Source organism: Hyperolius riggenbachi, chromosome 8, assembly GCF_040937935.1.
Source record: "Hyperolius riggenbachi isolate aHypRig1 chromosome 8, aHypRig1.pri, whole genome shotgun sequence".
Taxonomy (NCBI): domain Eukaryota; kingdom Metazoa; phylum Chordata; class Amphibia; order Anura; family Hyperoliidae; genus Hyperolius; species Hyperolius riggenbachi.
Genome location: NC_090653.1, coordinates 239,841,988 through 239,986,166, shown reverse-complemented (window position 1 = coordinate 239,986,166; position 144,179 = coordinate 239,841,988). Strand labels below are relative to the sequence as shown.

The 144,179-nt window shown below is 45.2% G+C and overlaps 2 protein-coding genes across 3 annotated transcripts; one reads left to right on the top strand and one right to left on the bottom strand.

Annotated features, from left to right (window-relative positions):
• Window positions 1–76,722: 76,722 nt before the first annotated feature.
• On the bottom strand, window positions 76,723–124,502 carry SLC25A25 (solute carrier family 25 member 25). 2 transcript variants are annotated; one of them, XM_068248431.1, is made up of 10 exons: window positions 124,093–124,502; window positions 88,468–88,594; window positions 87,700–87,787; window positions 87,020–87,131; window positions 85,543–85,701; window positions 83,775–83,927; window positions 83,557–83,664; window positions 83,308–83,475; window positions 82,197–82,347; window positions 76,723–81,062 (listed from the first exon to the last, which is right to left on the bottom strand). In XM_068248431.1, exons 1-10 carry the CDS (start codon window positions 124,426–124,428, stop codon window positions 80,878–80,880), a joined length of 1,587 nt encoding a protein of 528 aa, XP_068104532.1. In that variant the 5' UTR covers window positions 124,429–124,502; the 3' UTR covers window positions 76,723–80,877. The 2 variants fall into 2 exon arrangements, with proteins under 2 accessions (XP_068104532.1, XP_068104533.1); XM_068248432.1 differs by lacking the exon at window positions 124,093–124,502 and adding an exon at window positions 90,048–90,266.
• Window positions 124,503–125,041: 539 nt separating this feature from the next.
• On the top strand, window positions 125,042–143,467 carry NAIF1 (nuclear apoptosis inducing factor 1). Its single transcript, XM_068248430.1, has 2 exons — window positions 125,042–125,660; window positions 139,384–143,467. The coding sequence occupies exons 1-2, from the start codon at window positions 125,219–125,221 to the stop codon at window positions 139,857–139,859; spliced, it is 918 nt and encodes a 305-aa protein (XP_068104531.1). The 5' UTR covers window positions 125,042–125,218; the 3' UTR covers window positions 139,860–143,467.
• The last annotated feature ends 712 nt before the right edge of the window (window positions 143,468–144,179 follow it).

Below are 144,179 nucleotides of genomic sequence, written 5' to 3'. Positions count from 1 at the left end.
CGAAATCTGACGGCTCTGCCGTGCAGATTTCTGCCGCACCGAAAAACGCTCCCGCCGCCGCACAAGTGGAAACAGCCCCATCCACTTACATTGACTATGCGAATCCGCATGCAGTGCCCGCATGCGGATTCGCTATAGTGGAAACGAGCCCTAAGACGCATGATCATGCAATTTAACCACTTCACCCCCAAGGAATTTTTACCCTAATGGACCAGAGCAATTTTCACCTGTCAGCACTTTTCCCTTTTATTCGCCACTAACTTTATTACTTATTACAACAAGATGATCTATACCTGGTTTTTTTTCCACCACCGATCAGGCTTTCTTTGGGTAGTAAATTTTGCTAAGAATTATGTTATTCTAAATGCATTTTAATGGGAATAATACGGAAAAAAAAAATGAAAAAAAAAATTTATTTCTCAGTTTTCAGCCATTATAGTTTAAAATAAAACATGCTACCATAATTAAAACCCACATAATTTTCGGATTTGTCACGGTTATTACATGATTTGTTTAAATGATGCTCCTATCACAATGTATGGTGACAATATATTATTCGGAAATATACAACTTTTTTTATTTTTATTTTGTGTCCGGTCCATAATTACAAGCCCCTATGTAGTAAAATGACAGTAATATACCCCCTATGCCCATATGCCCTAAGGCAACTTTTTTTTTGTAACTTTTTTTCCTACAAGTTTTTTGTTGTTGTTTTGGAGCGAAAGGGCTCGTTCCCACTATCGCGAATCTGCATGCGTCCAACGCATGCAGATCCGCACATGTAATGCAAGTGGATGGGCCTGTTTCCACTGTAGCGTTGTTGAGGTGCGTTTTTTTCAGCGTGAAAAAAACGCACAAAAGAGCCAACGATTTCGCCTGCGTCGGGAATCCGTGCGAATCGCCGCTAATGTATTTAATAGTAAAAACGCATGCGTTTGTTACATGCGTTTTTACCCGCGATTTCGCGTGCGATTTCGCACCTTTTTCAATTTTATTTAGCCCTGGCAGTGTCATGGTTAATTTCGCATGGCACCCTGCCTCGCAGGCGAAATCGCGGGTAAAAACGCATGTGGAAACACATCCGCATGCGTTTTTACAAGCGTCGGAATGCGGCCGAAATCGCGTCGCAACAGTGGAAACAAGCCCAAAGGGATTAATTTTATACATTTTTCAATTATAATGTATGTGTGTGTAATTTTACTGTCACCAATAGATGGTGTTCAATTCTCTCTCTCTCTTTTACATTTTACTAGTTTTTTACTACTTCCTGTATTATGAAGGGACATGGCCCCTGAGGCGGCGCACGTGCGTGCATGGCGGCAGGGCAAACAACATATTAAAATGTCTGGAGCTGTCAAGAGGCTCCAGCAGGACGTTTGCGGTGGCTCCTCAGGACGTTTGCGAGTTAGTCCATGGGAAGGGTGCCATTGGTGGGGTTGAAAGATCAAGGAGGACACACTGGGGGGAGACTGAATTAGTTATTTGAGGTGAATTGTTTCCAGAGAGCCAGTATAAATAAAGCTGGATGTGGAGGATACCTGATAAGCCAGGGGGTAGCCAGATGACCCCGTGAGTGCTGCAGACCCATCCAGCTGATGGGCAATCATAAGGGGTGAGTGCCCACTTCCTGTGGTGAAGTGGTGGGTTGTCTCACTGAAGTTTTCATGAGTGAACACCTGCCGGGAGACCAGTGGTGAAAATATATTATTTACTCATGTGAATGCGACTGTGGCATTGGACTCTTTGGAATCATAGTGTGAAGTTCTCTCTCTGTACTTTTTATGGCCCTTAATACCCTGATGGTAAACACAGCCGTGCACTTTCAGACCCGGGGGCTCTGTGTTGTGCTTCTAGTGCAGTGTGATTGCTGTACCGGGCCTGGGATCACTGTGTCTGCTTTCTATGTGATCACTCTGTATGGAGATAAACAGCTTATCATATCTGGGTAAAATGTGAACTTGTTTATTGTTTGTGTAAAGTGACTTTTTATGACGGAAATGGCACATTATTGCCGACCCCAGGGACAATGGTCACTCCACCACAATATCTTGCAGGTGTGACAGAAGTGCACCTAGAAAAACGAATCTGTACAGATATGCCTTATGTAAGGGCAATGTTTGCATTAGCATGTTACAAAACTCCAATGTGGGTCAGTGGCAGCTTGAAGTTCACATCAGCATTTCACCTACAGGTACATACAGATATGACACCTTAGTCAGCTAAACCGGCTCTTATCAGCTGTTCTGTCCAGCCCGCTACTGAATGAACAATTGTTCCTATGTGTCTTCGGCCCGGTTCACACAGCCACTTGCCGGGCAGTAAACGACTGCGCCACTCGTCGTTTAAAGAGGAACTGCAGTGAAAAGGACGTAATGCATAAAATTGCTTATTGTTTACAATATTCATTTATAGATTATTTAGTCAGTATCTGCCCAATGTAAAAATCTTCTCTCTCCCCGATTTGCATTCTGAAATGTATCACTGGTGGTGACATCTTTAGTTCTGCCAGGAGATCTGTACGGAATGTTCATTCCTGAGAATTCGAGGCACAGAGGGAGATATTGCTTGCTTGGCAATGTGAAAAAGCCATTATTTCCCACAATGCAATGAAGTTCACAGACAGCAAACTGTCAGGACATCACACTGTGGGAGGGGTTTCACCACAATGTGAGACCTACAGACCCCACTGGCCGCTACCCAGGACCCTCAGGCACATCGGGGCTGCACTCCTCTTCTGGTACGATCGCGGTTGTGCTGCACCTGTGGGAGCACGGGTGCACTTGTGCAGTAGCAGGGAGCCACTGTTGCATGGTCCGCTCTGGCTTACTGCGCAGGTACCGCCATACTCGCACAGGGGCAATACGGCTGAGCTCGTGCCTAAAGTGGAGCGTGGCCCTGAGGAGAGTCCATTGTTAGTAGTCTTCAGGGGGTCCACGCTCGGCAGCTGGGGACTGGAGGGCGGCACAGTAAGCCTCTACATGATCCAGAGCCTTCGCTCTTCTTAGGTAAGTATTTACTTTATGTGCTTTTTGATGCCTCTGGAACACCTTAATATGTTCTGGAGTCACACACCATTAACAAGATGCACTTGCAATATGCCGGCAACAAAGTGAGGCACAAGTGTGTGAGGAAGAGTGCAGAGAGAGCCAGTGGCAGACACTTTTACACTACTGGGGGGGGGGGGGAGGGACAGCACCGGGAGTTCTGTTATTGCACAGTTACTACCATGCACGTGACTGAGCGCGTCTGCCTGAGATTTTGCAGCATGTCCAATAGATATACGGATTCCAAACACAAGGAAGAAGAAAGAAATCCCCGCACTCCAACAATCACTGGGGGATACACATATACTGTGCAGGCTGCTATCTCACTGTGCCTCCACAAAGTAAACAACAACTTATTCAAACTTGAGAGGAAAGACGTGGGCACCAGGGCGTTTCAGCCAGCATTTATTGCACTTTCATGTGTAAAATCAATGTAGCAGCATAAACATGGGAACACCATCAGTTACTTCACCCGTCCAGATGACACCTAACACACAGAGCCCGTCCTCCCGACAATTGTTTCGCACCTGCCGGTGCTTGTTCACAGGGTTTTAGCTCGGCGGCGTTCTGTTCCAACAACGCCACGGAGAAAAGGGCGTAGTAAAGTAGCTACTAAAGCCCACGCCCATCGGCCTGTCTAATCCAATCAGCCGCCAACTCCCGTAGCCGAAGAGGGAGCGCGCGTCATATTCGCGCACTTCCGCCCTCAGCAATACACTTCTGTCAGTCCCGGCTGCGTCTGACGTCCAAACCACGTGGGCGTCCGCATTGCCATGGAAACGGGTAAACATACCCGAAGACCAAACAAGGCCACTCCCTCCAAGCAATCCGGGAGGGATAGTGGCCTTTCATTGGCCCTGGCAGACTTGTTATGGGGATGCGGAAGAGCGGATAGGCAGGCAGGCGCCAGTAAACACATACATTGTCATTGCCTCACAGATTAACCAGCTGAGCGGTCTGGACGAGCTCAGCTCGTCCAACACCGCCAGCGGCTGCCGCTCAGGCCCTGCTGGGCCGATTTTAATGAAATAAAAAGCAGCACACGCAGCCGGCACTTTGCCAGCCGCGTGTGCTGCCTGATCGCCGCCGCTCTGCGGCGATTCGCCGCGAGCAGCGGCGAAAGAGGGTCCCCCCAGCCGCCTGAGCCCAGCGTAGCCGGAACAAAAAGTTCCGGCCAGCGCTAAGGGCTGGATCGGAGGCGGCTGACGTCACGACGTCGGCTGACGTCGATGACGTCACTCCGCTCGTCGCTATGGCGACGATATAAGCAAAACAAGGAAGGCCGCTCATTGCGGCCTTCCTTGTTTATTCTGGGCGCCGGAGGCGATCGGAAGATCGCCTCCGGAGCGCCCTCTAGTGGGCTTTCATGCAGCCAACTTTCAGTTGGCTGCATGAAATAGTTTTTTTTTTATTTAAAAAAAACCCTCCCGCAGCCACCCTGGCGATTTAATCAGAACGCCAGGGTGGTTAACAGAGTATAATACACATTACAGATAACCATCAAGACTATTGAAATTACAATCAGACATGACTCCCATCTCACGAAAGTGTGAGAAGCATAATTGAGACCAGAACCCACCCAATTATCCCACTAACCTACTACGAAGAATTATGCCAGCAAACACATATCAAAGGCAATTAAGGTGACATCTAGAAAAAGAAGAAGACATATTTGAACAATCACGTTTATCTCTCCAGAAAGACACCCAATTCGTTTTTATCATTAAAGCCAAGGGGCCCCATAGCGCTTGTTTTGGAGATCCAAAAGGACTCCCTCTGTGATAGGAGTCTCTCCCGGTCCCCCCCTCTTCTTGGAGTCACGACAGCGATCAGACCCACCATTTTGAGGAGGGAAGGATCGCTGCCGTGCACCTCCTCAAAGTGTTTCACAAGTCTGGGTACACCCCCCTCTGCCTTCCGGACAAAGCGTACATGTTCAACTAACCTTTCTCGCATTGGGCGAGTCGTTTTCCCAATGTAAAAAAAGGAACAGGGACACAGGAGGGCGTACACCACAAACTCGGTTCTGCAGGTGATAAAATCTTTTATCTGGAAGCGAACCGGGCCTAATTTTACTTCTTTGGTTTTAAGAACGTGAGAACAGGTAGGACAATGACCACATGGAAAGGTACCTTTAGGTTTATTTCCACCCAACCAACTATCATGCGTGGGGGCTACAAATTCACTATTCATTAACATAGATCCCAATGTGGGACCCTTTCTAAATGCCATAGTAGGTAATTGTGTTACTCTTGGATCTAAACTCGTATCCTGCTCTAAGATTTGCCAATTGCGTTTGATAATTTCCTGAATTTTCTCAGACATAGGGGAATAGTCGAAGACTAGTACAAAGCCACTTTTCTCTGATTTTTCTTTCTTATTTGTCAAAAGATCTGTCCGGTCAATATTACGAACCCTTTCCAAAGCCTGATCTAGTTGGGTCTTTTCATATCCTCTTGCCTGGAAGCGATTAAGCATTTCCAGAGCTTGTTTTTCGAAATCCTCGATTCTACCATTATTTCTACGCAACCTAAGGAATTGACTATAGGGTATAGATGACTTGACGTGGGGTGGATGGTAACTTGTGTTATGCAGTACCGAGTTTGTGGCGGTGCTCTTCCTGTGCCCCGTTGTCACCAAGGCTCCCTCCATCACCTCAATGGTAAGGTCAAGGAATGGAATCTGGGTTCCTCCCCATTCACCTGTGAATGACATATTCATGTCGTTCACGTTAATATATTGCAAAAAAAGAGTCAAAAAGTTCCCTGGTGGATCCCCAAATGACCAACACATCGTCCACGTACCTGTACCATGCCCTCAAATAACATCTATATGGATTGCGCTCACTATAGATGTATTCGGCCTCCCACTTCGCCAGAAACACATTCGCGAAGGTTGGGGCTACCGATGTCCCCATCGCTGTCCCTGCAATTTGTTTGTACCAGACACCGCTGAAACGGAACGCGTTGTGACTTAATACGAAATCGAGACAATGTACCAAAAAATCGCTACCTGGCTCATCGACTAATTTAGTCGCAAAGAGCATGTCGAGCACAGTCTTGACCCCCATTTTCTGCGGTATTCTGTTATACAGATTTACCACATCAATGGAGGCCAAGCTGTCACCATCGCGCCATTCCAATTGCTCCACTATCTGGAGGACATGCATCGTGTCCTTTAAAAAGGAGGGAATGTAGTTTAGTAGGGGTCCAATAGATATAGGTGATCAATTTCGGCCCGATATTCATCCGATTCAGCTGGCTGCCAAGTCAAGTAATATTTGGCAAAGTATAGCTTTACTTTACAATAATAAGCACATAAGACTGACTATGAGATCAGATTGTGATCTCCTCTGAAGGACAATCAGTGACATGACTTTGTACTCGGCTCTTCCTGTTCAGTAAGCCAGTACCTATACCATAGGAGATCTTGGGCAAGAATCCCTAACACTACTACTGCCTACTGAGCGCGTACCTAGTGGCTGCAGCTCTGGTGCTTTGGGTCCGCCAGGAGAAAAGCACGATATTAGTGTAATATGTCTTGTGTACCCTGTAAGTGCTGCAAAACCAAAAAACGATTTTAGCTAGAATTGAGCAGTATAAATGGAGATTCACATTATTTCGAATGCCTGTTCGTGACTAGTCCTCTTTACAGCCATGAAAGGAGGTCATTTCTGCCCTCTACGAATTGGAATTACACAACACACTGATCATTTTTCTTAGAAAGCAACCATTTACACATTCATAGTACCATAAACATAATCTGAAACAATACACTGTAATAATACTGCACCCTCGTGCCTCAACCAAGATCAAACCCAGTTATATATAGCGAAATGGGGACATTGTGCCGTGTATAACAAACAAGGGCTCATCTATAGAGGTTTTCAGTAAACTTATGTGAACTGCAATTACACACAACTCACTAGATTATGCATATACATTTCTATTAACCTCTTTCATTAGGAACAATGCACAGCTAGGTTGTCTCCAGTTCAGATCTGGAATGCCACGCTTCTATTTCTAACATATCTGATGCCAGTGCAGCTTTCAGTGAGAACTGTGCTGGTCTGTGTATGGCCACATTAGTGAGTAGTGACTGTATATTCGTGCGAGCTGTGAAACTGCATTCGCCACAGTAACATGATGAGTTTTGTCGGGCGGGGCTTGTGTGTAACTCTTTCATACTGTCGTGAGATATACTATGGCGGAAATGGGAATCTGTAAAAAGGAGATTGTGGCATATCCCTTGTTTATGCAATATCAAAAAGTGATAAGGGAGACTGGATAACAGCAGGTTCCATAAAATGCTCCCTCTGCCCTCTCTCACCTCACTATTATCACACTACCACTAAAGGTGCCCGTATATCTAGCGGTTTTGCAGCCCAGGTCGAACACTGAATGAAAACTGGTGCTGATTGATGGATTTCAGGACAAATGCATCGGTCAGACATGCTGGAAAATCTTGTTCCAAAGTGGTCAATTGCGTGCATGTGATGGTAACTGCAAGCTGAATCAAGATGATAGACATATGTGATGGACCCCCAACCACCGTCCCTCTCCCAAGTGTAAAATGCCCCCCCCCCTCCCCCAGGTCCCTGTGTGCAGTGTAAGTTATCGCCTGACTCACTGGTGTGACTCCCGGACAACTCCACCGTCACACTCATGTGGCACCAGGCATGTGGTGGCAATCGCAGTAACAGCAGACATGGGGGTGATGGCGGATGAGGCCGGGAGTTGCACCAGTGGGACAGGTGAGAATTTATACTGCATGGGCACTGGAGGAACATTTTACATTTGGGAACCGGAAGCGGCATCGCTAGGCTGATTCCAGATAGATTTCATGCTGAAATCGAACTAAAATGTGTAGAAAGCAGGAAACAGATCTCACATAGGCTAGCAGTGATTCTGTCGCCATCTGCTTTGTCTGGCCAATCTGGAAAAGTCGTAAAAGTTGTGTTCCATTCACTGGAATGTATAGAACAGATCAGTTCCAAATGGACTAAAGTGAATGGATCCTGGTGCTTTACATAGGGTCTGTTCAGTTACGATAAATTGAATGTTTATCTGGACAATGTTCACCCAGCCTAATACAGCATCTGTCTCTATGGAAAATAGAGGAGGGATGATCTGACCTCCTCCAGGCGGACCGCGACCCTACGCTCTCTGGGAAAAAGGAGGGGGCATCTGCTTTTATATAAACACTACCTGGTGCACCAACACCACCATCCTCAGCAGGGTCTGCACCCCAGAATTCGAGTTTCTAGCCATCAACTGCAGACCACAGTACTCCCCCAGGGAGTTCTCATCCCTCGTTCTTGTCAGAGTCTACATCCCACCTGATGCCAGCACCAAGGATGCTCTGCGAACACTCAGTGACCGCATCTCACGGTGGGAGACCGCCCATCCAGAGTCCCCCTTCATCATCCTGGGTGTCTTCAACAACGCAAATCTGCGTCAGGAGATGCCCCGCTATAAGCAGCACATCACCTGCCCCACCAGGCACAGCAACACCCTGGACCACTGTTACACAGTCCACAAGGACGCATACAAGGCCAGTCAGGGTGCCCCCTTGGGGAACTCTGATCACAATGTAATCCATATGATCCCCACCTACAGGATGCTCCTTGAGACTGCCAAGCCCACTGTCAAGTCTGTCAAAAAGTGGACAGAAGAAGCCAAGCTGGAGCTGCAGGCATGTTTTGACTGCACCGACTGGTCACCCCTTGAGGCACCCACCCTTGATGAATGGTCAGAGAATGTCACCTCTTACATCAGCTTCTGCAGAGAAATGTACATCCCTTCAAAGATCTTCAAGGCCTTCCCCAATAACAAGCCTTGGTTCAATAAGCTGCGACAGCTTCGAAAGCACAAGGAGCAGGCACACAAGTCCGGCTCCCCAGAAGAGTTCAAGGAGGCCAAGTACGACGGGAACTGCGAGCTGCAAAGAGAGCCTACTCCGACAAGCTGGGACTTCGCCTCCGGTCCAACAACTCGAGGGAGGTGTGGCAAGGCCCCAGGGTGGTCACTAACTTCAAACCCCCTCCTCAACAGGTGACACCGAGCACTCAACGAGTTCTACTGCAGGTTTGAGCAACAGCCCCAGCAGCTCGGGGCCCTAGGGTCGAAGATGAGGACGGCACCCTCCACACAGAGACCAAGACATCGCTGCACCGGTTGCAGTCCAGGAAGCAGAAGTTCTTAGGCTGCTTCGCAAGCTCAACCCCAGGAAGGCTTCAGGCCCGGATGGCATTTCATCAAACTGCCTAAGGACCTGTGCGGATCAGTTGGCCCCGGTGCTCACTACTCTGTTCAGAAAGTCGCTTGCGGAAGGTACAGTCCCCTCCTGTCTCAAGAGGTCCACAATCGCACCAGTCCCCAAAGAGCCAGGCAGCACAGACCTCAACAACTTCAGACCCATGGCTCGAACACCTACCATCATGAAGGTTCTAGAACAGCTAATCCTTGCTCACCTCAAACGCACCACCGATGCACTGCTTGACCCACTCCAATTCACATACAGGGCCAACAGGTCCATAGAGGATGCCATAAACGTCATGGAGCATAAAAATACATCATGGAGCACCTCGACAGGCCTGGCTCCTATGCCAGAATCCTATTCCTGGACTTCAGCTCGGCCTTCAACACAATCTGCCCAGACACCCTGGTTGATTACCTGGCGCAGCTCGGTGTCGACCCCACACTTCACGCATGGCTCAGGAGCTTCCTCACAGACAGGACACAACAGGTCAAGCTCGGTAACTGCTCCTCCAGCGAGAGAACTACCAACATAGGGGCACCTCAAGGGTGTGTACTGTCCCCGCTTCTGTTCTCCATGTACACCAACAACTGCACCTCCGCCTCGGACTCCGTCAAGGTTATCAAATTTGCCGACGACACAACAATCATTGGCAGCTACAGAGAGCAAGACTACCGCAGCGAGATAGAAATAATCTGCAATTGGTGCAAGAATAACAACCTTGTCCTCAATGCAACAAAAACTGTTGAGCAGATTGTTGATTTCAGGAGGAACCCTCCCACTCTCCCACCAGACCACATAGGCGAGACCGAAGTCTCCAGAGTATCATCAGTCCGGTTCCTTGGCACAACCTTATCCACTGACCTAAGATGGGGGCAGAACACCATCAAAATTCAGAATAAGGCAAAACAGAGGCTATTTTTCCTGCGCCAACTTAAAAAATTTGGCATGCCTCGGGAGCTGCTGACCAGCTTCTACACCGCTACCACGGAGTCTATACTTTGCTCCTCAGTCATCGTCTGGTATGCCAGCGCAATGGCTAGCAACAGACGTAAACTGCAAAGAATCATTAGTGAGGCAGAAAAGATCATCGGATCACTCCTACCACCTCTCGATCTCCTCCACACGGCTAGGATGAGGAAGAGGGCCACCAGGATCTCCTGTGATCCCTCCCACCCTGGCAGCCGCTTCTTTGAGCGAGTGTCTCCCATCCGGCCGGCGCTTCCGAACCATCCCAACCAAGACCACCAGGTGCAGAAACTCTTTCTCCCCCCAGGCAGTTCTACTGCTCAACAACAGACTCCTGACTACTCCCTCCTAGTCTACAATCAGCACGCTTGCCTTAGGTGCTGCTCTTCTGCCTTATCGTCTGCATCTAACTCACACTATCACAGTGATGTCATCATACTGTTAGAAACTGTTCTAAATCACCTTGCTTCGACACCATCAACTTCTTATAGTTGCGTCTCACAGACTGTGAGATAACTTGACTCTCAACACAGCAAGCAGGAGATAGACTTTTCTCAGGCTTCTTCAATGTTTACGGAGTTTATTCAGGAAACAGAAATACAGATAGATACAGTTCATCATATCCTAGCCACGCCAATCTTCATGTTGCGTTACAAGCTTCTTGATCAGACTTCCTGCTGAAGTCAATCAGGTACCTTCTTTTCTAACCTACGTTACACTAGACTACCTATGTACAGCATACATTATATCAGATTACAGAAAGGAATGAGCATACTTCGAGGTCCCAGTCAGCCAGTGAGCTAGTGTGAAAGTAAGAAGCAGAGTGGGCTCCCATAGCTCACTCAGGCTTTAATACCGACTAGGAAAGAGTTTAATATGACATCATCTTCGCCATCCCCTAGATCAGACTATTGGTGGACCCACTTGTGGTGTCATCATACACACCTACTCGATTAATATTCAATGACGCCTTTCGCATACATACTGGAATGTGGTTATTTAGAAAACATGGCTTCTGTTTATATTTCTTGTGGCGTACATGCCCAGGTCAGGGAGACCTGTGGCCTTGTCCATAGAACAGCTTCTTGGTATGTTCTAGTTCTGACAGAACTGAAGATTTTCTCTCTAAGAGAAAATCCCCTTAAAGGGCAGATCTGCTCCTCAAGCCTTTTTGACTAACTCAGTCCAAATAACTGAGGCCTACTTAAATTATAACAATCCCCCCTAAAAAGGCTTGATCCGCAGATCCCAACTTCTGAACCTAACCGTACCTGGTTTCTTTCATTTATGTTTCACTTTTCGATGTTCGTGCTCACACAACTTCTCTGCTCTCGGCGGTTATTCCTGGAAGAGAGAGAGCAAGACCTCTTGGTCTTTCTGTAACCAGGCTCTCTGGGGAGGCCCTACTTCTAAGTCCCTCTATACCACATGCTCAGCATTTGCGTCACTTGCGTATCACTCACAAACTTGCATGACCACAGAAAAGTGAAACTCGTTTGTTTGTTACTCAATGGAGCAGTGCCAGGTGCCTTCTAAAAGAGTGCCTTTATACAATCAACTCCATCACCGGTACTACTAAACCTATACCCGTAACCCTGTATATCCCTTAATTTAAAAATATTGGTTCATGAGATTGTTTATGAGGCACCAATCTCTTGACCAGGTTAATTTGTTTTACGTAATTTTAACACACAACCTCACCTGGATAATGATGCCTAAAGTTGTCATCCCCATCCAGACGACCAGTGGGTGTAGGAAGAACTTTTGAACTGCAGAGGCCCAGTCCGAGTGTCCCTGGAACATCACCGGAAACCTTTTCCACCAGGTCAGACTGGAACTCACCTGCTTATTTTCGTGTTCTACCTCGTTAAGATCACCGGGATCATGGTGAAATCTTACCTCTAACTTAGTGTACCGTTGTATCGAAGTGTGGTCGTCTTGGATCAACCCCTGTTCCCCTTTGTCCCATGTCGTGTTCTCTTTTAGGACGGGAACTACCCGTGAAACTTAAGAGTTCTCTTAACAATTTGAGAAATAACGTCATCAAACCTGGATGACTGAATCCATATGGGATCTCCGCTCACCCAATATGTTCCCCTTGACAGATCCCCCTTATTGGAACAATTATGAAAATGTACCTTGAATGTGTCCTTAGACATGATGCTAAAACAAACCTTTCCTTCAGCCACCGGAACTATCGGTTTGGCTTCAGGGTGGATCTTTTGAATGGTAGCCTCGCATTCTGTGTTATTGAGCCAGCAGGCTTCTTCACTAAATTTGACTTGCCCCGGCAAACACAGTTACCTCTGGGAGAATTGCCCGCATGAGGACAACTCTACTCGTTTCACCTCCCCGTCTAGCACCAAAAAAGTTTGACCTCTCAGGTCATGGTGTAAGACATGTGTTGAGGTGGGAACTAAGGAAGTGGCGGTGCCTAAAGGAATGTTGCACCGTTTCCATTTGTTCACCCAAACATCTTGAAGTTTCCATGCAAAAGATCCTTCTCCAGAAAAATCGATATACCTCCCCTTGTCCAATCTCAGTTGGACAGGATCTTTAAGCATCTCCCTGACAAAATATGTCCCCAACTGTCCTGATTGGACCTCTTCCCCCCTTATGTCCTGAGGCACAATATGTACCAGAGGTTGGGAAGACTGTACTCTCTGTAATCTTTCAATTAAAAGTATCTCTTCACTTACCCAACTAGCATGAGGATAAGCGGCTGCATATGGACTGTGTAATATCGTCCCCTGTTGTGACCCGTGTAATGTGAATGGGGTTCCCTGTGTTGGCTTTCCCTCCCCCGGGATCGCTCTCCCCACCCTCTTTGTCACCTGGAAATGTGGCTCGTTCTCGATTTTTACTTCTTGTTTCGAGAACCACCACCCCTCGGCTTTCCAGCCTTTACGTGTGTATCGTTGTTTCAAAGGCACTCTCTGTTGGTAGTTCCAGAGTGTGATGTTGTCCCCTGCGTCTCTCTGGTAGGAGAATTGACGCCTCCTGCTCGTTCCTCTCCAATCTGGAACCATCTCACTCTGGATAACCAAGACAAGGTACCCCTGAATCACACACTCCACCTTTTGCATGTACCCATTGTACTGCAATGTACCTTTTAACAAAACTTTGGATCGGTGCATCGATTCTGGGAGTGTGGCATTCAATAGCAGATTTACCCTGCCATTCAATTCATACTGCCCGCACACCTGACCCTTCAGACCTGTCACCCACCTTGTGCCCTGAAATTTGTTTTCACCTGGCACAAGTGCTCTTTTCCTCCGTCCCTGCATGGTCCATCTGTGCCAAGCGGAGGGAGGTGTGAAAGGGTTAGTACCTTTGTCACCAAACATTAACATGCTTGGGCCTTGCATTCTCATTAACCCCTTATTATACATGAGAATATCCTCTCTTCGTTCTCCTAGGACGAAATGGCAACCTAGGATCACCATCAGCACGGTACTCTTCATTATAAAAGCACCACCTTGGGAAAGAAAAACATTAGCAATTTGCACTATGCTTTGCTCAGTCAGTTTTTTTAGTCGTTTTCCGATCTCAGGAATCTCGTGTTTTAGTCTCTTTCCAATTTCAGGAATCTCGTGTTTTAGTCTCTTTCCAATTTCAGGAATCTCGCTGTTCTCCAACCTCAGATTGGCATCTGGAACCTTTCGCTTATCCGACTGACATCTCCATCTTTGCTGCCAGCACTGCAGCTGTCTCGAGTCCATATTGCCAAACTCTTGAAATCGAAATACAAACAAATCAATTCTTATTAATGATTTGGGATTCGCCCTGCGGCTTGTACTCTGTACACTTTAACTTGATCAATATATGCCGTAATTGATCTCGTTGCTTTATGGTTCTCATGAACTCTGTTTACTCTTTTTGGTAGATTGGAGTTAAACCTCTCTCCCCTACCTAAGTACTATCCGAAGTACTTACCTGTGTAAAATATGCTCCCGCGGACTTCACCTTTGGAAGCTCTCACCTCATTGCAAGCTCCCTCCACATCCCCCCCTCTCTGTACATGCGCGGCCGTCGCATGCACAGATTACGGATGCCACACCTGTTGTTGCTTTGCAGGTGAGCCTGCAATGCTCTTACTCATCATCGCATTTACTTATCTAGAACCTCATTGCGATACCAGCTCTGCTAGAAGTTGTGTGTGTTGTACCTTCTGACCCATGTTTGCCGTGCCACTACCCTCAGACTACAAAAAAACATGGCTGCCTCCCTGTAGGAAGGAGCACTTTGCACTTAAACTACACAGGGAGCAGGGCTAAGCATACCAGCGTCACATGCCTGTATGCAGATCCCTGAATGCCCACGTGGTAGGTAGTCACATGGCAAACACCGTCCTGATACACTGTCACTCTGTAAATGGCAATTCTTTCATTTGTATCATTGAACTGCTGTCAGTTCTTGTTCTTTGTGCTACACTTGATAGGAGCTGGAAAAAACATATTTGACCAATCAGTGGACAGAAAAAAAATGCACAAAAAAACAGCCCCAGCCCAGCATAGACCTCTTAGTCAAACTCTGGACATGTCCACGACAAACCTGGAAAAAAAACGTTACCGCTCTGCAGCAGCGGCGACAGATACCTGGATTGGTCAACTCCCTTTTTTCCCCAACTCCGGCACCCCCTTGCTGCACTGTCCCCCCTTTTCTCTATTGGGAACTCATGCTGCAACACCCATTAAGGTGCCCCACTTACAGGAATAATCCCATAAGCAACTCAGTACAGACACTTTCCTGATCTGCGCTGCTATGAGTCTCCCTGCACCTAGCTGGGAAACAATTCCTATCCGTGACCATGCTAGTCTTACAGTAATAGCTTGGTGCACGTATTCTGGCATTCCTTTCCATGGACCCAGGGAAAAGCTCTGGGGAAATACTCTGAAATCCGAGATACTCAGTAGAATGTCTCTGTATTTCTACCCCCCTTCCTTTCAGCTGCTCTGCCCAGAGCCGCGAGCACAGCCTGATGTGACGTGGATCCCCCAGCCCCTCCTCCCCCCTGCCATGACGTGTGGGAGCCATGACTCTTGGGGGCGGGCCCTCTCTACTGCCGCCATTTTGAGTCCTGGACTGCCAGCTAAGATGGCTGCTCCCATAGCAACCTCTTAATCCTATAACATTAGGAGAAAAAACAAACTCAAACAGAACAAACATTTGATGCATCATTACACCTAGCATCGATGCACAGTGCAAAAAAATCAGCATTCCGCCACACATACTGCCTTCAAAACCGGAGAACAAAAACATTGTCCCAGCTGCGATTCTAAATACTATACATCGTAGTATCACCCAGGGACGTGGGAAGCTCTCTCTCTTCATAACTATCTGATTAACACAGACATAGCTAGAGCGTGCTGTGAACTCTAAACCACTTTAACTGTTACCATCCCAGCTAGAAACTTCTTCTGAGACGAACATTTAGCAGCCGAAGCTGACCAAACAACATTACACATATGCAGACATTTAGAACCATTTTAGCAGCTCTGACTGGAACGAGAGAAGCTTGCAGAACATCTCACAAACAGAAAGAACACGCCAGAGTGCAGTCGCACTTCACCCATTATCTCAGCTGTAGCTATAACTTACTTTTACAGCCACCCAGAGACAAGGGCTGTGCCTTCCTGTCTACCCAGCTCACCGAAAAAAAGGGAGAAAAGAAAAAAAAACCCAGCTTACCACCGTCTCTCACTCTCTTTCCTTCCTTCTCTCACCCCTCCCTCTCCCTCCCATCCACTACTAACAGACTGGAACACTGCTGGATTCTCTCTGCCGCGGGGGACCCCCCCTATCTGTCTGGCACCCTTCCCAGTCTCTGGACAGGGAGAAAGAAAAACAAAAACATAGAAAGAGGAACGAAAGAAAGAAAAAAAAATGAAGCACGCAGCCTCCAAGCTGCAATTAACACAGAATGTACATATTAACAACTCCATTGTTATAACACCACATACAACACAGATAACGCCATATAACAACGTAAATCATACATGCCTGATCTGCGGACCCTTCGCAATTCACCAGCTCTCGCGACTTTCCCTCCGCGAAATTCAGAATGGACTCCGGAACGTCTGGGGGGGGCCTCCCACCTCCCCCCTAGCGAATCGATCTCTCGCAGCAAGTTGCCAGCTGGCCACAGAGGGTTCCGTCCGATCCTGTGTAGGCTTTTTAATAACTGCAGTGCACATGCAGTGTAACGTCCAAGAGTTTCGCCGCTGGTTTCCTCGAATTGCAGCCCGTGTGCTCGGCTCACGCACACTCCCCACACCAGCTTATCCGCTTGATAAGCTTTACAGTCCACGTCTATTCCGCTTGTTTTGCTGTGGAATATCTTGAAAACTTCTTCGGCCCCGTCTGCCTGTTTTGCTAGGCAGCGCAGGGTTCATCGGCACCATTGTTAGAAACTGTTCTAAATCACCTTGCTTCGACACCATCAACTTCTTATAGTTGCGTCTCACAGACTGTGAGATAACTTGACTCTCAACACAGCAAGCAGGAGATAGACTTTTCTCAGGCTTCTTCAATGTCTATGGAGTTTATTCAGGAAACAGAAATACAGATAGATACAGTTCATCATATCCTAGCCACGCCAATCTTCATGTTGCGTTACAGGCTTCTTGATCAGACTTCCTGCTGAAGTCAATCAGGTACCTTCTTTTCTAACCTACGTTACACTAGACTACCTATGTACAGCATACATTATATCAGATTACAGAAAGGAATGAACATACTTCGAGGTCCCAGTCAGCCAGTGAGCTAGTGTGAAAGTAAGAAGCAGAGTGGGCTCCCATAGCTCACTCAGGCTTTAATACCGACTAGGAAAGAGTTAAATATGACATCATCTTCGCCATCCCCTAGATCAGACTATTGGTGGACCCACTTGTGGTGTCATCATACACACCTACTCGATTAATATTCAATGATGCCTTTCGCATACATACTGGAATGTGGTTATTTAGAAAACATGGCTTCTGTTTATATTTCTTGTGGCGTACATGCCCAGGTCAGGGAGACCTGTGGCCTTGTCCATAGAACAGCTTCTTGGTATGTTCTAGTTCTGACAGAACTGAAGATTTTCTCTCTAAGAGAAAATCCCCTTAAAGGGCAGGTCTGCTCCTCAAGCCTTTTTGACTAACTCAGTCCAAATAACTGAGGCCTTCTTAAATTATAACACATACTGTTAATGCTGCTCGGACTCCGTCAAGGTTATCTTGTAAATGCTGCTAGCATGTAAAATGGTAGCAATTGCAGTCATAAAATGTATTGATAATGTTGTTAGTTTGTGTAATCGTAGCCATATATGTAATATGGACAACTGTTGTCGTGTACTTTGCCTAAGCCATGTGTACCACAAGCAATTCCGTGTACGGTACCCCCGCACTTGGCGAATAAATCCTTCTTGTATCTTGTATGATGGAGCAGCTTCCAAACTGCGGGGTGAGGAGGACAGCAATGCGGTTAGGAATTGATTGGGCATCGCTGTTGCTAAAGATCCAACATGCCGGACCTTCATGCGACATCAAGAGGCAGCAGTACGCAGCTACGTTCTGATTTGAGATGGTCCTCAACACCTGCCTCGGCCGAGCAAATAGCACTTGCCTAGGTTTCATTTTGAGCGGTCATGATAGTGAGAGGTTCCATTTAACAAAAATTATAGATCACCATTGGTAATCTCCAGCAACAATGCTAGTTTCATGACTGTAATGCTGGTTCTCTTGCTAAATACTTCCTGAGTCTGAACAAGTATGACTTTGACTTTCCTTGATCTACATACTTTTGGATAAGTGCCTCCAACTATAACAAAGAACACTGAGGTTTTCCTCATATTATGCCCAGAATACCAATGATAATGAACAAAATGTCAACTCTGTTTTGCCTTTATAAGAAAAATGATAATTCTAGATGTACGTTCCTGTCTGCTACATACCAAAACAAAAAAAGGACATTTTTGTGATTAATCTCTCTGTGACCTGTAGCAGTGATGGCCAGGTGAAGCCAGTTACTGTCCAGACAAAAGTGCCTTCTTATTCTAATTGATGTATCCAACAGAAAACAACCCAGCTCAGGCTGGTCTGACTCCAACATGCAGAAGACAGGCCAGTTCTATATGTCAGGTCATAACCAGAAATTCTCAGTTTTGTTCCCATTTTATCACTATGAGAGGTTTCTGCTGAAGTATTGAAAGTATTTAAAGTGGACAGGCCTTCAGTTACAATCCTTTCAGATTTCAATATTTATCCATAAATATAACCTAAAACATGACATGTTTATCATCACGCAAGGCCTAAAACTAGATGAAACTAAAACACATACTTGCTCATTGGTTTAATGAGGATAACGATCCAACATTACATAATTGTGTGTCGCAAATACATGTGTACTTACGGTAACTGGTGCATCCCTCTATGCAGCAATTATTGGCGTTTGCATTAACATATGAGTGGTCAAGCATATTAGCTTACAGAAAAATAAAAATGAGACTCACCAGGCTGGAAAAGTTTGCAAAATTTTTTTTTAAAGGGCTGGGACTCACTCCATTGTCAGGCATATCAATTGCAAAAGGAGGCAATTCAACAACAACCTGCTCCTCCTGGACCTCTCCTCGGCATTTGACACTGTCGACCACTCCCTCCTCCTCCACTCCCTGCAGCTAATGGGCATTCAGGACCTAGCCTTAGCCTGGATCTCCTCATACCTCTCCAACCGCTCCTTCACAACATTTTTCAATGGCTCCTCATCCACTCCTACACCCCTCTCAGTTGGTGTTCCTCAAGGTTCCGTCCTAGGACCACTACTGTTCTCACTCTATACTGCCTCAATTGGCAAAATCATCTCCTCCATGGGTTTCAATTATCACCTGTATGCCGACGACACCCAGATATATCTCCACACCCCAGATCTCTCCTCCTCTACCATGGACAAAGTCTCTGCCTGCCTCACATCCATTTCCTCCTGGATGGCTGCCAGGTACCTGAAGCTTAATTTGGACAAGACTGAGCTTCTAATATTCCCACCCTGCACAGCTGCACCCCTCCCAGATCTGCACGTCACTATTAAAAATACTACTATCCACCCTACCTCCCAAGCCCGCTGTCTAGGCGTTACTCTGGACTCTGAACTTTCCTTTACAGCCCACATCCAAGGTATTGCCAGATCCTGCAACTTCCACCTCTGCAACATCTCCAAGATCCGCTCCTACCTTTTCCCTTTAAACCACTAAACTCCTTATCCACGCCCTTGTCATCTCCCACCTAGACTACTGCAATTCTCTTTTATCTGGCCTCCCCTCTATCCGTACTGACCCACTTAAATTGATAATGAATGCAGCAGCCAGACTGATACATTCTTCTCACCGCAGCGCCTCTACAACTCCGCTCTGTAAAGCACTACACTGGCTCCCCATCAGCTTTAGGATCAATTTCAAAATCCTGTGCTTGGCCTACAAATCAGTGCACAAGACCTGCCCGACCTACATCTCTGATCTGGTCCACAGGCACATACCAGCCCGCCCCCTCCGATCCTCCAATGACCTGCGCCTAGTCGCACCACGCATAACTCAGTCACACGCACGATTGCAGGACTTCACCAGGGCTGCCCCTACTCTCTGGAACTCTCTCCCACCAGCCGTCAGACTCGCCCCCACCTTTAATACCTTCAAACAAGCTCTCAAGACTCACCTCTTCACGCTCGCATACCCCCCTACACCAGCACCATAATATGTTCTGTTAGACCCCCTCTCAAAAGACGCACCTATTGTCTCCACCCCACCCTTTAGATTGTAAGCCTCCGGCAGGGCCCTCCTCCCTAACGTATCCAGCTTGATTATGCAATCTTACTCGCAACTAGTGTTGGGCGAACAGTGTTCGCCACTGTTCGGGTTCTGCAGAACATCACCCTGTTCGGGTGATGTTCGGGTTCGGCCGAACACCTGATGGTGTTCGGCCAAACTGTTCGGCCATATGGCCGAACTAAGAGCGCATGGCCGAACGTTACCCGAACGTACGGCTAGCGCTGTGATTGGCCGAACGGGTCACGTGTAGTGTTGGGCGAACATCTAGATGTTCGGGTTCGGGCCGAACATGGCCGAACTCCGAACATAATGGAAGTCAATGGGGACCCGAACTTTCGTGCTTTGTAAAGCCTCCTTACATGCTACATACCCCAAATTTACAGGGTATGTGCACCTTGGGAGTGGGTACAAGCAGTGGCGTAGCTAATGAGCTGTGGGCCCCGATGCAAGTTTTACATTGGGGCCCCCCCAAGCACTCTATACATAACAATTGATACGGCGCACCAAAACCTGCCAATGGCAACTACAGTGTCAGAGGTGTAAGAAGGGAATGGGGAACAGTTTGTTACTGATTACCACTATTCAAAGTATCTATAGAAATGATTATTATGAGCACAGGATCAATAGAGAGCTAATACTGTAGTTGAGGGAGAGTCCTTCGGGGCCCCTCTGGCCCAAGGGCCCCGATGCGGTCGCTACCTCTGCAACCCCTATTGCTACGCCCCTGGGTACAAGAGGAAAAAAAAATTTAGCAAAAAGAGCTTATAGTTTTTGAGAAAATCGATTTTAAAGTTTCAAAGGGAAAACTGTCTTTTAAATGCGGGAAATGTCTGTTTTCTTTGCACAGGTAACATGCTTTTTGTCGGCATGCAGTCATAAATGTAATACATATAAGAGGTTCCAGGAAAAGGGACCGGTAACGCTAACCCAGCAGCAGCACACGTGATGGAACAAGAGGAGGGTGGCGCAGGAGGAGAAGGCCACGCTTTGAGACACAACAACCCAGGCCTTGCATGAGGACAAGAAGCGTGCGGATAGCAATTTGCATTTTGTCGCCATGCAGTCATAAATGTAATACAGATGAGGTTCAATAAACAGGGACCGGAAACGCTAACCCATCACAGATGTTCATTGTTCATGTTACTTGGTTGGGGTCCGGGAGTGTTGCGTAGTCGTTTCCAATCCAGGATTGATTCATTTTAATTTGAGTCAGACGGTCTGCATTTTCTGTGGAGAGGCGGATACGCCGCCGATCTGTGACGATGCCTCCGGCAGCACTGAAACAGCTTTCCGACATAACGCTGGCTGCCGGGCAAGCCAGCACCTCTATTGCGTACATTGCCAGTTTGTGCCAGGTGTCTAGCTTCGATACCCAATAGTTGAAGGGTGCAGATGGATTGTTCAACACAGCTACGCCATCTGACATGTAGTCCTTGACCATCTTCTCCAGGCGATCGGTGTTGGAGGTGGATCTGCACGCTTGCTGTTCTGTGTGCTGCTGCATGGGTGTCAGAAAATTTTCCCACTCCAAGGACACTGCCGATACCATTCCCTTTTGGGCACTAGCTGCGGCTTGTGTTGTTTGCTGCCCTCCTGGTCGTCCTGGGTTTGCGGAAGTCAGTCTGTCGGCGTACAACTGGCTAGAGGAGGGGGAGGATGTCAATCTCCTCTCTAAAGTCTCCACAAGGGCCTGCTGGTATTCTTCCATTTTGACCTGTCTGGCTCTTTCTTCAAGCAGTTTTGGAACATTGTGTTTGTACCGTGGATCCAGAAGGGTATAAACCCAGTAATTGGTGTTGTCCAGAATGCGCACAATGCGTGGGTCGCGTTCAATGCAGTCCTAGGCCGAAGAGGTCATAGCCTAGGGTCACAAAACCTGTTTATTGGGCAATTTCAATGGTGGCGAGTCTGACGTACATAAATCGCAGCAATGGCCGTTAGCAACGTCTGAATCTCACGAAATGTCTCATGCAGGTAGAAGACGAAGACATATTGTTAGACTTGGGCTCCAAAGATGGGTTCCCTACATCTCTGCAAACCAGAGTTACAGGGCTCCAAATTTGGTAAAATCCCCCATAGGCTTTCATTGGGCCTCCTATTTACAGTTCCAAAATCTCACATCTTTTCAAAGGGCAATTACTCAGCAGTGGCAAATTTTCTAGCATTGTAGGGACCCTTAGGGGGAACATGACTGGTGAGTTTCGGGCCCCTAGGCCGAAGAGGTCATAGCCTAGGGTCACAAAAACCTGTTTATTGGGGCTATTTCAATGGTAGTGATGGTGACGTACATAAATCGCAGCAATGGCCGTTAGCAAAGTCTGAATCTCACGAAATGTCTCATGCAGGTAGAAGACATATTGTTAGACTTGGATTCCAAAGATGGGGTCCCTACATCTCTGCAAACCAGAGTTACAGGGGTCCAAAATTGGTAAAATCCCCCATAGGATTTCATTGGCTCCCTATTTCACTTTCCAAAATCTCACATCTTTTCAAAGGGCAATGGCTCAGCAGTACCAAATTTTCTAGCATTGTAGGGACCCTTAGGGGGAACATGACTGGTGAGTTTCGGGCCCCTAGGCCGAAGAGGTCATAGCCTAGGGTCACAAAAACCTGTTTATTGGGGCTATTTCAATGGTAGTGATGGTGACGTACATAAATCGCAGCAATGGCCGTTAGCAAAGTCTGAATCTCACGAAATGTCTCATGCAGGTAGAAGACATATTGTTAGACTTGGATTCCAAAGATGGGGTCCCTACATCTCTGCAAACCAGAGTTACAGGGGTCCAAAATTGGTAAAATCCCCCATAGGATTTCATTGGCTCCCTATTTCACTTTCCAAAATCTCACATCTTTTCAAAGGGCAATGGCTCAGCAGTACCAAATTTTCTAGCATTGTAGGGACCCTTAGGGGGATCATGACTGGTGAGTTTTGCCACTGCTGAGCCATTGCCCTTTGAAATGGTGTGAGATTTTGGAACGGTAAATAGGAGGCCCAATGAAAGCCCATGGGGGATTTTACCAATTTTGGACCCCTGTAACTCTGGTTTGCAGAGATGTAGGGACCCCATCTTTGGAATCTAAGTCTAACAATATGTCTTCTACCTGCATGAGACATTTCGTGAGATTCAGACTTTGCTAACGGCCATTGCTGCGATTTATGTACGTCACCATCACTACCATTGAAATAGCCCCAATAAACAGGTTTTTGTGACCCTAGGCTATGACCTCTTCGGCCTAGGGGCCCGAAACTCACCAGTCATGTTCCCCCTAAGGGTCCCTACAATGCTAGAAAATTTGGTACTGCTGAGCCATTGCCCTTTGAAAAGATGTGAGATTTTGGAAAGTGAAATAGGGAGCCAATGAAATCCTATGGGGGATTTTACCAATTTTGGACCCCTGTAACTCTGGTTTGCAGAGATGTAGGGACCCCATCTTTGGAATCCAAGTCTAACAATATGTCTTCTACCTGCATGAGACATTTCGTGAGATTCAGACTTTGCTAACGGCCATTGCTGCGATTTATGTACGTCACCATCACTACCATTGAAATAGCCCCAATAAACAGGTTTTTGTGACCCTAGGCTATGACCTCTTCGGCCTAGGGGCCCGAAACTCACCAGTCATGTTCCCCCTAAGGGTCCCTACAATGCTAGAAAATTTGGTACTGCTGAGCCATTGCCCTTTGAAAAGATGTGAGATTTTGGAAAGTGAAATAGGGAGCCAATGAAATCCTATGGGGGATTTTACCAATTTTGGACCCCTGTAACTCTGGTTTGCAGAGATGTAGGGACCCCATCTTTGGAATCCAAGTCTAACAATATGTCTTCTACCTGCATGAGACATTTCGTGAGATTCAGACGTTGCTAACGGCCATTGCTGCGATTTATGTACGTCACCATCACTACCATTGAAATAGCCCCAATAAACAGGTTTTTGTGACCCTAGGCTATGACCTCTTCGGCCTAGGGGCCCGAAACTCACCAGTCATGTTCCCCCTAAGGGTCCCTACAATGCTAGAAAATTTGCCACTGCTGAGTAATTGCCCTTTGAAAAGATGTGAGATTTTGGAACTGTAAATAGGAGGCCCAATGAAAGCCTATGGGGGATTTTACCAAATTTGGAGCCCTGTAACTCTGGTTTGCAGAGATGTAGGGAACCCATCTTTGGAGCCGAAGTCTAACAATATGTCTTCGTCTTCTACCTGCATGAGACATTTCGTGAGATTCAGACGTTGCTAACGGCCATTGCTGCGATTTATGTACGTCAGACTCGCCACCATTGAAATTGCCCAATAAACAGGTTTTGTGACCCTAGGCTATGACCTCTTCGGCCTAGGACTGCATTGAACGCGACCCACGCATTGTGCGCATTCTGGACAACACCAATTACTGGGTTTATACCCTTCTGGATCCACGGTACAAACACAATGTTCCAAAACTGCTTGAAGAAAGAGCCAGACAGGTCAAAATGGAAGAATACCAGCAGGCCCTTGTGGAGACTTTAGAGAGGAGATTGACATCCTCCCCCTCCTCTAGCCAGTTGTACGCCGACAGACTGACTTCCGCAAACCCAGGACGACCAGGAGGGCAGCAAACAACACAAGCCGCAGCTAGTGCCCAAAAGGGAATGGTATCGGCAGTGTCCTTGGAGTGGGAAAATTTTCTGACACCCATGCAGCAGCACACAGAACAGCAAGCGTGCAGATCCACCTCCAACACCGATCGCCTGGAGAAGATGGTCAAGGACTACATGTCAGATGGCGTAGCTGTGTTGAACAATCCATCTGCACCCTTCAACTATTGGGTATCGAAGCTAGACACCTGGCACAAACTGGCAATGTACGCAATAGAGGTGCTGGCTTGCCCGGCAGCCAGCGTTATGTCGGAACGCTGTTTCAGTGCTGCCGGAGGCATCGTCACAGATCGGCGGCGTATCCGCCTCTCCACAGAAAATGCAGACCGTCTGACTCAAATTAAAATGAATCAATCCTGGATTGGAAACGACTACGCAACACTCCCGGACCCCAACCAAGTAACAATGAACATCTGTGATGGGTTAGCGTTTCCGGTCCCTGTTTATTGAACCTCTCATCTGTATTACATTTATGACTGCATGGCGACAAAATGCAAATTGCTATCCGCACGCTTCTTGTCCTCATGCAAGGCCTGGGTTGTTGTGTCTCAAAGCGTGGCCTTCTCCTCCTGCGCCACCCTCCTCTTGTTCCATCACGTGTGCTGCTGCTGGGTTAGCGTTACCGGTCCCTTTTCCTGGAACCTTTTATATGTATTACATTTATGACTGCATGCCGACAAAAAGCATGTTACCTGTGCAAAGAAAACAGACATTTCCCGCATTTAAAAGACAGTTTTCCCTTTGAAACTTTAAAATCGATTTTCTCAAAAACTATAAGCTCTTTTTGCTAAAAAAATTTTTCCTCTTGTACCCACTCCCAAGGTGCACATACCCTGTAAATTTGGGGTATGTAGCATGTAAGGAGGCTTTACAAAGCACAAAAGTTCGGGTCCCCATTGACTTCCATTATGTTCGGAGTTCGGGTCGAACACCCGAACATCGCGGCCATGTTCGGCCTGTTCGGCCCGAACCCGAACATCTAGATGTTCGCCCAACACTACTCGCAACCACCCCTCTTGTAGACTCGAACAGTCTCTATTTTGACCTATGACACTGTATTGTTATCAAATCATTTGCATGATCTTGTTTTGTTGTGAGTTTCCGTATGTTCTACTTATATGTTAACCCATTTATCTATTGTGCAGTGCTGCGTAATATGTTGGCGCTTTATAAATACAATAAATAATAATAATAATAATAATAATAATAATAATCCTCCACAGCAGTAGCCGACCAGGTAAGATCGCAAGAGCCAGATCTAGGAGATCCTAGGGAACCTGAATTAAGAGTAATAAGGAGGCTGCCACCTTCATTCTCTAATGAACAATGCCAGTTGCTTGACTTCTGTAGCATTTTAAGTCTCCGCCCCACAATGAGCATGCAGATCAGCTGATTTGACTCTGGTTTGACTTCACTGGCTGCATGCTTGTTGCAGGTATGGGACACATAACAACTAAAATAAAAAAGCTCAGCCTGACAGCAAAGCAACTGACATGGTTTATAAAGAAATGAAGATGGCAGGCTCCGTATCCATCTCACGTCAGGTTCCCTTTAAAGAACTCCAGGGTTATGTGTAAAGAAAAATGCTTTTCTTATACTGCAAAAGGTCATTGCTCATATGTCCACCAGGAGAACATGCACACACGGAAGGGGAGCTATGATCACCCTGTTAAGGGACCAAGATTTCAAAGGGAAAAGTAGGTGCTGAGGTTGCTTGTGGAAAAGCAGGTGTTTGTGGAAAGGGTCCATACATCACCTATACCAATGAGCAAGCAAAAATGTAATGCTTTTGAACTTGAGATTCAGGCTGAGGCCTGTCAGGCTCTACTATTCTAGGGAACATATGCAACAATAATCAATTGTTATTAACAGCTTGTGGGGGCCCATTGTAAAAACCACACTGGAGCCCATAGCTCCTTAGCTACTCCACTGACTATAAGGTCACTTTCAAGAGTGCTAATCCTATTAGAATGTTGTGGAAGGACATGAAGACCTTGCAGGAAGCCCACCAAAATTCCTGCAGTAAAATTGTTCTGGAAGGAGACATGGGTTAAAACTCCACAAATGTGTTGTGCCGGTTTGATAAACACCTACTGGAAATGTTACTGCTGCCCAAGGTACACCAGCCACTGCAAACAAAGGTCCCCACATACAAATGCGTCACGTTGGGCCATTTTTCCTCTTAACCTAATGAACAATCAGGGTGCTTTGAACTCATTCATTTTACTTGGTTTCACAATAACTTCTTGCAGGACTCTCGTGTAAAGAAGATCATGTTCTAGGTCCTATTTAAAGTCCACATTGTAGTGTTCAGTTATGCCTTTGCAGGTGTTGCAATGTGCAGCACATGGAATTTGGGACCAGCTTAGATATTTAGATATCAGCACATGTAGCTGCTCACCTGGGTACATAAAAATCACAGATCTGCAAGATAATTGCCTGCCCAGTGTAGCATTTGTGCTTGAGCCAAATTATGCTTACAGGAAAAAACTGTACAGACCTGTGAACAAAGCAAGAGATCAGTGATAGCACAGAAAGCTGTCTCTGTTCAGGGTCACTGCACCAAAATGCTGGGAACACTTAGCCTGCTACAGCCAGACTTACATATTTCTGTTAGTCGCTGCCAGGAAGAGCACATTGTCAAATAAGCTTGTTCCTTCCTAGAAGGAGAGTAAAGGAGAAAGAGGTGGGGGTGTACATAAGATCTTCTTATTGTATGGAAGTATACTATTGATGAATGAACAGCACCATTTTCCAATGAAGTGTCATACTGATCCATACATGTGCATTAGGTAATATCGTAAACGAGTGCATGAAAAGGACACCCCGCTGGAGCACCAAGGACTACCTTAACTGCAGTAATCAGGGTAGTCTTGGTGCTTCAGTTGGGGTTCTTTTAATTCAAACAATGGCAAAAGGAATTTGGAGTACACTTAAAGAGACACTGAAGCGGAAAAAAAAATATGATATAATGAATTGGTTGTGTACCATGAATAATTACTAGAAGATTAGCAGCAAAGAAAATATTCTCATATTTTTATTTTCAGGTATATAGTGTGTTTTCTAACATTGCATCATTCTCTAATATGTGCAGATTACACAACACTCTGCATTCAAAATGATTCTTTCAGAGCAGTCTGTGAACTAATGACCTCTCCTCTGGCAGAGAAAAAGAAAACTGTTCACTTACAGTTGAGATAATAAAAGTCAGAAGACAGCCCTCTCCATGACTTTGAAAGTCGTAGAGATTAATGGCTTTTTTGCATAGAGATAACAACTGGAGTTTCTTAACTCTTCCTGTACTGGAAACAATTACACTGATGTATCTGATCTTAATGTTTTATTTCTTAGCTGTGCTACACATACAAATCATAATATCATAATTTTTTTTCGCTTCAGTGTCTCTTTAAAGGACCACTATCGCAAAAAATTGTAAAATTTAAAATGACATGTAAACATATAGAAATAAGAAGTAGGTTTCTTCCATAGTAAAATGAGTTATAAATGACCTTTCTCCTATGTTTGTTACTTACAGTAGTTAGTAAAATCTGATGGAACTAACTGACAGGTTTTTGACTAGTCCATCTCTTCATGGCAGATTTTTAGTATTTAATTTATTCTTTCTGAAAGCACTCTCTGGAAAGGATCTATACAAAGATGCCAACTGACCCCCCTACCCTACCACCTGTTTGCACACTATTCTTGCAGTTGGACTGAGCAACTGCCGTTCACTAAGTGCTTTTGAAAGTAAAGAAATCCCTGAGAATCCCCTGTGAGAAGATGGACTAGTCCAAAACCTGTCATATTTCTACTACCTTCTGTAAGTGACAGCAACACAGGAGAAAAGTAAAGTAATTTATAACACATTTTACTCTGGGCGAAATGTACTTTTTATGTGTTTTCATGTATTTTAAATGTTACTATTTTTCGCATAGTGGTCCATTAAACTGAGAGGTAGATGGAGGCTGCCATATTTATTTCCTTATAAACAATACATGTTGCCTGGCTGTTCTTCAGATCACCTGCCTCTAATACTTTGAGCCACAGAACAATGAAAAGCAGATTTTCTTGACTGAAGTCTGACTGGAATAGCTGCATGCTTGTTTCAGGTGTGTGGTCCAGATACTATAGCAGCCAAATATCAGCAGGACACCAGGCAACTGGTATTGTTTAAAAAGAAACAAATATATATCTGCCTCCATATCCCTCTCAGTTCAGGTGTCCTTTAAAGCAATTCTCTCAAATATTAGAATGCTGCTTCTAGGTATACTGGCAAGTAATTTCTACTGCTATTGCTTTTGGTGAGACCCACAGATCACTTATTGCCTACTGCTTATTGACAAATATATCTATCATTATTTTAAATACTTAAAACAATTTCAAGTATAAAACAAAAAAACAGCACCCCACCGCCATGCCTTTAACCTTCTTATTCAACACCACATCTCTAGTATTGTATAGTGTTTTCCAGTGTGGCTAAGCCTATTATATAGTTGGGGGGAGGAACACATTGGTGGCCACCACACCGTTTAGCTTATGAGTGTTTGGGGGATACACCATGAGGATATTGAAACAAAGCCTAGTCTAAGCAGTGTGGACAACCCTGCAAATAGGACAAAAGGTAGGAAAATAAATTACCAGACTGCCTAGTTGACTCCATATCATAATAATCAATAAGCCGCGACGGCACAGTCCATTCGGAACTCCTGCAAGCCACAACATAAACATTTAAACCGGGAGCAAATGGATACTACTGTAGGCGTATTTGTACACATGACCAAGGTACGTCCACTTTTAACCAACCATCTGTGATTACCCCCCACATAAGGCCTTGATCTGGACATGTTTAGGGGTTTCTCAGGAAGGGGGTGGATTTCTATGGCCTTCTTGCAGACTCCTTCCCATGTCATGGACCATACGGCTGGTACTGTACAGGTGGCAGAGCCCCACACTGCCTGGCTCAGCCATTCTGGCAATATTACCAACATGGGGGAAAAGGATTTAAAACAGCCTTGGAAAGGGGGGGAAGCTACATCAGTTATTTCTAATTGCATACAAATAGCTAAAAGCGTAAAATAAACTAAAAATGGTGCAAAGATCACTAAAAAGAAACTAGTGATATATTTTTTTAAACATGGTGAATTTTGTGAGTTGAATCAGACCCAATGCATTTGCTCATTGTTATGCGATCAACCATTATGGATCACTGAAGGCAGTTATGGAGCAGCTGTACTCATCATGCTAGATTCTCCAGACAAAACCACCATAAGGACTGACAGGTGCAGAGTTTAGGTGAGATGAAATGATGATAAAACATAATTTTCTATATTTTTTTAATCTCAATTATTCTTTGTTTACCTTAACGCACGGGGAGAAGGAAAACAAATACAGAAAATAGGAAACCGTTCCTATTGTTAAAACTGGATGAGGACAAAATGCATTCCAAAAAGTTCCAGTTTAGCAGCCCTGAAGGACACAATGACTCACAGCAACCAGATCTTATGTCACAATGACTCAGTAAAGTGAATCTTAATTGGGTACACTTTGGTAATTACCTTTGCTCTTTGCACAGGTGTTGTGATCAAAGCACCTACAGTAACTAGTTTGGGAAGACTGGGAAACTTCAATGTCTCATAGCCCACCCAACATTCTCTTGAATCTTGTTGTGGATGAAGAGGAGAGGAATGCAAACTGGCTGGGCTGGATATTTCTAGTTGATCATTTCTCCAAAGAGAAGTCTGATGGTGGATATCTCGTGTGTGTGTATGTGTGTGTGTGCATGTATGACTTGTGTGCGTGTATGACGTGTGTGCGTGTGTGTGTGTGCGCGTGTATGACGTGTGTGCGTGTGTGACGTGTGTGACGTGTGTGCCGTGTGTGACGTGTGTGACGTGTGTGACGTGTATGACGTGTATGACGTGTGCGCGTGTGTTACCCATTACTTGGCTATGCTGCCAATAAATGTAAATGCGTTAAGAAGTTCTTGAAGTATAACAATTCATATTAGGCTGTGGCGGAACTATAATTCATGGGGCCCCCCTGCGAAACTTTGAATGTTCACGCCCCTTCCCTTGCCTCCCCTTGGTGCCCTCCATGGCCTTGGAGCCCATCCAGAGACAGATTAAGGCCAAATGGGGCCCTAAGCAAAGTTACAGATTTGGTCCCCCCGACCCCCCTCCTTTGCTCCCCTGGCAGCAGCCATATGCAGCCTGATGGATGAAAAAAAAAAGAAAAAAGGTCTGGACACCGGCACCCTGGAGGCTGCTCCCTGGAGCCCCATCACATCCGTGAGACAGGTGGCATCTCACCTTCTCTCCACCGCAGCTGTCAGCCCCTCCACACCACAACTCAGGCCCAGTGCACACCGAGCGGTTTTAGCAGCGATCCGCCAACCGCATCAGCTTGTGAAAACACTTGGCTAATGCATTTCAATGGGATGGTGCCCACCAGCGGTTTGAGGTTTTTAGCAAAACCGCAAATGTGCCTCCTGTTGCACGTTTGCGGTTTGCAAAAGCGTTTCTGCCTCAATGTAAAGTATAGGAAAAATGCAAACCGCTTTGGAAAGCGCTAGATCAGAGCGGTTTTCCAGGCGTTTTTGTTACAGAAGCTGTTCAGTAACAGCTTTTACTGTAATAATATATGAAATCTGCTACACAAAAACGCTCCAAAAACGCTAGGCATGTTTACAAAACGTCTCTAAACATGCCTAGAATTGCTCTGAAATCTGCTTCAAAAACTGCTAGTGTTTTGAGGATCTGCTAGCGGTTTTGGTTTGCACTGGGCGTCACAGAGACTTCACTCTGCTGGCTCTGCAGCTTAGGTCACCCACATCAGCACGTAATCAAGCCCTGACAAGCGAGCAAGCAGCACACATTGCCATGGTGAAGGCACTATGTGCCAGCACCGCTCTCTTCAGCCCAGCCTGTGCAGTCAGCGTGTGTCACGTCAGCGTGCTCAATGTGGCTGATGCTGCTGACCTCAGTCTCCACCTGACTGCACAGGCTGGGCTGGAGAGAGCTGTGCTAGCACGCAGCACCATCACCATGGCAACAGGCGCCGCTTCCTCGCAAATTCATACCGCAGTAGGTTAAATTGGGGCACCAAGCTACTGCTTCTGTTGCCTGGTTGGTAATCCGGCCCTGAGCCCATCTCACAAGGGTCAAAAAAACAAGTGTGCCCATCACGATCTTTTCACCCATACACCAAGTGTAGCCACAAAAACAACTGATCTGGAGTATAGCCCCCTGTATCGGAGGAAGGGAAGGTTGGGCCCTCCCGCCCCAATCACAGGTGCTGCTCCCCTCTGGTTACGCCCCTGATGTTAGGGTTAGTTAGAAAATACTGGCTTTTATAATGGGTTGCTTACTGTAAACATATTGAGAAACAGTCTATACCCCTCCTCCTCCCCCCTGAAGCAAATAAGGTCTATAGAGATGCTGGGACATTTTTTTTTGGCAGAGTTGTTTTCACAGCAGCATCGGAAAGGCAGTTTCCGGCCAATTGCTGTGCATGACATACATCACGAAGCGCCATAAACAGCTCCCACAACAAGACATAAATATAGCATAATAGTGTTACTCTAGAGAGGGAGCTGGCCATGTCATCCAGTGTGCCTGTTGTCAGTTGTCTGTTCCTGCTGTCACGTCAGCCCTGCAGCCAGAGGAGGAGGAAAGAGCTAAATGTAGGTAGAGCAACAATAGAGCCACCGCAGGAAGTCTGCATCTGGAATTCAAAGCTTAACGCACTGAGTGCGCTGTCCAGACTGTTATAAAAATAAATAAGCTAATAAACAGGATGAAGAGCCGCGGGATAATAAGCGAGTTGTCACCCAGCTGCACGTCCCCATTTCCAGCGCTGCTTCCACCATGTCCATAATCAGCATGGAGCGAATGGAATATTTCCTCATCACCACTGCCAGTCCTATCAATGAAGCACTTAAAGTGAAACTCCACCTTCGCTAATCAAAACATGACTATGATGTACAAACGGGGTGAAGAGGCACCCAGGGGCTAGATACTCCACTTCTCTACGGAGCAGTACCTTTTCTCTGTCATCCCCTCTACCTAGAGGGGGGACAGAATCTAATACCATCCATCTTAACTGAGAATCCGAATGTCCAAATGGTGCAATTGTGTTTTTAGATCGCAGTGCTTATGTGGCAGAAGCTGAGAAACAGTTGGCCGTCCCAGGGCATTACAGGCAATGTGATCATAATCCCACTTGGGAAATGAAAAGGAAGGTTGATATGATGGTCAGTGATGCCCTCTTATTAGGGACCATTGACAAATCTACAGCTAACTTCCTGACTACAGAATTTCCACAGGTACCCGAGTTGTACCTTTTACCCAAAATTCACAAGAGCCTGATTGATCCCCCGGGGCGTCCAATTGTCTCCAGTGTAAACTCAGTGTTGTATTCCTTATCTAAGTATGTCGATTCAGTGTTGCAACCGTTAGCGCTGCAGATTCCAACATGTCTAAAAGGCACAACGGACCTGCTGGTCAGATTGAACGCAATAGAAGAGGTACCTGAGGATTTGCTGTTATGCACACTGGATGTGCAGAGCTTGTTCACATCCATCCCTCATGGTAAAGGGATGGTTTGTATCGAAAGCAAGCTGCTAGAAACCAATTTGCATCACAACAAAATCTATTTTTTGTTAGATTGCTTGGATTTGGTATTGAGACAAAATTATTTCCAGTTTGGGGACAAATATTATGTTCAGACTCAAGGGATCACCGGTAGCTCCCTCCTTTGCGAATCTTTTTTTGACAGACGTCGAGAATTGTATGTTCATTCAGAATTCTAAGTATAAGCAGCAGCTTTTTAGGTACTACAGATTTGTGGATGATGTGCTGATTTTGTGGCGAGGAACGGAATCATCTTTCAGAACTATGGTTGAGGAGGCTAATTCAATGCATCCAACCATAAAGTTCACTGCGGAATGCTCAAAGTTGAGCCTTGATTATTTGGATGTGACAATATCAAAGGAAGAGGGACGTTTCTCCACAAAGTTGTTGAGGAAACCGACGGAGAGGAATAATTTATTACGGATGGACAGTTTTCACGATGAAAAAAAAAAAAAAAAAGGAGTATACCTAAAGGCCAATTTTTAAGAGCCTATCGAATTTCATCCACTGATACTGAGTACCATGAAGCTGCAGGCCGTTTAATCGACAGTTTTGTGGCAAAGGGGTTTGAACATTCCATCCTGGTCAGGGTGAGTGAGGAAGTTTCTAAAATTGATCGTGAGTCTTTGCTGAGGCCAATAGGGAAAAGAAAACGAGGCAAGGGCAGGATCCCTTTTGTACTCCACTACGGACATTTGTCCAGGAGAATAAGAGAGATAGTATGTAAATTTTGGCCCATCTTACAGAGGGATGCTGAATGTGGAAAATTGTTTAAATAATATCCCCTGTTTGCATACAGAAGAGGCAGGACCATTGCCAATCATGTGTGGAAACGGTTGGTTGATAAATCACCGGTGTTGGAGGGTCGCAAGGGTACCCATCCATGCTATTCCTGTAATTGTTGTTCTGGCATCATACGGGGTGAATATCTGTCTCATCCCCACTCTGGACAGAAAGTACCTGTAAAAGGGAGTTACAATTGTGACACAATGTTTGCGGTATATGCATTAAAATGTCCTTGCGGATTGGTATGCGTGGGGGAGACAACCCGAAACGTGAAAGTGCGCATTCAAGAGCACAAGCGAAGCATCGCTGATGTCCGCAAAAATTTGGAGAAGGGGATTGAGAGGCAGAATGTCCCTGTAGGCCGACATTTTGTTCAGGCTGGACATTCGGCTTCTCAGTTAAGATGGATAGTATTAGATTCTGCCCCCCCCTCTATGTAGAGGGGGTGACAGAGAAAAGGTACTGCTCCGTAGAGAAGTGGAGTGGATAAGGAAATTGGATTGTGTGAGCCCAAGGGGTCTTAATGAGCATGTAAGTTACAAATGCTTTTTGTGATTTTTTCCAGGAAAGAATAATTTGATGTGTTTACAATTGCTGCGGGAAATTTGATGACCCCTCCACTAATCAGTACAGGGTAGACGGTATAGTAGTGCCCTGTATAGGAATTATGAAATTGTATATAGATTATTATCCTTTGATGATGTAATGGTTCACTTGGGTGTGACTTCCTGTGGGTGGTCCTTTAAAAGGGGAAGTTGGTGGTGTGGGTGGTACACTTGAGGAAGGGTCAGGTGACCCGTAACATGTATGTGTCTAAGCTCTGAATAAACAAACGCAAGTTTGAAGCCCGTGGAGTGCCTGGTCTTCATTGTTGCTGGATTTACTGTGGCAGGAGTGGTGAACCTGCTGGACGAGTGCACCGGCAAGCTACCCCATTTAGGTTAGCAATACTGAGGAAGCACCCAGGTGACTATTGGAGTTCTGTCCGTTAACCTACTTATTGTAGTATGAACAGCATGATGATGCACAGTGGCATAGCAATACGGGATACAGAGGATGAGACCACACTAGGGGCCCTCGTTCAACCGCAATATTAGCTCTTCATTGGTGCTATGCTGGTAAAGAGCACTTCATTTTTTTATATTTATTTAAGTATTGTATATAGCTCCGACATATTACGCAGCGCTGTACAGAGTATATTGTCTTGTCACTAACTGTCCCTAAGAGGGATATATAGATAGATAGATAGATAGATAGATAGATATAGAGATAGAGATAGAGATATATATAATCAACTAGGGCCAATTTCGAGGGAAGCCAATTAACTTATCTGTATGTTTTGGGGGTGTGGGAGGAAACCGGAGTGCCCGGAGGAAACCCACGAAGAAACGGGGAGAACATACAAACTCCTTGCAGATGTTGACCTTGCAAGGTGAGAGCGCTAACCACTATGCCACCATGCTGCCCATTTTTGCTCTAGCCCAAATTTGTACTCCAGTCCCAGCAGGAGTACATATTCTTTATGTGCTTCGAATAATGATAATCATTAACTAACTGTTACCCTTTTCTGCTTATACCTCTCATCCTGTGGCTGTTCTTGACAGGCATTGTTGCGAGATATGAATGGTTATATACAGAATGCTTAGGGGGCCCAATATAAAACTTGCACTAGGGTCCAAAGCTCCTTAGCCACGCCACTGATGATGCAAGCCAAACGGCAGGAAAAACTTCATCTTAGCCTGCCAATAAAAAGCTCAAGTTCATTTTCCTTACATTGGCATTTCACAGAAACACAGTTTAAAAACAAACATTCAACTTTTGCAATATAAAATGCAAAGTTCAGGGTGCAAATGGTCAGTGGTGGAAATGGATTAAGATGAAATGGGGCCCTAGGTGATAAAGCTGTTTTTTTTTTGCCCCCCGCTGATGATCACCTGGCTTTTTTAGTTAGATTTGGTGGGGGCTAGCATCCACCAGGCCCCTGGCAACTGCCTAGGCTTGCCTTGTGGATGGTTCAGCTCTGGTCAGTGGTGGCCAGGTCTACAGACAGTCAGCTTGTCACCTCCTTTCTGTCCCTTCCAGAGCAAACATGCTTACCCGCGGAGTCACATGGTAACCACAGCACTGTACAGAGATATATAATATATATAATTTATTTATTTTTTATTTATTTTTTTGTCTTGTCACCAGTTGTCCCTCAGAGGAGCTCACAATCTAATTCCCTACCACAGTCCTATGTCTATGTATGTATTGTGTAGTGTATGTGTTGCAGTCTAGGGCCAATTTTAAGGGTGAGCCAATTAACCTATCTGTATGTTTTTGGGATGTGGGAGGAAACCGGAGTGCCGGGAGGAAACCCACACAGACAAGGGGAGAACATACAAACTCCTTGCAGATGTTGACCTGGCTGGGATTCGAACCGGGGACCCAACGCTGCAAGGCGAGAGCGCTAACAACTACACCACCGTGCTGCCCACAATAAAAACATAAAAGGGGCTTCTAGTGATGCATTTCCAAAACAACTTAGAACATGGCAAAAAGTACAATAAAAAGGAGGTTTGCTCTAGTCCACATTTTTTGCTCTAGTCCACATTTTTTGCTCTAGCCCAAATTTGTACTCCAGTCCGAGCAGGAGTACATATTTTGTGGATATCCACACAGGCTTTTAATTCACAAGGCCAACACACTAGTTACCCCCTATGAGAGGTTACTTGTACAAACTGCACTGGTGGTGAGACTTGACAGGTATGGGAAATGCTGCACTAGTCCGTATGTAGGCAGGTAGGGCTTTAAAAAGATGTGCAGATGTTTTACTATAGAGGAAAGGATATGACAACCAATGAACCAATGCCAACATAAAAGGCACAATTTATTAAGTAGGTCAGTGTTATCACTATCAACAAGTTTTCTGACGCCAATACTATTTCATAAGGTGCATTGGGATAAATCATTGTAGGGAACCAGGACACTTGAAAAGTGCTCTACTCTCTCTTTCTTCACTATAAACAGACATCAAACTTTTGACTACTGAACAATCATTCATGTTCGAGAGGTCTGTACATACATCCCCATCTTCTGCACTTAAAGGACAACTGAAGTGAGAGGGATATGGTGGCTGCCATATATAATTCCTATTAAAAAATACCAGTTACCTGGCAGTCCTGCTGGTCTATTTGGCTGCAGTAGCATCTGAGTCATAAACCAGAAACAAGCATGCAGCTAATCTTGTCAGATCTGACAATAATGTCAGAAATCCCTGATCTGCTGCATGCTTGTTCAGGGTCTGTGGCTAAAAGTATTAGAGGCAAAGGATCAGCAGGATAGCCAGGCAACTGGTATTGCTTAAAGGGACACTGTATAGGGGGGGGGGGGGGGGTCGGGGGAAAATGAGTTGAAGTTACCCGGGGCTTCTAATGGTCCCCCGCAGACATCCTGTGCAGCCACTCACCGATGCTCCGGCCCCGCCTCCAGTTCACTTCTGGAATTTCAGACTTTAAAGTCTGAAAACCACTGTCCCTGCATTCCCGTGTCCTTGCTTCCCCTGATGTCGCCAGGAGCGCACGGCGCAGGCACAGACCATACTGGACCTGCGCCGTGCGCTCCTGGTGCCATCAGCGGGAGTGAGGGCGTGGCCACGCAGGCGCAGTGGTTTTAAGGCTTTAAAGTCAGAAATTCCAGAAGTGACCCGGAGGCGGGGCCGGAGCATCGGTGAGTGGCTGCACGGGCACAGGATGTCTGTGAGGGACCATTAGAAGCCCTGATAAGAAAAAGACACCAAGAGCCCAATATGGTGTAGTATGCTCAGGACAATAGTGAATAATGTAATGTAAGAAGGTTATACTCACAAACAAGGGTTACCGCTGAGGCAACCACTGTGTATGCAGGTGAGGAGATTAGACCTGTCCTCACTCAGGGTTAAGAAGTCGCTCTCCGTAGATAGAAGAAAGGTAGGGGTGGGTCCCCCTTCCACCAAGGGTGGACACTAAAATGACTTTGATGAACAGAGGCGCCAGCAGAATAAAAACAATAATTAAAAGTTTTAAAATATGCTGGGGAGGCAGTGGTGGACTTACCTCCGAAAGCAGACTAGACTACTTGTCTGACATAAACAAACACTTTATTAGTACCCCAATAGATGCAACACGTTTCGCAGGACCAAGCCCGCTTCATCAGGCAGTAAAACAGGGGACAAAACAGTAGCTCTCAGGTAGCACATATAGCGCCTCTGTTTGCTACCTGAGAGCTACGGTTTTGTCCCCTGTTTTACTGCCTGATGAAGCGGGCTTGGTCCTGCGAAACGCGTTGCATCTATTGGGGTACTAATAAAGTGTTTATTTATGTCAGACAAGTAGTCTAGTCTGCTTTCGGAGGTAAGTCCACCACTGCCTCCCCAGCATATTTTAAAACTTTTAATTATTGTTTTTATTCTGCTGGCGCCTCTGTTCATCAAAGTCATTAGAAGCCCTGGGTAACTTCAACTCATTTTCCCCTGACCCCCCTACAGTGTCCCTTTAACAGGAAATAATTATGGCAGCCTGCAATACCTCTCGCTTCAGTTGTCCTTTAATTCATTGCAGGCCACAAGCCACTACATTTTTAGAAACTCCATTCAGAAACAAAAGCCACACAACAGAACATGTTCACAAGGTCAGATACCACACAAGCCCCTAATGCCATGTAGCAGCTGCTAAAGCATGGACAATTCTGAGCAGTATAATGGGGGAATGAAAAACAAGAAAAAAGGGAACATGTTGAAAGTATAGTTCTTCTTCCTCTGTGATTTTATGTCTCTGGGCAATTTCAATAGTTCAGTCTGTGTGCCCAATGCAAGAAAGTCAATCACCAGTTAAGAAGACCAAATGATTGCCATAGAATAGTAGGGATCAATTAAAAAAAACACACAAATCATGGTCCATTATGTACATGCCCCAAAATAACTCGGTTCTGGGAACAAGTCTCTCACTTCGTGAAACATTTAAATTGTGGTGCTCAGAGAGACTCATTACTGTATTTGTCTCATGCCTTAGGCATAGCTAGAAAAGCTATCCTACTGTTCCTTCCATCCAAGAGGTCAAAGACAAGATGTTAGATCTATGTGTTATGGATAAAACCGATGCCCTCTTACACAAAGAGAAGATCACAAAAAGATTCTTCAAAAATAAAAATAAAAATTTGAAACCCTTTATCAAGGAGGTCTTCACTAGGGAAGAAATCCATAATCTAATACAACCTTTAAAATATACCTCCTTATACTGCACCGTACAACTCCTGGCGACCCTTGGTCCATTGAAATTACCAACCTAGTCTCTTCCAACTATAGCCATATTTATCAGCTACATTTTTACTATTAGTCCCACACAGAGAGAGCAATCGGGGAGGGAGGGATTATTCTTTCATGTTTTTGTTGTTGTTATTTGGTGGAAGGATGGGATGGGATGAAGGGCTGCTTTCATCATGGTCAACCATTATAAATCTGTTCCAAGAGCTGTAGAGACTCTCAGCTCCACGTCAAGCAGATGATGAGGTTCCAGTGTCTTCCGAGGACTTGGTCATTCACTAAATACTTAGCACTGTACTACCTGCTTAAGACAGTATTCTTTAAACCTTGACTGAGAACTCCGTTTATGTATACACTGTTTTTGTATTATAAAAAACAAATAAAACATTCTTTAAAAAAACACAAATAATTTTTCACAGTTTGGCTTTTGAGTCTATTCCTAACTGATCAGGTGTAATGAGTCGGCCCTGCCGCTGACTCACAGTTGTTGCCGTCCCTGCCGCTGACTTACATGCGTGCAGGGCGGCAGGCAGAGGACGCGTCTCAGTGCGCGCTCCACCTACATAAACAGTAGCCAAATGTCTCCCTGCGTGTCAGCTAATCAGCTGACAAGCCAAACTCCGATTGGTCAGGCCTTGTATTTGAACCTGGTGAGCGCTCCAGTCTGTGCCCGTGATAGCCTAGGCTTGTTGCTGAGATTGCGCTCACACCAAGTGCTTGTCTTGCTGCCGACTTGTGTCTGTCTCTTGACTAAGCTTCTTCTAGATTGGATTACCTGTTACCGACATGGCTTGAACCTGACCACGCTTCTATATTGGATACCTGTTACCGACCCGGAGTGTTAAAGGATTCGCATGAACGCTGCATGAACGCTGCCTGGACTGACTCTGGCTTGATTGACCATGCATCTGTCTAGTGATTATACTTCAGCCATTGCCTGCCACCTTGTCTTCATCTGGATTGCCTCAGCCTATAGGCAGTGGCATAGCAATAGGGGGTGCAGAGGTAGCGACCACATCGGGGCCAGAGGGGCCCAAAGGGTCCACCTCTATCATAGTATTATCTCTATATTGGTCCTGTGCTGGTAATAGTCACTTCTCTAGATGCTTTGAATAGTAGTAATCCTTAAAGTGAACCTTAAGCCGACCAAAAAAAAAAAAAAAAAAAGGGTTTTACTCACCTGGGGCTTCCCTCAGCCCCCTGCAGCTGATCTGTGCCCTCGCCGTGTCCCTCCGATCCTCCTGTCCCCGCCGGCGGCTACTTCCGGTTTCACCGTCACCGGCCATCAGGCTGGGAACACGAGTGATTCTTCGCGTTCCCAGCCACAATATCTCCCCCTATGCTGCTATTGCCTGACGGCCGGTGACGGCGAAACCGGAAGTAGCCGCCGGCGGGGACAGGAGGATCGGAGGGACACGGCGAGGGCACCGATCAGCTGCAGGGGGCTGAGGGAAGCCCCAGGTGAGTAAAACTCTTTTTGTCGGCTTAAGTGTCACTTTAACACACTGCTCCCCATCACCTTCTTGCACCTCTGACTCTGTGGATGTCCTTGGCAGGTTTTGGTGCGCCATATCAATTGTTATCTATAAAGTGCTTGGGGGGGGGCCATAACGCCTTAGTTACGCCACTGCCTATAGGCCTCAGGTGACTATTCAGTATCCTGTGTTACATTGTATTTGCTGTGTTTTGTGATGCCGTTTGCCAGTTTGTATGCTACATCTGCCTGCAGGTATTGTAGTTTGTATTAGGCAGGAGCTTTCGCAGGCGTTAGGGCTGGTTTATATGAGAGTCATATGGGCATACAGTCTGACTCACAGCAGGTGACCAGACAAGCCTGACATCAGTAAAGTGATAAAGCTGCATACTATGTAATTAGTAACAAACACTGTGAACAGGTCTCCCATAAGACCCAGAAAGGTCCATGATAACACCTGGGCTCTCCTGCTGTAGAGGTTCAGCCACTTCAACTCCTGCAACATAGAGCAGTCGTGGCATTAGGCTACTTTCACACCAAGACGTTGCGTTTTAGGGGACGTTATGGTCGCATAACGTGCCCCTAACGCAACGTATGGTAGTGTTGAAGTTGGACGTCAGATTGAGCTGCGTTATGCAGCTCTCAAAGCAGCAGCTCCAGGTTAGTGATAGGAAGTCCGGATCTTTTTAAGGATTCGGATCATTTGAATCGGATCATTGAAAAGATCTGGATCTTTGAACCGAATCATTTTACTAGGGAAGCAGACTGGGTGAAAAGACTAGCAGGACAGGACTTTCCCTGCACTGTACATTCTGTATGTTCTTGTTTCTTCCAGACATCCACTGTAAACCAAATCTTTCATTGTGATGATCCGAATGATTCGACTCACAAAAAAGATCCGGATCAAATGAACGATTTGTTCACGATCCGGACAACACTACAGGCCCACCACCAGTCATCACAGTGCAGTGAATATTAATTAGCCATGTGGCTGGCGGCGGAGGAGGAGGGGAGACCTCCTCCTCCAACATTACTGAGCATGTGCAAGCAGTCTAACGCTGCTTAGCCAAGTATAACGTACAGCACGCAGCACTTTGTTTAAACGTGCTGCGTTACTATATAACTCAATGTGGGCACTGTGAACAGCACAATTGATTTTACAGTGCTGCGAGTTAGGCTGCGTTACTGGCTGCTGTAACGTGGGACTTTAACATCCCACTGTGAAACCAGCCTTAATGTAAGGTACTGTTCAGGAAGGGTAAAAGAGAGGAGCAACAAATTGTTAAATCTGTTACTTTATTGAGAATCTCAACACAATCACTTTAATACAGTTGTGTTCACTTCAAACACCCAATAAGGAATTGGATTAGCTAAGAACCAATGTCTTTATTAAATTACTCCTTTTCTTCTAAGTTAGCCAATAAATGGTATCATTCTGATTCAAAACTTCTTTTATTAAATTAAATCAGACTTCTAAACATTTCCTAAGAGATTAAAGCTAGTTCTCTGCAGCTGTACAGAAATAAATAAGGGCATGCTGAGGTATTTTGTTTTTTTGGCCTGTTGTCTTTCTTTACACGTGGAAGGGTAGTGAACAGGATTCTTAGAAGTTCAACAGCAGGAGTCTTGCCCCGGGAGACAACAACAAGCAGGTAATCCCAAACATTTAGAGTCCAGCACTGCCGTAATGAACAGTGTTATTTATTTACATGCAATAGTATCACGCTGTGCGCTGATGATCAGGGAAGCGAACATAAGACAATGATTTACTGATGTCCATCAGGACAAACAACGTTCCAGTACTGACGCAATGGGGCGCGTTCAAACTGCAGACAGATCCATTCTTTCAGTTATTCATGAACAGTAAATAATCTCTTCAGCAAAAAAAGAAATCTATGTAGGCCAATATTGTGTAGTTCATTCACACATTACTGCACAACCTTTATAGAACAAGCGACTCCCATGCTAACCTAGAAATAAAAAACACATATACTGTATGTATATAAATACTACTTTTACTTACATAACAGATGTATTGTGCTATCCACGTAATGATTCCTGTGAATTTTATAAAGACAAAGCAGAAAATCCTATTCTAGGCAGTGGCCATCTTGCCAAGCTAATGCTGACATCATATCCTCCCTGACTCTTGTTTTCCCCCCTCCCTTCTCTTGCTCATTGTGTATTCATTAGCTGCCCTCCCCCCAGAGTGTCTTCAGACACTCCCACTGAGGTGTATGCTAACAACTGCACTGTCTTTTTTTATTATTATTATTTACACATCCAATGTAAACACAAGTAATCAGAGGGTGTTTCTGATAAGCAGCTAGGCAAGGAAATAAATGGAAGATGAGGAATATATTATAGATAAAAAGAACTCCCAGCATTCAACTCTTTGGCACTGTTTGGCACTAGGGCCAGTGCTCCAAAAGTATGTGATAACTACAAACCATAACAGCAGAAAAAAGTTTTGCAAGTTTTGAATGCAGGATTAGCATCTTTATCACTTAATACACTCAGACCAGTTGCTGTTGAAATTTGATTTTTATGGTGACAATACCGCTTTAAAGTTTTCCCATATGCTAGGCCACAAATTCCCAGACCATTTGACTATGATGGTTCTGCCTCTGGATCTCTGACCAGTGCTGCTGCCCTTCACTTACCAACATCTGCCCAGGGATCAGCTTACAGGTGCCACATCCTAAGCTAGCCAGAAAACAGAAAGTAGCCTCTGGTATGTATAGTGTACCAGGACATTGTACTATGGGTCTGTTGAGTAATATGTGTGATTTCGGCAACAGTGATGTTGGCAAAGGTGCGATTCCAAAATCATTTAGGGCTTCACCTACACCACTATCCTGTCCCCTATCATAACCTTATCCCTGGACTTTCCCTTGAAGCAGGTTACTTCAGCCCTGGGTACCATCATGGCAGCAATGCTATGATGCACGCCCCGCGCAAGAGTATTTCGGGGATCCAGCGACTGGCAGACATTACATCTCCCTCTGAGTTTCTAGAACTCGGAGCGGAATAGTATTTAAAGCCACCGGGGAGTTTAGCGGCAGCAGGGAGAGCTGTCATTTGGTTCGCCCTGCGCCCAACTCATCGGCGGCTGTAACATATGTACACTCCCTCCCTAACCTTCATCTTCCCTCTCTTCTGTATCTTACACTATTACTATTATTTAGTACTGTATCTACGAATGTCCATAGAGCAGATCAAACCAGGCAGGTGAGGTCCCTGTATGTTCCCGATCCTGAATAGACTACTGTGAAATTTACTATGCTATACAGAACTATATGCAGGGGCGTAGCAATAGGGGTTGCAGAGGTAGCGACCGCATCGGGGCCCTTGGGCCAGAGGGGCCCCGAAGGGCCCTCTTTCAACTACAGTATTAGCTCTCTATTCGGCCTGTGCTCATAATAATCACTTCTATAGATACTTTGATTAGTGGTAATCATTAACAAACTGTTCCCCAACCCCTTCTTGCACCTCTGACACTGTGGTTGCCATTGGCAAGTTTTGGTGCGCCATATCAATTGTTATGTATAGAGTGCTTGGGGGGCCCCATTGTAAAACTTGCATCGGGGCCCACAGTTCCTTAGCTACGCCACTGACTATATGTAAGGTCTGCAGTGTTTGTATGGCTGTGTAATGCCGAGACCCGGGCTGCAGATCGGATTTCCTGGTCTCGGCAAGCCGCTGACGTCAGTGGAATGCAGGGTGGTTCTCAGAGGCCATTGGATAAGTGGAGGACGCGTTCCCAATACGCGCTCTGCAGATGTAAACAGTAGCTCACGTGTGCCCTGCGTGTCAGCTGATCAGCTGACACGCAGAATGATTATTGGTTGGTTTTCAATTCTGTTTGTGTTGATTGGTTAGCTCTTGTATTTAACCCCCTTGGTGGTATGCAGTCTCTGAGGCTGCGTCCGCCAGGAGGTTTTTTTGCCCCCCAATTTTTTTTTAAATGCTTTAGCTAGCATTTCGCTAGCTAAGCATATGTTAAAAGTTGCTTCAGTCCCCCCCATGCCCGCCGATCACCGCCTATACATACCTCGCCACGATCCCACAAAAAGCGCAGTTTCCCGATCGGCTTCCGGCGTTGCTATGGCGACGATTGGAGATGACGTCATGACATCAGCCGCAATCCCGATCGCCGTCATCGTGAAGCCTGGAGCCGATTGGGCGGCTGGGGGGTACGTATACCGGACGCTATTGTGGGCGATCGCCAGGGACCGGAGAAACTTTGTGCATACGCTTAGCTAGCAAACCGCTAGCTAAAGAGTATGCCACCATTTAAAAAAAAAAAAAAAAGTCCTGGGGCCATGTGATCCTCCGTGGTGGCTACCCCGTGTAGTACGGGGTTACCGCCAAGGAGGTTAAACCCAGTGAGCGCCCCCAGTCATCACCTGTGATAGCATTAGCTTTAACTTGATGCTGGGTATCTCACTACCTTGGATTCCTGTTGCTGATTATTGCTTGTACCTTGACCACGTTTAACCTCTGCTTGATTTCCTGTTGCCGACTATTGCCTTGTATCCTGACCACGTTTATCTCTGCTGGATTTCCGGTTGCCAACCTTGCTCTTGTACCTGGAATACGCTTGCTTGCTGCCTGGTTTGACCTTGTGCCTGGACACGGATTTGCATGAACACTGCCTGGGACGACCTCGGATTGCTTGACTACGCCATCTCTGGAAAGTAATACCTGGACTGCCTTGCTACTCTTGTTACTTTAGAAAAGGACTTTATATCAAAAATGCAATCTCATAATGCAAAAGAAATCTTTTATAAAAAAACTTTATTGACACATATAGAAAAAGAGTACATCAAACATTGTGTATAAAAAAAGAGGACTCTTTAATTTCACACAATTGGTCTTCATATAATTAGTAATACATCAATTGACCAAAAAGATGTCTAAAACATAATCTGGCTTGGCTTGATAAGTGGTTGTAGCCTTATGGGTATTTGTCTCAAAAGGCAACGACACATGTTCGTTTCGGGCTTTATGTGAATTTTTAGAATATAGAAACATATAATGAAGGGCATCTGAACCCAACAGATGCACACAATGGCCTTCCCAGTGGCGATATACAGAGGACGCTGCTAGATGGGAATCCAACCGTTGGATGCCCTTCATTATATGTTTCTATATTCCGTTTGGTTTTCTCTTCTGGTTGAGCCATACAGAGCTGGGTATCACGGCCTGATGAAGGGCGCATAAAAATTCAATGTGTCAATAAAGTTTTTTCATAAAAGATTTCTTTTGCATTATGAGATTGCATTTTTGATATAAAGTCCTTTTCTAAAGTAACAACAGTTTTGGTGGGCAAGGTCGACTGCCACTAAAAAGGACTGTGTTTTGATCCTTCACGTTGTAAAGGACTGCACCCAAATATATTTCTATTAATGTTATACTGCCTTGCTACTCACCTGTAACTCCTGACACTGCTGTCATCTGACTCCCTTGTCTGGATAGCCTCATCCTCCAGGCCTCAGGTGACTGTTATATATCTATTGTGCCATTGCTTACTAAGTATTACCAGGTTCTGTTTGGTGGATTACTACCTAGTAGTAGTAGTAGTATTGTGTTAGGTAGGAGTTTGCGTAGGTGTTACGGGCTGGGCTCTCGGTCAGTCGTATGGACATACGCTCTGAATTGTAGTCATTGACCAGACAGGCCTGACACTACAATTGAGCACTACAGTTCAGGGTCACATTGCTTGCAGATAGAGCCTGGAAAAGCAGTTGAACCTGCAGTAACAATATGAGAATAGTATGGGGTGCAGAAGGTTTTTAAATGGTGGCTGGTATAAAAGTAATGGGAGAATGCCACTGTTTACTGATACTGGTTAGGATTAGGTGATAGGATTGTTCATGATGAATAAGGTTAATCAATTACAGTATAAACTCGTTATAATAAATTCAGATATAGTAAACTCCCTCTCCAGGTCCTGGCCAATCTCTATTATAAGTCTATGAGAGGAACACCTGATATGGTAAACCTGGATCTAATAAAACTTTGGTATAGTAAACATGTTTTTTGGTTCCTACGAGCTGCTGTTTCTGGCTGTAGTAAAAAAAATGGGTAGTGCATGCATCATGTATCAGTGGGAAACCAATGGTTGCCTTGCCTGCTCTCTACACGGTGGTTAAAGCGGATCTGAGATGAAAAACTAACTATAAAAAGTAACTTGTGGATATATCTTATCTAAAGTTTAGATAGTTTACACAGCAAATCTAGCTGCAAAAGTTTATGATTATTTATTCCTGTGATACAATGAGGGCAGCCATGTTCTGTTTGTCACATTTTCACAGGCTAAGGGCTGGAGATGCTATTAGCTTACCTGTGTGTAAATTCAGTCCCTCTCCTCCTCCCCTCTGCCTCTGAAATCAATGGCTAGTAACACCTCCTTCTCCTCCTGCCCAGACTGAGCACCTGTAAGCCCTTGCTATTGTCTGAAAATGCCAAGGCACTCTGAAAAGCTGTGGGCGAGGCTTGTTTAGTTTATAGGGAATTGGAGTATTAAAACAAAAACAAAAAAGGATTTGGCTTGAAGAATGCCCTATAAACTATATGAAAGGAGCACAATTATGCAATGAGTAAAAGTTTATCTCGGATCCACTTTAAGGTAAGGTGATGCCTGAAAAGAGGTGTATGGCTAGCAGAGATTTGGGGTTGCATTACGGTTCAAGGATTATTTTTGCAGTTCAAACTGTGCTAAGTCCTGCCCTGGAGAGAGGCTGCGAGATTGGCCAAAAGTAAGAGGAAAGTTAAGTCCTGCCCGCGGAGGTATCATAGCCACTCACATCACAGACGGGAGAGGCTCATCACAATTAGCTGCATCCTGGAGAGAGGCTGCATGATTGGCCAAGTGAGAGAGGAAAGTTAAGTTCCACCCACGTATCGGAGCAAGTGGCTACCTCTATTCAGTGATGCGATTTGTCCAATCTGGGATTACTGGTAACTGGTGCCTGGCTAAGCAGCCCTAAGGTATGCTGAACCTTGTAGTCCACCAAATGTGCAAGTGCTTGTACCTCCAATGGGAGGATGGATGTACTGTATTCTATGCTACCTGTCTGTGATATGCCTGGGCATGCTGAGCTCTGTAGTACCCCAGATATGAAGTGTGCAGCCCTACAATACCAGAACAGGTTTTCCTGGCAGCTAGATCTATGATTGGATGAACACATTAGGAATAGACAATAGGCTGCTGCAGAGGGCCCTGGACATGCTGTGACTTAGGACTCCCAATTATCAACTGAATTCAAATACAGTACTTTAGTATACTATATGTGCTTGAGAATGACAGTTTCTGGAGTTTTTTCCAGTTCCTTGGAGTTTACTATAACAGGAACTGTACTGTAATACATAAAATGGCATATACAGAAAATATAAATATGCATGCAGCTAACAGGAGTGTAAGAACGAGCTTGTACTTGTCTTGGTTCAGTAAGGTGGATTCTGTTTGGCTGATGTAGGTATAAAGAAGGGTCATTAAAAAGGCCTGTCAACAGGAAGCACAGGGCCCATAACCAATCAGGAATGTGTACAGCAGCAAATAGATCAAGAAAAAGGTGCAAAGAGATTGTATGCAAAATAGAGCAGTTGGCCACTCGGGAAGCCCGAGTGCTTCCAAAGACTGCCGAAGTTTCCCCAACCTGGGTGTGCAGTCCACGACCAATTGGTTGTAGACTGCTGACGGGGGAGCCTGTGGGGGAACCAGTGGTGTTGCTAGGATCCTAAGAGATCTGGGGCACGTTTGGGCACTCCATCCAGAAAATGGGTGTGGCCACACACCAGAATGTGGGTGTGGTCATGGGTGAAGCCAAATTTACATCTCTTGCATCTCTGACACTGTGGTTGTCCTTGATTGGTTTTGGTATGGCGTATCAATTGTTATGTATAGAGAGCTTGGGGGGCCCATTGCAAAACTTGCACTGGGGCCCACAGCTTCTTAGCTACGCCACTGGGGTTATCTATTCTTTATTTTAGTGCCTATGCTTCCAAAAGAGGGACAGCCGATCAGTAGCGTTCCTACCTAAGGGCGCAGGGGGGCGTGGCGCACCGGGTGCCAGACAGCCAGGGTGGTGTCGCCACGACCCCCCTACACCTGACTAAGGAGGGGAAGAGCAGCGCTAGGAGGAGGGGTGACAGCAGGGATAGCGGCGGGGAGGGGGGAAATATCCCCCCCTCCCTCACCTGGGTCCCCCTCCTTCTGCCTCTCTTCTCCCCCCAAAAATGCAGGCAGCGGCCGGGGGCAGTGGGCAGCGAGCAGGCTGGCGCGGAGAATACTCACGTTACTTCCGCGTATCAGCCTGGAACGCTGCGTCGCCATCACGTGCCTCTTCTGCGCCTCCAACCATTGGAGGCGCAGTAGAGGCACATGACGGCGACGCAGCGTTCCAGGCTCAGATGCGGAAGTAACACGAGTATTCTCCGCGCCAGCCTGCTCACTGCCCACTGCCCCCGGCCCGCATTTTTGGGGGGAGAAGAGAGGCAGAAGGAGGGGACCCAGGTGAGGGAGGGGGGATATTTCCCCCCTCCCCGCCGCTATCCCTGCTGTCACCCCTCCTTCTAGCTACACGGGGGGGGGGGGGGAAGGGAGTACTATACTACCTAAACTGGGAGCCACTATACTACCTAAACTGGGGGCCACTATACTAGCTAAACTGGGGGCCACTATACTAGCTATACTGGGGGCCACTATACTGGGGGCAGCTAAACGGGGGGCCACTATACTAGCTACACTGGGGGCATCTATGCGGGCCACTATATTACCTATACTGGGGGGGGCACCATACCAGCTACAATGGAGGCAACTATACTATCTAAACTGTGGGCCACTATACTAGCTATACTGGGGCAACTATGGGGGCCACTATACTAGCTACACTGGGGGCAGCAACACTACCTACATTGGGGACAGCAGCTATGCTGCCTATCCTGGGGGCAACTATACTAGCTATATTGGGGCAACTATACTACCTTCACTGGGGGCAACTAGCTACCTATACTGGGGGCAACTGCTAGCTACCTATACTGGGGGCAGTGGCGGCACCGGGGGGTGCTTTGGGTGCTGAAGCACCCCTTAAAATTCTCCAAGCACCCCCCCAGCGTGAACTGACTTTCGGCATCTAATAGATGCCGTATCAGTTCACCGTAGCGGCAGAGCAGGGCTATAGTAAAATGTCCGAAGCCCTGCTCTGGAGACTTTGGGAGTTGCTGGCTGCAGAGGATCGTGGGAGCTGCGCACTGGACGGAGGCCGGAACAGGAGCTCTGCTGCAGGTGAGTAAATGTTTTTGTTTTTTTTAATTTATATTAGCAGCCAGGGGTAGCGTTTATGTTCTGGCCAGGTCTGCTACACGATTGAAGTATTTTCTAGACAGGTCTGCCACACGATTGCATGTATTTTCTGGGCAAATCTGCCGACATGATTGCATGTATTTTCTGGGCAAATCTGCCGACATGATTGCATGTATTTTCTAGGCAAATCTGCCGACATGATTGCATGTATTTTCTGGGCAAATCTGCCGACATGATTGAACGTATTCTCTGGGCAAATCTGCAGACATGATTGCATGGATTTTCTGGGCAAATCTGCCGACATGATTGCATGTATTTTCTGGGCAAATCTGCCGACATGATTGAAGGTATTCTCTGGGCAAATCTGCCGACATGATTGCATGTATTTTCTGGGCAAATCTGCCGACATGATTGAACGTATTCTCTGGGCAAATCTGCAGACATGATTGAACGTATTCTCTGGGCAAATCTGCACACATTACGTGTATTTTCTTGAGAAAACCTGCACAATTATGTGAATTTTCTGGGGAAAGGGTCACCAAAACTTGGGTCCACTGTCTTTGCGTTGCACTTTTAAAGGGAACCCGAGGTGAGAATAATATTGAGGCTGCCATATTTATCTCCTTTTAAGCAATACCAGTTGCCTGGCTGCCGTGCTGGTCCTCTGCCTCTAATTCTTTCAACCACAGACCCTGAACAAGCATGCTTGTTTCTGGTGATTCAGTTCACTACTGCAGCCAAATAGATCAGCAGGGCAACTAGTATTGTTTAAAAGGAAATAAATATGGCAGCCTCCATATCACTCTCACCCGGGTGCACGTCAAATTACAGTTAGCTCCGCCCTCATCCGGTCATGGCTACGCCCATTTTTTGCCGTGGCACGCTTAGCCGCATGTTATAGCGCCACCCATTTTTTGCCCCTTTACTTTTTTTTTTGGGGGGGGGGGGGGGGTGTCTTATAATACCCAGCACCGGGTTTCAAATGCCCTAGGTACGCCACTGCAGCTGATTGATATGAGCGCTTGTAATACATCCTGCACTTTCTCCATGTACAGCTTATGTGCTTGTCTCCTGCCCTTCTTATTAGATAAGCCCAATAATTAAAGAGAACCCGAGGTGTGTTTAAAGAATGTGATCTGCATAGTGAGGCTGGATCTGCCTATACAGCCCAGCCTCTGTTGCTATCCCAAACCCCACTAAGGTCCCCCTGCACTCTGCAATCCCTCATAAATCACAGCCGTGCTGTGAGGCTGTGTTTACATCTGTAGTGTCAGTCTCAGCTGCTCCCCCGCCTCCTGCATAGCTCCAGTCCCTGCCCCCGTCCCTTCCCTCCAATCAGCAGGAAGGGAAGGGATGCAGGCGGTGACTGGAGTTCTGCAGGAGGCGGGGAGAGCAGCAGACTGACACTATAGAGATAAACACAGCCAGCTCTGACAAGCTGTTTGTCAGCAGCGTGGCTGTGATTTATGAGGGATTGCAGAGTGCAGGGGGATCTTAGGGGGGTTTGGGATAGCAACAGAGGCTGGGCTGTATAGGCAGATCCATCCTCTGTATGCAGATAATATTCTTCAAACCCACCTCGGGTTCTCTTTAATGTCCTGGTTGTCCTGTACTTTGTGTAGCCACAACACTCAGACACGAATAACCTACATAGACTCCCTTGTGTCTCTGCAGCAGGTACCTCAGGCGGGCGGGGAAAAGTTTCTGTGTCAGTCAGGCAGGTTTACACACTGACGTGTGAATTATTCTGGTAACCGGCTGACTGACGTCACGGCTCCTGCAGGTCAGTGTATAGATGCGGAGATAGCTGACTGACAGGCCTCTGTAGCTGCATGACCTCCCTGATCTCACCTTCACTTATCATTGTGGAGGCAGCTTTCCGTGACTGCCTACGACTATGGTTCAGTGCCTGAAAGAAATCCTATAGCTGAGGTGTTAGGTTTCAGCAGAGGTAAAAGTTTGCATAGTTAACTACCCACAGTTTACAGGCACGCTTTTCCGCAGAGCTGCTTCACATTGCAAAGAAGCTGAAGTCAAATAATTAAAACAAACAGTCCCATATATAGGCCTAGTGCACACCAAAAACCGCTAGCAGATCCGCAAAACGCTAGCGGATTTTGAAGCATATTCTTTTTATTATGAAGCGTATTGCTAGCGTTTTGCGGTTTTGACTGGACTGATTTCAAAAGTATTAGTGAGGAAGAGATCTCAGACACCCTCTGTCGTCTCCACCAGACAACCTGCGACCTGGACCCTGGACCAACTAAACATATGCTGAAATGCCCTGACCTGCTTGGTCCAGCATTTCACAAAATAGTAAATTGCTCTCTGCAAGCAGGGAGGTTTCCTACCTCTCTAAAAGAAGGAATCATCAAGCCCCTTCTCAAAAAACCTTCCATGGATCCAGATGCTATGAGCAGCTACAGACCTGTCTCCAACCTCCCCTTCTTAGGTAAAGTTATTGAAAAGGCTGTCTATCTGCAACTTGAAACCAGGCTGTCAGTAAACAACATCCTGGACCCTCTACAATCTGGCTTTAAGAAACACCACAGCTGTGAAACAGCCCTCATCCAAGTCTGCAACGATCTGCTCATGGCAAGGGACAGAGGGGAATGCTCCATCCTAATCCTGTTGGATCTCTCAGCTGCTTTTGATACAGTTGACCATGAAATCCTGCTTAACAGACTGCAGGAGTACTGTGGCATCAGTGGATCAGTCCTCCAGTGGTTCAGATCATTCCTGACTGACAGAACACAGAGAGTATCCCTAGGACCTATAATGTCCAAACCTGCACCTCTACAATTCGGAGTGCCACAAGGATCAATCCTATCCCCTCTGCTGTTTGCAATCTACATGTTGCCACTCGGTACACTTATCCAACGACATGGCCTGACGTACCACTGCTACGCCGATGACACACAGCTATACCTGTCCTTCAAACCTGGTGGAACAGACCCTACCCCAAAAATAAACTCTTGCTTAGCTGAGCTTCAGGCATGGATGAATGATAACTGGTTGAAACTGAATGCTGACAAAACTGAGGTCCTGTTTGTCCAAAGCCAGTGCTCGCCATCAAAACAGCTCTATCCTAAAGCAACACCAATCAGGATTGGGAATTCAGACATAAACAGCTCCAACCTTGTGCGCAGCCTTGGCGTACTAATCGATGGGGAATTGAGTTTCAGAAACCAAATTTCATCTGTAGTTAAATCTTCCTTCTTTCATCTGAAGAACATTGCAAAGATTAAACATTTGATTCCCCCAGAGGATCTTCCAACCCTAGTCCACGCCTTCATCACATCACGGCTGGACTACTGCAATGCCCTTTATGCTGGCCTCCCCAAAAAAGACTTGCGTCGCCTGCAATTAGTGCAGAATGCTGCTGCCAGATTGCTAATAAACCAGCCTCGCCACTGTCACATTACACCGATCCTTCGTTCACTGCACTGGCTACCAGTAGAATGGAGAATACTCTTCAAGATTGGACTGCTGACATTCAAATCCCTGCACAATCTGGGCCCTGGATACATGAAGGACTTGCTGAAGCTGCACCACACCTCTCACAACCTCAGATCAGCAAGTTCTATAAACTTGGTCACTCCCAGAGTGCACCTCAAAAAATCTGGAGACAGAGCCTTCTGTCATGCTGCCCCTACTCTTTGGAACTCCCTACCACACCCAGTAAAGACAGCACCATCCCTGGAGCTATTCAAATCCAGACTGAAAAGCCACCTGTTTAGCCTGGCATTTCCAGATTTATAAAATTCTTCCCCTGTACCACGATGGTCGGAGCCATGCTTATGCGCTTTGAGTCCCACGGGAGAAAAGCGCTTTACAAATGTTATTTGTTGTTGTTGTTGTTGAGTAGCAGATTACAGATATTGTTACAGTAAAACTGTTACTGAACAGCTACTGTAACAAAAACACCTGGAAAACCGCTCTGATCTGGTGTTTTATCAAGCGTTTGCATTTTTTCTATACTTAACATTGGAGGCAGAACCGCCTCTGAAATCCAAAAAATGTTGCAGCCCGGGAGTTTGCGTTTCAGCTAAAACCGACCCGCTCTGGTGTGCACCAGCCCATTGACATACATTAGCCAAGCGGATTTACAGGCGGATGTGGCCGGCAGATCGCATCCAAATCCGCTCGGTGCGCACTGGGCCATAGTGAGGGCCCTTTTCCACTAGCAATTGCAATCAAACGCCAGTGATTGCGATTTTTCATCAATTCTGTTATGCGATTGCGATTTTTCATTTGCATTGCATTATCACAAAAAAAAAAAAAAAATTGCTCCAGAAAGCGATTGCGATTTCCAAATCGAATCACTATAGTGGAAAATACTTCTCCTGATTTCTATGATAAGGTAACAACCCTAGCAATTTAAAAATCACTAGCGATTTGCGATTTAGCTGTGTAGTGGAAAAAGCCTTTTTCCACTGCTACGTGCAATCGTGCTGCATTGCGATGGCGTAAGCTGTCATTTCCACTAGCTACTCTTGTGCTTTATAGCCATTAGGAACAGAGCGTGATCACAGCGAGAATCACGCAAGCTGCCAATTGCGTGTGGGGAAAAAGCAACACGCACTAGTGGGAGATGAGTGATCGGCAAAATGGCTGTGATCCCTGTTTTTTGAAGTGGATCGCTGCCAGTGGAATATGGCCCTAAGGTGGGGGGGGAACGATGATTTTTTTTATTTGTATTATTTATTTTCTCTTAACAATGCATATTGCTTGTCTGTCCTGCTGATCCTCTGCCTTAAATACTTTTACCCATAGACCCTTAGGCTGGTTTCACAGTGGGACATTACAAGCGCACGTTAGAGCAGCCTGTAACGCACTCCACCGCACAGCAATGAAAAATCAATGGGCTGTTCATAGTACCCACGTTGCGTTACTCAGTAACGCTGCGCCATAAGACAACGTACTGCATGCAGTACTTTATAAGCGGCAGAGCCGCGTTAGACTGCTTGCACATGCTCAGTAACGTTGGGGAGGAGCGGGGAGCGGCCAGGCACATGGCTAATTAATATTCACTGCACTCAGTGATGTGCAGTGTTTACTTCCTGGAGCGGCCGCTCTGTGCGGGGATTGGCCGGGTGGGACCACGTGATGCCGCATGCGCACAAGAGTACGCATCACGGACGCCAGAGTGAGCTGCACAACGCGGCTCACTCTGACGTCCACAGCAGAGAGCACCAGGCGACCATAACGTATCCTAAAACGCAACGTCCTGGTGTGAAACCAGCCTTAACAAGCATGCAGATCAGGTGCCCTGACTGAAGTCTGACTGGATTAGCTACATGCTTTTTTTTCTGGTGTGATTCAAACACTATTACAGGAAAGAGATCAGCAGGACTGCCCTGCAACTAGCATTGCATAATACTCCTAGGTTGCAAGAATTCAGTAGATTAGTCCATTCAGGCTGCTTACATTGTTTATAATTCTGCATTAACTTGGAATAATTTGCATCTCATTAGCTATCAGCGCTAGTCTACTTTAGGGGATCCAAAAGGCGGAGCAGTGCTTTTCAGAGCTGCTAAATTTGGGCGCAGCCGGCGCCTCTATAGACTTCAATAGGAATCACTCCTATTGAAGCGCTCAGTGAGTAACGTCGGAGGTTGCTTAAAAACATAATAATTCGGCTTCCAGCAATCGCTGGAAGCCGAATTATTTCATTCCCCCACTATCCATGGCGGCCTGGAGGGGGAATAGTAATTTAATCGGCCCGGACTTGTGCAGAAGCAGGATCAGCCATATACCGGCTGTATTCTGCGCCCAAGTCTACCGGCGCCAATTTCAAATGTACTCCCAAAAGGAAACCTCACAGAGAAATTCCACTAACGTGATTGGTTGGACTGCACCCTTTCAAACTGCTAGGTTATAGATAGGTTGTAATAAACTAGCCTACACTATTTGGCCAATCACAGTGCTTTGATCTGTAGAGGGTGTTGTGATTGGAGAACTGTTCCTTGAGGTTTCTTGCGCAGTCCCCTAAAATAGACTAGAGCCTGTCAGGGCCCGTTTCCACTAGAGCGAATGTGCATGCGTTTTCTGCATGCAGATTCGCATAACCAATACAAGTGGATGGGGCTGTTTCCACTTGTCAGGAATTCTTTGCGGTCTGCTGTGCAGAAAAAATCTGCACGGCAATTCGCACGCCACACACGTATAACTAAATAGGAAAACCGCAAGCATTTTAGTCTTGCGGTTTTCCCAGCGTTCGCGCTTAAAAAAACCCCATGTCAATGCTTACCGGCATTGACATGGTTAAAAATCGCATAGCGCAAACCGCGAGCGATTCCGTGTGAAAATCCGCATGGAAACTCGAACGAATCCGCACCCGCATGCGGATTCGTTGACGCGTTTTCCGTGACGGAACCACAACACACAAGTGGAAACGGGCCCTAAATGAGTATGAGGGGTCTTTTGGGAGGTACAACAAATATTTCACTTTCTGGTTTTAAATTGCACCAGATTCTGGCACACAATTTAATAAATTCTACCCAGGATAATGGGCAATTACAACAAAAATCTGAGCAACCAGCAAGAAGCCCTAAAAGACAGAAGGATTGAAAGCAAACCACTTGTATCTTTCATATTTAGCGTACTAAATTGGCTAAATGCACCATATCTGGAACTGCTGCTTTGACTTATTCATAATCAGATGAGTGTTTTCAATTATGCATGAGGATAATTCCTTCTGAGACAAATCCTTACAGTAATAATCAGTACAAAACAATAAAGTAATTGCTTGCAAAACTCCAGATCAGGCCAGGGCTTGTGGCAGGTCCAAAAGCATTGCTGGGACCACTTTCCTAATGAGGCTTTGATATGAACATGCTGCCTTCCTGTGCAAGCAGCCACCTCCATAGCTATGTGCTTGATGGGTATCTTTTCCATGCACGAGTTTTACTGTACATACAGGGAAACATTTAATCCTTCACTTACCTTACTGTGCTCTCTCTCTCTCCACTAACCTGCTGCCTCCTCTGTGCTGCTCACTGATAAGATCAGCTGTGGGCTGCCAGACACACAGGTGCTGTATAATTCAATCCAGTGATCTGGTAAGTACAGCCCAAAATAAAGCCTGGTACACACTTTCAATTGTGACTGGCCAATCACTGACCAATTTTACCTCCTCCATGTAGTATGACCGTTTACCTACACAATCTGCTCATAGTATTCAATATTTCCTGACCCTCATACTACATGGAGGTGGTAAAATTGGTCAATGATTGGCCAATCATAATTGAAAGAGTGCACCATGCTTTAGAACCCAGTGTATTTAGTATTTGAGTAGATCAGTGGTTCCCAACCTTTTTGGAGTTGAGACTCATCATGCCAAACATAAGCACCTACCAAACAGACTGGCAGCTGCTAATGAGTGGCCTTTACTGTTGCTGGCACAGGGCCGGCGGCTGGTGAGTGACAGTTACTGCTGCTGGCATAGTGGCAGCTGCTAATGAGTGGCCATTACAGTTGCTGGCACAGGGCCAGCTGCTGGTGAGTGACAGTTACTGCTGCTGGCATAGTGGCAGCTGCTAATGAGTGGCCATTACTGTTGTTGGCACAGGGCCGGCTGCTGGAGAGTGACAGTTACTGCTGCTGGCATAGTGGCAGCTGCTAATGAGTGGCCATTACTGTTGCTGGCACAGGGCCGGCTGCTGGTGAGTGAAAGTTACTGCTGCTGGCATAGTGGCAGCTGCTAATGAGTGGCCATTACTGCTGCTGGCACAGGGCCGGCTGCTGGTGAGTGACAGTTACTGCTGCTGGCATAGTGGCAGCTGCTAATGAATGGCCATTACTGCTGCTGGCACAGGGCCGGCTGCTGGTGAGTGACCGTTACCGCTGCTGGCATAGTGGCAGCTGCTAATGAGTGGCCATTACTGTTGCTGGCACAGGGCCGGCTGCTGGTGAGTGACCGTTACCGCTGCTGGCATAGTGGCAGCTGCTAATGAGTGGCCGATACTGTTGCTGGCACAGGGCCGGCTGCTGGTGAGTGACAGTTACTGCTGCTGGCATAGTGGCAGCTGCTAATGAGTGGCCATTACTGCTGCTGGCATAGTGGTGGCTGCTGGTGAGTGACCATTATTATTTATTGGATTTATATAGCGCCAACATATATTACGCAGCGCTGTACAATAGATAGGATTACAGACAATGATAACAGGGGTGACAGCACAACACAGGTAATAGACAATAGATACAATACAGGTAATCAGCAATAAGATACACAACATAATGCAGATAGTAATACAATGCCGGATCATACACTGGAGTGGTAGTAAAAATACAAGTTCCATAAATCTGGGTAAAGTGCACACAGTCAAGTATGATGCACAAAAGGAGAGGGCCCTGCCAAAGGCTTACAATCTAGAGGGAGGGGGGGGACCATTACTCCTGCTGGCATAGTGGTGGCCGCTGCTGATGAGTTACTGCTGCTGGCACAGTGGTTGATAATATACAGGGGCTGCTGCTGGCACAGAGATTACACTGGGGCTGCTGCTGGCACAGAGGTTGCTAATGCACATGGGCTGCTGCATTAACGTGCAGAAAGGTGCTTCTCTTTGCACCTCACGAAAATGCCTCACTTAACATCGTCCAGCCTACCTGCAGTTTTCCTCTCCCTCAGCTCCTTCTCGATTGGGATGTTATGCTATAGTAGTTTGTATGTTCGTAGTATCAGAATGCAGCTACAGTAGTTAGGTCAGAGGTACAGAAAAATGACCCTTCAGAGTCAACGAATGCACATTCCAGCAGCCATTTTCTTGTAGTCCTGTTCTAACTACAATTGGATGGAGCGGAGGGGGAGGCAGATTCGAGCAGCGGGGCGGGAACCAGTGCAGTGACACGGCGGCACATACCCGAGGCTGCTGCCACACATGAATGTGCTGCGGAACACGGGCTGGTTGCATATCTAATATGTTATAGTGCCCATACATGGTACAATTTTTTCTTTTTTTCCGCTTAGATCATTTCATTCGATTATTCCGTTTTTGATCGAAAAAAAGATTTTCGACTTTCATTTGAATTGATAATTTTGGTCGAATAAACGGTAAAATAGATCGTTTTTATTGTACCGTGTATGGGCACCATTAGATATGATGAGAACATTCCATGAAATGGAAATGTGTTAGGGAGGGATAACGCTTGCATCTGCCGGAAACCACAGATAAATCCCCGTTAGCAGTTTGGTGCACAATTGTGCCCTTTGAGGTTCGTTTTTTTTTTTTTTTTTTTACAGTAGCCATTGATTTCAATGACAAAATGCATGCGTTGTGAGGTAAAGTAGTGCAGGTTGTATTTTTTTTTTTCTATGCAAAATTGCATCTGTGTCTATAAACCTCAGCAACCTCATAGAATATCATTAGATGCGATTACCTTTGTGGTTTTTGTATGGTTTATGTGTGCGGAAAAACGCTGTGAAAACTGCCTAAAAGACTAGGACACCCCTGATTGGTTAGAGAAGAGGTCAATGGATTCACACTGAATTGTGAGGGAGGGGTGCTGTGGCTTAGCACTGCACTAGGCAGTACTAAGCTAGTAGAGCAGTTGGGGTCACTGCCTGCACCCTCTTCCCCGCTCAGCAGCCTAGGGGTTCATCCAGGTAAGCTGGCTCCCAGGCCACATTGCATATTAATTCCCCAAAAGGGGTAATTCTCCACAGAGGTTAGGACAGGGATATAGGAGACAGCCTAAACATGCTGCTGAATGATATGTATTGCAATATGTGTAACTAGTGTCTCTTTTTTAACAATTAGGCCTCTTGAACTGTGTGCTTGTTGGGCAGTTCAGCATCTCGTTTCCCGCCCACGAGTGACATTGGGGTACAATTAAGAGGTAGTCGTACTGTATACAGCAACATTTGTAACCGCATGTCAGTGCATGACACCCAGTGGTGTTACTAAGCAACTGAGAACCCCAACATGTCGCGTCTGAGCATGTGTGCGGCCGTGATTAGATGTGACTCCATAGCAAGGCCTCCTGTCCAGCACCGGTACTGAGCACTAAGTGCCTGGCTGGTACAGGAGAGCAACTGAAAGGCAGTGAATTCACCCCCTTCAGCTGCTCATATGAAAGTGGCCATAAAGAGATAGATAAGCTGGTTTTCAGCTCCTTTTTGATTGGTGCCATTTCTTGCAGTGTCAGAGCACTGACATTTCTCTCTCCATGGACAGTACTAGTGTGGTGGCAATGTAATCGATCTAGACAAGATTTCTGCTGAAATCCTAATATGTACTGGTGCAAAGTGGCTGACCAGATAAACTATAGATCAAACGATTAGGTAGCCATTCACCATTAACCTGATCCACTACTGATTGCATAAACGTGTGAGGTTTGCGATGCAGAAATTTCCTGTACATACTTACCTCTCTGGGTCCTCCAGCAGCTTCCCCGTGTTCCTCCACCAGGCAAGCAATGACACCCGCAAAGTGAGGCTGCACTGCACCTGCACAGTAGCATGGACCCGCTTGGGCTTTGGCGGAATCGGCAAGCGCTGCTAGTAATACACTCATGTACAGCTGCCTTCCTATTCCATTTGTTGTGCCCCATTTGCAGCAACCCCCAGGGCAGGCTTTTACCCTGAGTGACATGAAACCTAAGCCCCCTTCTTAACCACCCTGGCGTTCTATTAAGATCGCCAGGGCAGCTGCGGGAGGGGTTTTTTTTTAATTAAAAAAAAACTATTTCATGCAGCCAACTGAAAGTTGGCTGCATGAAAGCCCACTAGAGGGAGCTCCTATCCCGTATTTCTGATCGCCTCCGGCGATCCGCAGTAACAAGGAAGGCCGCAATGAGCGGCCTTCCTTGTTTCGTTTTGCTCGTCGCCATGGCGACGAGCGGAGTGACGTCATCCGACGTCCTGACGTCAGCTGCCTCCGATCCAGCCCTCAGCGCTGGCCGGAACTGTTTGTTCCGGCTGCGCAGGGCTCGGGCGGCTGGGGGGACCCTCTTTCGCCGCTGCACGCGGCAGGATCGCCGCGCTGCAGCGGCGGTCAGGTAGCACACGCGGCTGGCAAAGTGCCGGCTGCGTGTGCTGCTTTTTACAGGGAGCAAATCGGCCCAGCAGGGCCTGAGCGGCAGCCACCGGCGGTAATGGACGAGCTGAGCTCGTCCATACCGCTAAGGTGGTTAAAGTGATCCTAAAGTCAAACAAAAAAAATGAGTTTTACTCACCTGGGGCTTCCAATAGCCGCCTGCAGCTGTCCGGTGCCCTCGCCGCGTCCCTCCGATCCTCCTGTCCCCGCCGGCAGCCACTTTCGGTTTTGCCGTCAGGAGCCGACAGGCTGGGAACGCGAGTGATTCTTCGCGTTCCTAGCCACAATATTGCCCTCTATGCTGAGCTTACGTGTCCAGCTTTTGTGGCCTCTCCAGAAATCCATCCAAATCTCAAAACCAGATAGATACCATGAGGGAAGCCTCAGGATCCTATCGAGGCTTCCCTGGCTGCTGTAAAGCCCCCCGTTGCAGAGCGCAGCCCCCTTTACATCGACCCAGCCTGCCCATGCATGCGCGGCTGTTGCGTAGGAAGAGCTGCGCGGCCCCGTTAGGATCAGCGTCAATGCATCGTTGCTAATCTTTCGGGGGCCCACGCTCAGCAACGGGGGACAACACAGCAGGGAGAGAAGCTACAATAGGATCATGAGGCCTCCCTCTCTTTAGATAAGTATCTAATTCTGTACCTGAGCTTCGGCTCGGGTACTCTTGAAGTCTTTAAATAGGCTCCTAATCTGATCAGTGATCACTGTAACCTCAAACCTGTTTTTTCTGTTTAAACAGAGACATTCATGGGGCCAAGAAAGCATTATCACGTGTGACCTCAGACATTCATATCTGCAGTTCCCAGAAAATGAGTCACACAATGGCCCCAACCAGAACGCAGACTGAGCACATTTCGCAGCTTCACATTTCCTTCTCCTGAACTGCGACACACATGACAACTGAATGTGGAACTCTGGCAACAAAGGAAATGGAAAGGCCAGACTTCTTCAGAAGTCTCCACAACAAGCCTTCTACAGGAAACAAGGCTGTATAAAAACAATGTACAGAAGTTTAATACACCTGCGTTTAAGATTTGTCTTATCCAGAAGAATACACAGTCATAAACTAAATTGTAGATTAAGGGCATATTTCCAGTGGACTGCTGCATTTGTTTCCAGAACAGACGTGGCACCCGTGCTGATGCAAATTTGCATCCAGATCCCATTGCCGTGTGGTGCACTGCTATGGGGATTCGGATGTGTGCTGCAGAAAACGGCAACATGTATCTTTTCTGAACGCGATTCGGATGCAGAATATTGATTTCAACAGACTACGATTTCGAATCCGAAATAAACTAATTTGATTAGTGTTATTAGCTATTTGGCTGTGGTGCCTTTTTAGTGTCACTCTGGATTCGATTTGAGTCAGTTTCAAAATTGCACTTACACTCTACTATCGGGTTGAGGTAGTACACATGGTTGTTTTTCCTTTATATTTCTTTATCTTTTTTTTCCTGTAGATTTTTACCTCTGAGCAAACACTGCCTTGATAAAGGGGTCCTACATGGCTCCGAAACATTGGCCAGATTCTTGTACATGGAACCAATAAAGATTAACTTTGGATGTGCCAGCTCTTGTCTTTATGTACATGCTAGGACACGTTGGGTGCAACATATACAGATCAGTAACTTGACCTTTTATTTTTAATTACAAAAGGTTGATGATCTCACTAGCTGACTTGAGGCGCCAGCAGAATAAAAACAATAATTAAAAGTTTTAAAATATGCTGGGGAGGCAGTGGTGGACTTACCTCCGAAAGCAGACTAGACTACTTGTCTGACATAAATAAACACTTTATTAGTACCCCAATAGATGCAACGCGTTTCGCAGGACCAAGCCCGCTTCATCAGGCAATAAAACAGGGGTGCTATACGTGCTACCTGAGAACTACTGTTTTGTCCCGTTTTATTGCCTGATGAAGCGGGCTTGGTCCTGCGAAACGCGTTGCATCTATTGGGGTACTAATAAAGTGTTTATTTATTTATGTCAGACAAGTAGTCTAGTCTGCTTTCGGAGGTAAGTCCACCACTGCCTCCCCAGCATATTTTAAAACTTTTAATTATTGTTTTTATTCTGCTGGCGCCTCTGTTCATCAAAGTCATTATAGTGTCCACCCTTGGTGGAAGGGGGACCCACCCCTACCTTTCGTCTATCTACAGAGAGCGACTTCTTAACCCTGAGTGAGGACAGGTCTAATCTCCTCACCTGCATACACAGTGGTTGCCTCAGCAGTAACCCTTGTTTGTGAGTATAACCTTCTCACACTACATTATTCACTATTGTCCTGAGCATACTACACCATATTGGGCTCTCAGTGTCTTTTTCTTATCACTAGCTGACTTGTACACTGAAGAAGAGCACGTGTCTTTGAAATGATAATCTGTATAGCTACTATGCCATTGGAATAAAAGGAATTATTTGCAACTGTTGAGAGTACGGACCATTTTCTCAACTATTTAAAGTCAATGGAAACCGTCTGTAAAAAGAAAAAAGGGGGCACTATGGCGAAAAACTGTAACATTTAAAATATGCGCAAACATACAAATAAGAAGTACATTTTTTTCCAGATTAAAATGAGCCATAAATTACTTTTCTCCTATGTTGCTGTCACTTACAGTTGATAGTAGAAATCTGACAGAAGCGACAGGTTTTGGACTAGTCCATCTCTTCATAGGGGATTCTCAGGGATTTATTTATTTTCAAAAGCACTTAGTGAACTTAGTGAATGAAAAGCACTTAGTGAATGGCAGTCGCTCTGCCCAACTGCCAAAAAACTGTGTAACGAGCAGGGAGGCTGGCCAGTATCCTTGTTTAAATCCTTTTTAGGGAATATCTTTATAACGAATAAAAGCCTTGCTGAGAATCCCCTATGAAGATATGGACTAGTCCAAAACCTGTCACTTCTGTCAGATTTCTACTACCTACTGTAAGTGACAGCAACATAAGAGAAAAGTAACTTACGGCTCATTTTACTCTGGAAAAAAACATACTTCTCATTTGTTTGTTTTCACATATTTAAAATTTTACAATTTTTCACCATAGTGCCCCTTTAACCAAGAAGGGGAAAGGCTCTGGGTCCTGTAGAGCCTTCCCTCTCATCTCCTGATGCAACACTGGTTCCCGTGTTTGAATCCCCCGCCGTGGGGGACTTTAGGAGCCAAGTCGCCACGAAGACAGCCGGCTTCATACTGCGCACGTACGAGTGTGCTCTCATAGTATGGAACGGCCCGTCTTCAGGAGCACTCGGGCTCCTAAAGTCTTTCCAAAGCCTCCTTCAGCAGCGGAGCGAGCAGTATTTGACCAAATTGGTCAAATACTGCTCCCGGGGACAGCGCTGCACCGAGGGCATCGGGAGAGGAGAGGGAAGGCTCTCTAGCACGGGTCCCCAACATTTTTCGGCCCGGGAACCGCTATCCGACCCCAAAAAATTTTCAGGGGGTGGGCTCGGAACGGGGGGCGGTTTGGTGTCCGGGTTGAGCAGTGTCGCGCGCAGCTGGTTACGGGGGAGGGGGGGGTGGCGGCATAGCAAGCATACTTGCCCCAGTATAGTGAGTTTAGTTACCCCAGTATAGCTAGTATAGTGCCCCAGTAAAGCCAGTATCAAAGTGCCCCAGTATAGCTAGTATAGTGCCCCAGTATGGGTAGTATAGTGCCCCAGTACAGGTAGTATAGTGCCCCAGGATGAGTAGTATAGTGCCCCAGGATGAGTAGTATAGTGCCCCAGAATAGATAGTATAGTGCCCCAGTATGGGTAGTATAGTGCCCCAGAATTAGTAGTATAGTGCCCCAATATAGCTAGTATAGTGCCCCAGTATGGGTAGTATAGTGCCCCAGAATGGGTAGTATAGTGCCCCAGTATGGGTAGTATAGTGCCCCAGAATGAGTAGTATAGTGCCCCAGTATGGGTAGTATAGTGCCCCAGAATGGGTAGTATAGTGCCCCAGCATACGCTCCCCCCCTCCTCTGCGGCCGCCGCTGCTGTTACCTTAACTGGCAGCTGTTTCCTCTCATATTCCCCTTGCCTCCATGCGTATTATCGTGCTTCACAGCAGCGTGCCCCGCGGCTGCTGTGATGAGGCAGGAAGCAGGAGAGCGGCTTCCTGTGGCGGCGATGTGTATCGCGGTTACCAGGGAAACCACTTTTCTGCTTCCTGTCTTATCACAGCAGCCGCGGGGCGCGCTGCTGTGAAGCACGATAATACGCATGGAGGCAGAGAGGAAGTGGCCGCCAGCTAAGGTAACAGCAGCGGCGGCCGTGAGGGGGAGGTGGGGGCGGGCAAGAGGCTAGACCCGCGGACCACCTGCAAACGGCCCATGGACCAGCAGTAGGCCGCAGACCAGGGGTTGGGGACCCCTGCTCTATAGGACCCAGAGCCTTCCCTCTGTAGGTATCTGTTTTTTTATTTTATTTTAACCACTTCAGGACCAAACAAATTTTCACACATCATCACTGCTCCCATTCATTCGCCAATAACTGTATTACTGCTAATCACACCTAAATGATCTATATATTGTTTTTTTTCAATACAAATTAGGCTTTTGGTGTGTGATAATTTTGTTTAGTAATTACCTTATTTTCAGGGCATTTTAAAGGGAAAAGGAAAAAACCCAGAAAAACACACTTTCTTCATTTACATCCATTATAGCTATACAATAAACAGTGCTAACTATGAGTTAAACCACACATTTTATTTGCTTATTCATTAGATTGCATCCATTTAGATTATGTTCCTAGCATAATGTATGGCGACAATATTGTATTTGGAAATAAAGGTGTGTTTTTCTGTTTTTCATTTTTTGCTTTCTCATTGTACACTTAATGATACCTTATTTGCAAAAATAATAGTAATATACCCTCATGGCATACATATTTTTCTCTTATATTCTGTCACTTTGTTTTCATTTTACAAGTATTTTATTTAGGTACAGAATATGCAAAAATGTAATTGCTTTGATTCAGTTTGTGACTAAAAAGAATACACAAGACATGAGCCTCAACCCTAAAACTCTCTAAACTCTATTCTACTACTTATCCCAAATAAAATGTTACCACATATGTTTCTTGTAATTTTGCTAAAACTTTCACAAAATTGATTATAATTTTGAAAATTACTTTCTTATGTTGGATTGAGTTTGTCCCTACCTATTTTTTATGTGATGTGTGTCTAAGCTTTAAGACACCACAATGTATTCTACAACTCATAACCGTTAAAATGTTACCACATGTGCCTCATTTAGTAACCAACTGTTGGTGCACCTTCCGCAAATACATTGGACGCTTATAAACGTCCAGTTGTCATTAAGTAGTTAACAGACGGTTGCCATTGACTTTAATAATTGAGATATGCTGTTAGTGAGGAAGCTATTCAGCTGGTTGATGCCTTTGTAATTGCCTTACCTTTCTATGATAAATTTGCTGGATAATACACGGCCTTATTGTTAAAATCAAGGGTGTTTACTTTTAGGCCCCTTTTTTTCTCTCCCCTGCCTCAGTGGCCATTAAAATCAGTGAGACATGACACAGTGCCTGTGGTGCGACACAAGTGCTTCGGGTAACACACAAATGCTGCAGTGCATTTTCCTGCGACTTCCGCAGTAATCCCAAAAGTCGCATATTTTCTTTCTCCTTTGGTCGCACTACGGCTACAACACGCAGAACAACTATTCGGCTGCAGTGCGATGCGATTGTTCCATATCGCAAAGCTACAGTGTAAAAGGACCCACAAAAATGCAGGGGCTACCTGGGAGCAGTGTTTCCTCCAGTCAAGGGTTTAGTGCTCTGTTTTGACATACTGCACAGTGCACACAAACTTCTCTTTTGAGCAAAACAATGCTTTGTGGCATGCAGGGGCATCTGCTAGGGACAAGTACAAACTGCACAGAGTAATCAGCACTGCAGAAAAGATCATTGGAGTGCCCCTGCCGCCCCTTGAACTCCTCCACACTACCAGAATGAGGACAAGAGCCATAAAGATCTCGCAAGACCCCTCCCACCCCGGCAACCGCTTCTTCAAGCTTCTCCCACTGGGCCGCCGTTTCAGAGCCATCCCCTCCAGAACCACCAGAGGCTGGAGTACCTTCTTCCCTCAGGCGGTACACCTTCTGAACTCTACCTCGAGCTCCCCATGACCAGTTCAGCCATCCCCTGGCTGAACTATTCTACTGGCCGCCCGCAGTCCTCACTGGCCCTTGTTCTGAATGCATGTTCCCTAGGCTCACACCATGTGTGTCATGTTGATATTTTGATGTAGTATATGCTATGTTTGTATATGTTTGAATGCCATGCCATGTGTACCAAAAACAATTCCAGGTACGTCATTCCGCGGACTTGGCGAATAAAGCTGATTCTGATATGGTGTGGGTTTTTTTTGCCAGGAATATGACATCATAGGTGAAGTACTACCCACATTTTCACTTGTACATTTGTTTGCCATCATTGTGAATTGAGGAATTGGTTCAGTGCAAAGTTCTGTGCTGACTGTAGTATCTTGCATTCAGGGTCATCGTAACTCTGCCGTAAAAGGGGCTTATTTACTAGATGTGTAGTCGGAGACAAGTAAAAAGGGCGCCACCATAGAATCATGTAACATGAATTATGGCTATAGCTGCGCTCAGAGGGCAAAAGAGAGCCCAAATTGCGACAAATAAGTGCAATTCAGCCGCTAGCAATAGCTGGCAGACGAACGGCATCTTACCAGAGTCTATGGTGGCCTAGAGGGGGAGAATAAACTATGCAGCTGGGAAATTTGCAATAAGAGGGTGAGCAGTTTTTCAGCTTCACCCTGAACCCAAATTTCTTGGTGTCTTTTTACATGTATGCATGCAGTCTGCCAAGTACAGTCTCTTGCACCTGGTTCAGCCACTTGGCACTGTAAGCCTGTGAAGTGGGCTAGCCCCAATAAACACATTTGTTGTGTGCCAATATCAACCTACTAGCTGTCTGTTTCATGGGGTAAGTACATTTTTTTTCTCCCATTAATGCTATCTACGCTGGGCTCCACCAATTCTACATACTAGTATGCAGACGCAATTCTTTAGTTAACTAAATACTACAGTCTGGAATTGAAAAAAAAAATGTACAATTGCCAGCCGGGTTATGAACTCCTGCACAGCAAACATGCGTGATTCAAGCAAGTGTGCTCCCTGCCTAATAGGAATTCCGGAATACCCTTACAAAGTGATAGGAAGAAGGGAGTCTAAGCTCACTGCTGACAGACCAAGTCATTTGCCAGGTTCTGGGACTCAAAAAGCCAGTGGATGATTTAGGGATCATTTCTACGGGTCCTCGGCCAGCAGTTACCAGGCAGCCGCAAGCAGAGGTGAGCGTTTGAGAGGCTTTTCACTGCCTATCAACTGGTCAAGGAAATTAGGCCTTATGCTAGGAATATACGGATTGTTTCCGAGTTGATTAGATCGTTAGATTTCTGACACGACATTTCCAATCCTTTTGCTGCTCAGTTTGTCATTGAAGTGAATTGAAAAAAAATATAAGAAAAACAAGCGGAAGAGAATAGTCGGAATCAAGCAGCAAAACGATCAGGCGCAGAATCGAGCACCAGAAACAACCCGTGTATTCCCAGCATTAGTCTGGACTTTATCATAAGAAGCAGGGATGATCAGTGAGATGCAAATAATTTGAGTTGATGCAAATAGTATGCAGCTTTAAAAATGATCAGTTGTCACACTTCCTTGAGCCATTTTTGAGCTTCATACATTTGCATCTCATTGACCTTCCCTGTAAAATATTTTGGGCTGATCCAGGGTTACTCAGTTGTAAGGAGCTAAATGCGTATTGAATGATGGAATTTTGGATTTTTTTTCTTTTTCATTTCACAACTTTCCATGTCATTCTTACAGCATATTATGTATATCTGCAGGGTGACTATTTGTATGTCCCATTAAATCCAATCCTTTGTACTCTGGATCCCATAGAGAAGAGGTCTCAAACTCAATCACACAAGGATGTGAAATCTAAAACTAATGGTGTGTACACACTTGAAAGATAAACAAAAGATATCAGACCAATTTTACCACCTTCCATTTAGTAAGAGCCATACTCTACACCAGTGCTGTCCAACTTTGCGGGCATGGAGGGCCGTCTTTTTTCCAGACCACATGGTGGAGGGCTGGCAGACCTCCCCCCACCCCAGGGAAAAAAAATAATCTAGCAGCAGTATCCCCACAAAATGCAATTGGCCCCAGATTTTACCACAAAATGCACTAAGATTGGCCACAGATTTCTCCACAAAATGCACTAAGATTGGCCGCAGATTTCACCACAAAATGCAGTCAGATTGGCCGCAGATTTCTCCACAAAATGCACAAAGATTGGCCGCAGATTTCTCCACAAAATGCACAAAGATTGGCTGCAGATTTCACCACAAAATGCAGTCAGATTGGCCGCAGATTTCTCAACAAAATGCACAAAGATTGGCCGCAGATTTCTCCACAAAATGCACAAAGATTGGCCGCAGATTTCTCCACAAAATGCACAAAGATTGGCCGCAGATTTCACCACAAAAATGCACAAAGATTGGCCGCAGATTTCACAACAAAATGCACAAAGATTGGCCGCAGATTTCACCACAAAAATGCACAAAGATTGGCCGCAGATTTCTGCACAAAATGCAGTCAGATTGGCCCCAGATTTCACCACAAAATGCACAAAGATTGGCCAAAGATTTCTCCACAAAATGCACAAAGATTGGCCGCAGATTTCTCCACAAAATGCACAAAGATTGGCCGCAGATTTCTCCACAAAATGCACAAAGATTGGCCGCAGATTTCTCCACAAAATGCACAATGATTGGCCGCAGATTTCTCCACAAAATGCACAAAGATTGGCTACAGATTTCACCACAAAATGCACGATTGGCCGCAGATTTCTCCACAAAATGCACAATGATTGGCCGCAGATTTCTCCAGAAAATGCACAAAGATCGGCCGCAGATTTCTCCACAAAATGCACAATGATTAGGCGCAAATTTCTCCACAAAATGCAAAGATTGCCTACAGATTTCACCACAAAATGCACAAAGATTGGCCGCAGATTTCCCCACAAAATACACATGATTTGGCAGGATTTCACGCAAAATACACATAATCTTGGATTGGTCCTGCAAAATACTTTTAAAAGCATTTTCCCTCACCTGATCTGGCAGTATTAATCTCCCCTCACAAGAGGATCAGGCAGAGTTTTCCCCTCAAAAAAACCCCATAAAGCAGAGTTCCCCTTTAATAAAATGTTCCTCCTTAATAAAAAAATACACAGCAAGGGTGCTTATTACACGGAGACACTCATATGGATGTAGTACATACCTGGCAAGCAGCTGTAGCAGCATAGTGCTCCTGTCACTGGTCACAGTGGCCAGCTATACAGACTAGCATTGTTTTCAAAGGAGAATTCAGAGCAGCAGAAAGGGTCACACAGATATTCAGAGAACACCTCACCTCTCCTTCCTAAAGCACAGACCTGCCACCTTCTTCTTGCTCAATCACTGTTCTTTTTACTTCCACCATTTTCTGTTTGGTTAACGGGTTCCGTCTTCACAACTCCACCACTGCTGCACACCCGAGAATGGCTGGACCTTGGCCACCTCTCCCGGAGTAAAGAGCGATGTCCAGAGACTTGCCTTACTGCAGCCAGTTTAGCTGCGGAATTTCCACGGGCTTCTTGAAATAAGCTTTGACTGCATTGCAACTCCAAAATGGCTGCGCTTTCCATAAGTGACATCACAACCCCATGCCCGCCCCCTGTTCCAGTCAGACTGAGAGCGTGCTTAACCAATAGAGGCCGCTGTTTACAGTACACTTCCGCTACAGCCTGTGTCGCTATTCTTCCGTGTGGGGGGAGGGAGACAGCTGCTGCCTGTGGCCACTTCAATTAAAATCAAACACGCACACCACAGACACGGAGCTAGCGGCAGGCGGGCCGCAGCAGGAGGCCTGGTGGGCCGGATGCGGCCCGCCAGTTGGACAGCACTGCGCTACACAGTATTCTATGGAGCTGAACTCCCCATCAGGTAAAAATCTTTGCAAGATGCTGCTTACAAAGACCGCTGTACACATGCAAAAGATCCGTTCCTGCAAAAGATCCGTTCCTGCAAAAGATCCGTTCCTGCACAATGCATTCATAGTCTATGATATCTGCAAATCCTCATACACACCTTGTTTAACAGACATTCATCTGCAGATCTGAAAATCCATCCTGGTGGATCTGATCTGCAGATGATTGTCTGTTAAACAAGGTGTATGAGGATCTGCAGATATAGACTATGAATGCAATTTGCAGGAACGGATGTTTTGCAGGAACAGATCTTTTGCAGATACTGATCTTTTGAATGTGTACAGCGGTCTTTGTAAGCAGCATCTTGCAAAGATTTTTTACCTGAACTCCCCGTTCAGCTCCATAGAATAGACTGTGTAGAGTATGGCTCTCATACTACATGGAAGGTGGTAAAATTGGTCTGATATCTTTCAAGTGTGTGTGTAGCATAAGGCATGGGCCAAATTGTTAAGATTTAGCATTTATTGAACAGTCTCAAATTAAGTGGTGTATATAGAGACCGTGGGGGCCTGCTCCTCCCTCTTCTGCAGAGTAACGCAGCAGATTAATATTTACCTGCTTTATGTCTCCTTGGTTCTTCCAGACAGCCACACACACTAATGCTGCATACTGCTGGGTCTGAATGCTTGTGACGTGATCAGAGGCTGGAGATGTGTTAGTATAGCGCATACAGCTGCTGGGAAATACAGAAGAGACATGATGCAGTGCTGGAGCAGGTAAATATTACACTACTCTGCAATGAGGGTGGTGTGTGTTTTACCATCCACACCAGGGCTTTGGATCTCAGGAGAGGGACCCATGCTTATTTTGATGGGAGGGGCATGGGTTGTTGGTGTTTCTGGTTGAGGCCAGGGTGCAGCATCATCAGTGTAGTCCTTTGGATGGGAAGACAGTGTGCTGTGCTTACAATAATGCACATTTGAAGCTCTTGAGGGAAACACAAAATGGCAAGGGGGGGGGGGGGGGGAAGCATGCAGGCCTTTAGTTTGACAATGTGCCATAGCTCCTTTCCAGTCCTCGCTATGTCCCTAGTTCCACTGCTGTCCTTTTCAAATGTTGCACCTTTGGAAGTCCCCTTGGAAGGCTTCAGAAGCACTTGCGTCCCAGAGTGCTTCTGAGTACTTCTGGTGTTTTCCAATATTAGTGGATTAACTTCAACAGGGGGCCTGGTGGTGGAACGAGGAGGGGTAAGGCTCCACGGGATCCAGAGCCTTCCCTCTAAAGTTACATTTTTGTCAATTCAGGTTTCTCTTAAGCTTTGACAGATTAACTCCAGTGTCATACATAAACACATCAGTGTACACTAGAGGTCCAGGTATAACCTACATAACATCATAAATACTATCTTAGGCAGTAGTGTAAACTCTGATCAGCAATTTACCAAATAACGATGTGAATCTGTGAGCCATCTGACAATTTTCAAAATGTGACTTGGAACCAAAATGAAAAGGATTCCTTATCATTGAGGTAGAGGAAACACTTGGGTGGTTACGTTTGTATACCCTTTACTAAAGTCTAATTTTCCAGTTATTTATACCTTTTCATTCTCAGCAGTCCAGATGGATGCCACATACCTGATTAACGCTTTCAGGCAGAGAAAATAAAACAGCATAGTTATGTGCTTGGTACTGTACATACAAATATCTATCTCATGTCACCTCGGGTGTCCTTTAAAGAGAACTCCAGGAGAACGATCTATGGAGACATGCATTGTTTAGAAGGAAATAGGTCTAACAGACAGAACATTTATATTGCGCTTTTCTCCTGGTGGACTCAAAGCGCCAGAGCTGCAGCCACTAGGACGCGCTCTATAGGCAGTAGCAGTGTTAGGGAGACTTGCCCAAGATCTCCTACTGAATAGGTGCAGGCTTACTGAACAGGCAGAGCCGAGATTCGAACCCAGGTCTCCTGTGTCAGAGGCAGAGCCCTTAACCATTACACTATCCAGCCACCACTGATAGTCTCAGGGCCATAGCTAAGGTAGGAAAAAATGGGCAACTGCCCCAGAGCCTGTAGGGGCCCCCAAGGTGTCCTTCCCCATCTTAACTGTTGCTCCCCAGGGACTCTGCAGAGTCTGTTAAGTTGGGAGGTGATTGGAAGAGGGTCAGCAGCCAGCTCAGGGGCCCAGGAGGGAAATGTGGCTGCAACAAAGGGCCTCTAATGGCGCTTTTTGGTCGGGGGGGGGGGGGGGGGGGGGGGGTCTGTTGGAGGGGGGCCCAGGCTAATTTGGCCCTAGGGCCCAATTGTTACTTGAACCGGCCCTAAATCTTCTGCCTCCAATTCCTAGTGCACACCATGCAATTTCCTGTCAGATCACGTGTCATATCTATAGTTTCCGGCAGGATTGATCAATTTTGTACAGAAGTGATTGGAAAAAAAGATTGGAAACCTGATCAGACCGGTCAAAAATTGTCAGTTTGACACATCGATCTGACAGGAAATTGCATGGAGTGTTACCAAGCATAATACTTGTCCTCAAGGCCCAGCAACAGTACATTTTTTGCAGGAAACCAATCACAGGTGGGATAATTAGTGTTGCAGCAGACTTAACTACCTCTGTGGATCTCCACAAAACAGGCAGTGTTGGTGGTCATTGAGGACATGGTTGGGGGAACACTGCTTTAACCTCCTGCCGCCCACGTCACGCCAGTAGGCGTGGCCGCGGCGGCAGCCCCAGGACCGCCTAACGCCAATTGGCGTAAAGTCCTGGGGCTCTGTTTAGCATGAGATCGCGCGCATCTCATGCTCGGAGGGCGGAGCTCCGCCCCGCCTTCAGTCTCGGGAGACTGTTAGACGGCGATTACGCCGTCTATTTACTAGGTGCAGCGCTCCAATGAGCAGCAGCGCTGCACTGGGGACAGCCGTGTGACACGGCTGTCCCCATAGGGGACAAGAGAGCGATCGGCTCTCATAGGCAGAAGCCTATGACAGCCGATCGCCATAATTGGCCAGCTGTGGGGAGGGAGGGAATAAATTTAAAGAAACATGGGATTTTAGAAAAAAAACCTAACAATAATATTTATTTAAAAAAAATAAACATGGGGGGAGCGATCAGACCCCACCAACAGAGAGCTCTGTTGGTGGGGAGAAAAGGGGGGGGGGGAGAAATACTTGTGTGCCGAGTTGTGCGGCCCTGCAGCTTGGCCTTAAAGCTGCAGTGGCCAATTTAGCTAAAATGGCCTGGTCACTAGGGGGGTTTAGCCCTGCAGTCCTCAAGTGGTTAAAGAAAAACCGAAACAAGAAGTATATGGAGGCTGCCATTTTTATTTCCTTTAAATTCTAGTTCCCTGGCTATCCTGCTGATCTGCCTCTAATACTTTTAGTTACAGACCACGAACAAGCATATTCAGATCAGGTGTTTGAATCACACAAGAAACAAGCATGCAGCTAATCTTATCAGATCCAACAATAATGTCAGACACTACTGCAACCAAATAGACCAGCAGGGCTGCCAGGCAACTGGTATTGTTTAAAAAGTAAATATGGCAGCCTCCGATTAAATATTGAATAATGTAATGCAAGTCATAATGCATTATTTAGGGTACCATTTAAAGTGTAACAATGCAAAACCAAAAGTCCCCAAAAAGCAAGGCATATCCGACCTAAATAACTACAGGCCTGTGGCCCTCACCTCGGTCATCATGAGGACTTTAGAAAAGGCAGTCCTATCCGAACTCAAGAACTCCACGCTACCTCGACTAGACCCGTTCCAGTTCGCGTACAGAGCAAACAGGTCCACTGACTATGCCATCAACATCTGCCTAGAGCTCATCAGTGATCACCTGGATAAACCCAACTCATACGCCAGGATCCTCCTCCTCGACTTCAGCTCGGCATTTAATACAATCTGCCCTCGCATCCTCCAGAACAACCTGGAGGCACTCGACGCCCACTCGACCCTACGTCACTGGATCACAGACTTCTTGACCAACAGATCACAAGTCGTCAAGCTGGGCAAGATCTCCTCCCAAGCAAGGGCTACCAACACAGGTGCCCCACAGGGCTGCGTCCTGTCCCCAATTCTGTTTTCCCTCTACACCAACAACTGCAGATCCACAGCAGACTCAGTCAAGGTCATCAAATTCGCTGACACCACCATCATCGGTCTTGTGACCAAAAATGATGAGCACGACTATCGTCAACAAGTCGATAGCATTTGCTGGTGGTGCAAGGAAAACAAGCTGGTCCTCAACACAACCAAAACCGTTGAGATGGTTATTGACTTCAGGAAGCAGGCCCCCACCCCACCCCCAATCTTTATTGACGGCACGGAGGTTGAAAAGGTATCTAGTGTCCGCCTCCTGGGAACTCAGATCTCCAGCGACCTGGGCTGGAAGACTCACACGAGCACCACACAGAGGAAGGCCCAACAAAGACTCTTCTTCGTCAACTGAGGAAGTTTGGGATGGCACAGGAGCTTATGTCAAACTTCTACTCTGCCACTATAGAATCCGTCATCTGCACCTCCATTCTGGTGTGGTATGCTGGTTCCTCAAACAGAGACAAATACAAGCTTCAGAGGGTCATCAGGTCGGCGGAGAGAATCATTGGGAAACCACTCCCCTCGCTTGACCTCTACAACTCCAGACTGCGTTCCAGAGCACAAAGGATCGCAAATGACTGTGCACACCCAGGCCACCGCTACTTTAACGTGCTCCCATCTGGCAGAAGGCTACGGTCCATTTCCTCCAAGACAGCTAGGCACATGAACTCCTTCTTTCCTGCCGCCGTTAAGCTCCTGAATTCCATTCACTGGCTCCCCCCCCCGCAGGCCGGTAATCAGACCATATGTGCCCGCCGAGTCCCTGCTTTCTGGCCACCTTTGCCCCAAATCAGCGCCTCCCTTGCTTAAGCTACACCTACTACTGTACTATTGCTTCTGTACTGTAACTGGTTGTTGCTGCTGTTGTGTTGCTAGAATGTCGTGGTCAGATGACAGATGTCATGGTTAGCTGTTAGATGTGTAATAATTGTTGCCTTCTCATTGTTGTTTTGTTTTTTGCTGCTGAGCTCTCTGTCTGTGCCCAACCCAATTCCGGGCATGACCCAGTCATGCTTGGCGAAATAAACTTGATTCTGAAAATCAGGTAAGCTATAACCGGAAGGGTGATAAAGCTACCTGACTGTTTCTTCACTTAAGTTCTTAGGGATCAAGGAACAAGCAATCCCTTCTGTTCCAGTCAATAGTAGCAAAGAAATTAATGCAATAGAAAAATTGTGAAATCTCCACTCCCTGCTGGTTACAGATTAACACCCAGCTCCTTCCAGCTACATGTAAGATTTAATAGCTCTGAGAGGCTAATTCAAAGCCTGGACTAGCCGGTTAGGTGCAGAACAGACGGGACATGGAAAGTCTTGAGGCATGTTCTGTGCTTATACCAGGTTCTGGGAAGTTCATCCGGGTGGGATTTGCATGAATAAAGACACCACAATCTTGTCTATCACAATATAAAGAACTTTATTAAACATACTCTAGAACAAGCACTTTTGGCATAAACTGCATTCAGATTACAACAGGCAGAATGAACATTGACAGTTTTTTTTGCATTGATTCTTGCTTAGTCTCATGGACTTGCTTACAATTCAATTGGGGTGTGGGAGCAGCTGAAGACAAGAGGAAGGGAAAAAGAAATTGAGACAGCCTACATCTCCCTCGCCACTGTTGAGCTTGTGTGTCACTAGAATTGCATGATTAGCCTGCTCAAAGCAACTGGCCATGTAACCCCTAGACAGAATACAGAGCTTTATTGTTCCACTGCAAAAACATACATAGACCACAATTAATGCTCTTTTATATAGAGCTACGTCTTTCCAAACCAAGCCATAGCCGATTCTGCTGTGCAATGGGAATATACAGGGAATATTCCTTTCAGTCGATTACAAAAAAGGTAATGATTAGGGTATACAAGTCATCCTTTTATCTGAAGCCCCACATTAATATGCCATAGTGATTGAGGTGCTAATAAGATTGAGGTATATGCAGCTTAGAATAGGACCAATCAAAATCAGCTACTGAATTTGACTTTTGCAATTCCAAGATGCATAGATTTGCATAAAATTCCATTCAAATTTTATTAGCATCACATTTACCATCTCCAATCTGCCATCATGAAGCTCCTCTGCTCATTCCTCACCGCTTTACTCGCCAGTATAGACTTCCTTCAGCAGTGAGAGCTTTACAACCAAACTCCTTTGGCTGATTTCAGAAGAGAGCAAGAGAGGAGCTTCAAAGACCCAGATCTTCAGAGAAGCGCCAGATAAAAGCAACTGGACACAAATGCCGTAAGCTGACTTGTATACAAATGTGAATTTTCAATGCAGAGATCTGCTTCAAAACTTATGGGCAGAAGCAGAAGGCTTGACCAATTTGGTCATCAGCTTGCCCGCACCCACAATTAAAGATGCAGCGAACAAATTAACACCCAACCCACACTGTGGGGAGAGGAAATAAATACGAAGAAAAAAGAAAACCCATCCAAATACCACCACCACTTGGGGAACATACATATATACATAGAGAAAAAGTAAAAAAAAAAAAAAAAAAAAAAAGTGTCCCACAAGTTTAATACCCACCAGATTTTTTTTTTTTTAATATATATTTTTTTTCAACAAAAACACTGCACAAAAAGGGGAGGAATAGCAGTGCCTAGACTCCTATACCACAAAATAAAAATCCCACCACCCCAAACAAAAAACTACTGAAACATTGGTTGCCATCTTGCACTGTGTTTTGCCACAGTCAATATGCAGGCTTTACCACGCTTTCATTGAAGCAGCAGGCGGCTAGCAGCCTAATAAAATCCAAACATTTCACATGCATCCCATGGACACATCATGGGAATATCCTTCAAGACAATTACAATCCTTCATTTTAATACTGTCTCTTAAGACACCTAAACCAGAGTGAAAAGCTCTGTATCCAATCTAAGAATGTACCATAAAGGACTAAACAGTGTGACTAACAGTATTCAGAGAGATGCCACTCTATGATGGAAAGCCAACCGTTGCTCATTTGGATCCACATTAACTAGAGAGATTTCTATGTGCAAAAGGTAACTATGTAAAAGATGCAGCAGAGTTAAGAGTCAGTCCACCCAAAACTGATATTTGGGGGCAAGCTTCACCATTGACATATTCCTCTTGGGGGGGCTCCAATGTTCGCAATGCTTCTGAACTGTTATTTCTGCTCCACAATAGCCAAGTATCCTCTGCTGCAGTAGAAGTCTTGCTCTGCCTGTCCCGTTAACTCAAAGGCAAGAAACAGGAAAGCAAAGACCTCCGAGACGGTTTGGGAACTCTAGAGCAGAAATCAACTGCTGGAGAAACTTAAAAGCTGAGAATGGTTCAGTTAAGAACAATTCAAATGTCAGTATCAGGTTTTCGGTAGACTGAGCCTTTAAAGGGGAAAGTGTACAAAGCACCAAATCACTCTAAATTCGCACAACATCCTACTATTTAAAGTGCAAAATTTTTTGTGAGGTCAGAACAGCTAGTTTTCCGTCTGTGGATCCCAGAAACGGTTCCTTGCTCCCAATGACCTGATAACCTACCAATAGCCACCGCTATTCGTGGCCGATTCACTTCCTGCTGTTTAGTGAACAGAAAGTGGCCAATAAGAACAAACTTAAGAACTTGGACAGAGGTTACTGTATGTAATCTGACCAAAGTACCTAGGCAATGCCTACAAATCGGGCCTGACACATACGCAGCAAAAGTAAAACAAGTTAGTGATGAAAGTTAAAATAAAAAAGGCCATAATACTATAGTAATATTAAACATTTGTAAAAATATCTTATGGTTATCTTCTTAAATAAATATATAATAAATACAAGCGAGGCAGTAAAATCCATGACAAATTAAAAAGAGGAATGTGCAAACAAAATGGATGGACAGAACTGATGTTTGAGTGAAATGACAGCATATGAAAAAAATAAAAATATAAATAAAAAATTAAGACACCACTCTTTTCTAGGTTACTTTAAAAAAAAAGTAAATTAAGTCATGTTTCTAGCAGCTAGAGGCGCCAGGTTTATGCCCAGGTGAAGAAAGTCTAGAGGAGCAAATAAGGGCAGCAGATAGTCAGACAACTGCAATGATTTACATTTGACAGCATGCCCCAGTGATACCAATAGATCAAAGCAAAAACGTATCAAACAGCCATGCGGAGGGCAGGCAAAAAGAATGCATTATGGTAAATCTGTCAAAGCAATGTAAGCTGCCATTGCAGACTTCAACTGTCTGACAGATTAACACATAGCGCAAATGCCCTCCAATAAAATTCCCTGGCCTAAATAATTTTAGGGAGGAGGAGAAGGAGTAATATGTGCACATTTACTATGGAACCTCAGTATGAAGCTTTGCCTGTACTTCTCTCACTGCATGAAAGACTGGGCAGAGGCTACTAATTAGTGGGGAGGGGGAAAAAAAAAAAAACATTTCTGAAAGCACTATAAAAATCAGTGGAAATGCCAATTGAAGTAAAAAAGAAATTAAAGCAGCAATTATGGGGGGGGGGGGTTTAGCCAATATAACTAGGAAATTATTTTGGCAGATAGCGTTCTCCTTTAAATCATGCCATAAAAGAACTATGGAAGTAGCCACTGCTGATTCTGCACAAGCATTGAAGAGTGATCAGCACGCCAATCATGATCTGTGCCTTCAAGCCATCAGAAAATAAAAAACAAAAACAAAAAAAAAACCCACTTCCATGGATCTACCTTGATGGGTGAACTTTAGTTATTCAGTTAGAAGCATTAATGGAGGCAGGCATGGCAGCAGAATGAACCGATCATAGTAAGGTTCCATGGAACAAATACACTGCAGGTTCCTTTACTTATCCCCCATCCAAAACAAAGTTTAAAAAAAAAAAAAAGAGTAAAAAAAAAAAAAAAAAAGTTAGGAGGGATTTTAATCTATAGTCCTGCTATCAGTAGCAGGGATTATATTCAAGTAATGAACTGGACAGATATTAGAGCTAGTCTAATATCTACCAAATATAGTCTACCACATACATGGGTTATAATGAAAGGTTCTGATTCTTGTGAAACTATTTCCAGGATTCAGAGGAATCCATGGACAGCTGTTCCACAGCAAGCAGAGAAATTACCTGGCACACACCTGGGCGTTTCTGGGTAACCTATCCTCGTCTCTGGCCTCTGCCTCAGCAATAGCACTTTAAATGCATGCTGCATGTCAGAACTGCACTACATACTACTACTACTACTACACATTCAAAAAGGAAAAAGAAAAAACAGACATGCCCTTGTGTGGGGCAATACATAAAATGGGTACAGTTGTAAATCCAAAAAACAAACAAAAATGTAAACAAGGTATCAGCTTGGAAGATGCTACTGGTCCCCTCTTAAGCAGGAGGGTGGAATGAGCTAAAAATCGCCCAACTGTGTAAAGAGTTCTTAGCACAGAGGCCAAGTCTCACGTCATTCTGTCTGTGGGCTTGTATCACAGTTTTACTCCTTCGCTTTTAGTGTTAAACACATTCACAGAATGAAGACAAGACCATTCTCATCCAGAGAGTACGGCCCAGGATTGCAGTCTGATGTCCGGCAACAGCAGGTGTCCCCTTTGCTGATCACCGAGAGGTCACTCCCAGTGTGCTTTTAAGGTGCTCGTACACCACATAGCTGATGCTGACGGCTGGGATCACCTTCATGAAGTTGGGGGCAAGGCCTCGGTAAAGTCCAAACGGCCCCTCCGTTTGCAAAATGTGCTTAAAGAGGTGGCTCATCGACACTTGTGGAGCTCCTTCAATAGAAGCTGCAGAGAAAGAATATGCAGATTAGGCACAACTCTTCAGACAAAAAGCAGACATCCACTAAAGAGCACCATTTGAAACTGCTGGAACAGTAGCAGAACCACCAACAGGAATCTCAAACCCCCTCCCCCCCGCAAAAAAAAAAAGCGGTTATGGCTGTTATTTTAACAATAAAAGCTGTACATTACTGACGTGGTGCTGTGGATTCTTCGTGTTGTACAAGTAAATGGCATTAGTAAGCTTGTTAGTGGTAGAGGCCAAGAGGGGGATACCCATCCCCATAAGCAGTACTGCTCACAGGTTTTGGAAACCAGTCATGCCCTGCATTTTTCTTTTCACAAGATACTAAGGACTTTATTCGACCAAGATTACTTGAACATGCGACTAACAGTATCACCTATGGAGAGGGAAGGTTCTGGATCCTATACGGCCTTCCTATTCCTCCCTCTGTGTCCTGTCACCCCCATTGCACATTCGACCAACTGGTTGAATAAGCCCCCAAGGATCCTTGAAAGCCTTCGGTGTCCCTGAGTGCTCCGTACTGCACATGGATGAGAGCGCTTGTGAGCAGTATGGAGCCGCTAGTCTTTGGAAGCACTCCAGTGCCTTATGAGGCCTTCCGGTGGTAGCAAATTCGACAAGGGGGGACTGCGCTGGAACCAGGATACCGAGGAACAGGAAGGCTCTTTAGGATCCAGAGCCTTTCCTCTCCATAGATCAGTATCTGCTTTTTTCTCTCCTGCAGTCATTTCAATATTGCTTTAATCGCAAAAAAAAAAAATTTAAAATTTGACTATGAATAACAAATTTTATATATATATATATATATATATATATATATATATATATAAAAAGACAGAAAGGTTTATTCAGCTACATATAACTGCCCTGTTTCACATTCCTACACCAAGACAATGGGGCAGTGCATTGGGAGGGCAGATACAGCCAAATGTCCTCTGAGTCCACTTATTTGTGCAACACAAACGTCACTGTAATTAGAAAGTGCACTAAAGGTATCCTAGTAGACCAAACCATACAAGCTTTGCTAACCTGTAAATCTATGACTACTTTTGTGGTGTTCAGAATAAACTAATGACAACCAATGTGAGGATACTAAGGCCAATGCAAAGACTCACCCTGTGCCTGCATGCGAGTCCTGACCAGTGCCAGGGGATAGCTGGAAAGCTGCCCACACGTGCTGGAGATGGTCCCACAAGCCAGTAACACAAATACTCCAGGGTCAGCACTGCTTGTGGCATAGCGGCTCAGCCAGGCATTCTTTAGAGTCTGTTCAAATAGGAAAACAAATTCATTACGTTAACAGTGAATAGATTTCAAAACCAAAAAAAAAAAAAAAAACTACATTTTTCAGCTTTATTCGGAATAAGAAACCTGCAGATGTGCAAATATGTGACACGAGTAGCCACTGGCGAACCAGTCGGTACCTGACATTGCACATGCAAATCATGATTTAAACTATTCTGTGGTGGTAGTTTTATCAAGACTGGTGCAAAAGGAACTGGCTCAAAGGGGAGCAGTTGCCACTGGACATATTTTGGGCTGACCTACCTGAGAGCTCAGTTCATTCCCTAGCTGTATCCTATACAATAATAGGCAAGTGTCCCTGCGTCTGTCCGGGTGTCAGTGCTTTTTTGCACTGCGCATGTGCAGGGACACTGCCGAGAGCCGACGGGGCCAGAAGGGGCGGGCGTGCATGAAGGATTAGTGACAGACCTAGTCCGTTTTATAAACGGGCTAAGGCCACTAGTCAGTAAATAAACCTGAGCTGCAACACAAGACAAAGCTCTGTATGAACTGACCAAAACTACTGACATTGAACCAAAATTAAGTACCTCCTGCGGCGTCTGCTTTCACCATGAGCACCTATACCACTTGGTATGGAGCCGTTTGTAGGGACACCAAACACCAGAGAAGGCTTGGAGTCACGCCAGCTGACAGGTGAGCCCCAGGCTGGTGGCAGCACTAGGCTGGCTGGTTTCTGATAGATTTTATACCGAAATCTACTGGAAATCAGCCTGTGCTGTATGGGAAGGTAAAAGATCCCGCTCTAATCAGATTTGATCAGAGAGAGATCTGTCTCAGGCCAATCTGCCAATACAGTGAGTGATGTATGGCTACTTTAACTGGTTGTTCTGGGCAATTGAAACTGTGAATCTACAAGACCAATTCTGTGCAAATCAAGTCACTTCTCTTTGGTACCCACAGAATGCAAACAAGACTGCTTACCTCATACACTGCCAAATCGATGCCAGCATAAGGGATAATCCCCAGCATGTTGGGCACGTAGCCTTTGTAGAAGGCAGCCATTCCCTCTTTTAGCAAGATATTTTTTGCGCAATCCCACATCCCTTGGTATTGGCCAGTCTTTCTCAAAGCCATTCTTGTTTTCAGCACCTGTAACCAAGCGGATCTTTTAGTAAAAGTAACCATAAGTGTAGTTCATATTTGTAGAAGGCAGTTAGGTCTAGCGCTCACCTCCATAGGGTATATACTGCTCTGTGCAATTGCACCAGCCAGAGAACCAGCCACCAGTCTCTCACGGATCCCCAGAGTCTCCTGATCAGTGCCAATGAATCGCTTAATCTGCAACAAAAAATTACAGACTATTACATTTCAGAATTTCACGACCAATTCAGAAGCAACTTTAGCAATGTACAATTTACAGTCCCAGAAATGAGAATTCAATGACTCACCTGCTCATAAGCCATGAACTTTATGGCCGACTCTGGGGCAATTTTAATCACGTTGATTCCATTTCCACGCCACAGTGAGCGGAGGCCTCCCTCACGGATCATTTGCGTGAAGCCCCCCAGCATGGACATGTTGTTGCTGCGTGACGCATGGACCTGTGAGACAAAACAAAGACGTGTGCTCAGAAATCGCCAATAATCCCAGCACAATGGCTGCAGCTTGTGTGTAATCCCAGCAGGAATGCGTAATAACTCTCAGCATGTAAAACTCTGGCTAAGGCTGAATGTGGCTCGAGTGAAAGTGCGTCACAGGTATAATGCTCATTCCCAAAACAAAGTAATAATCAGCTGTAACACATGGACTTGTAGCTGCTCTGCACGGCTGGCATGACCAACAGCACTTCACTGAATCAGCAAAAAACTTAATTTTAGGATTGAATACCCAAGATATGCACAACAGCACTCAAACTAGTTCATTCATGTACATAGAGGGTTGATTAGTTAGAATGATCACATTCTAACTATATTTGTCTAATATTTAAGTCAGTTTTTATATACCTAGGAGGCATTGTGACCCATAATTAGAACCTACAATTACTATTGAATTGTATTTACGGAGCGGGTTTGTCCCGGTCCATTAAAGTGTCTGGTAACAAGACTATAATGCTGGGAAGACACGTTTTGTTTTACCGCACAATAGATGCGTTCGATTTATAAATTCTGTCATGTCCGATATTCTGCTCAATCATTTTAGCGCTCGATTCCTTAGAAGCGAAGGTAAAAACGAGCTGAAGATAAGAGACAAGCAGAGAATCGAATGGTAAAATCAATCGCGGAGAATCGACCGCAAAAACCGTATCGTGTGTTCCCAGCACAAGACAAGTGCACAAGCCTTGCTTTTGTGTTACATAGCGACTGTGGCCTACAATAATGCTTGATATAATCAGTATAGCATTTTGGAACTAGAATTATAGGCAGTTGTAAATCCTTATGCTGTCACATAGGCAGCATTCATACATTTGTGGTAAAAATGGGGTGCTTTTAACTTTTTTTTTTAAAAGAGAGACTACAGTAACTGGCTGCTATGGGTCATTGCAGTCTGCTGCCAGTAATATAAAGGGTCTCTGATTTTTTGAATTACCACAAAAGCCATACTGAACATTAAGCCGAATACTCACCACCCGACGAGTCCAGCGACATCCCCTTGACGAGAGTTCAGAGATTCCTCTTCACGCTCGCACGGGCACGAACAGGAAGTTAAGCAATTGCGGTACTTTGCACGGAGTTGTCGGTGATCTTAAACATCCGATGTGACTTAGACGAGCGTAATTAAAATGTCGTTTGCGTGCCTGTACCTATCTTACAAGATCGCGGAAACTACCACACGCTGCTCAAAAAAACATCCCCGCCGGTCACCAGTAAAATAGCGTCGTGGGTATGATGGGCCTTTAGACTTGTGCTGGGTTGCAGCACAGTCTCATATGACCTTGGCACACAATTCATCTACGACATGGCAGAGTGCCAGAAAAAAAAACTGCTCTCTGGTCTACAGCACTCCCTGAACTTGCAAATCAGATGTCGTGCAGAACAAAGTCCAGCATTCTTGACATTTATCAGCGTAACCATGATTACACAATTTTCCTTGCCCTACTGAACTCATTGAAACTTAAGAATTTGCATCATGAATCAATGCTATCTAATCTAACAGTACTAAAAGAAGCCAGGTACTGTGACAAGTGTATGTGTCATTTGGGTTTCAAATCCTGCTTACCTGCATTAAAACTTTTAACCGGTCTAGAGGCGCCGTGCATGTCCGTGATACGGCGCCAGCCCCGCCGCCAGCCACAAGATGCCTCCACCACATTCCAGTTTGCTTCTCTTCCACTGTAAACTCATCTGGGACAAGGAGATTTTCTCCAACATCGAAGATCTGCAGAGGGAGGAGAGAGATTGGTTCAACATCGGCACACTCAAGCCAATAGGTATAAGCCATGCCCTACACTAGTCAGCCTCAGAGCTCTTATCACCACTTCTCACAACAAAGGCTTCACTCAAGTCTGCTCATGCAAATTTTCTGCATCAAAATATGTAAGGGGAAAATTATCCGGTTGGTGCAACACAGCTGAGTGGCAAGTGGGTGGAACAAACCAGCTCTGACTGACTGGGACCAGTTACTCTCCGCGTGCAGTTTGGTGCCAAGTTTTCACTTCATGGATTTTAATCACTTATTAGTACAGATAAAGCAACTTCCTGTTTAACACCACAGGATGTCTAATACAATATCCAGTCAACCTGAGGAATGCAAAATTATTCTTTAAACTGGTACAAAGTGCTGAGTGCTTTACAAAGTCTATGCTGCTAGCAAATACAACTACAGTTATTCTCTTCTATCTAGCCAGATGGGACTCAAACCCTTCAAAAGAAGTCAGATACTGACCTATGGATAGGGAAGGCTCTGGATCCTATAGCGCCTTGTTATTTTGTTCCAGCGCCGTCGACCCCGTTTAACTTTCCGCCTCGGGAGGCATGTCTGAGTGCTTCCTAAGCCTGGCGGCTCTGTACTGTGCGTACAATCGCGCTCATGCATGCACAGTACGGAGCCAGTTGGATGAATACACACAACGGGGGTAACAACGCTGGAACACTGAGCAAGAAAAGACAGTAAAAGGCGCTATAGGATCCAGAGCCTTCCCTGTCCATAGGAAAGTATCTGACTTTTAGTCACTTTACATTTACTTTAACACCCCCTGCCGTGGTGCCCAAGTACGAAGATTCAGATTTTGAATATTCCAAAGATGTCAATATTTGCCCATTCTAAAGAAATAAGTGTTCTTTCAGCAAAGATTCATTGCTCCCTACTGGCTGTAGCCAACTGTAAGGAAACAATGTTACTGCCATAAATGGGCTACTTATCTAAGACAGCTGTACATGGCTAGAGCTGAATGCCTACACCAGTTCTGTTTTCTGGAGTGACAATGTATGCCATAACTGAAGTGTAACTGAGAAACAAGTCCATGTCAAGCCAAATGGCTACACTTCAGTTTTCATACAGCATTGGACATACTGTTTCCTATTTGCACTGTAGCAGTACATTGGCTAAGGTAGGTTGCACATGCACAAGCGGCTCAGTGTACCGAGCTATCTGCATGCCAGAGAACCACTACAGCATGCATACTTCATGCACAGGTGCATCCAGTTACAACAGTAGTGTACATTGCCGCAAGGAGGAGGAAAAAGAAAAGGCTTACCGTTGAATGTTTCCAATAAAGTATGATTTCGGGAATGTTGTCAGCTGGATGTAAAAGGTGATAATCTCTCCACTCATTCCAGTCTATTGTCATTGTGCCATTTTTATCCATACTGAAAGACAAAAAGCACAAAACAGAGTCAGAGACCTAAACAACAAACATAGGGCAGCATGCACGATACACAAGCACAGTCAAGGCACAGCGGGAGGAAGACAAGAGGACAACATACTTACTGGGCAACAGGACCAAAGCGTTGGCCCCTCCTAATTCTGACACAGACAGAAGCAAAAGGGAAGACAGCACAGAAAACAGTTACTCCCTGGTGGAACTATTAAACCCCCCCCCCCCCCCACGTTTGTATAAAAGGCTTACTGGGTTTAGGGCAGAGCCGCTAACAGGGCAGAGCCGCTAACAGGGCAGAGCCGCTAACAGGGCAGAGCCGCTAACAGGGCAGAGCCGCTAACAGGGCAGAGCCGCTAACAGGGCAGAGCCGCTAACAGGGCAGAGCCGCTAACAGGGCAGAGCCCAGAAAGCTTTTGAAGATAGCTCAGGATTTACGGAATGATTAGGTTACTTTTCTGCATTCGGTGGGATACCATCCAGAAAAGAGGGGGTAGAAAGCAGACTCGGCACAGTAATACACAGCCTGAAGCTTGGCTGGGCCCGTCCTACATGCTCACCTCTTCAGGATTTTCACTGCCTGCTGTTCAGAGATATGTACGCCGAGGTCACGGAGTGACTGCATTATTTCCTGGGCATCAATTCGTCCTAGAAATGGAACAGATCTTTTAGCACACAAGTTAAAAACAAACAAAAAGAAAATAAACCCACCCTACATTCTAAGGGTAAAGTTTTCAGCCAATAAACTGTACAAATACAGATCCCAAAGCAATTCAGTTTTAAGGGTCCTGCCCAACTTATGAACCCCCCCACTGTAACAGAATTCTCTGGTAAATTTTGAGGGGGGCCAAGACAGCAGACATGAGCATTTACAAACTAATAACCATCACTGGGTCTTTAGTCATTTTTAAAAGGAGCAATAGTCCTCCCATCTCACTGAATTTTGATATTAGTTACTGATGGGAAGTCACACTACTGTTGGTTATCGGTTTGCGCCTGCTGAAGTACTAAATGTCTTCAGGTTTGGTGGGTGAAGTTACTTGCAGCTGACTTGGAATGTACATTTTGTACTTCTCAGTGATCATATAATTTATGGCCTTTATTAAGTGGCACACAGGAAGCAGAAATGAAACATCAAGGCTCAGCTTAGTTTATGGAACAGGCGTGACAGAATGCAACAAATTACATTACGTATGGAATTTACACATTACATTATGTATGGTATTTAAAGTACATAGTTTTAAAAACCAAAATTCCTCCTTGATTAGGTTTGCTAAGGCCAGAGGTGCAAGTTTGGAACGGTTACCCAGATAAGATGAACTACTAACCATCATTCTTTTTGTCCAGGCTACGGAAGACCAGCCTGAGCTTCTTCTCATGATCACGCAGGTAATGCACAAATTCGTCAAAGTCCAGTTGGCCATCCAGGTCCTTATCCCCAGCTTTCACTATTTTCTGTAGATTAAGAAAAGAACTTAGATTCACATTCTCTGCAAATTTGCAAACGGTTACATAAGAAAACAAAGCAAAGGGGAGTATCTCACATCAGTTGCCAGGCTAAACCTAGAAAGTACAAGAATGAACTGGATAAGGAACAACCTGCCAAAGAATGCAGAAACAATTCCAGTCTTGTATTCACAACAGCAGGAACGGGACAAAAAAGAAAAACCTGACCTCGTTATCTCACAAAAAGACTGAAAACCTGCTCATTCAAGTTATATTGTTCAGAATCAGACAATTGCTTATTCCAGAACACAAACTGAAGGCAGCCTGCCACTGTCCTACAATGAGGGGGAAATATAAATGACTCCGGCAGCAGAGAGGTTAATTGGCACTCATCAACGTGCCAGGGGATGAGCAGAGTGGGGAGGTCAGCAGAGATTTATGGTGACCTTTGTAAACTGTCTGAGCTGCAGTCACAGGACGCCCTCAGAGGACATGAAGTGCTGAACCTAAAGATAGCAGAGTGTGACATAGCTGCCCAGGTGACAACCCTGGAACACCATTTCACCTATTCAGGCCTGAAAGTGAAAACGTTATGGAATTTTAATATACTGCCTGGAATAATTCAAAGGAATGCAAAATATAAGCATTGCATGAAGGGAAAAGAAGTCTAAAGTTTAAAGCTAGTATATTCCAGGTGTCATACAGCCAATACAGCAAAATAATGGAGTGGATTCCATAGTGGTTTCACACAAATTGCTCAAAAGGTGGATTAATTGGTTTGTGTTATCTACCTTCCCACTATACCAGAGTAAAAACCTTCTTTACAAGTGCTAACTAGTTCTAGTCAGATGACAATCCCTACACATTCACCATTACCAGCAGTGTCGGCTTCAATCGACACCTCGTCATACAAGAGAAAGCAACAAGTGCATACAGGTGACCCATGCATAAAAACCCTGAGGTTACTAATAAAGCTTCCCGAATTATCAAATTCCCAGTTACTAATAGAGTCAGAATAAAGAAAGTCACAGTACAAGTTACTGACTTTTTAAGCAAAAGAAAAAAAATAAAATAAAAATTAGTCAAGTCTAATTGCTTGCCTGGGAATAAACCAACGGAAAAAAAAAAAAAAAAAAACCCTTCCCTAAAATAAAAGTACTTGATTGCATTATTAACCACATGTCAGTCAAGAATACAAAGGCATTTGCAAGCAAAACACAATAGCACTAATTTGGTTGTAAATGGCTCTGCACAGTGAAATACCTGCAGCTATTGCAATGTTTGTCACAGTGGCCAGAGGCAGACTTTTACACCACAAAAACCTATAGAAAGTAGACTACATAAAGCTGAGCACTTTAGTACTACAACCTAAAGCTTTTTTTTTGCACTTCGAACTAAAAAAAACTCAGTAAAGTGCATGTGTACCATGCTGTGAATGTCATCCAGACAAGCTGGCTCTCACCTGTCTCCATTGCCTGTAGGTTGAGACCTCCTGAGATGGAATAAAAAGGCTTAGCCTGAAAATGGACTTCAGTTCTGAAGGTAATCCATCGGACTCAAAGTACTGAAACTCTGCCTGAGACTGATCAAGCACTGGCACGTACAAGCTCAGACAAAGCATGGTGGAGACAATTGTGACACCTGCACCAGTGTCAGCTCTGAGCTCCTCTGTACACCTCCACTCTTCTCTACAGTGAATCCTGAAGCCGGCAAGTGACGTGGGTAAGGCAATGGGCTGGGCTGCTATTGGCTGAAAGCAGACCAACCCACTCCCTTTGAAGTCAGTCCAGCTGGTAAGACCAGCCTTCTAAGCTAGCCAATCCCAGAGGAGGCTGGTCACTGCCTGTATCAAGGGATTCTCCCATCATGTAAATGACAGATCAAGAGAGCAGTCAGGTGGCTTTTGTGAAAGCAGCTGTTGACAATATCAGAAAAGGACAGAAGACCCCTGGTCACATCAAGTATAGGACTGCTGTACATCACAAGGTGCATAGCTTAAAACACTTAAGATATCCTGTATCAAAATGTTGAGACATGACCTGAATGCTATTATGAACATTTAGCAAAGGCTCAAATGCAAAAGATTCCATGATATTTAAAGCAGATCTAAATCAACTGAAGGTCCGATATAAGCAATGAGGCAAGTGGGTAACAGGTGAATGTAGGCATAAACGGCTCAATATTTTTAATAAATGAAACATTTTTTGTAAATGCGATTTTAAATTTATTAAAATAAATCACATTACTATCAAAAATTAGACTTGCTCATGCTCAGATACAAAGCTAGCAGCTTCAGGGATATCCATATTAGGGCTGGTTCACACAGGCGGTACATTTAGCCGATGCTAAGCGCTTTTCTTAACCACTATCGCAGTGAAAATGCTAACATTGAAAATACACGTAAACACACACAAATGAGAAGTATGTTTCTCCCAGAGTAGAAGGAGCCTTGAATTACTTTTTTCCTATGCTGCTGTGACTTACAGCAGGTACTAGGAATCTGATAGAACCAACAGGTTTTGGACTAGTCCCATCTCCTCATGGGGGATTCTCAGTGTTTGCTTTATTTTCAAAAGAATTTAGTAAATGGCAGTTGCTCCCAGGGCTGTGGAGTCGGAGCAATTTTGGGTACTCGGAGTCAGAGGTTTCATAAACTGAGGGGTCAGATGAATTTTGTACCAAATCCACAGCCCTGGTAAGTATTAGACTAAGGAGTCAGCCATTTTGGGTACCCGGAGTCGGTAGTTTCATAAACTGAGGAGTCGGAGTCAGCTGATTTTCTCATCCAATTGCAAAAAAAAATTGTGCAATGAGCAGGAAGGCCGGGCAGCATCCTTGTATAAATCCTTTTCAGAGAATGTCTTTATAAACAAAGGCCATGCTGAGAATCCCCCACAAGGAGAAGAGCTAGTCCAAAACCTGTCGGTTCTGTCAGATTACTACCTACTGTGACAGCAGCATAGGAAAAAGTAATTTTTAGTTAATTTTACTCTGGAAGAAACGTAATTCTTATTTGTATGTGTTTACATGTATTTTAAATTTTAGCATTTTCGCGATAGTGATCCTTAAAGAGCAGAAAAAAAAAACGCTTAGTATCTGTGCCCAGCGTTTCATCATTGCGTTTTGAGCCCCCGGGGAGGGATGTGGAATTGCAGGAAAGCAGCCAACGCCATTAGTATTTATATAGCGCCAACATCTTCCACAGCACTGTACGAGTATTTAGTCTTGTCACTAACTGTCCCTCAGAGGAGCTCACAATCTAATCCCTACCAAAGTTCTTTGTCCATCACAATCCAGGGTCAATTTTAGAGGTGAGCCAAATAACTCAGACACAGCATCTGACAAGAGACCGGATCTACCGCAGTGCTTACGCAAACTCCAACTGACAAAAAATGCTTCCATTCATTTGAATGGAATGGCGGTAGATTTCTTTCAAATTACACTTTTGTCAGCGACCAAAAGAATCACGTTTACAGCCAGTGTGAACCAGCCCTTACACAAGCTAGCAGCTGCTGTGGGGATATCAATATTATGCAAGGCACACACCATTCAATTTTCTGACAGATTAACAGTTCGAATCGATCATTACTGACATGCCCAATCAACTCAATGAACAAGAGGATCGATTTTGTGCAGTAGTGATTGTACAATCAATTAAGTTATCGATTGGGAGCTGATCAAACACGTAGGAAATACATTTCTGACCCATTTATCTGCTGGGAAACTGAATGGTGTGCACCTAGTATTATGCCAGGTACACACCATGCAATTTCCTGTCAGATGGGCCAAGTCGATTAATTCCAAACAGGTCTGAACCGATTTTTGTATAGAAATTTAACAAAAAAAAAAAAAAAAAAAAAAGAACACAAAACAATTGGAGATCAGACCTGTTGGAAATAATCGACTCGACTAACCAGTCTGATGGAAAATTGCATGGTGTGTACCAGGAAGACAATATTTCTGCTGAAATCTTGTCTAACATCTACTGATACAAAGAGGTAGACTAAGTAAAATAACCGGCATATAAAATAGTTGTTTAGTATATGCCTATCAGAATGCATTTAAATTGCGCATAAATCATGAGACCCAGCAGTGGTCCATTTCCCAGTTCAGCTGTAGCTGTCCTGCAGAGACCTCCATTAAGTAAAACCTTAATTCACCTTCACTGAATAATCTAACGTCAACCTGTCAAGTGCAGTGCTGCCACAGCTGAGAAAACAGTTTATCCCCGCTTTAAAGGCTAATATGCTTATAATATACTTTTATCCCAACTGCTCCCCACAGCTCACAATCATGTCCTCTCAATGCCGTACAAAGCGAAGTGCCTGCAGATAACAATCCACTTCAGTTATCCACACCTATCCGTGCATTCAAAAAGGACAAAGAGCCCGAAACCTGACTAAGGGCTGGAACCCACAGGAGCGCTTTTGGCAGCGTTTTGGCAGCACTGCGATACGCTAGCAGTTTGCCAAAACGCTGGGCTAATGTTAATGGATGGGGCAACTTCCACAGGAGCGTTTGCGTTTCTCAGAAACGCAAACGCAGGACATGCAGCATTTTGGGAGCGTTAGCGCTTCAATGTAAAGTATTGAACCGCTAGCGGAAACGCTCAGCAAAACCTAAACTGAGCGGTTTTGCTAGCGTTTTGCGGTTCAGCACACTAACAAAATGAAAAATAATTCACAGGACCAATCAGGATAAAAACGCAAAACGCTAGGCACCCGCTGGGGAAAAAAATACAATGTTGCAAAACACGACCAAAAACGCGCATGAATCTGCTTGCAAACCGCTCAGACAAAACGCTAGCGGTTGCGTTTTGCGTTTGCGGTTTTCAGTGGGTTCCAGGCCTAATGCTGGGAATACACGGATCGTTTTGCAGCTAATTAGATGGTTCGATAGATAATTTCCGACATGTTCGATCTCCCTTTCGATTCTTTTGCCGCTCGATTTCTGATCGAAGTCAATGGAAAAAAGAAAAAACGAGGGGAAGATAAGATTTGAGAGCTGGAATCGAGCAGCAAAACAATCGAGAGCAGAAACGCACGGCAGAAACTAACCGTGTATTCCCAGCATAACAAATGTTCAGTCTATTCAATGCTAAGGTTCTTTGTGCAGAAGTAAATGCAGTCTACAAAACTACAATGGAGCGCCACCTTATGGCCAGACTTAGAAGCAGCACGATGGGAAAATAAAATACTGCAAGCTACAGCGAGTGGCTATTTTTTCAGTAACTATGCTAAGGGGAGAGGGTAGTCTTGGGGAGGCGGGTTGAACAAAACAGACCCAATGTAGGCTATCATTTAGGTATTAGAAAGTGTATTGCGTAGCCAGACCTATCCATCAGCTTGCATTTGTCCATAGGTCTTGTGCAGATAAAAGCTCTGCAGCAGCCATATGACAACCTCAGTATCCACACTTCCTGTCCTATTGGTGATCAATATTGATCAGGGTCAGGCATTTTTGCAGACCAGATGGGAGTGGCCTAGATTGTTAATTTTCACTTGTTTTCCACTCAGCAATTTTGCATTTACGCTTTGAGAACTTTCTCCGGGCAGTAAAAAAAAAAAAAAAAAACCCTTTCAACTTCTGTATAACCCAAGGTATAGAGCAATTTCCCAGCATAACAAAAAGGGTCCATGGACAGACCCACACTTAATACTGGAAAGTGTGGAAGTGTGGGAAAAGCAGGCAGTGGTAACACTGTTACACAATTTCAATCTGCACTTAGTACATTATTGGCTTACCCGGATTCAAGCATAAACAATCAGCTTATGTGGCCATTCTTAGGAAGTGGAGGAAACCTCTAGTTAGGGCTATGGTATATTTACAGACCACTACTTAAAAACAGGAAGTCTCCAGAAATATGCCAAGCAGGGAAATCTACCACTGCAACCTTTCCAAGCCAGCTCCTAATGCTGAATACACACGATGCAGTTTCTGTCCGCTGGGAATTGGACAATTATTTCTGTCATGTCCGATCTGCTCCTGTTTAATAACGGGATTGATTTTCTGAAGTTATGGGAAAATAAAAATAAAAAAATAAAAAAAAAGGAGATAACTAATAACGCAAACCTTTAAACAGCATAAGTGATGGTAAGCCAGTCCAGCGCGTACGAGAGATATCGGCGTGGGAGACCTGGGCGCAGGATACAGCCGGTGTATGGCGGATCCTGCTGCCGCACAAGTCCCAGCCGTATTAAATACTATTCCCCCTCCAGGCCGCCATGGATAGTGGGGGAATGAAATAATTTGGCTTCCACCAATTGCTGGAGGCCGAATTATGTTTTAAAAGTAACTTCAGTTCAGTCTTCTGACGGTGCTGAAGTTACTCCCTGTGCCTGCTATAGCCATAGTTCCTATTACGGCCTATGGTGGCGCCAGCTGCACCCAAATCTCCTGCGCTGGTTTCAGTGGGTTCGAGTCCAGCACTCAATATATGAGAGCGCCAGATAAAAAGCTATTAATCTGATAGCCCATAGAAAAGCTTAAAGAGGAACTGTCGCGAAAATCTTTAAACTCATAGAAATAAGTACATTTCTTCCTGAGTAAAATGAGCCATAAATTACTTATCTCCTATGTTGCTGTCACAGTAGGTAGTAGAAATCTGACATTACCAACGGGTTTTGGGCTAGTCCATCTATCCATAGGGGATTCTCAGCATGGCCTTTATTTATAAAGACATTCTCTGAAAATGATTTATACAAAGATGCTGGCCAGCCTCCCTGCTAGGGCTGCACGATTTTAGGGAAAAATCAAAATTGCGATTTTCCTCTCAGAAATTGCAATTTCGATTTTTTCCCCAATTTTTTTCAAATGCTGGGGGGGGGGGGGGGGGGGGGGAGATGGGGTTTCTGCACTGCCCGGTCCGCTGTCTGTAATACTTGCTTCTGGCCCCGCTGTGCGCGGATTGGCCAGAAGCAGTGAATATGTATGAGTGTTAATGAGCAGGGGGGTTTGGGCGGTCAGGGGGGCGGATCCACTCCAGCGAGCGGCCGGGCACATCATACAGCATTACCAATCACTGGCTAGCGATGGAATGACGGCAGCGGTAGGCGGAGCTGTATGCTCTGTACAGCTCCGCCTACCACTGCCGTCATTCCATCGCTAGCCAGTGATTGGTAATGCTGCTGTATGTGCCCAGCCGCTCGCTCGAGTGGATCCGCCCCCTGCTCATTAACACTCATACATATTCACTGCTTCTGGCCAATCCGCACACAGCGGGGCCAGAAGCAAAGTATTACAGAGTGCGGACCGGATTGGCCAGATGCAGTGAATATGTATGAGCGTTAATGAGCGGGGGGCGGATCCACTCGAGCGAGCGGCCGGGCACATACAGCGTTACCAATCACTGGCTAGCAATGGAATGACGGCAGTGGTAGGCGGAGCTGTACAGAGCATACAGCTCCGCCTACCGCCATTCCATCGCTAGCCAGTGATTGGTAACGCTGTATGTGCCCGGCCGCTCGCTCGAGTGGATCCGCGCCCCCCCCCCCCCCCTAATTGACACTCATACATATTCACTGCTTCTGGCCAATCCGCGCACAGCGGGGCCAGAAGCAAATTATTAAACAGGACCGAAAAACCGAAGGTAGTGACGATCAGCAGATCGTATTGCCACGAACCGCGGTTTCGGTTTTAAACTGAAAAACCGTGCAGCCCTGCTCACTGCACACCATTTTGGCAGTTGGACGGAGCAACTGCCATTCACCAAATGCTTTTAAAAAAGAAAACCCAGATAACCCCCGTATGAGAAGATGGGCTAGTCCAAAATCTGTCGGTAATGACAGATTTCTACTTCCTATTGTAACTGACAGGAACATAGGAGAAAAGCATTTATGGCTCATATTACTCTGGGAGAAATGTACTTATTTGTATGTGTTTTACATTTTAAAATTTTCGTGACAGCTCCTCGTTAAATGACAACTGAGGGAGAGGCTGCCATATTTACTTAAAAAAAAAGTGCCCATTGACAAAACAATTGTTTCACTAATTGCAATCTTTTGATGGGATTTTTACAATCAAAATTAATCGGAAGGTAATTATCGACTGATTGAATTAAAGAATCGCTCAGTAAATGTGATCATATAATCCAACTTTCGGATCGATTTTATCCTATTTTAGCAATTGACCAAATAATTTTTCCTTATCGACTGCCCTCATAAACTTAATTTTCTATACAATTAAATCATTAAAAAAAATTGTACCATTAATGGGCACCGTAATATTTTCAGCCATAGACCCTGAACAAGCATGCAGCAGATCAGGTGATTACCCGCATGCTCGTTTCTGGTGTAATTCAGCCACTTCTGCAGCAAAATAAATCAGCAGGGCTGTCAGGCAACAGATCTGGTTTAAGAGGAAATAAATATGGTAACCTCCATATTCATCTGATTGATAAACCGTTGTGGCTGGCCATGATGGTTACTTTACATTATTTCAGTTTGGACTGTTGCAGAATGAATTAATGTTGCTGATCACAGTGCTACATTGGAATATGACCAAGACTGTAATACTGTCCAAATCACAGGACAGGCAAACCATATTCAAGGCCCTGACATGAGTACTGGAACAGTCTGTGAGTCATGAGACATGGATAGTTGATAATTAAGAGATGAAGCTTCTGTGATGTAAGCCAATCAAGATTAGCCAAATAATAGATCTGCAGCCAGGAATCCACGTGAGCTGGTCCTCAACCTATTGCTGCAATGCTGCTACCAAGAATGTTCAAAGCAGTAAAAAATACCTGATGCTTGGCCAAAAGTTTGACACTCAGTGGAACATACAGATATTGAACAATGAACAGAATTACAAAATACTACAGCAATGCCCTCAAAGACAAAACCAGACATGCAAAGCATTTAAAGTGGAACTCCAGCCAACACTCCAAGCCCCCCCTCCCCACCTCAAAGTATGGGTAGAATGATCCTTTTGTTTTAAGATCTTCAAAAACAGACCTGAACTTGACAGAGGAAGTTTTCTTTCACAGCTTTGCCACACTAGAGAACTTCAGAAAAGCACAAATTACAGTATAGAGAAAACCGGTGGAGATCGCTGGAACTGAAGTTTACCCAATCTGGGTAGCAGTAGCAGGCTGGTAACTTTACTAGCCATAAATACAACCATACCATCCATAAGCATGGAAATTACACATTTAGTCAGCGGGTTTCATACACTACTAGTGTCGTTTGGCTAGCCTACCAGGCTGAAACCTGCTCAGGAGCTCACATGCTGCTAGACGTAAAATACTGACCCCCGGGACATAAGATACATAAAACTTCTGACAGCCAAAACAAATAGTTCATAATATTTCTGGCTGTCAGTGTGAGGTCTGCACAGCCATCTCCAGTCTTGTGCATCTGTCAGGGCAGCACAAGTGACAAGCAGCCAAACACTGCTGATATGCTCAGCCTATTGCTGGGCCAGGCAACATGAATGATCACTGAGCTGCTGGCAGACTGACAGCCAAATCAAAAGTTATATTAGGCTGGCTATGATCTGCAACAGCTATGGACAACCATGCAAAAATGACGTATAAACCGGTTCTACTGTGGCCTCCCTAGAGGGCAGCTGTGAGAGGACAGGCTGCAAAGTTAGGGCACACCTGAAGTGAGGGGGCGGCTGACATTTCCTTAAAAACAATTCAAGCTGCCAGCCTTATTGATTCAATGACTAATGCCTGGTGCACCCCATGCAATTTCCCATCAGATCGATGTCAAACAAATGTCCTACAGGTCAGACTAATTTTCTGACCACTTCTGCACAAAATCAATTGAAAAATTGAAAACCTGATTGGACATTGACTTGACAGGAAATTGCATGGTGTGTACCAGGCATGCCACCTATAGTCAAAGACCAGTGTTCTCCCCAGGCCCTTTTAACCAGGTACACCAACCGACTAATGTTGGTGAGCACCCGGCTGTCATTGATTGGTTTTGCCTCCTCATCCTATGCTGTAAGCAGAGTTGTACCAGCCCTGCACTCCATCGTGCCCCACCCAGCTGGAAAAAAATTCTGGGGAGAACACTGTAGAACCCGAACAAGCATGCAGACCAGATGTTTGACTTCTAGGGAACCTTAACAGAGAAATATGGATATTTCCTTTTAAACAATACCAGTTGCCTGGCAGTCCTGCTGTCTCTTTGGCTCTAGTAGTGTGAATCACAGACCTGAAACAAGCATGCAGCTTATCCAGTCTGACTCCAGTCAGAGCACCTGATCTGCATGCTTGTTCAGGGGCTGTGGCTAAAAGTATTAGACACGCAGGATCACCAGGAGAGTCAGGCAACAGGTATTATTTTAAAAGGCAAAATCCATATCCTCAGTTTAGGTTCCCTTGAAGTCTGACTGGATTTGTCACATGCTTGTTTCAGGTGTATGATTCAGACACTAATGCAGCCACAGAGATAAGCAGGGCTGCCAGGCAACTAGTATTGTTTAAAAGGAAATACTTTTGGTAGACACCATATAACTCACTACAGTTGTCCTTTAAGCTCACTACTGCTCAGTATTCAAAGACAAAGAAACACTTATATGGCGCTTTTCTCCTGGCGGACTCAAAGCGTCAGAGCAGCAGCCACTAGGATGCGCTCTTTAGGCAGTAGCAGTGTTAGGGAGACTTGCCTAAGGTCTCCTGCTGAATAGGTGCTGGCTTACTGAACAGGCAGAGCCGAGATTCGAACCCTGGTCTCCCATGTCAGAGGCAGAGCCCTTAACCATTACACTATCCAGCCACATAATATTCATATCTGAACAGCTCTTAATGGCATAGCTCATTCACTGATATAATCCACTCTCTTGTGAACTGGTGCTACTAGAATGAACCGGTATAAATACCTGCAATCTATATACAGAGTTTTAAAATGTGTACTTTGCATGACTCCATGCAAACATCTCTTTACAAAAGATCAGGCTGTAGACTGACTATAAAAATATTATCCACCCAGTCAAACATTCATGTCCTCATTTAATGTGCTATATATAGTGCAACGTACTAAGACGTAACGCTTGGTAGCATTTAAAACCATGTAACAAGGGGACATTTAAAACAAAGATTTGTGGCATAGAATATTGTTTAAAAGCATGTATGAAAAAGCAGGAAGTTATTCTTCCAGTCATGTTTAAATTGGTCTGTAAAGTTAATGGAAGGAAGCACGATGGATAAATTCTCAGCATGCCAGTTTTAGTACATGCGTTAAGCAGGCTTCCACAATTTCAGCTAGGTTTAAGAAGCTCACAGGAGATCAGAGGGTGAAACAAAACTACAATTCCCAGCATGCACTGTGATCAAACTATATGTCACAGCTACACACGCAGTACCAAGACCACCTTCCACTCAAGTTATCCAGTCTGAAAAGTTCCTATTTTCCTCTTCAAACTGGATTAATGATTAGCAATTTCCCTCCAAAGACTTTACCTGTTGCAGGTCCTTCCCGGGTGCCACCACCATTAGAATGATTGGGCCCTCATCCACGTCCCCATTTTCCTCCACATCTGACCCCTCCATACTATTCTGGATTTCCAAGTCGTTACAGGCTATCCAAGGAATATAGGCGCCTAGGAACTGACGCACTGACTGCAGCATCCTTCTAGGTGTTAGCAAGGACAATTAGGCAAGAGTGAGAAAGGAACACATCCAACACACCCTAAACTTCTGGAGATTATCTGCAGCCAGTGCTGCAATGCCTCTATGACACAGCAGAAATAACTTGACACCAGCAATAAGAGCAGCAGTGAAAATGTGCAGCCAGCATCACCCTGAGGCAGAAACACCTGAAATCTCCTTTCTGCCCTCACTCTGCTACCACAAACCAAACCAACTGAAGCCGGCTGCTGTGACTCTGCATTCACACTGCAGCAGGGTCCAGCCAATCACAGCTGAGGACATTAACATGCTCTGGAGTCAGACCAGTCAGCATCCAGCAACCCAAAAGGAAATTCCTGCATCCCTCAGTCCCATCAGAAGAAATTTCAGATTCAGTGTAATCTATACAGATGCCTGTGCTTAGGGAGAGTCGGCAAAGCGACAGCTTCCCACTGACACCAAGTACCAGCGTGATCAGGTTCTCATGGAAGCTGGCATTCTGCGAATCAAATGCCACACAGAGCTTTCAGGACACTGAACAGATTTTCATGGTTCTGGGAAAAATATAAAGTCCTGAATTGATTGCTACTTCAGCAAAATTGGTTACCATAACAGATTATTTAATCTACCCATTTATGGAAGATTGCATTTACGAAGTACCCTATTATAAACATCTCAAATACCCCGTACATAAGTATTAGTAGAGTACAAAGTATATAGGGTTGTATACACAATTATGGAGTGATGTGGAAGATGTCATGGTTTATTTTTCTTTTTATGAAAAAAAACATCTTACTGCAATTGTGTGACTAACATTTTTATGCAGTACGCCAACAGATACACAACAGGTCAGAAAAGATTGTATAAAATCGGTTACCATTTGTTGGGAAACTTTGCTTTAACCTTCAGGGTTTTTACCCTTTAAAAGGACAACTGTCGTGAGAGGGATATAGAGGCGGACCTATTTGCCTTTAAAGGGAAGGTTCAGGGAGGGTGGGTAAAAAATAAAAATCAATTTCCACTTACCTGGGGCTTCCTCCAGCCCGTGGCAGGCAGGAGGTGCCCTCGCCGCCGCCGCTCCGCAGGCTCCCGGTGGTCTCCGGTGGCTGACCCGACCTGGCCAGGCCGGCTGCCAGGTCGGGCTCTTCTGTGCTCCAAGGCCCGGAACTTCTGCGTCCCACGCCGGCGCTCTGACGTCATCGGACGTCCTCCGGGCTGTACTGCGCAGGCGCAGAACTACTGCGCATGCGCAGTAGAGCCCGGAGGACGTCCAATGACGTCAGTGCGCCGGCGTGGGACGCAGAAGTTCCGGGCCTTGGAGCGCAGAAGAGCCCGACCTGGCAGCCGGCCTGGCCAGGTCGGGTCGGCCACCGGGAGCCTGCGGAGCGGCGGCGAGGGCACCTCCTGCCTGCCACGGGCTGGAGGAAGCCCCAGGTAAGTGGAAATTGATTTTTATTTTTTACCCACCCTCCCTGAACCTTTCCTTTAAGAAACACCAGTTTCCTGGCTTTCCTCTGCCTCTAATACTTTTAGCCATAGACCCTGAACAAGCATGCAGTAGATGAGGCGTTTCTGACAATGGCCTCAATTCACTAAGATCATGCTGGAGATAAGGCTAGAGATAAAATATCTCTCACTGTGTGCAGGTAAGTTATCTCTTCATTCCTTAAAGTGAACCTCCAGACTAAAAAATCTACTCAGCAGAACTGAAAAGGCTTGGAGTTTCTTTAACAGTTTCACAGCATCAGAACTTTGTTTTTCTTACCAAAGCATCATTTTTTAGCTGCAATTTTAGCTAAGCTCCACCCATCAAAGAAAAAAAGCCCAGGCTTTTTTTCCCTGATGCTGTGCAGAGCATGATGGAATGTCCTATGTTATTCACGGTGCCTAGCAACTGGGAGGTGCGCTCAGGACACAGGACAGTTGGAACTGTGTATCATGGAACTGTGTATCATGCTCCCTGTCACCTCCTTTAAACCAAAAAGATGGCTGCCATCATGAAATCAAACATTTGGCTGTTCTTTTAAAACCGGGTTGGTAAGAGATTATATTATTTTAATTAACATAACTAATGTAACAATGACAGTATGTTTGTTTAGGCTGAAGTTCCTCTTTAAGTTACCTCTTCTGTAGCTAATTTACCTCCTCTGTAGTTCATTTCACACGCAGTTAACAGCCTGTCTAAACTCGAGTTATTTTAAGAATTGAAGAGTTAACTTAAAGACAGAAGAGTTAACTTTAGGTTCCTGAGGTAAAATGTCTCCTGAATACTACATGCCTTATCACCATGGTAACAACTCTAGAAACGTTATTAAAGACAGGAGATAAGCTTAGTGAAATGAGGCCAATGGCCTCAATTTACTAAGCTTATCTCCTGTCTTTAATAACGTTTCTAGAGTTGTTACCATGGTGATAAGGCATGTAGTATTCAGGAGACATTTTACCTCAGGAACCTAAAGTTAACTCTTCTGTCAGATATGACAAGATCAGCTGCATGTTTGTTTCTGCCGTGATGCAGATACTACTGCAGCCAAATAGATCAGCAAAACAGGCAGGAAATAAATATTGCAGCCTCCATATTCTTCTCACTACAGTTGTCCTTTAAGGTTCCTGACAATTGGCATTTCAGCTGTGTTGCTCTACCTCTAGCAACGCGTTTATATTTGCATGTCCTTTTTAGGGATAATATAGGTTTTCTTTGGGTAATTTTTTTTTCCAATAATTTTGTGATCTTCTAGTCATTCTACAGGGCAAAAATAGGTGGAGAGGCAGAAAAGACATTTTTCACAGGACAAGTGCCACAGTTCTAAAAACCCCTCAAAATATATTCTTTGGACGCACCATATTTCCATACTAGTTGTGCACGTAGCAGACCATTATACCCAGCCTGTGCGTCTGTAGCGAGTGGATGAGATCGCTAGTGCTATTAGTGCTAACTATTTTAATGCTACACTGTCACTTAAACCCCCCCCCCCCCAAATGTAATTTAGTGCATGAGCGTGCACACGCATGCAGAAGCACAAGCAGCGGGAGCACATGTAGAGGCGGTATTTAGTGCAGGCTAAGAGTCACTTCCAGGAGCACTAAAAACTGGATGTGAAACTCACGTCCAATACCATTCCTGACCCGATTCCATAAAACAGTTTTTGGTCTGTAGTGATGATCCTGTGGCTAAAACATTGAGTCTCATCTACAGCAACTAACCCCATTAGGTGTCAAGGCAAAACTCCTACTCTGTTCAAGTGTTGCTGTGTCTAGCAACAAACATTAGAAAGCCGATAACAGATTATTCCCATGATATTAACAAGGTCCTTTATTATATTGGAACAGTGTCTGTATATTTTACAGCCAAGACAACACTGTACAATCAGGACACCCAGTGACACAAGTATTAAGGTAGCCATACACTGGTCGATTTGCCATCAGATCCGACCAACAGATAGATCCCTCTCTGATCGAATATGATCAGAGAGGGATCGTACGGCTGCCTTTACTGCAATCAGATTGTGAATAGATTTCAGTATGAAACCGGACACAATCTGTGAACCTGCCGCTGCCCCCCCCCCCCCCCTACATTACCTGATCCGGCCGGCGCGTGCCCCCTGGTCTCCGCAGTCTTCTCCTCTGTGCACGCCTCCTCCAGCTTCCTGCCGGGGAAGTTTAAATAGAGGGCACTCTACTGTTTAAACTACCTGCTGGGACAGGAAGTTCAGTGAAGCTGGAGGAGCCAAGCACGGAGAAGGGACAGCGGAGACCAGGGAACACGCACCGGCCGGAGCAGGTAATATATTGCTGCTAGCGTTGGTCGGGCATTCAAACACCACTATCGACGCACTCACAACCCGCCGGCGATCGAGTGAAATCTTCCGCACGGACAGGACGGGAATGATTGATTTCGGACGGAAAATCATTCAGTCAGCGTTTGCGCAACGATTTTACAGCAGATTCGATCACAGTGATCAAATCTGTTGTATATCGGCGGGAAAATAGTTAGAATACATACTACTGATGTGAAGTTTAAATAAAAAAAAAAAAAAAAAAAAAAAAAAACTGGTGGATGTTCATTTGATAAAATACACAGAAATAGGCAACCCTAAGGGCTCTTTCACTCTACAGCCCTTTTTCAGTGTTTCAACACAAAGTCGAAACTTAGCGTTGACAAAGGTAAAATGAAAGTCCATAGACTCATTTTACCTTTCACACCCGACGCTGCGTTTCGAGGCGTTGCGGTACGACACACTCAGGAGCATTTTATCGTCGGGAAACTGTTTCCCCGTTGGGTTAAATTACTACCGCCGCTATTCAGCGTCACACTGCAGATTCCAGTCAACATGCTGCAGCCTATTCAACGCGTGCAGGAAACGGTTCCTCCACGTGTTAATGTGAAATAGGCCTCAATGCAGTGCAAAGCTATGGGAATGTCAATAGTGTAGTGCTCATTTGCATTGCAGGCAGAAAGGAAAGGTTTCAGTGTGGCCTCTTCTGTGAAATGACAGCCAGAACAAAGCCCCAGCTGTGCTTCCTCCCAACAGTGATGTGGATGCGGGGAAGGTACAGGATCTGCACACACCTCCTTCCCCTGTGCTCCGCTACCCAAGTGTGAGTCAATGCATCCCATTTACATGATCTCATCCTGGAATTCCTACACTACTCTGTCAGGGGCCCCAACCGCCAACTCAGCTGCTGCCTTCAGGCTGGAGACAAGCTGATACCAATCCTAGAGACAGGGAACAGATTACTTAAATTTAGCAGAGACCCATCAAGCAATTACAAGATCCAGAATTTAACATAATTAGAGACCCTTACAGTATGACTGGTGTCTGTACAACACAAATGAAACAAACATGCAGCTAATTGTCAGATTTGTCTAACAAATCTGATCAGCGTTCGGGGTCTATAGGTGTGTACACACTCACTACCGCCGGCAATGACTGGTCCGCCGGACTCTCCCACTGGGTGGACGTTCAGCCGACAGTAGCATGTATGTACGCGCTGTCGGCGGACTGATAAGGCTGTTTCTGAAAGATCCGCCCAGCAGATCGTTCAGGAACAGCCTTATCAGTCTGCCGACAGCGGATACACGCACTACTGTCAGCTGAACGTCCGCCCAGCAGGAGGGTCTGACGGACCAGTCGTTGCCGGATGTAGTGCGTGTGTACGCACCTTAAGGCTAAAAACATTAGAAAAGGGGAAAAAGGTCCTGGAACGAGTAATAGGAGGGAGTCCAAAGACAGCAAATGTCAACGGCACTGCTGCCACCAGATCAGTGCCATACAGTTATGCAATACTTTACACATCTGAGTTTGTGTGGGTGGGGGAGCATACAAGAACTTGCAGAATTTTATAAATGGAAAAAAAAAAAAAAAAAAAAAAAAAAAAAGCAGTAGTACAGGCATGTGGAATTCAAAGTAGCTTGAACTTAAAGGAGTTGACAACAAATTTGGTGCGGGTGGGATACAAAAGGGTCACATACAGATTGCCCAGCATGTTCATGGTGAACCAGAACTAAGACAAACTTCTGTATAGCAGAGATGGTGTTAAAGGGGAACTTCAGCCTAAACAAACATACTGTCATTAGTTATGTTAAGCAAGATAGGTAATATAATCTCTTACCCACCCAGGGGGCAAATATTTGTGATTTCATGGGGCAGCCATCTTTTTGGTTGAAAGGAGGTGACAGGGAGCACAAGACAGTTTCAATTGTCCTGTGTGCTGATCACCCCTCCCAGCTGCGCGTGCTAGGCTTCAAATCTCAAGAAAAAAAAAAAAAAAAAAAGAGAAGAGAACGACATCCCATCAAGCTTTGCACAGCTTCAGGGGAAAAATACACAGGCAGTTTTCTTCTGTGCAGCTAAAAATGAGGCTTTGGTAAGAAAAACCAAGTTCTGATGCCGTGAAAGTGTTAAAGTGGATCCGAGAAACTTTTACTCATTGCATAGTTGTGTTCCTTTCATATAGTTTGTAGGGCATTACTGGAACCAAATACTTTTTTTGTTTTGTTTTAATACTCTAATTCCCTATAAACTAAACAAGCCTCGCCCACAGCTTTTTCGAAGAGCCTTGGCACTGTAGCAAGGGCTTATGGGAGATCAGTCTGGGCAGGAGGAGGAGGTTACTAGCCAGAGATTATAGAGGCAGAGGGGAGGAGGAGAGCAGAGTGAATCTGTCACAGGCAGAGAGCTGGAGATGCTATCAGCTTTGCCTGTGTGTAATGTTTACAAACATGGCTGCTGTCGTATCACAGGAAAAAAATATATTCATATTCTGTTGAAGCTGTTTGCAGCTAGATTTGCTGTGTAAACTATCTAAACTTTAGATAAGATCTATACACAAGTTACTTTTACGAGTTTTTCATCTCGGATCCGCTTTAAACACCAAGCCATTTCAGTGCTGCTGAGTAGATTTTTAGTCTGGAGGTTCACTTTAATATGGGAGTGTTTCAAGGCACACCACACTTATGGCCCAGTGCACACCAAAAAACCTCTAGCAGATCTGCAAAAGATTTCAGAGCAATTCTAGGCAGGTTTTCTAAACATGCCTAGTGTTGGAGCGTTTTTGTGTAGCACATTTCAAATATTAATACAGTAAAGCGGTTACTGAACAGCTTCTGTAACAAAAACGCCTGGAAAACCGCTCTGAGCTAGTGTTTTTCAGAGCGGTTTTCCACTTTCCTATACTTTACCATTGATGCAGAAACGCCTCAGAAATCTTAAAAAATAAAAAAATAAAAAATGCTGCAGCCCCCACTCTGGTGTGCACCATTCCATTCACTTTCATTAGTGAAGCAGTTTTCCCCCTGCAAGCATTTTAAAAAAACGCTCCAGAACAGCTCTGGTGTGCACCAACCCTTTAACCACTTTCCCCACCACTACAGTATATCTACGTCAGCTGTGGCACCCTCCAAGCCACAGCGACGTAGATATACTGACCGGGCTGCAGCCCTGCTGTGCACGGTCGGGTGCGCTTCAGAGCGCACCCTCCGGCACTGCCAGCTGCAATACTAATTGGTGGAAGGGAACATGTTCCCTTTTGGCCAATTAGTCCACCCCCCTCCATGAATGATTGCTGCAGTAGTGAACTGCAGCGATCCTTCATCTGTCCCCCTCGGCGCACAAATAGTAAAAAAAAAAAAAAAAAAAAAAAAAATCCAGCAAGCAGCCTCACTCACCTACCTCGTTCCTGCGACGATCCTGAAGCCCGATCCTCCGATCACCGCTCTGCATTCAGCCACGTATTGCCGGTGACCCGGGTCCCGGCTTGATGACGTTATCAAGCCGGGACCCGGGTTACCGGCAAAATGCGGCTGACTGCAGGGCGGAGAACAGGATCGGGCTTCAGGACAGTCGCAGGAACGAGGTAGGTGAGTGAGGCTGCTTGCTGTTGGATTTTTTTTAGGATTTCTGCACGGAGGGGGGGTCATCTGGCTATCGATTCTGGGGGGTGGGGGTAGGATAAATAAAAGGGGGTTACATATTTGTTGGGGGGGCATCTAATTGACTAAGGGGAGGGGGGGGGATTTACTAATTTGGTGCATCTGGGCAACTGGGACAGTAATCATACTGGGGGCACATTTGGCTATAATGGGGGGCAGCATTAATCCTGGGGGTACATCTGGCCATAATGGGGTTAATCCTGATCCGGGGACACATGGCTATAAAGAGGGGCACTATTCCTAGGGGTGCGTCTGTCAATCTATTCTGGGGCTGTCAAACGCAGGGGACACGTGGCTAAGCTAGGGGGGCTGATATTGGGGACACATCTGGATATCTATACTGGGGCGACTAACTGGCGGCACAGTTATGTCAATCGCACTTTTTATTTCCAAACAGGAATTGGTCAAAATTGAGAAACAATGCATTTTTTAAAAAGTTTCCCACTTTTCCCCATTAAAATGCATAGAGAGGAACATTTTACTTCGTACCAAATACCCCCAATGAAAGCTTAGTTTGTCTTGAAAAAAAACGATATGATAATTTAAGTGGCACGAGTACAGATGAAGTTATTGCTGATTAAAAAGGGACACCGCTAAAGTGTCAAAACTGCTCTGGTCAATAAGGGGAAAACAAGGTCTGGATGCGAAGTGGTTAAAGGAGTTATCAAAATGTGCTGCCCCATGATATTCTTGCCCGGGGCTTCCTCCAGCCCCTTGAAGCTGACATGTCCCTCGCAGCATCTCCACTTGCAGCCACCGACCCCGGGTCCCCATCGGTGCAGAGACAGACCTCTACTGCACCAGCGCCGCTGTTCATCAAGTCCACGTTGTCCACAGTATTGCACAGGCGCAGTAGTTCTGTGGCTTCACAGTACACTGCAGACAACATGGACTTGGACAGCGGCATAAGTACAGTAAGGACAACCTTGAGATCGGCCTCTGCACCAGAGTGGAACCCGGGTCGGCGGCTGCAAGCAGAGATGATGCAAGGGACTGGAGGAAGCCCCTGGTAAGTACATCATGGGGCAGCACATTTTGATAACTTCTTTCAAAATGTGATGTGCCTTGAAACACTCCCACATTCACACCATCTCTGCTACACAGAAGTTTGCCTCAGTTGTGGTTCACCATGAGCTTGCTGGGCAATCTGTTTCTCTGCTATGTGACCCTCACGTATCCCACCCATGCCAAATTTGCTGCAGTGCAAAAATCACCAGTGAATGGAAATGTCTTTTTTTTGCAAAACGCTATTATTGTTATCGATAGCATTGTGCCACAGCTATTTTTCAAGATAAACATTGGAAACAAAAACCCACAAAAAAAAAAAAATTATATTTTTGTATTTTGAGCAAGCACGATTTAAATACATTTGCGATCGCTCTAAAATTGCAGAAAAACTACACATGTAGCACGTTTGCCTTGAATCAAGGCAGCGAGATTGCAATACAGTTTTCATTGCACAAGCGCTATTGTGATCGCCAGCGATTTGCAGTAAACAGCTGCTAATTTCTCTAGAGTGAATGGGCCCTCGTATAATCTGTGGCCTTGTAGTGTGATGAGCAGACAGGTTAGGCTATTATCTAAGAGCTGTGCTGATGAATTTTGTTCAGAATTACAGCAGGAGTGGAACACTGAACGTTACAAGCCTAATCTATAAACGGCACACCTATATTGAACAGTCTATCAAAAATAGGTTGGGCACAGGAAGAAAGAAAAAAGTGATATGGCCCCTTATAGCCACCCTTCTTTCAATGCATAATCTTTAATGAAGGAGGGAATGAGAAAGAAGGAGGGGGAACAACCGCACATCTGATTGGATGTCAGAGACAACTCCTTTACTCCTTTCTCCAGCTTTCTAAAAGAGACCCAGTGTTCCACTTCCAGAGATCCAGTATTCGCTTCATAATGAGATGGAAACCGTAGCCTCGTTCAGCATGCTAAGCTGGAGCAACAATCAATGGGCTGCAGTCACACAGGCCCCTAAAGAGTACCGAATGACAAGCCGATGCTGAGGGTTTCTGCTGGTGAATGAAGCTTACAAGTTTATTAATCACATTAGACAAATGTATTTAAATGAAGCCAGGAAACCTTGACACGCACAAAAGTGATCAGAATCTGGTCAAGTTAATAAAATGCTCAAATAAGGGGGAGGGAAAAGATGTTCAGACTAGGAACACATTACGCAATGAAAATCCATTGGGCTCTGTGCATATTGGACTTTGTATTAGCTTCTGCCTGATTTTGCAGCAGTTTCACAGATTTAATGGTGTGATTGCATTATCTTTGAAGGACTAGGGTGAGAATTTTTTGGCTTTACCCTGCACCCAAAATTTCCCGGCAGCTAAATTATAGCTACGCGCACACGGAGCCAGAAATCTTCCGTTCACAGATGTTCTTTGCCATAACGCAAATTAAACATGAGTGACCTGCTACTGGCCTCACCTAATGCGCTTCGGACAGATTATACAAAGCTTCTGAGGATGGACAGGTCATTTCATTGGGTCAGCATCAATTCATTCATCTTCTCTATTACACTTGTAGAATATAGACACTTGGTGACAAGGTGGACGGCTTAGGAATATGGATCACAACCTGCTAGCTTGGATATTTCCATTGTTTGTGGGATTTGTTGTGTGCCTGGTAGTCATCTTCTACAATGCATTGGTAACTAGATCACTAACATAGAAAAAGGGATGTAAAAATCTACTGTTTATGGAAACAAACTACATAAGTCCAGAACAGTATAAGCCTTTAATCGTGCCACACAGCAGAATTGTGCTTGCTCCCTAGGGTGACACTGTGGGCAACGACCACTATGCAGACATTTTGCTATAGCCAAATAGCATGTACCGTTTCTACAGAGGGGTGGAAAGATGATTAGGCAGCACACAATATAGTAGCTTGCAGAGGGTGAGGTAAGGAGGGCATCAATGTAGTTACTTAGCGGTGTCACTCAGGTTCACAGAGCTGAATCTATCTAAGGTCCTATTTCAACCAACATTCACAGCTCCACATGCGGCTTAACAGCAGTTCAAATCAATTTCACAGCTGAAAAAGCATTGGAAACCATGAGGGGAAAAAAAAAAAAAAAAAAAAACTCAGCTGTGTACAAGATGACTGTCATGTTGAGGCAGGTTCAAGGACCAGTACGTTTCTCACAGTCTGGCGATGAGCGAGAATGCTTTGGCCTTGACCACCCATAACATTGCTGGTATTTGTAAGCAATGTGAAATGATTAAGCAGCTGCGTTAAGTAGCATAGGGGTGGATGAAAAAGGAGTACATGCAGGTAATATATTTGGTACATACCTGCACATCCGCACCTGTGCCCTGAGCCCCCCCCCCCCCCAAAGCTATGTATCCACAGAAAAATATTAATGCTTCACTTCACATATGTTAACATATACTCCAAGGAGACCCATAGGATTTATACACAGCATTCAAATAAACAGATTGAAAAATCAGATAGGATCTATCAGAAATGATCGATTTAACCATCAATCTGATGGGAAAGGCATAAGCATGTAGAACATTTTGCTTGTACTTCCAATATATCCATTTTGGACAACTAACTAGTCAGCTTACATTGAAAAGATTTAATTACTCTCTAGTTCAGCCTGTCATCTATCATCTCCATGCTTTCCTAGTTCAGTTTGCCATTCAATTATATTTGCCTGTCCTCCCCAGTAGGTACCCTCGAAGGACAGTTTGACATCCCTGACCTAGCTAGTATAGGCTCAGGTACAGCTTCCTGCATCTCTGCTGCCTGATCGGTGTCCGGAAATCCTCAGCCATCTGCGGTGCAACAGGTTCTCTTTAAAAATGAGCTTCTCTGCAGTGTTGGCAGTCAGGTGACCAGGTCACAGGTGACCAAATTACAACTTAATTCAACTTCTCACAAGTGTGCTTTCAAAATGAGCATAGCTGCGGTGGCAGTCAGCTGACACAGGGAGAGATCAAATTACAACATGTGCTGTGCTGCTCAGTCACAGATGAAAGGGCATTCGTGTCTATTCTCTAAATACATGCAGGGTGCATGTCTGTTTTCCTTCGGTCCTCAGTCAGGTGACAAGTCACAGGTGGTGACAGGACAGGTGAGATCAAATTACAACGTTTGCTGCTTTGCCACAGATGAGGGAGAATTAGAGAATTAGGCTAAAAACTATGCATACAGGGTGCAGTTCTCCGTTTTCCTTGAATCTGTGCAAGAGTTCATGTCCACTTTAAAAATGCTGGAGGTGCAATGGTGTGGCGCTCAGGCAGGCCCTCTGGGTAATTGTCTCCCCACTCCCAGGGGACGTGTGGGAGGAGAGTGGGGGCTGAGTAGTGGTGGACTACTGTCTCAGGATATACCTTATGATGCTTTTCCTCCTAATTGTCTGCAGGGGGATCATCCCTGCCTCTGCTCCCAACTTGCCCTCTCTGTCCTCCGTTATTAGTGACATGGCGCCCGCCGCTCAGGCTCCTTCTTGGTCGCTCAGGGAGGATCATACAGTGTGCGCAGCACGCAGAGCCAGCATCCTTTCATGACACGCCCATCTCTTGCCCACGAGTGGCGGCCAGTGGTAATGGGCTCCGAGTGTGTACCAGGCTTTAGTGTGCTGCTTATCTTACTGCTGCAGAGGGGGAACACCTGCACACATTCTAGACTGGAACAAACAGTTACCTTGTGTTTATATAGCTGAACACATGTGCAGCAGGTAGCTATCATTTTATATAGTTTTGATCTTTAAAAAGTATGGACTACATGGGGTTTTTATAGGTCAGCTGATCTAAAAACGTATCCACAAGTCGGTAACCAACCTAATAATGATTAACAGCCGAGGGAAGAGTGTTTGCTCAGGTGAACTTGCAATGAATGGAAAGGTAAGCAAAAGGTACCAAGAGATTATGAGGAGGAAATGATCAGCATGTGAAGATCTTAAATGGATTAAAGAATTAATGGAGGCACAAAGGCAGGTTAATAAGACTTATCTTCTGTAAACGAGGCACTGGTCGCGTGCTAACATAGCAACATACCCTGCAGATAAAATAACCCTCTGGGATATTGAAAAACAGCAGACCTAAACAGAAAACCCTCCCTCTGAACTAAATCTAAAGAACCCGATCTGTAGATTGCGAGGGGCTGACAGGCAGCCACAGACAGGTGTATGTTTGCACACATGACCCAGCTGCCCTCAAGGTATTGCAGCAACCTGCACTCAATTAACACTTGGTTAAGCATGGGGAATGTAATGGGTACTGGGACACATTTGCACATAGGGAACTGGTTGCAATTGTATGAGGAAACAAAATAGGAGTTGGATACAAAGATCTTCAAAGCTCTCATTTGCACAAACTATTTTCATGGGAACTGGTGGCTGTCAAATGGTAACAAAGGAGTAAAATTCAGTTCTTGTTTACACTACATTGTATGTAGGGCAGAAGGGTCATTTATATGCAAATCCAAGTTTTAGACAACTTGATTAAGGAAAAAAAAGGGTTAATTAAAAATTACTCAACCTAACAGGAGATGTAATTAACAGGTACACAAGCCAGGTAGGTTACTTGCTGGCTTCGTTGTATGCTTGGGGCAGGGTATACAGGTGAAACTCTAAAAATTAGAATATCAAGCAAAGGTCCATTTATTTCAGTACTTAAAAAGGTGAAACTATATGAAATAGGAACCAGGTGTTTTGGATTAATTAGCTGATTAGAGTCTGACCCTTTGAGCCTAGAATATTGAACATTTTCACAATTTTAATGGTCTGAGATTTGGGGTTTTCTCAAATTGTAAGCCATAAATCAAAACAACAAATACCACCTTGAAATCTCATGTTGCATGTAAAGAGTATTTCATATACTGGTTTCACCTTTTAAATTGAATTAGTGAAATAAATGGACTTATGCACACCATTATATTTTTTTTAGTTTCCCCTGTAAAACCATTGGAGTTCCTCCATAGCTTGCCAGGCACAGCTAGCATGGTGCAACTTGACTTCTATACAATTATAAGATATGCTGTGTGATGTCAGCAGCTTGCATATATATATATACACTATGCATTTTAAAATACATGACAAACTAAACTGCATTCCTGTGACATCAAGGACATAATTAGATGGCAAATAGTAATGTGCTATGACAACATGAGACAAGAGCAGACTGCTGTAAGAAAAACATTTAGGTCGCCAGGCACTGGTATCTTCCACAGTGGTTTACACAGTACATAGTCATGTCACTAATAGTACTCCGTCACTTCTGTAGTCAGTCTAATGACGGCACAAAGAATAGCACTCTTGCCAGTTCAAAACTTGGCCTCGTCTATGTAGTGTGCATGTTTTCTCTGCGTTTGCATGGAGTTCCTCCAGACACGCTGGTTCCCTCCCATACTCAAACACACTGGTGGTTCCCACTAAAAATGGGCCAGAGGCCTGGAACTCATTCAATTCTATCATTTCAATGTAGTATGAGAGAGAACCTACACAAACTGCTCATAGTATCCAAATATCTGCTGGCCCTCACACACTACATGGAGGTGGTAAAATTCTGAAGGACAGTAAAATCATGGACCATAAACCGCTGCTGAAGTGGTCTTTACTGTTAATACATAATGCCCCGCCATAGCCTAAAAGGTGCGTACACACATCCTATCTTGGTTGGCCCATTCCCCAACTTCAGTGTAGTATTGAGGGACAAAAATTGTTGAATACTTTGAACATTTTGTAGGCAGGGCTGTGGAGTCAGAGCAATTTAGGACACCTGGAGTCGGATGATTTTTGTACCAAATTCACAGCTCTGGTAAGTATTGGTCTAAGGAGTCAGTCATTTTGGGTACCTGGAGTTGGTGGTTTCATAAATGGAAGAGCCAGAGTCGGATGATTTTTGTACCGACTCCGCAGCCCTGTTCGTAGGCAAGCCCTCATACCACTTGGACATGGGAACAGCGCTGCAAAGCAAAAGTCCTATCCACTGCAGCACTAGCACTGAGGGGGTCACATGATCAGCTCACCTGGAAACATCCGGAAGGGGGAACAGGACCTTTACCCCACAAAGAGCTGACTGGTTTGTCTAATTAACAAAAGGCTGAATGGACAGATAACGCATGCTATATGAAGGTGAGAAGATTGGCCAAAGTGTGTACAGTACCAGGCTTTAGGTAATGAAGCTCACCTCGTGTACATAGCTTTTATAAGTAGATGCCACATCCTAACTACAAATATGCAACAATTTTACAAAACGAATTGATTTGCCAAATTGGGTGGCAATCAAAGTCTTTAGCACCATTTGTAAAAAAAAAAAAAACAAAAAAAAAAATAAACTCTGATATATGTTGGTTTCTTGACTGGAATTACTGGAAGTTTTGTATTAGATCTACCTGTATGGCGTGCGCAGGAAGCCTGCAGCGAATCTGTCTGCAGTAAGTGGGGGGTGTCCTTAGCAATTCCTACAAAAATGAATGGCGTCATCCCCAAGCTATTTCAGGAATCCCTTTCCCAGGCTGCCCTGGGGCACCTCCTAGTCAGTTGCTAATAGCCTCCATTTGCTAGATAATAGAATCAACATAACTTCACACAAAAGCCACACTTCCTGCACCAGAAGGCTCCAGCACTGCAGCCACGGATGTCTCCAACCTATCTCACAAAGGCATCCCTGACTCAAGCAATTATTCCTGCAGGAGACTGGAAAATATAATACACGGATACAGAACTGTTTGCTTTGCCTCACACTGTACTCGGTCAGTCATTAGATGTTACAAATAAATTCTAAGCCAATGTTTGAAAAGAATCCTGTAATTCAGCAAATAATTCATTTTATCACTGTAGTCCCAAAGCCCAGATAAAGCTGCTACTCGGGATTCCAACTGATATATATAAAAAAAAAAAAAAAACCCATCTTAAAAAATGAATTAGAGCATGCTGGAAAACTACACCTAATCGCTATTCTACCGTTCTTGCAAGCAGCAGCTGTCACTCACCCTCCCCATAAAGCAGAATATGCCACTGGCTTTGCACAGGAAAAGGCATCCCAAAATATAATACGCATATTAAGTTTCCGTTTCCTTGGTTGCCCCAAGTGACAAAGGCCTCTTTCCCATGGGCAGCAGAGGGGCCATGTATCAATTGTTCCAGTTCCCTGGCCAGGGACTTGCTGGCACTCACCACTTTCAAAGGACAGGCGGCCCACCTATGGAGTTGCATGTGAGCACTGCGGTTGCCATCCTCAGACACTAGGAGACTTTTTGTCGCTAGGTATCACCACAATGTGCCAAACGTTGCCATTCGACCGCATGTAATTGCAGCAGAGAAGCTGAAGTGCCCAAAAGAAAGTTCAGATGCCTGTGGAAAAGAGGTCTTGGGCCCAGTGCACACCAAAATCCTCTAGCAGATCTGCAAACCGCTAGAGGTTTTTGAATCAGATTTTCAGAGCGATTCTAGGCATGTTTAGGCTGCTTTCACAGTGAGACGTTAAAGGCGCATGTTAGTGCAGCCTGTAACGCAGCCCACCGCACAGTAATGAAAAATCTATGGGCTGTTCACAGTGCCCACGTTGCGTTACATTGTAACGCAGGACGTCAGTTGAATGTGCTGCATGCTACGGCGTTCTGCACGGCAAAGCCGCGTTAGACTGCTTGCATATGCTCAGTAGTGTTGGAGGAGGTCTTCCCTCCTCCTCCGCCAGCCACATGGCTAATTAATATTCACTGCACTGTGTGACATGCAGTGTTTACTTCCTGGAGCGCCGCTCTGTGCGGCAATTGGCTGGCGGGACCACGTGATGCCGCATGCGTCCAAGAGTACGCATCGCGGCATCACGGATGCCAGAGTGAGCTGCACAACGCGGCTCACTCTGACGTCCACATCTAAGAGCACCAGGCGTTGCGTTAGGGGCACGTTATGCAACCATAACGTCCCCTAAAACGAAACGTCTTGGTGTGTAAGTAGCCTTAAAGAGATTTTATAAACATGCCTAGTGTTTTTTGGAGCGTTTTTGTGTAGCAGATTTCATATATTGTTACAGTAAAGCTGTTACTGAACAGTTACTGTAACAAAAACGCCTGTCAAACCGCTCTGATCTAGCGCTTTTCAGAGCTGTTTGAGCTTTTCCTATACTTTACACTGAGGCAGAAACGCATTTGCAAACCGCAAAAATGCTGCAGGAGCCACGTTCGCGGTTTGCTAAAAAACCTCAAACCGCTGGTGTGCACCATCCCATAGAGATACATTAGCCAAGTGCTTTCACAGGCGGCAGCGGTTTTGATAATGCTACCAAAAACGCTTGGTGTGTACCGGCCCTTGGTTCAGCGTTTCTCAAACCTCTTCCCGTGACTCAACAGTGCATGTTTTGCAGGTAACCTCATCTATGCACGGGTGGGGTAGTGTCTAAGCAAGGTGGAATCCATGTAGCTGGGACACTTATTACCCCACCTGTGCATAGGTGAGGTTTCCTGCAAAACATGCACCGTTGGAGAGTCACGAGGACAGGTATGAGAAACACTGCCTTGGTTCATTGAATGTATGATACAAAACTATAGAATGGGGTGAAATAGCTGTAATCAGTACAACTTGACAGCTTTTCTTTCAATGCACCCAAGTGGAGTGACAGAGGGGCCTACATTATATCTGGAGTATAATACCACACTGTGCATTTGTACAGATCCAGTGAATATGTACTGATCTCAGGGCAATGGGTTGTAGGTTATACAGACTTCTGTCAAATAGTGCAGTGTTCTCCCCAGAAATTTTTTCCAGCCGGGTGGCATGAAGTAGTAGCTGGGTGGGGTGAAAAAGTAGCCGGGTGGCGAGATGAGAGAATGCAGGGCCAGTGCTTCTGTGAGCAACTCTGCTCACAGTATAGGAGGAGATGAGCCGATGACAGCCGGGTGCCCACCAAAACTAGCCGAGTGGAGCACCCGGCTAAAAGAGCCTGGGGAGAACACTGTAGTGACTGGGCTTTTGCCTTGGTCCACTGATAACATGCTTCTGCCACTCTACACTGGCAGTAAGCGTCTGTGTGGCAGTACACGGGATGGTCATCGGCTCCACCCACCACAAAACGCAGTCACTGGATGGCAGCATTCTAGCATGTGCAGGAACAGCCTCTGATCACTCATCCTATCTACTCTTCTACTGCTGGCTGCAATTGAGGATGTATTTTGGGGAGAAAGGAAAACAATCTGCTGCTGTAAATCAGATTTCAAAGCAAAACTAGCCTTCAGATACAAAAAAATAAAAAAAAAATATATGGCACAACAATGTTGAAGTCTCCTTGAGAAGAAACTCCCTATGGCTCCCAATGTTTAGGAATGAAAGAAAGAAGAAATATTGACGGTTGAGGGAAAAAAAATAAAATAAAAAAAGCTTTTCTATGATACTCCAAAGGATGAAAAGAGAAAAACTGTTTAAACACAAGCCGGTATTGGCAAGACAATACACAGTATTCGTTTTATATCTCCATCACACAAGACAAAAGAATTCTCAGAGCCTGGGGTTTGCTAACAAAAGCGCTGCCTCAAACTGGACCACTAAATTGAGATCACTATCTAAAAGTCACCATCTGTGGAAACAATGCTGAAACCTATAGCACATGATGCACTGTACAAACAAACCTTAAACTCTTATCACTATTTAAACATTGACTTTGCATTGCAAATGATATGAACCTGTAAAGATCTCAGTGACATGGCTAATAGAGTCAAGGCAATGAAAAAAAAAAAAAAAAAAAGTGGTGCGCATCTGTGTACATTTGTCATAAATAGATGTAACTACAGCTAGATTTTTGCTACACAAATTTGCAGCAGCATACAAAGACATACTGACAAGACAGTTTAGAGCACTTTTTCTAAGTGTGTAAAGTGTCTTCCCCACCTGCACTATAGCATGCTGGAAAAGGCCTGAAACATATCAAAGATAAGTGTTCCCCAGAATTTTTTTCTCCAGCCGGGCGACAAAAATAACCTGGTGGGGGCAAGGTAAGAGAATGCAGGGCTGGTAAGTCTCTGCAAAAACTGCTTACAGCAGAGGAGGTGGTGAGCTGATGACAGCCGAGTGCACACCAAAACTAGCCGGGTGGAGCACCTGGCTAAGAGCCTGGGAAGAACACTGAATGATATTTTGGATAACCATTGCTGCAAATGTGTATAGGGCTTTACTTTGATAGAAAACCATCAGAGGTCGCATAAAATCAAGCCAACAGAAAACTTCAAATTCACTAATAGTCTGCAATAAAATTGAAGCACCAAACTATTTAGCTCTTAAAATGAACCTCCAGACTAAAAATCTACTCGGCAGCACCGAAAAGGCTTAGTATTTCTTTAACAGTTTCACGGCATCAGAACTTTGTTTTACTTTCCCAAGCCTCATTTTTAGCTGCACAGAAAAAGACTGCCCGGGCATTTTTCCCCTGATGCTGTGCAAAGCATGATGGGAATTCTGATCTCATTCTGCTTTTTTGGTGAATTTGAGATTTGAAGCCTAGCGCATGCAGCTGGGAGGGTGATCAGGACAGTTGGAACTGCATCTCATGCTCCCTGTCACCTCCTTTCAACCAAAGAAAAAAAAAAATTACAGCCCCCATGAAATCCCAAACATTTGCCTGTTCTTGTAAAACAGGGTGGGTAAGAGATTATGTTACCCATCTATTTTAATTAACATAACTAATGAAACTTAATGACAGTATGTTTGTTTAGGCTGAAGTTCTCCTTTAACATAAGCTACCCCATCATTCACTAGCTTGATCTTCAAGCTTTAAGTAAACTTTAGGTTTAATTAATAGATTGGACTTCTGTCCAACCCAATATATAGAGGAATGCAGCACCAAGTGGTTGAACATCTATCTATCTCAAAAACAATGCCACATAAGTTACTGCAGACAATCTGAAACAAAATATACTTGTGTTTAAAATTATGAGTATTCAAGCTATGAGTCTATGTAACCACGGCAGGAGCTCATTATGCCTTCAGGACTGGTTTCACAGTGGGACGTTACAGGCGCACGTTAGAGCAGCCTGTAACGCAGCCCACCGCACAGTAATGAAAAATCAATGGGGCTGTTCACAGTGCGGACGTTGCGTTACATTGTAACGCTGCGTCACAAGACAACGTACTGCATGCAGTACTTTGGACGCGGCTGAGCCGCGTTAGACTGCTTGCACATGCTCAGTAACATTGGGGAGGAGCGGAGCGCGGCCAGGCACATGGCTAATTAATATGCACTGCACGTTATGACGTGCAGTGTTTACTTCCTGGAGCAGCCGCTCTGTGCGGCGATTGGCCGGCGGGACCACGTGATGCCGCATGCGCACAAGAGTGCGCATCACGGCATCACTGACGCCAGAGTGAGCTGCATAACGCGGCTCACTCTGACGTCCAGATCCAGCACCACCAGGCGTTGAGTTAGGGGGACGTTATGCGACCTTAACGCCCCCTCTAACGCAACGTCCTGGTGTGAAATTAGCCTCAAGAATTCTAAACTCACTGCTTGTTTAATTAGCTCTTGTCCACAACACATCTTCATAAATAGCTCAGAAATCTCTGGCAGTGAACCCTTCATCTCCAGAGGATGGAGCACATCCAATTAAATGCCAGAGATGCCGCTTCTATTACCACAAGACATGCACAAGCTTCTCTTCCTGCTAAAAAACTGAGTAGAAAGGCCTACCAAAACACCCTGTCAGCATTCTCCATTATGCATAGAAACAGAATGTTTCAGTACTAGCCTAAAGGCTAGTGACGTTTCTGTACAGTCTGACAGATCAAAGCCTGTCCTCCTGCGCATGCACAATAAGTTTATGAATTTGGGAAAGATCAACTGCATTCCATCTGTTGCAGAGAAAGCATCAAGGAAGTTATATTTGAGAAGGTAGGAGGCGCCAGGTATAGGTTTGTGGTAGCTACTATACCACTAGGATAGATTCTATATGGTAGAAAATAGGAAAATAAATAGAGGTTTAGCAGGGTATAGACACAAGTAGAGGTTCAGAGTTTAAAAAGTCCAGTACACCAATAAAATCGACAACGCGTTTCATGGCTGATAGCCGCTTCCTCAGGTCAATAAAAGTGATACTGTAGGGGGGGGGGGGGGGTCAGGGGAAAAGGAGTTGAACTTACCTGGTGCTTCTAATGGTCCCCCACAGACATCCTGTGCCCACGCAACCACTCCCCAATGCTCCAGCCCCACCTCCCATTCACTTCTGCAATTTCAGACTTTAAAGTCTGAAAACCACTGCGCCTGCGTTGCCGTGTCCTCGATCCCGCTGATGTCACCAGGAGCGTACTACGCAGGCCTAGTATGGTCTGTGCCTGCGCCGTGCGCTCCTGGTGACATCAGCGGGAAAAAGGACACAGCGATGCAGGCACAGTGGTTTTCAGACTTTAAAGTCTGAAATTCTAGAAGTGAACCGGAGGCGGGGCCAGAGCATCGGTGAGTGGCTGCGCCAACACAGGATGTCTGCGGGGGACCGTTAGAAGCCCCGGGTAAGTTCAACTTATTTTCCCCCGACCCCCCATACAGTATCCCTTTAACAACAGTTGTTACCCCTTATGTATTAAGGGCGATTTAGTCGAGGGCTCTCGACTGACAAATCATTTTTTTGGAGTAACGACCACCTAGGAACCAAAGGCCGGGTAGGGACGGTATATCCCCAACCTGCTATCATGAGTGGTTGCCTTTACTGCAACCCACCTTTGTGAGTATAATCTATTGTTTATTGAATAAACCCTGATCCATTAACAATATTGCACCAGATTGGGCTCCCGGATCTCTCTGTGCTTTCTCCTTGTGCCACTCTACATCAAGGAAGTTAGAATTTCAAGTTTCACAAACTTGATAGCAAAAGGAGTTGCAAAGCTCTTACATCCATTATAAACCCACACCAAAGAAAACTGACAGAGTACAAACTATCAGATATCTAGTTATGCAGGGAAATTTCAAAAAAACTGAACATTGCATCCCTATGGGCTCATTTCCACTGGACTGCCCCCTCCGTTTCAGACATGGCAACAGTGCTACTGCAAAACTGCAGCCAAATTGCTTAGCTATGGCATGGCTACAGTGCATGCTGCGGGAAACTCTAGGATGCCACCTACCACCGCGATTCGGACGACAAGCCATTGCCCAAACAGGCAGCGATTCCCAGTCCAGATCACCTGCAGGGAAATGCTGCAGATACATAACAGATTTGACCCTAGCTGAAATGTGCCCTAAAGATCTACTCTGAGATTACCCCATCATGAGGGTCAAAGCATACCAGAGCTAACAATAATTCAAGCTTCCTGGCTGCAAATTTGCTCTTCTGGCTACAATACTCTAAATGACTCACTGGATGTTGTCAAATTACTCATCAATCACACAGGTCATGTGTTCTGGTATTCCTGTTCTGCATCCTTGATCTGGTACTGAACACTTCATGAAAATACCAAAGCCAGATGAATACTTTACATAGGTATTAGCACCATGCTTATATTGGCACCATACTTATGCATGACCATCTACACTACACCTACTATTTGTGATGATCAACTGTGGAACATCCCACTTGTAACTACAGACTGGCAGCTACAGATCAACAGCAACCACTAATAAGCAACCTGTGTATGGATGCCTTTTGTGACAATTCAACATCACCACCAGAATCTCAATAGAAATTCACCATGAAATCTATTGAAAAACCTACAAGTCATCAATCTTACTACGTCGATTCGATTGAAATGTACTTTCTGGTCGTAAGGTTGATCGATTTTTGCCCATAATCAACATTATGGATCATCAATCTTCCACCATTCCCTCTCCACATCTAATGTACTGCCCAGCCCGTTCATTTTGAATGATTTATTTTTGCCACAAATCAAAAAAATTATGATCGATGAAGCCAGTTGCATCGCAGATAACTGCCACATTTTATTACAGGGATTGAATCTGCTAGTACAACACAATACATGTATGCCTGCTTTGCAATCAATGCAGCTCATCTTTGCTCACCATACAATCTCGATTGTACAATATTACACTTTCACGTTGATTGAAAGCCTACCAAGACAACCTGTTCAAAGTATTCTCAATCTGTTGATCCTTCTACTAATAAAGCCCCATCTACACTCTACAATTGCACACATGATCAATCAAATTTGATTGGATCAAATTCAATTGGATAGATTAAATCAAACATTTCCAATCAGGATTCAATCAGTGTGGTAGATTTTGCATTGCTAACTATGCAAAATCTAACACACTACCGATCGAATCCCAGACATCAATCCAATCAATCGCATGTGGAATTGTGTGGTGTAGATGGGGCTTAGAGGAATATTGTAAGGGGGCGGGGGGGGGGGGGGGTGGAAGGGGGAAAATAAGTTGAATTTACCAAGGGCTTCCAATGGTCCCCTGCAGACGTCCTGTGCCCACGCAGCCACTTACCGATGGCCCCACCTCCGGTTCACTTCTGGAATTTCACACTTTAAAGTCTGAAAACCACTGCACCTGCATTGCAGTGTCCTCACTCCTGCTGATGTCACCAGGAGCGTACTGCGGAGGCACAGACCATACCGTGCCTCCGCAGTACGCTCCTAGTGACATCAGCGGGAATGAGGACACGGCAACGCAGGTGCAGTGGTTTTCAGACTTTAAGGGCTCTTTTCCACTATGAAATGTGATCGTGGTTCAATTTCCACCATGCGATTGAGCTACTATACTCATTATAGTCCAGCTCAATCGCATACAAAACGCAGCAGGACGACGATTGCGCTTTGACCAAAATCGCATCGCAATCGGATCGCACTAATGGAAATTGCTGCTGCAGTTTCCATTAGTTTAATGTACCTTGCGATTTGCGATCAGAAGCAAATCACAGTAAGGGCCTGTACACACTGAAAAACGCAGGCAAAAACGCAAGCGCATGCGTTTTTACAGTGCCTGTAGTTTTAAAAACGCATGCGCTTTTGCCTGCGTTTTTTGTGCGTTTGCGTTTTTCTTGTAATTGCTGATTGGCTAAAGAATCCTTTGTTTTTTTTCTAGTTTACATTTCAACAGGAATCAGGACATTGCAGAGTCTTCTGGGATACTGACTTCTGAAAAACGCAGGCAAAAACGCATGCGTTTTTAATGCGTTTTTCATGCGCTGCGCTTAAAAAAGCGCAGCAGGCACTGCGTTTGCGTTTTTTTAAAAACGCATCGCACCAGTGTGTACAAGTCATCACGATTTTCATTCTTTTTCAAAAGACCTTGCGTTTTTAAAAACGCATGCGTTTTTAAAAACGCAACGCAAGCGCAGCAGTGTGTACAGGCCCTAAAGTGAAATTCCAGAAGTGAACCGGAGGCGGGGCCAGAGCATCAGTAAGTGGCTGCGCAGGCACAAGACATCTGCAGGGGACCATTGGAAGCCCTGGGTAAGTTCAACTCATTTCCCCCGACCCCCTACAGTATTCCTTTAAGATTTAGTAATACTGTACAACCAATATCGTATGACCAATAAAGATTTAGGAAAAATCGAAGAGTGTATAGCCTGTTTCAGCGATCTCACCATCAGCTCCACCTCCGTCCGGTGCACTCCGAGCTTCTTAAGCCCCGCCGCCAGGTCATTGACGCAGATCCCTCCATCCTGGTTCACGTCGAGGATTTGAAAGAGGACCTCCAGCCGGCGCTGGTACTCGGGGCCCCCGCACACAGTTCCCCCGCACGGGTCCGCGCCTAGGGCAGCCGACAGTGATGTGGGGGTGTCGTGCGTGTGGAGTCCGCCCAGCGTGTCACACTGGCAGAACACTCCGCTCAGCAGCGGAGACACCAATGTACGGGGAACGGCCATAGAAGGGAGGCCGGCGTCGAGCAGCTGCTGGTTAATCCGCGATTCGTCCAGCATGAATTCCTTCTCGTTCCTCTCACTGATCACCAGCCGGTATATGGCGGCAGGAAGCGCATCACCTCACACCTTCCCTCCGCCGCCACGCCCCCTGCACATGACTCGCCAGCCTGGAATCTCCATCCTATCGGGGCGTAGCCGAAGCCACGAGGAGTCGAGCCCTTCAAACGTCACATTCCCACTAACCAATCAGCACAAGGAATTTAGGAGGGAATTTTAAATACGGTCTGTTTTAAGTAAAAAATCTCTCTACTACCGCGGAGTTCAAAAATCCCTCTACCTGTGGTCTTCTATAAGGCATTTATTGAAAAAAATTCTCCTTTCCTGAACGCGTTTTATAGTAAATTTTAACTTATAGCATTAGCCAATGAAAACACTGTATTACTGATTGACAGAGTGTCGAACCAATCAAGAAGAGACTACTGAATACGCGTTTGAATGTGAACCAATAACGACAATGTGGAGATGATTGACATGACTGTTAACCAATCACAAAGTAAATATGCTATTAGGCTATTTCATAGCGGGGGACCACACTATAAGTTGAGACATAACATTTTCAACCAATCAGGGACAAGCTGTGAGCCACGCAGCTTCTGAGAATCAAAGGGCGTTGTCGGGAGCTGCAGAGCGAGAGATGATTGGAGTGGGTGTGGCCTACTCTCCGCAAGATTGCGTAGAGACGCGATAAAGAGGCAGATTCTGGAAGCCGTTACGCTGCGTAGGTTTCTGCGCCGCCCCAGCTACGCAGTTTACGTATTGCGGCCTATTCCCCATCGTTGGAGCGGCGATGGCTACGCCAGCCAAGAAAAGAAAGACGAATTTCTCAGAGCAGGAGGTGGAGATCATCATGGAAGAACTGGAGAAGCAGAAGCACATCTTGATAAACCATTACAATGCTGGGGTGCCACTGCTGACCAAAAGCAATGCTTGGTATGACATCTTAAGGCGGGTGAATGCCATCAGCACTTGTCGTCGTGAGTTGGCGGAGGTGAAGAAAAAGTGGTCTGACTTGAAGACTGAAGTGCGAAGAAAGATGTCCCAGGCGCGTGCTGCAGTGGAAGGCGAGGGCGATGTGGGCAGCCCACCGGTAATGCTCACCCCGCTTCAGCAGCGGATTTGTAACTTGTTGGGCGAAAGCGCCATCCTCACCTTGCCAGCCCAGGAGTGCCCTACTGAGATGCCCACCCAAGTTTCCATCAGTTCAACTGGCACCGTAACGCTGTCACAAAGTGAGTGGGCAACGTTTATTAACATAGTTTAACTTGGTGCCCGTTTTGGTTCCATATAAGCAATCTAAAGAAAAGTTGCCGGAAATTATAAATGAGGCTACTTTCACACTGACCTGTTACGTTCGACAATATAATTGCTCGTCACGCTAAATATAAATATATTTTAATGGTGCGTTTCAATCGGCAGTTAGTGTGGAGTGGCGGAATCCATTGGTATGATGCAGGGCATGTTGTGCTGTACATAAGGACTCATTCAATTTATCTTTTCCCCTAATTTTTCTCCAAGGAGGTAATGTTTACTCTCTTTTGTTTATAATAACGTTTTAGCACTCGGCAACTGAACAAATACCAAAAAGTAGGCGAAAAATGGTGTCAAAATTATTCTGACTACTTTATTGCTTCTAGTGGTTCAAAGTACCCCTGAACTGAGAAGGGGTTTGTTTGATGTTGGTGCCCTCGTTTTAATGGTGCTGTGACATATGTCACAGCACCATTCTTTTAGTTCAGTGCCTCCAGGGGTTCCTGTTCTAGTTAGCTGAAATCTTTGCCTGACTAGAATGTCGAATATGGGCAGGGAGGAAATGGCAGTTATCCTCCCCAATCACACGCCCTTGCACCGCTGACATTTTAAGACCTGCAAAAAAAGAAAAAAAAAAACCACCACTACACAACTCGCCTACTCCTGGAGCCCTTCTCTGTCTTTTTCACCTTGTTAACTCTCCCGTTCCGCTGCCGCGTCTTCTCGTATCAGCCGGCATCTCCACTGCTATGGCGCTGACCCTCAAGTACTTTCAGGTTACTTCTGGGTCAGCGGTGAAGATGCCGGCAGATACGGGGAACATGGCAGCAGAATGGGAGAGCTGACAGGGCGGAGAAGGCTTAGGAGTAGGTGACTTGTGCATGGTGTTTTTTATTTATTTTTTTGCTGGTCTTTAAACATAAGTACAGGAGTACCATATTTTTCGGACTATAAGATGCACTTTTTACCCCCCGAAAGTGTGTGTGGGGTAGGGGGGGGGGGGGATCAGTGCGTCTTGTAGTCCGAAGACTACATAGTGGCACCTGTGCCTCCTTCTCTCTCTGTCCGGCATGTCCTGGTGGCTGCGTGTCCCGGTGTATTAAATACATGCAGCTGCAGCTTTCCTCAGGCTGTCTCCTGAGTGCACAGAGATTGGCCCCAATGATGGAGAGGTGGTCTTGCCCTCAAGATCATCGCTTCCTATTAGCAGAGATGCCAGGAGCAGTGGGCAGCGTGATTGGTGGTTGGGGCCAGCGCCCCCACCCCTTTGTTGGTACATTTCTCTGCCAAGTTGAGCGGGACTTCCTGATAAAAAAAAAAGCTGCGGCAGTACTCGGTAATAGCGCGGACAACTGAATGTATTAAAGACATGGGAAAAGGGCAGTGATAAAAGTGGGGGGCAACCTGAGGATTGCTGCAGCTGCATACATGTATTTTATTGCTCTGCAAGGATGTGCGGACTTCCTGATAAAGACAGCTGCGGCAGTACCCGGGGACACCGCAGACAACAGGATGTATAAGACACCTAAACACAGCATATTTTTTTTTTTCGGAGGCTGTACTGAGAGACATCTAAAAAGCTTTCTAGTGTTGTTGGATAAATGCTCTATATGTATATGGGGTTTATAGAAGAACAGTTTCTTTGATAGTTGTTCTTTAGGTATATAATTAAGAAAAAAACGATTAGCTGCTGTTAAAACTGCACACCAAAAGAGAGGATTTGTTTCATAGCTCCCAATTATCTTTTTCGGAGGTACAGTACCTCTTTGGGAACCAAATGCTTCTGTTCCTCTTTTGTCCCTCCTTTCAGAAATGATGTACAGACATACATACATACATACAGTGATGTGAAAAACTATTTGCCCCCTTCCTGATTTCTTATTCTTTTGCATGTTTGTCACACTTAAATGTTTCTGCTCATCAAAAACCGTTAACTATTACTCGAAGATAACATAATTGAACACAAAATGCAGTTTTAAATGATGGTTTTTATTATTTAGTGAGAAAAAAACCTCAAAACCTACATGGCCCTGTGTGAAAAAGAAATTGCCCCCTGAACCTAATAACTGGTTGGGCCACCCTTAGCAGCAGTAACTGCAATCAAGCGTTTGCGATAACTTGCAACGAGTCTTTTACAGCGCTCTGGAGGAATTTTGGCCCACTCATCTTTGCAGAATTGTTGTAATTCAGCTTTATTTGAGGGTTTTCTAGCATGAACCGCCTTTTTAAGATCATGCCACAACATTTGAATAGGATTCAGGTCAGGACTTTGACTAGGCCACTCCAAAGTCTTCATTTTGTGTTTCTTCAGCCATTCAGAGGTGGAGTTGCTGGTATGTTTTGGGTTATTGTCCTGCTGCAGCACCCAAGATCGCTTCAGCTTGAGTTGACGAACAGATGACAGATGGCCGGACATTCTCCATCAGGATTTTTTGGTAGACCGTAGAATTCATGGTTCCATCTATCACAACAAGCCTTCCAGGTCCTGAAGCAGCAAAACTACCCCAGACCATCACACTACCACCACCATATTTTACTGTTGCTATAATTATTCTTTTGCTGAAATGCTGTGTTACTTCCACGCCAGATGTAACGGGACACGCACCTTCTAAAAAGAACTTTTGTCTCGTAGGTCCACAAGGTATTTTCCCAAAAGTCTTGGCAATCATTGAGATGTTTTTTAGCAAAACTGAGACGAGCCTTAATGTTCTTTTTGCTTAAAAGTGGTTTGCGCCTTGGATATCTGCCATGCAGGCCATTTTTGCCCAGTCTCTTTCTTATGGTGGAGTCGTGAACACTGGCCTTAATTGAGGCAAGTGAGGCCTGCAGTTCTTTAGATGTTGTCCTGGGGTCTTTTGTGGCCTCTCGGATACGTTTTCTCTGCGCTCTTGGGGTAATTTTGGTCAGCCGGCCACTCCTGGGAAGGTTTAATCACTGTTCCATGTTTTTGCCATTTGTGGATAATGGCTCTCACTGTGGTTCGCTGGAGTCCCAAAGTGTGAGAAAGCGCGGAGGAGCCGCCGCCATGAGCTGGCGGCGGGCGGCTCCTTCCGCACTCAGCCTTGTCTCGCACGGAGAGGCAGCCGCCTCCTCGCATCATGAGGCGGCTGCCTCCGTGCATGAGGCCGCAGAACGCGGCGAAACCGCCGCGTTGGGTGCGGCGAGTAGCCCGCAGGTCCCCGCTGCGGAGTCACCGCTGAGCGGGGCTGCGCTGGCTGGGACTCGTAGTCCCTCTAGTTTTAGAGTGACGCGCGCGCGCGCACTCAGGCAGGGGATATATGGCAGCAAGGAAGGGGTCAGCTGACCAGGCTGGTCAGCTGATCCTGGCTCCACACCTCATTGGTCCAGCACTTAGGGAGGTGCTGGAGAGAGGATATGTATATATACTGCTAGCTGTTCATTTGTTCCTTGTCTGGCGTTGCGTTCACATACGTGGGAGCACCCAGATCCGTTAGTCAGATCCGTTAGTGTGCCGGGACCAGCTGGAGCTGTAATCCTACACTAAGCTAGATTTGTTGATAGCTTAAAGTACTAGTTTGATTGTGATTATTTGTTATGACCTTTGCCTGCCTCGACTATCCTTCTGAACCTTGACCTTGTACCTCGTTATCTCTGATACTCCGTTGCTGAACCCAGCCTGTACCTTGACTCCGCCTCTGCCTCCTGATTTTGTACTCCGATATTTCTGATACCCCGTTGCCGAACCCTGCCTGTACTTTTTTTTTTTAACAGTTGAATTTTATTGGATTTTTACAAGAATTAACAGAGTAAAGTGTAGAAACAATCTTGGATTATACAGTAATTGTGCAAGTATTACATATCACAGCACGATGGTACAGGTTTCTTGTAACATTTACATATCACATCATCCAATTCATCATAGGATAATACAGTGTAATACAGCGTCTCATTGCAATGTGGTAATTCTCATTACTTGCATATAACCATCTAGATGTTATTGCCAAGGTTGTCTCAGGAAGGAAGTAGAAAAGGAAGTGGGAACGAATCCCCACCAACAGAGAGGAAGAGAAGAAGGAAGGTAGAGTGTTGTCCGCCCCCGGCCCGCGACCCCGCCGCACCCCTAATCCAAGATTGGGATAAAGTTTTCGTTTGTTGGATCAAGAATCCTGCTTTCCCAAATTCCCCAGATTTTCCCGAATTTCTTTGGGCTCTTTCTGCTTAGATACGTGTTCCTGTATAGTGGAAGAGCATTATTAATGGTTTTAGCCCACATGCCAACTGTAGGGATGGACTGTTTTTTCCAGAGTTTTAAAATTTCCTTTCTGGCGTAAAAACAGAGCAATTTAAGCAGTGTCTGCCTATGACTTGAGAGGTTAGTTTTACCCAATCTCCCGAGTAAGAACATCCCTATGTCTAGTGGGCATGAGGTCTGTAATAGTTTGTTAATGATAACAAGGACATTCTCCCAGAACGGGACGATCTTAGGACACGACCAAAAGATATGCGTAAAGCTACCCATATCCACCAGGCACCTCCAACAGAGATCTGAGTTAGAGTTGCACATCCTGTGTAATCTTTCAGGAGTCAGATAGACTCTGTGTAAGAATTTAGTTTGTATGAGTTGGTCGCTAGCCGCAATTACTATGGTAGGGAATTCCATTAAAATCGAGTCCCAATCCGCCCCAGTCAGGGTAGGAACGTCCATTGACCATTTCTGGAAACTTTTATGTAATCTTGGGTGATTGTTATTAATCAACTCAGTATAGATAGCAGAGAGAGTTTTGGGGAGGTCTTTGGTTAAGAGCAGCTGTTCTAGTCTGTCAGTGTTTAGGTCTGGAGGTCTAGAGCCAAACTGTGATCTATGGGCGTGACGCAGTTGCAGATACCGAAATAGGAGCTTATTGGGAAGGTTATGTTGAAGTTTCAACTCCTGGAACGTGCTTAGGGACTTATCATGCTGAATATGAGAAATGTTTTTAATACCGTACCTTGCCCAAACCACTGGGTCAGGGATAGTGGTGAAGTGTTTTAAATTTGGGTTTCCCCATAATGGCGTAAAAGGTGATATAGTGTTGGGTTTAATAATGTGAGATCTAGTTGTAACCCAAGCCTTCCAAGTTGTAGACATGGCTGTGGTAGTTTGTGGGTTAGCCTTGGGGCCTCTGTACGGGAGGTTAGTAAGTTGCTCATAGGAGCCCAATACTGCCGCCTCAGCATTCACCGCTGGGTTTAAATCATTTTGAGAGAACCACCAACGTATTGTAACAAGCACCGACGCCCAGAAGTACTTTTGTAAATGTGGAAGTGCTAATCCTCCTCTAGCTTTAGGAAGCTGCAAAAGGTCTAGAGCAAGTCGGGGTTGTTTGCCTGCCCAGATAAAGGATAGAATTATTTTATCTATGCGTTTAAATAGTGACGTTGGAAGCCATACTGGACATTGTCTGAATACATACGTAAACTTGGGCAGGAAAACCATTTTAAACAAGTTTATTCTACCGATCAGATTGAGTGGAAGTCTATTCCAGGTGTTACATTTATTTTCAAGTTGCTGGATAACCGGATCCACATTAAGCATTCGGTATTTACTGATATCTTTCCTTATCTGAATACCCAGATATTTAAATTGGTCAACCACCACAAGAGGACCACTTGCCGGAGGTGTCAGAAGAGATATATCATCTAGAGGAAACAGTATGGATTTGTTCCAATTAATCCTAACTCCCGACATCTCACCAAATTCCTCAAAATGATATAGAGCTGCATCAAGTGAGGTGTGGGGATCGTTAAGATACAGAAGGACATCATCCGCGTAGAGGGATATTTTCTCATGTAACTTTCCCAGCAATAGACCCCTTACCGCAGAAGACTGCCGGATTCGGGCAGCGACTGGTTCCATTGCTATGGCAAATAGACTGGGTGACAGTGGGCACCCTTGTCTAGTGCCTCTCTTCAGACTAAAGAACTGCGATATTATATTGCCTGTGCGAATCTTAGCCCTAGGGGAGTCGTAAAGCATCTGAACCCAACTGATAAAATTATTTCCAAACCCAAGTCTACGCATGGTTGCCCATAAATATCTCCACTCTACAGTATCAAATGCCTTTTCGGCGTCTAACGAGGCTACCACTCGGTGCCCGGTGTTTATATGCACGGCGGCAATATTGGTCATTAACCTACGCAAGTTTATATCCGTGCCTTTGCCAGGCATAAATCCTGATTGGTCGTGGTGAATTATTTTGCAAATACATGAGTTTAATCTAGTGGCTAATATTTTGGCAAGGATTTTCGCGTCTGTATTTAAGAGGGAGATAGGCCGATATGAAGCACATCTTGTGGGATCTTTCCCTGGTTTGGGGATTACAATTATTAGGGCCTCTGACATAGTTGGAGGAAGAGAACCACTATCAAAGGATTTTTGGAAGGTGGCTTTCAGTTTGGGAGCTAGTAGTATCGAGTATTGTTTGTAGAATTCAGCAGGGAACCCATCTAGGCCTGGGGTCTTGCCTGTCTGCATATCCGCAACTGCATCAATTATTTCAGTAATTGTTATTGGAGCGTCTAGTGTTTCTCGGTCCTCTAAAGAGAGGGTTGGTAAGTTTGTGTCTGCTAGATATTGTGTAAGGTCAGCGTCACTCTTTTGAGATTTGCTTGTATACAACTTGGAGTAAAATTGAAAGAAGACCTCATTAATTTCCTCAGGATCAGTGACAATATTATTGCGCATTTCATCAAATAGGCGAGGGATAGCATTGCTGGGTTGAATGTCTTTAGACAGCCAAGCCAGCAGTTTCCCAGTTCTATCCCCTTGTTCAAAAATTTTTTGTTTCTGCGCGAGGAGACTCTTTTTTGTGGAGTCTACCCTGTATAGTTCCAATTGTGTCAAAGCCAGTTGCCATTGAGTATATATATCGGCGTTTTGAGTAGCAATATATTCTGTCTCAAGGTCTGTGGCAGCTTTCTCTTTCCACTGCACATATGCTTTAGTTTGATCTCTGGCGAATTTAATGGCCCCCATGTACTGCCCCCGAATAACAGCTTTGCTTGCATCCCACACTAATTGCTGAGAAGTGGACTCTGCGTTTTGAACCCAATATATCCTAATTTGACGTTTTATAATATCCTCGATAGTAGGATCAGCAATCCATTGTTTGGATAGTCTCCAGACCCTATCTTTTGGCTTGGGTCCCAACAGCAGAGTCAACTCCAAAGGTGCATGGTCAGAAATCCCTCTGGCGAGAAATTGGCTAGCTTTAATTAATGAGAGTGTGTCGTGGGGGCCTAGAGCCATATCTATCCTAGATAAGGAGCCATAGGAAGCTGAATGGCAAGAGTAAGCTCTTGTTGTGGGATGTTTCCATCTCCAAAGATCTATTAGGGAGTATGCCTCTAGCCACTTGCTAAATTCCAGCGTGTCTCTATTATTACACTTGAGACGGTCAAGATTTGGGTCGTGCACCAGGTTAAAGTCTCCACAAAGTATAAATTTCTGGGAGGGCATTTGCGCAATAATGGAAACTATTTTGTCCAGTATAGCAATATCTGCTGGGGGAGGTAAATATATATTCGCTAAGATTAATTCTTCCTGGTTAATGGTAGCTCTTATGATAATGTATCTACCTCCTGGGTCAGTTTTTATTTCATGTAGGAGAAAGGGCAGGTTTTTCTTAATGAGGATTGCGACTCCTCTGGAATATGATGAGTATGTTGCGTGAAACGCATGCGCTACCCAGGGCTTCTTTAGTGCTAAAATTTTCCCTCCCACAAGATGTGTCTCTTGAAGGCAGCAGATGTGAGGTGCGTGATGTTTAATGAAGTTAGTGACTAATGTACGCTTTATTTTGGATCCCAGACCTCTCACATTCCAAGAAAGAACGTTAGTAGCCGACATTGGGGTTGAGCCGATTATTAATAATAGTATTTAGTATTGTAAGGAGAATGTCCTTTTCACCCAGTGGTAAAGGATGGCATAGGGTTTTATAGATATTGTTACAGAGAGGCCCGAAGGGGCCCCAGCCGGAGGCAGACAACGAGAGAAGGAAAAGAAAGAAAGTAGCAAAGAGAAAAAGCATACAAATCCAGTGTAAGTACCGCATGTATCTCCTAACCCCAAGAACCCCCCACCCTACATCCTGCAAACCTAACATAAACCTCAGGACGTCTTGCAACCCTTAACCCCTAAACTTGTCTTTATAAAACAAAGAACCTACAGTCCTAAATTAGGACTGGCTAGTTTTAATACCTAACTCTGCCCCAAGCTAACCTGGCCTGGGGGGGGGAGTAAAAAAAAAAGAAAACCCTCAGCAGGGGCCGTGGTCTGCGTGACCAAGAGGCCGCTGCCCAGCTTCACTCAGTTTTTAAACTGAGGGCTTAAGCTTGTTTTTTGGTTTCTAAGACAGAACCTAAAATAGAGTCCTAATATCACACCATCCTCCATCCATCCGAAATACGTAGGACGAATTGCTTCTATATTTAGCCTTGTGGCTGAGGTGGGCACTGAAGAGCTATAAGCCATTGCAGAGAACATCTAGGTAGGAAGGGGGAGGGGGAGGGGGGGGGGGTAGAGAGGGAGGGAATCCTGTTCACACAACTCGTTACACAGGGTAGGGGTATACTTGTACACGGTTACATGAGGGTGATTGCAGGGTGGGGTTTCCCCCGTATATACCAGCAGTGAGCTCATAGTAGTGTTGTTGGTCTATCCGTACAGCCTGGTCCCAGATTAGCATCCATTTTCACTCAAAGTTCTATATTATAAATTCAAAAGTTGATTTGTCACAAGGAAAGAGCTGGCGGTAGATCCCAGTTCGCCTGGCCCCTTAGGCATCGCTACCTGGAAGTCTATATTTAGTATATGTGAAAAAGGGAGCTCGGAGAGCCTCTCTAAGTAGCTTACCTTGCTGCTTCAGGGCATAATTGTTATGTGGTAGTATAGTAACACTTGCGTATCGGTAGGGCAAGGTTGTTATTGTTGCTTAAGCAGCCTAGGATCCAGCCATCCAGCCCTCCCAAGTACCTCTTAGACCAAGTTACGTCACAGGTGTGTATGCTCAGTAATATCATTTAAGGAGAGAAAAATAATAAACGGGGGGGGGGGGGGAGGGGGGAACATTCAGTTCTCTCATAATAAGTCCACATAGTGGAAGTAATTACATATATATAATATATATCATTGCTCTTAGCCTGCATTTAGAAGCTACTCCTAAGTGTGAAAAAGGAGGGGTGGGGATAAATTAGGTTAGGGTGAGGTGGAGAGAGGGGGGGGGGGGAGGGGGGAAGAGGGAGGGAGGAATAGAGGGATAGCATCGCAAACAGGCTACATAAGATAGGAAGAGCTTCTATTATTTTTGGAACGTATAGTGATCCCTGACATTCCGTATTGAGAACACCTATCTATTCACCTAAAATGGATGATGAAATGTAACTGCTGCACCTTGTCAGCTCCATCCACCACAGGAGTGAGTATCTCAGTCAACCCTGCACTTCCCGCAAAGAGCTCAGAGCGTACTATTTGTATTTAGGGTAGGAGGGGCCAGTGGCAGCTCCCAGACGCAACGTTTATATAGGTACTTCGTCGGGTAATGCCATGACGAGTGTCTTAGATTTTATTTAATTTATAATTTAGCAGTTACCTTTGATTCCGGCAATAACTGAAGTACAGCAGCATTTAAGCGTTGTACAATGCCGCTCTCTGCTGGCAGAGAATATAATTGCGATAGTTAATTCAGTTTGGGTATCTGCACGTCAGTCTCCCCCTCCACCACATATACTATATTTTACTGCAACCGCTCCAGCTCCAGGTGAAGTACAGGTGCCCTTGCAGTATGGGCTAACCACATTAAAGGTTACATGGCAAAGGATGCGGGTTAGAGCTCACAACCGCATCAGTTTTGAATAGCTGCATTCTCACACAGTGAGAAAAATCTATATACACAGTATAATGAATCGTTCTATGTTATACATACCAAATTATATATGGGATACGGAAAAAGAGAGAGGGGGGGGGGGGGGGAGGGGAGGTGGGGAGGAAGGGGGGGGGGGGGGCGCAAAACATAATCATGTTATAGGTAACCTATGCACGCTGTCAATGTCTAGTATAAACATGCATATAATTTCCATCATGAATACGTTTAAGCAGGTTCTATAAGAGTGAAGGGTTCATTGAACAGCTCACCAGCCCCCAGCTCTTACGGGCAGTGAGGACCAGCAAACCCCACCAAACACACCACCACAGCGTGTTTTCCAGTTCCGTACCCCAGGACAGCCAATTATAGAAACATTTAACACATGTTAACAGTAGTGTAGTTTTAGGGAGCAGAAACCTGAGTCATAGTGGCTCTAATACTACAATAATCTCAATAGCAGAGGGCTTGTCCGTCAGAGGACTATAGTTTGCTCAGCGGTAATCAACAATGCTGTGATGTATCAGGAGATGAGCTCTTAATAAGTTTAAGTCACAGTACTCAAGGAGTAGGTGCCTATAAAGCAAGATGTCTGCAGGATTACTGTATGCCCGAGGGGCTTCCTTCCTGCAACCGCATGTGCTCCCATGTGACCACCCCATGGCCACCATATTAGTTCAAAGTATCTATGCACTGACCGATATTAGAGAAAGTGCGGGAGTTCTGCGCGCCAGAATCATTTTCAAAAATAAACGCTCCGTTACGGTATTTCCAACATAGTACGGAATAACCCTCCGATTATAACAATAACAGTCATAACAGTAATAGTTTGCCCCTAGAATATTGCCGCGTAGGTAGAGAGCTGTCTCCGCTCAATCTCAGCAAAGCAGGGCTCAATAGTAAGGCAAAAAGTAGGATTAACAGAAAAGATAATTCCCCATGTGGCAGCGTATAGTGGCGTATAGCCCTACATTCTGTCCGGTCTAGAGGAACAAAAAAGAAAAATACTTATCGCACTCATGGGTCAGCAGGGCGTCTCTCCAACCATTTGGCTGCCTCTCCTGGGGAGTCAAAGAATATGGTATTATCTCCATCCTGGATCCGCAGCCTTGCTGGAAAGAGCATGGAGTAGATTATTCCTTTCTCCCTCAGTTTGGCCTTGACACTGTGGAATGAGTAGCGGAGCTTCTGGGTCTCGGTGGTATAATCCGGGAAGAGCATGAGCCGGTTGTTCCCCAGTTGGAGGTTTTCTATCTTCCTGGCCGCCGCTAAAATGGCGTCTCGGTCTCTAAAATTCAGAAGGCGGAATATCAAAGGCCTCGGGTATTTGCCTGGAGGTCCGGGTTTCGTCGGGATACGGTGGGCCCTTTCTATAGTGAAGTATGGTGAGAAGGTCTCCACCGGCAGCAGCTGCTTGAGTAAGTCCTCCATATACAGCGAGGCATCTTTCCCTTCCGTCCCCTCCGGGAGGCCCAGCAGCCTTAAGTTGTTGCGGCGGTTGCGGTTTTCCGCGTCCACCGCCCTGCACTCCAATTGGGACAGCCGCTGTTTCATCTCAGGTATAGCCGCGTCGTGTTCATTAACTTTATCTTCGTTGTCCGAGACTCTGCGCTCTAGGTCTTTAGTGCGGTCGCGGAGGTCAGAGACGTCTTGATGGAGGAGGCCAAACTTGGTCTCTATGTAGTCCATCTTGGTAGTAAGAGCCGACTGGCACATTTTGATCGCTTCCATTAGCTCCGCTGTAGTAGGGAGCAGTGCCTCATCTCCCTCGTTGTGTGCCGCACCCTCTGGGCTCTCTGGCGGAGATCCTTTTTTCTGAGGTTTCGGGGTCTGCACTATCATCGTAGACTTATCTGCAGATAATCCTCCCTCCGTCTTGTCTTTTTTATCTCCCTTCTTGTTCCCCATATCTCCGTAAGGGGTGAAGCGCTTCTGGGTCCTCTGTGAGCGCGATGGGCCTGCAAGTGCAGCCGAATAATCAGAGACCTCGTCTTCCTCTCCGTCCGGTAGCTGGTGGGGAGGATCGCACCACGACTCCAGGGTGTTAGGAATAGAATTTGCCGACCAGAATGAACAGTTTTCCGTCAGTAGTAGGACGGATGGAGGTAGATTTTGTGAGCCGGGCAGCGGAGCTCCTGGAACACGCGTCTGTTCAGTTCGCCATCTTGGCCACCCTGCCTGTACTTTGACTCCGCCTCTGCCTCTCGATCTTGTACTTTATCTGTCTGTGTGTGTACGACCTGGCTTGTCCGACCTCGAGAACCGACCTCACCATTGGAGGAGGTTCCTCATTCTGTTAGTAACCCTTCCGCCTGAGGGTGACTTTCAGAAGATACTTCCTGCTAGCAGTCTGACTCCTCCCGTCTTGGAGAGCTCAGGGTTGCGGAAGTAATCTGTACAGTACGTCTTACTGTACTGAGGCCTAGTCCTCTAAGTGTTACTGTTACACCTAAACACTACACTCTACTCCGGTGAACAGAGGTAGCTAGTATATTGGATTATCGGTGATACTGCAGATCACATATAAACTAGTATACGTCTGTATTCCCCGTGACGCTGCAGGTCACCGGTAATCAGACCTCTCTGCGCCCACCGATCGTTACACAAAGCTTTAGAAATGGCTTTATAACCTTTACCAGACTGATAGATCTCAATTACTTTTGTTCTCATTTGTTCCTGAATTTCTTTGGATCTTGGCATGATGTCTAGCTTTTGAAGTGCTTTTGGTCTACTTCTCTGTGTCAGATAGCTCCTATTTAAGTGATTTCTTGATTGAAACAGGTGTGGCAGTAATCAGGCCTGGGGGTGAATACAGACATTGAACTCAGGTGTGATAAACCACAGTTAAGTTATTTTTTAACAAGGGGGGCAATCACTTTTTCACACAGGGCCATGTAGATTTGGAGTTTTTTTTCTCACTAAATAATAAAAAACCATCATTTAAAACTGCATTGTGTGTTCAATTATGTTATCTTTGACTAAAAGTTAACGGTTTTTGATGAGTAGAAACATTTAAGTGTGACAAACATGCAAAAGAATAAGAAATCAGGAAGGAGGCAAATAGTTTTTCACATCACTGTATATAATAATAACATTAGGGTAAAAGCAGCCAAAATAATAAAATAATCAAAAACACTTTAAAAGGAGAAACAGTGGTTGGCTTACCTGTCCTGTAGAATATAACAGCAAGTATGACTCTCAAAAAGTTTATTGCACAGAAACCTGGTCAGACAACACATTTCACAGACATTCCCTGCTTCCTCTGGACAATATTACTCAAAATAAAAGTGCTGTGTGGCTTTGGAGATCAGATGAGCGCCTTGGAAGTACTATTGACCTGAGGAAGTGGAGAACACCCACAAAACAGGTTGTCTGACCCTATTTCTGCAATAAACTTTTTGAATTCCTATTGAGTCATATTTGTTGCTCTATTCTACAGGACAGGTAAGTCAACCACTACCTCTCCTTTTTAAACTGTTTTCAATGATTTAATTTATATTTTTAATAACAGCCACATTGTTATATAGATTTTGATAATATTGGACAAAGTTTAAGCAGTAAGCTTGTATCGTGTGGCAAGTCTTAAGGTGTCTGTAAATGATAACATTTTCATAGACGATAGACCTGATCTGATAAATAGCGGTCAAATTGGTATCAATGATTTCCGATCTTTCCTTTTGACCGCTATTATTGTATCGGAAAGTCGATCCTCTGAGAAAAGTGTACCGTTAATGGGCACCTTTACTTGGCAGAAAGTGTTTGCACAAGATCTATTCAGTCTTTCATTTTGTAAAATAATATACAGTACATAGTAGATGAAGGAACTATAACCTCTTTCTTTTAGTCCCAGCAGGAACAACTTACCATACCTTAGAGGAAAACGTGGTGGAGTACTGTACAACAGAAGCCCCCACAACTGTTACCACTGAGACCCCTGTAGAAATGATCTCGCCTACTGCTGAAGTGACGGGTAAACCTCAGGAGATGAAGAACAGAATTGCATTGAATTCCGCACGACTCCTGCAGGAGCAGAGAGTTACAAACCTGCACATGAAAGAGATTTCACAGCACATGGAACAACAGAACGACATCTTGCAAATGATTCGTCGGTCACAGGAAGTCCAGGCCAGCGCTCAGGAGCGACAGGCTCAGGCTATGGAGGGGACACAGGCAGCACTAAGTGCCCTCATTCAGGTACTGCGGCCGATGATCAAAGATGTTCGCAAGTTCCTACAAAGCCGAGTCCCAGAGCCTCCAGCCGCCAGTGAAGCTGGTGACCAGGGCACTCAAAATGGACAATCAAACAATATAAGTCAATGACTTTCAGCCTCATTGCAAATGCGAAACATTACAATAGCCGTGTTACTAGAATCCAGTGCAGATACACTGTGTACAGTTTTTTTTTCTGGATAGGTTAATGGGCATGTTATGTAGCAGCTGCATGAGTGCAGAGGATTTAGGACATGGTTTAGATAAGATAACAAACATGACCATAATTGAGGATTGTCTTTTCCATCCAGGAAAAAAAATGTTGCCACTACAGAAAACTTGAAGAGTATACTGGTTCTCTAAGGTTGTCCAAGGCTGGAGAACATCTGAAAACCTAAAGGATCCAGATTAATAAATACTGTGTTAGCAAAAGATTTCATCCCTCACCTGGGTTATTGAAGAACATACCAAGGATTCCTAAAAAACAATATTTCAGGCACAAATGTGCAGAACCCATTGTTGTCTGAGTGTAAATCACTTGTAAAAGTACTTGGCCAGGATCTAAGACACACCGGCACTATGATTGTCTGTGCTGTAGGTGGCAGTCACCTCAGAAGGATTCCTACTGTGCACCTCCCTTCCAGTTTGAAGAGTGGGGATGATGCAGACTAATCAGCTACAACTGGAGCACCCAGAGAGCCTGAAAACTGGCTGAACACTGAGGAAGATTTATAAAGAGCACACTAAGGAAAACTGATTTTAAAATATTGGAAGTTTTGCAGGATTGCTAAAGATCTTCAACTTTGTGATTCCTTAGGCTAGATGCACTCTAGAGGCCAATTACCTTATGCTCGTTACTGTATAAGTACTCAAAGTCCCATCTTGTAAAACCTTTTTAGACATGTCCGTTACAATGGACACCACAAAATCATGGACACTCGATTATACATCAGATCCGCTATCCATGGCGGAAAACTGGCGTAGTGTGAACATAGCTTAAAGGACACCTGAAGTGAGAGGGATATAGAAGCTGCCATATTTATTTTCACAATACCAGTTGCCTGGCAGTCCTGCTGGTCTATTTGGCTGCAGTAGTGTCTGACACCAGAAACAAGCATGCAGCTAATTTTGTCAGATCTCACAATAATATCAGAAACCTCTGTGAATCTGCTGCATGCTTGTTCAGGGTCTATGGCTACAAGTATTAGAGGCAGATGACAGCCAGGCAACTGGTATTGCTTAAAAGAAAATAAATATAGCAGCCTCCATATGCCTTTCACTTCAGTTGTCCTTTAAGTAAATAAGGACCTCTTTGCACATTGGAAGTAAGAGTCAAATTGTATAACATGATCAGCAAAGCCCTCCATGTTTAAGCCCAAGGGTGTATTATCAGAATATTCTTCAAGTCTTCAAAATGCAAAATCTAGAAAGCATTGCTTGCTCTGTATGTTGATCCCCTTGTCACTGAAGATGATCAATGCAGTGCTAATTTTCTGACTTAAAGTGTACCTAAGGTGACATTAGACGTGTACGTATAGTGCCAAGCATATTAATAACAAGGCTGTGCTTCTGCCTGAAAGATTTAACATTCAGGTATGCAATTCATTTTCTCTCCAGTCAGGACTTAGTCAGACTATAGTGTAACCCTCACAGATAAGGAATTTCAGCTATACAACTCTTGCTTGGAAGAGAACAGCTTTTGAGCGCAGGGGATAGATAAAAAAAGGTCAATCGTTCATATATTTTATCTCTGGGAAACTTCAAAGACTGTGTCATTGGGCAGAGACAATGAAACCTTAATTATATTTTTTAAAGCAAAATTGTCACGTAAAAATAGAATAGCTAGATCCTTACCTCGGTAGAGGGAAGCAACTGGATGACCCAGATGCTTCTGTGATCCTCCTGAAGCCCACCGCTTCTCACCAGGACTTCTTCTTCATGGCTGTACTCCCGTCAGTGTACGAGCGTGGCCGCAATGCGCAGGCGCACAGACCTGTGCAGTAGAACTAAGCCACTTGTGCATGGAATAAAAAAACGCGCACAAGCAACTCCGTCCTACTCTGCGGACGCAAGCCGTCTATGTGCTGGCGCTCGTACACTGCTCAAAACGTAGTCACTGAACCTATTCTATAAGCCATTGTTGAATTGGTTCAGAGGGTCCCAGTAATAGATTGGTGCACTCGTGGGGGACGAAGAAAACCTCTGGATTATCCAGAGGCTTTCTCTACCAAGGTAAGTACAGTATATTCTGGCATATAAGACTACTTTTTAACCCTTGAAAATCATCTGAAAAGTCAGGTGTCGTCTTATACGCCGGGAGTCATTGATGCCGGGTGATAAGCCCTGTCCTGTTACTGCCTATCAGATCTCGCCGCTGAGGACTGTAGTGAAGCGGCGCAGGCGTACATGTGCGAGATCTGAGAGGCAGAGAAGGAGGTACATAGGATACAAGGGTGGGCCAGACAGGTGAAAAAGGCGTGTTTTATGGACACAGTGCAATCTATTCTTCAATACCGCTCTGATAAACAGGTAGACAGGTAGAGCTGACCAATCCACTTAGGGAGAGGGAGAGTTGACCAATCCAACCAGTCAATCGCCTATATACTGGGTACCACATACAGTACAGCACCAGTATCTGTTCATACATAGCACCAGTATATGATTTTTTTTTTATTTGGTGTGCGTTGGAAGAAGGGGGTAGTCTTATACGGCAAGTATATCCCAAACTCTATATCTTAACTGGAAAAGTTGGGGGATCGTCTTATACGCCGGAATATACGGTATCTATTTTTTCACTTTAAAAGTTTTTAAACATAAAATAAAACTTAAAAATATATTTTAAAAAAGTCATTTTTAGGCATAAGAGGATAGATACAATTGTTTATCTCATCAGTTTATTTTCACCTCGGGTTCACTTTAATACAGATGTTGTTGCAGTTTGTATGCAGATTGAAATTGGACCAATCCAAAATGGCAGCAACTGTATATGATTGGTCCAATTTTCATCTTCATAAAAATGACAACACAATTCACAGCATGCTGAAAAAGTTGCATCTGATCAGCTCTACTTATGATCAGGAAACTGTCTTGGTTGGGTTGTTGTCATGATTGGTTTAAACCATTTTATATGATTGTTTTATGGGGAGTCCTGGATGTGGATGATAAGTTTTAGCTCAATACGTCTTTGTGGTAATTATAACTTTTTAAATATTATTAAATATAATGAGGATCTCCAAATGAATCCTTTTTTTAAAATAGAGTAGGAAAGTGCTGGAACCTTTCGACTTTTATTGCTTTCAGCGTCTTCCTTTCTGCCAGTTATTCCTGGGACATTACTCAGAGCTGAATACAGAAGATCTCCTGTGGAGTTTCTGATACTGTAAACAGACCCTAGTGGACTTTTAAAGAGAGCCTGAGGTGGGCTCATATAATTGATCCGGGGGGCTGGGTGGTTTGTTAGCCGCCATCCACACCACTCACCGCCGCTCCTGAGGTCTGCTAGGGCCCACTTTCATGACCTCTGGGTCACGACACTGGAAGGAGAGACATCTCTCTCTCCCAGCAACACAGGGAAGTGGAGGAGTGGCAGGGGCGGGTCCAGGGAAAGAGAGCTTCCCAATAGCAGCTCTGGAAAGCCTGCAGGAAAGCCCCTAGCGGGCATTTGAGTGAGGAATCCCTCTCCTCCCCAAATAGTGTTGCTAATTTCGGGGGGGGGGGGGGGGGGGTTGCTATAGTGCGGTGGTGGGGGGACATAGAGGCGCATGTCATGAGGCAGGGAACATGCCTCTGTGTCCCATCTGCCCCCCCCCCCCCCCCCACACACACACTGCCTCGGGTTCTTTTTAAAGATGGATTGAAGCTCACAGTAAAGCCTTGGGTATCACTGGGGAAGAAGCGGTGGCGTAGCTGAAGAGCTTGGGGTCCCAGTGCGAGTTTTACATTGGGCCCTACACTCTATTGATATGAAGCCCCAAAACCTCCCTAGACAGTTCCAGTGTCAGAGAAGTGTGATCACTGGAACCCACTACAAATCGCAAAGCCCTATTGCAATCGCTGGCCTTAATTAGAGCTTTGTAAGTGATTTCATGAGTTTTCTGGCGATTTTGGTAGCAATTTTTGCCAGTGGTTGTGAAAGCGATTAGCAATTTTAATTCTTATTGGTCCTTTCAAAAAAATTCTGTTCAGATTCTCTTTACATTGATCATTTTGGATGATCTATACTTTGAATGAATGAGTAATGTTCAGGAGGTTTTTTTTAAATAAAAAAAAATAAAAAAATTTGTTGTTGTGTTTTACTTGAAACCCCTTTTACACTTACCGCGTTGGTTGCTTCCACTTCTAATGTACCTCATCAGAATGGTCATTAATGTCAATGGAACATGACACTCACTGCAAATGGATGGAAGTACTCCAGCTGATGCAGAAGCTGCA

Coding starts and splice junctions, on each gene's coding strand:
- SLC25A25 (XM_068248431.1), bottom strand. CDS start 124,428: ATGCTGGACGAATCGCGGATTAACCAGCAGCTGCTCGACGCCGGCCTC. Junction 88,595..124,092: donor GGACGGAGGTGGAGCTGATG/GTGAGATCGCTG, acceptor CTTAATCTACAG/AAAATAGTGAAAGCTGGGGA. Junction 85,702..87,019: donor TTTATTGGAAACATTCAACG/GTAAGCCTTTTC, acceptor CTCCCTCTGCAG/ATCTTCGATGTTGGAGAAAA.
- NAIF1 (XM_068248430.1), top strand. CDS start 125,219: ATGGCTACGCCAGCCAAGAAAAGAAAGACGAATTTCTCAGAGCAGGAG. Junction 125,661..139,383: donor CACCGTAACGCTGTCACAAA/GTGAGTGGGCAA, acceptor TCTTTCTTTTAG/TCCCAGCAGGAACAACTTAC.